Source organism: Chelonia mydas, chromosome 25, assembly GCF_015237465.2.
Source record: "Chelonia mydas isolate rCheMyd1 chromosome 25, rCheMyd1.pri.v2, whole genome shotgun sequence".
NCBI classification, from domain to species: Eukaryota; Metazoa; Chordata; order Testudines; family Cheloniidae; genus Chelonia; species Chelonia mydas.
Genome location: NC_057858.1, coordinates 13,673,219 through 13,790,733, shown reverse-complemented (window position 1 = coordinate 13,790,733; position 117,515 = coordinate 13,673,219). Strand labels below are relative to the sequence as shown.

General features: G+C 57.7%; 1 protein-coding gene across 6 annotated transcripts; it reads left to right on the top strand.

The window, feature by feature from the left end:
• Positions 1 to 34,709: 34,709 nt before the first annotated feature.
• On the top strand, positions 34,710 to 116,003 carry NCAN (neurocan). Of its 6 annotated transcripts, none has more exons than XM_043535903.1 (16): positions 35,968 to 35,999; positions 57,930 to 58,009; positions 77,865 to 78,266; positions 79,804 to 79,978; positions 81,238 to 81,365; positions 82,931 to 83,224; positions 85,332 to 86,453; positions 87,732 to 89,630; positions 96,229 to 96,345; positions 102,972 to 103,085; positions 104,785 to 104,943; positions 108,403 to 108,485; positions 109,516 to 109,660; positions 112,113 to 112,295; positions 113,052 to 113,196; positions 115,860 to 116,003. In XM_043535903.1, coding segments are annotated over exons 1-16 (5,064 nt in total). In that variant the 5' UTR covers positions 35,968 to 35,982; the 3' UTR covers positions 115,861 to 116,003. The 6 variants fall into 6 exon arrangements, with proteins under 6 accessions (XP_043391841.1, XP_037741835.1, XP_043391839.1 ...); XM_043535905.1 differs by having other exon boundaries at positions 113,048 to 113,196; positions 115,860 to 116,002; XM_043535906.1 differs by lacking the exons at positions 35,968 to 35,999; positions 115,860 to 116,003 and adding an exon at positions 34,710 to 35,141 and having other exon boundaries at positions 113,052 to 115,790.
• The last annotated feature ends 1,512 nt before the right edge of the window (positions 116,004 to 117,515 follow it).

The following is a 117,515-nucleotide window of genomic DNA, read 5'->3' as shown; positions in this document are numbered from 1 at the left end:
GGCTGGTGCATCGGCCCTGTGCTTTGGACCACGCCCCCGTGGTGTTTGGAAAGCTGGCCTGTGCCCTCTCCAGCCAGCGCTGGGGCACTGCAGGGAGATGGCTCTAGCTCGCTGAGCCAGGGAGCACAGACACTAGGCAGCGCCCTGCACGGGGGGGAAGAGGTGGGGACGACGACAACACAGCACAGGGCACTAAATGGACATCATCTGGTGGCCAATGTGCCATGCACCTAGTCACTGGCAGTGAGCAAATTAACAAAGCAAGAAAGCCGCACAGTTAATGAGCGGTGGAATAATTAACCAGACTGCAGGAGCAGCACCAGTCCATGAGGATCGCTGACCGTCGGCCACAGACTTGCTGCTAATTGGAGAGGATGACCACCCCCCCAGCAACTTCACAGCCGTAAGGTAGGGAGGGGATCTCTTACAGGCCTAGCTGGGATTCTCAGCTCTGCTCAGCATTGACCATGACCTGGTAACAGCTGGGGCAATGGAATCTCCTGTCCCAAGGAGCCAGCCAGGCCCAAGACATCACAGCTGCCCTGGTACTTCCCGCTGAGCTTTGCTCCTGGGGTGCTGCCTGCCCACAGCCACTGAGAACTGCTGGCACATGTATTACAGTAGCACCCAGAGGCCCTGCTGTGCCCGGTGCTGCTCAGACCCAGAACGGACAATTTAAATAGACAGAGGCTGGGAGGGGGCGACAGACTTGCCCAAGGTCCTCCTGCAGCAGAGAGGGGATTAGACTTCAGTCCTCCGGAGCCTCCAGCCCACACCCTGCCCATTGGGCTATGCTGCCTCTCAGTTGGAGCCAGGGGAATGCAGCCGTGGAGACATCATTCCCCAGAGCGTAGCACTGACAGACACACAGACCGACAGTCTTATGCTTCCACAGCACCTCTCAGGAGGCCAAACCCACAGCAATGCTGAGCCTTCGGTGTTAGTGGCGGATACAGGTGCCCAGCTCAAGAGACACACAGGGCACGTCTGTGTCCGGGAGCCCCCTGTTTGCCCCCGGCACTTAGCGCTCACTCCGCCCCCCCTTCCCCGGCAGCCCTGTCCTGCCTGCTCCTTTCTTCCAGGTCGCTGACGTGTGGAATGAGCTAAATCAGACCCAAGCCCAACCCCTGTGGAGCTGCCCACTGCCTGCCATGGCTGGGCCAGGCACACCCTTGCCAGAGCCGCTCACCCATGACTGGCCTCCCGGGTGAGCCTCTTGTGTAGCACTGCGTCGAATGCAGCAGTGACCGATACCCCAGATCCCGTCAGCCCCTGGTGCTGGGTCCATGCTTGGTTTGTTAGGCATCATCTTCCCCCTGCTTACAGGAGCCAGATGAGCCACCCAGGGGACCATCAGACAGCGCAGCAGGGCGTGGGTGGTGCAGGCTTGTACACACGCACATGCATGCACGCACAGACCCACATACAAACGTACACAGGTGCACACATACATATACACAGAGCCTCACGTGCACACTCCCAATGGCGTGCACACACACACACACACAGAGGCACCCATTCACACCACTGCTCAACCAACGGGCTTCAAGCTCGAAGCACGGCGAGCCGGCCTCTGGTCCATGGACTGAGGCTGCTAATGAGGAAGGTGGTCACAGCCAATTTGTCAGGGGAGTTGTGAACTGAAGTGGGCCCAGCCCCCCCATTTCACGAAGGCCACCCAACAGCAGCAGCTGATAATGGAGCCAGTCCCCAGCCACCTGGGCTGGAGTTGGGGGGAACAGTTTCACATCCCCCCAAATCCAGTGATGAATACTGCTGCCCACTCAGGGTGCTCTGATGGCCCCTCCCCGGCGGGAGCAGACAGCTGGTCTGGAGCCCTGAGGCCACAAATGCTGGACTGGGGGTGTCTTCTGGGGGAAGCAGAGTTCACAGTGCAGGGTGATGGCAAAATGCATCGATCAAGCCGGGCCTGTGGCATCGATTCAAGCAGCTGTGGGAGTGCTGCGGCCTAGGGGAGCTGCATGATGCTAGCTGGGATGCCCAGGGGAGGCCGATGTGCCCCTGCCCATGAGGAGAGAGGCAATGTTGGCTTACAGGGTTATAATGTCTTTCATCCCCAAAGATCCCAAAGTGTTTATCGATTGCATATACCTGCATGCAAGGTACCCATAGCCACCTCGGGGTGCGGCCTGCCTGGGCTTAACAAAACAGCCGCTTAGGGCTGAAAAAGAGAATTGTATCCGCTTGACACTGCAGCAGGGAGCTGGAGTGGGGGTGGGGGTGGGGAAGGACACCAAGGTTAACATCCCCGAGATCATTAAAGACTCTGAGTCCTTGGGCATCAGTTCCTTTCCCCTCCCTGAGCCAGGCTGCGGAGGAGTGGACGGCAGTGGAGAATGGACAGAGCATCCGGAGGAATTTTGAAGGTGGCCCCAGCAGGGGAGAGCTGAGGGCTGAGAATGAGGTTCATGTCAGATCAAGGAGAAAAAAGAAAAAACCATGCTTGATGAGAGGGAAGCAGCAATCAAGTTTATTCAGCTTAACGATCTCTGAGCTAGCAAAGTTCGGCAGCCAGGCCAAGAGCTTGTCAAGCAATGTGCAGCACCGCCGACATCTGAGACAAGCAAGGATGGGCGCTCTGCACCGGCCTGCTAGGGGTCTTATTGGGATGGACAGGAGCATGTCCCAAGGGGTTAACCCAGCTGGTTTTTCCGGAGCGGGGGAGGGGGTTGGATTTCTGTGCTAGGTGAATTATTAACCCTGGAATGTGCCACTTTGTTCCAATCTGCGAAGCAAAATTTTAAATTCAGATGAATTTAATGAACGAACAGCAATACCGAGCACGGGCTCCCGAGCCCCTGACTCGGCCCCGGCTTTGCCGAGCAGGAGGAAAGCTGCGCCCTGTTTCGCAGATGGGGATCTGACACCCTACGCACCGTGTTCTCCCATGGGCCACTGCTTTACCGCCGCTCTGTTGCTGTGCCAGCCAGCTCCAAGCTTGCAAATAGCAGAAGTCCCCCCAAAATCGAATCATGAGATTTTAACCATACTAAACACTGGGTCTTTTTCGTTTGCCTTTGGGGTGTAGAGTCTTTAGGGGATCCATTTTCAAGCTTTTCTCCACGATTACGAGAACTTGAACCCACTGGGGCTCTGGCTCTCTGGCGCGTGCGGGAGGCAAAAGTGCCTGGGGTAGTGTCCAGGCCAAGAGAAAGGGATCTTCCCGGGGAGGCCTGGCCGAGCAAGAAGGGGGCCCGGGCACGTTCTGAGCCACAGGGGGAGTCGGTGGCAGAGCCAGGCTTCGGGCTCAGGAGCGCCCAGTCCTTCGGTCGGACCCCCAGCTCAGGCATCACCCCTCTGCCAGAGCACACGTGCCTCCCAGACACTCTGCTGCCAGAGTGGGGATCGGCCCTTCCAGCCCAGCTCTTCCCATGCCCACCTAGGGCGGAGTTTACTTCCCCTGAACCTGGAGTGACCCCCCACTCACACACACACACATACACACAGCAGAACCAGGGCCCCTTCCCGGCCGCTTAAGGGAAACCGCCACAGTGTGCCGCTCCCGAGCCCCTGCCCATGTCCCTCAGCAGAGGCTAATGGGGAGAGACGGTTGCTCGGGGCAGCGTCTGTCGGCTCAGATTAGAGGGCGCTCGCTGGCTGTGGGATTCCTGCCCCCTGAGCCAGGACGGGGAAGGTGAGAAACCTGCTGCCTGAGCCGTCGGCAGCCAGTCCCTGGCGCGGCCAATCCCAGCTCCCACGGGGCCTCGCTGGGCAGACGCGCATGCAGTGGCAGGAGAGGAAGCTTCATGGGGCTACGGACCAGATTCCAGCTGGGGTGGGGTGGGGGGCCTGATTCTCTGTTCCCTTGTCCCTGGGCTTGGAGTGTGGCTTTGTGCTGCCCACGTTCTGGGGCACTGCAGGGCCCTGCCTGGCTTCCGGTATCAGTTAGAGCCACCTCAGGGCTACTCTGCCTTACACTCCGCTCCCCATGGCTGCTGAGATGCAGAGAATAGCCAGAGTGCAGTGCCCTCTGGCCATGCCCCGGGGCCATGCTTGGCCAGGGACTGGGAGCAGAGCACTGCGCAGGGGGGAATCTCCCCTTTATGCTGCCAGAGTGTAGTAAAGGGGCTTTAGCCAGGTGCTGGAGCAATTTCCTTAAATTTCCCAGGATCTGTTATAAACCTTCCCCCTAATTTTACTACCTCCTTTCCTTCTTCCCTGCTGCCCATCCCCCACTGAGAGACATTGTCCCTTCTCCCTGGTGATTCACACCCCCCCCCCCCCCGCCCAATCCCCAGCGCCAAAGCGAGCGGAATTTGCATAGTAATGAAGGCCTGGGAGTTGCAAAATATCTGGCAATCATGTTTGAAATCTGTTCAATTAGCAACTTTTCAGGACTATTTATCCATCATGTCAGCAGCTTGGAGTGCAGCGGGGGAAAAAAACCCCACCCAGCTCCTAGAGATTGCTAATTGAGCCACTTCTGATGTGTGTTTTGTCCTCGTTTTTTCTATGACAACTGTGCAGAATGGAAGGTTGCCTTTTTATTCTCTTCCTCCTTTAGGAGGCAGCTCTTAATATGCTGGTAATTAAGGGCTCATTTGGCTCAGGTTCCATTTAAAAGAAAACATTTTTGCAGAAGCAAAAAGAAGTCATTAACAATAACAGCGCCTTTCTGGCAAACGTATTGGCACCGAGCAGTGGTCAGGTCTTCTGACAGGCAAGCTCAATTGCTGTGAGCCAGCCCCAGGACCCCTCTTATCACTGTGGCATGGTAGCACCTCCAGACCCTGACCGAGATCAGAGCCTCATTGTGCTGCGTTCTGCACAGACACACGGCGAGAGACAGTCCCTACCCTGACCGAGATCAGAGCCCCACTGTGCTGGGCACTGCAGATACACATCAAGGGACAGGCCTGCCCTCCAAAAGCTCACAAACAAAACAGACAAAAAGCATTATTGAGGCTCAGAGAAATTAACGAACAGTGAGTCTGTGCAGCACCAGGAATCCAGCCCAGGGCTCCGAAGCCCCAGACCATCTTTCCTGCCTGTCAAGTGGTGGGTGAACAGCTCCAGATTCCTGGGTTTAAGTTTAGACCCGAGACTCTGTTCCAATTCAGCTAGGGTCAGTAATGGCTGGAAATCGCTCACTGCCATTTCATGGCCAACTTGAACTGGGTTTGGTGGCTCTCAGCCCAGCTCCTGGTGTTCTGGGGTTCACGTGGCAGACCCACCGAGGTCTGAATGGACCATCCAGGGGGTGCGCCCTTGTGGCCCATGGAGGCTGAGGCACCTAAGGGAGGATGCTTGCGGGACGCTTGCCCTGGCTCTGCCCAGACTGTACTCATCCTGTGCATAGAGCACAGCTCCCACTTAGAGCTCAGGAGTGGGTGCATCCCTACAGCCCCTTCGACACTCTGCTCTGGTGTATTTGCCCATTCTGGCCCTGACCCTGCTGTGGGGCTCAGTCCATTAGCACAGCCCCTAGTCTGCATCCAGGACTTGCTGCTTACATAGCTAGCCCGTTGCTTTCACCAGAAAGCTGAATGGGACGGCCATGGGCCGTAGGCTCCGGCTGCCCAGCACAGCCTGCCTGGGGGTGAACTGGAAGCAGCAGCAATGGGCTGGGCTGGGCGTCATCTCCCGCAGGGCTGAGCTGGTCGTTACCTACCCTGGGCCAAGCCACTCTGGGCAGCGTCGCTCCCCCAGGGTAAGCTGGTCTCAGCGGCAGACGATGCTCCTTGTAACTCTTCATCCACCCTCCCCCTTATTTTGCTTTGGAAGCTGGGTCAAAGGGAAAGCGTCTTAACTGTAGCTCGGCTAATCACACACTGGGGCTGGGGCTGCTACCTCTGGAGCCCCATCCTTGGCCCTATCTGAGTGGCAGCCCGCGGTTCCTCCCACCGATATCTCTGCTGGGAAAGGCAGGTGAAAATAACTTTTTAAATAGCCAGCAGCCCCTTCACAGACAGTCCGTCTAATCTATTGTGTCTTTGCTGCAGCCCTGGCATTTTAACTTCTGCTCTGGGTTTTCTGGGGGCTCCCTGTCATTTTTCTGATCCAGCGTGAGCTTCACTTAAACACTGAGGCAAAAGGGGAAGGAAAAAAAGAACCAAGGTCTTCCTTCGCCCTGGTGCCTCCCACCCGCCAGTAATTTCCTCTCCAAAGCCTTCTCAGCAAATTATCTGTTATTCTGACCAGTTTAGAGAGCGCTCACGATAAATAGACATCTCCCAACCTGGCATCTGGAAACTGGGGATGGCCAGTGCCTGCGATGGCAAATTCAAAGCTGTGCACAAAAAATATCACATTCAATGCTTATTATCTGGAGCTGCCAAGCTAGAGACAAACAATCCAGTGATGTGTGGCTGCCGCATTGCTCCAGACACCCACCGTTTACGTTATTTTTTGACAATGCTTTGCTGGCACAAAAAGCAAAGACATCAAGGAAAACCCGAAACCAGGGTCTGGATCCTAGAGCCTTCCTCAAAGCCCCTTGAAAATGACACAGGACTTTTCCTTGCCTTCAGTGGGCAGTGGGTTGGGCCCTTAATAAAAGGAGGGCAAAGTTCCTAGTCAATTTCACGCCTACATCCCATATTACTGTTTCCCCTGCTATAAAGTCAAAAGGATAACGGAACCCAACACCCTGCGCCCAATAAAAGCCGGAGAGAGCAGCCAGAAAGCAGCTCTGCTTCCCAGGGACTATTTTTTATGGACAACACAGCATTTTATGATGGACATTTACAGGCAGATGGCTATTCCCCCAGTGTTTTACGGGCTGTCTGTATGCAGACACAGAGCTGTCAGCCCCAGGATTGCCATGCAAATCAAACCCTTCTTGCTATTTTTTGCCTGCAGGAGAAAATTACCCCTCTGATGCTGATTGCAGGGAAAGCAACGTCCCATCATGACTGCTGCAAGGCCCCGTGGGTGGGGGTGGGGTGCATCTCCTTTTGCAGGGAGAAAACTCCCCCCACGTGAGGAGCGGTGGATCATCTGGATGAAAGTTGTTACTGTCACAGAGTCTGAGTTTAAGGGCAGAAGGGACCAGCAAATCATCTCACCTGTGTATCACCAGCCACCTCCACACCCAGCATCCCTGCCCCAAGCCAACAACCAGAATCAGGCCAAAGAATTACAGCCCTCAGGAGACCCACACCACAGGCAAAGAACTAGCCCCTGAGCGAGCAAGCAGCAGCCAGCCAAGCAGCTGAGAGAGAGAATTCTCAGTCCTGCCAGTGGCTGTATCAGTGGCCTGGGTGAGATGAGTTTGCTAGGTCTCTGTTCTGCCACTATTGAAGCTGGCACTGATTGACAGAAGGGATGTCTACACTGCACACTAAGTGCAGGCTCTGACTCTGGTTTGAGTCCGCACCCCCATTCCATGCACATACCAATCAGTCTGACTCGAGTCACTAAGCGGTCAGTACTCAGGTCCTAGACCCCTGCTAGAGGGGTGGGTCAGAGTCCAAGTCCTGCCGTGACTCGGGTCCAAGCCCTGTCATCCTGTAGTGTGGATGCAGGTCTAGCCGCAGGCCCAAGCCAGAAGGTCTGCCTAATGCAGTGCAGACGTGTTAGCGCAGTTCTGAGACCCGGGTCCAGCATTGTAAACCCAGGACACCCAAGCATGGGCTTGGAAACACCAAGCCCACAAGCCCGGGTCCCACAGGCCCAGGCTTACTGAGCAGTGTAGACATACCCAGAGAGACCAAGGATTGAATGGGCCCCAAACACTGAATTCCAAGTAGCCAATTCCCTGTCACCAGAGAACCCAGGGCACCATCACCCTGTGCCAGATCAGAATGGCGACAACTGGCACCCACCTTACCATGGGCTGCATCGTTTTACGTGGTGCGGGGCACCCGTGAATTAGATCTTTGCTCTCTTTGTGCTCCTGGCAGGCGTGGAGCTAAGAACTCTGCAGCTCTTGTCCCAGTTCCACCCCTGAGTCCCTTTGTGACTTTGGCCAAGCCACTTCTCCACTCCAGGCCTCCCTGTCCCCACCTGTAAAACCAGGAAGACAATAGGGTTGCCAACCCTCCAGGTTTGGGCTGGAGTCTCCCGGAATCGGCATCCATCTCCCAGCGACTATTGAAAGCAACCCGGGAGATTTTAATAGGATATTTTAAGAAAACAGCTTTACGTCAGTTTTCTGGGGGGGGGAAATCTCCTGGAATAGCTTCAGGCAGAGTTGGCAACCCCAGAAGACGATACTGAGCCCCCCCTCCCCTCCCCCGCCTCGTTCAGAGTGGCTGGGGAGGGCTAAGTCATGTTTGCAAACAGCTATTCTTTCTTTGTGCTAATCATCCCCATTTCCAGGAAGTCTCGCTCCAGCTCGGTGCTCTCTAGGAACAATGCGGACAGTAAATGCAGCTGCTTAGTTTTCTCCTCCAGCGAGAGCCGCTCAAAAGGCGGTTGAAAGTGAACAGAGAGGCTCCTGTGGCAGGGATTCCAGGCTGCGTTCCAGCCCGGCACTTCGCAGCCCGTCGGGGGGTAGTTTTCATTTTATAAAACAGCTAATAGAAAAGCTGGTGTTTAACAAGGAGCTGGCTGGGGTTCTGTTGCTAGGTCCGTGGGGCCCGGGTGCACCTGCAAGGTCGGGGCTTAGCATCTCCATCCTGGTAAGGACACCGAAACCATTCTGGAAGGACCTAATCCTTCAAGGCCGCAAGAGCTCTCAGCTCTCATTGAAGTCAGTGGGAGGGTGCCCAGCACCTGGCAGGATCCAGTCCCTATGTGAGGAACAATAGTGCCGATAACACAAAAAGCCCCCCCCAGCCCCAGGAATCCGCGTTGCTTAGGGGCGACTGTGCCAGCAGCTCAAGAGGCTTTTCTTCGCTGGAAGGGAGCTGATGGGGGCTAGCTATTGACCGGGAAGCCGAGTGCACAGGAAGCCAGCACCGGTGTCTTCTGCGTGCCAGGGTCTCAGTGCCTGAGCTTTGCTGGGCAACCCCCGGCTGGCGCAGCGAGCGGTTTCCGAACCAGACGTGGGTGTTGTGCCCTTTTCGATTAATTAGCTGTAAACACTGGAGGGGAGAGCTGAACGCAGCACAGGGGCTGTTCAGAACCTCCTCCCGCAAAGGGACAGGGCCTCTGCAAACTGGCCCTTCGCCTTGATTTTCTGGGCCGCACTGGCAGACTGAGGAAGCAGCTGACCTGTCGCGGGGGCTGCAGTGCATTGTGGGGGACATGGTCAAACCATGCCCAGGGATGTGATTCATGACGGAAGAGACAGCGCATGCCCTGGGGGCGGAGGGCAGGGCGTGGGCAGGGCGTGGGCAGGGGGGAGGTGATGCTGTGTCAGGGGAGAGGTGGCCAGATGCTGCACTGGACTCGCTCAGTTAACCCAGTCGCCAGCCACAAGAAAATGAGCCTTCAGCCTCACAGCCGGGATTTCAGGGAGGGTTAAACTGGAGTCTCCTCACCCCAGTAAACTCAGATCTGGGCCAGAGCTTCCTCTCCCTGTGTCCTGCACCTGCTCCCTTCAGCTCTATTCCACAGTGTCACTGTCAGCGTCATGGAGCGGATGGGACTGCAGGGGAGGCCGCATGCCCGGTGCTGCCCTGGGCCAGTGACAGCAACTGGTGGCTGCACGGTCAGAGAACCCCCCACAATTTCTGGTGTTCAAGCCCCCTGACACAAGGGGGCTCCTGGCTCCCACCAAAGCAGACATGGCTCAGCCACCCCGAGGGGATCAGGGGAATCCTGGAGCCCATTCTAATGGCCAGAGCACAGGGCTGGGAGCCGGGAGCCCCTGTGTTCTAATCCCGTTCCCACCACTGCCTCCCCAGGAGACCCTGGGCAAGGCACTTAACAATTGCCAGGAGCTGGGACTGGACACCAGAGGATGGGTCACTCAATAATTGCCCTGTTCTCTTCATTCCCTCCAAAGCACCTGGCACCAGCCATTGTCAGCAGATAGGACACTGGGTCAGATGGACCATTGGTCTGACCCAGTGTGGCCGTTCTTATGGCCCTACGTGCCTCAGTTTCCCCATCTGTAGCAATACTTAGAGGACGATCGGTAATGTGCTTTCTGGGGCAGGCGCTGTCTCTCATCCTGTCGGTGCAGCCCCCAGAGCAGCCAGGCCCCGATCTCAGTCAGGGCCTTGAGGCAGCCCTGTGATAGAGAGATCGATGACAGCAAGACCCCCACACCCAGGGAAACGGGGAGAATTATTCAGCTTCTGTTTGCAAAGCGCTGTGCAGACAAGTGCTGCCCAACGGGGGCAGACTGGCACTGCCAGAGCAGTGGCATCACAGCAGTGCTGGCATCCTCCGACCCCATGCCCTGCTCCGACCCCCTTGCTCCTTTCTCCCCCCAATTATCCCAGCAGGACTGTCCCTCTGCCATTGCCACACTTGGGGCATCGATCTTGGGGGGCGCAGACCGGGCAGGAGTCACTGACTTCCGTGCCCGCTGACCAGTCATCATGGAGCCGCTAGGGAACGCAGCTCCGTAATTAATGCTCTTTGCTAAATAGGATGATCATAGTAATAATGCGGCGGCATTTCACAAGCAGCTCTCTGTGCTGGGAAGGAGCTCTCTAGAGCAGAGACTAATATCTCCCCCTGGAAAGAGACAGATTAGGGGATATCATTATAATTATCTTATTAATTTGAGGAGGTTCAACAAGGCCAAGTGCAGAGTCCTGCACTTAGGACGGAAGAATCCCATGCACCGCTACAGACTAGGGACCGAACGGCTCGGCAGCAGTTCTGCAGAAAAGGATCTGGGGGTTACAATGGACGAGAAGCTGGATATGAGTCAACAGTGTGCCCTTGTTGCCAAGAAGGCCAATATCATTTTGGGATGTATAAGTAGGGGCATTGCCAGCAGATCAAGGGACGTGATCGTTCCCCTCTAGTCGACATTGGTGAGGCCTCATCTGGAGTACTGTGTCCAGTTTTGGGCCCCACACTACAAGAAGGATGTGGAAAAATTGGAGAGTCCAGCGGAGGGCAACAAAAATGGTTAGAGGACTGGAACACATTACTTATGAGGAGAGGCTGAGGGAACTGGGATTGTTTAGTCTGCAGAAGAGAAGAATGAGGGGGGATTTGATAGCTGCTTTCAACTATCTGAAAGGGGGTTCCAAAGAGGATGGATCTAGACTGTTCTCAGTGGTAGCAGATGACAGAACGAGGAGTAATGGTCTCAAGTTGCAGTGGGGAGGTTTGGGTTGGATATTAGGAAAAACTTTTTCACTAGGAGGGTGGTGAAGCACTGGAATGCGTTACCTAGGGAGTTGATGGAATCCCCTTCCTTAGAAGTTTTTAAGGTCAGGCTTGACAAAGCCCTGGCTGGGATGATTTAGTTGGGGATTGGTCCTGCTTTGAGCAGGGGGTTGGACTAGATGACCTCCTGAGGTCCCTTCCAACCCTGATATTCTATGATTCTATGATTAGAACCGTGCAACTAAGGCCACAAACCAGTCTCTTCTAGTGGGGTGAGGCAGAGAATGGGCTCACTCTTGCCAGTCGGATTGCTCCATCCCAGACACAGCTGAGCTGGGAAGGATGTTCCCTTCAGCCCGTGATGGCTGGATCTCACCACAGGGCACAAAATGGGGAGTGTAATAAGACGGACAGGTGGCTAATTTCAAACCGATGTAGGGATGTTCTTTTTCAGCACAGCGCACAGTTTGCCTGTGGAACTCACTGTCACAAGGTAGCGCTGAGGCCAAGGGGATTCGCTCAGCAGGATTCGCCAAAGAGTTCCGACATTTACATAGCGTGACCATGCAGAGTCAGAACTCAGTGTAACACCCCCCAGGGTGAAATCCTGGCCCCAGCGAAATTAAGGGCAAGAATCCCATGGGCTTCCTGGGGCCAGGAGTTTCCCCCCACAAGGGGTATGAAGCCTCCTACTTCAGTCTCTGATTGATGGGCTCAGGAGAGGTCTTCCCCCAGGGGCAGGTTGTCCCGTCACCGCAGGGCCCCTTGCACCATCCCCTGGAACAGCTGGTGCCAGCCACTGTTAGAGACAGGATACTGGGCTGGCCTGGGTTGGACCCTGGTGCTGATCCCACCTGGCAAGTCCCATGTTCCTATTTAATGTGCAGGAGAAGGGAGCCTGGGAAAGCTGAGACCTGGCTGTAGATCCAGACTGTGCAGCACAGGCCCATGTCTCTATCACGCAGCGGGCCCCATGGGCAGCAAATGGCTAGTTCCCCTAGCAGGCCCGTGTCTCTATCACGCAGCGGGCCCCATGGGCAGCGAATGGCTAGTTCCCCTAGCAGGCCCGTGTCTCTATCACGCAGCGGGCCCCATGGGCAGCGAATGGCTAGTTCCCCTAGCAGGCCCGTGTCTCTGTCATGCAGCGGGCCCCATGGGCAGTGAATGGCTAGTTCCCCTAGCAGGCCCGTGTCTCTGTCACGCAGCGGGCCCTATGGGCAGCGGGTGACTGGTTCCCCTAGCAGGCCCGTGTGTCTATCACGCAGCGGGCCCCATGGCAGCGAATGGCTAGTTCCCCTAGCAGGCCCGTGTCTCTATCACGCAGCGGGCCCCATGGGCAGTGAATGGCTAGTTCCCCTAGAAGACCCATGTCTCTGTCACGCAGCGGGCCCCATGGGCAGCGAATGGCTAGTTCCCTTAGCAGACCCATGTCTCCATCACGCAGCGGGCCCCATTGGCAGTGAATGGCTAGTTCCCCTAGCAGACCCATGTCTCTGTCACGCAGCGGGCCCCATGGGCAGCGAATGGCTAGTTCCCCTAGCAGGCCCGTGTCTCTATCACGCAGCGGGCCCCATGGGCAGCGAATGGCTAGTTCCCCTAGCAGGCCCGTGTCTCTGTCACGCAGCGGGCCCCATGGGCAGGGAATGGCTAGTTCCCCTAGCAGACCCATGTCTCTGTCACGCAGCGGGCCCCATGGGCAGCGAATGGCTAGTTCCCCTAGCAGGCCCGTGTCTCTATCACGCAGCGGGCCCCATGGGCAGCGAATGGCTAGTTCCCCTAGCAGGCCCGTGTCTCTATCACGCAGCGGGCCCCATGGGCAGCGAATGGCTAGTTCCCCTAGCAGGCCCGTGTCTCTGTCACGCAGCGGGCCCCATGGGCAGTGAATGGCTAGTTCCCCTAGCAGGCCCGTGTCTCTGTCACGCAGCGGGCCCCATGGGCAGCGGGTGACTGGTTCCCCTAGCAGGCCCGTGTGTCTATCACGCAGCGGGCCCCATGGGCAGCGAATGGCTAGTTCCCCTAGCAGGCCCATGTCTCTATCACGCAGCGGGCCCCATGGGCAGTGAATGGCTAGTTCCCCTAGCAGACCCATGTCTCTGTCACGCAGCGGGCCCCATGGGCAGCGAATGGCTAGTTCCCTTAGCAGACCCATGTCTCTGTCACGCAGCGGACCCCATGGGCAGCGAATGGCTAGTTCCCCTAGCAGGCCTGTGTCTCCATCACGCAGCGGGCCCCATTGGCAGTGAATGGCTAGTTCCCCTAGCAGACCCATGTCTCTGTCACGCAGCGGGCCCCATGGGCAGCGAATGGCTAGTTCCCCTAGCAGGCCCGTGTCTCTATCACGCAGCGGGCCCCATGGGCAGTGAATGGCTAGTTCCCTTAGCAGGCCCGTGTCTCTGTCACGCAGCGGGCCCCATGGGCAGCGAATGGCTAGTTCCCTTAGCAGACCCATGTCTCTGTCACGCAGCGGACCCCATGGGCAGCGAATGGCTAGTTCCCCTAGCAGGCCCGTGTCTCTATCACGCAGCGGGCCCCATGGGCAGTGAATGGCTAGTTCCCTTAGCAGACCCATGTCTCTGTCACGCACCGGACCCCATGGGCAGCGAATGGCTAGTTCCCCTAGCAGGCCCGTGTCTCTATCACGCAGCGGGCCCCATTGGCAGTGAATGGCTAGTTCCCTTAGCAGACCCATGTCTCTGTCACGCAGCGGGCCCCATGGGCAGCGAATGGCTAGTTCCCCTAGCAGGCCCGTGTCTCTATCACGCAGCGGGCCCCATGGGCAGTGAATGGCTAGTTCCCTTAGCAGACCCATGTCTCTGTCACGCAGCGGGCCCCATGGGCAGCGAATGGCTAGTTCCCCTAGCAGGCCCGTGTCTCTATCACGCAGCGGGCCCCATGGGCAGTGAATGGCTAGTTCCCTTAGCAGACCCGTGTCTCTGTCACGCAGCGGACCCCATGGGCAGCGAATGGCTAGTTCCCCTAGCAGGCCCGTGTCTCTATCACGCAGCGGGCCCCATGGGCAGCGGGTGACTGGTTCCCCTAGCAGGCCCGTGTCTCTATCACTCAGCGGGCCCCATGGGCAGCGGGTGACTGGTTCCCCTAGCAGGCCCGTGTCTCTATCACGCAGCGGGCCCCATGGGCAGTGAATGGCTAGTTCCCTTAGCAGACCCATGTCTCTGTCACGCAGTGGGCCCCATGGGCAGCGAATGGCTAGTTCCCCTAGCAGGCCCGTGTCTCTGTCACGCAGCGGGCCCCATGGGCAGCGAATGGCTAGTTCCCTTAGCAGACCCATGTCTCTGTCACGCAGCGGACCCCATGGGCAGCGAATGGCTAGTTCCCCTAGCAGGCCCGTGTCTCTATCACGCAGCGGGCCCCATGGGCAGTGAATGGCTAGTTCCCTTAGCAGACCCATGTCTCTGTCACGCAGCGGGCCCCATGGGCAGCGAATGGCTAGTTCCCCTAGCAGGCCCGTGTCTCTATCACGCAGCGGGCCCCATGGGCAGTGAATGGCTAGTTCCCTTAGCAGACCCATGTCTCTGTCACGCAGCGGACCCCATGGGCAGCGAATGGCTAGTTCCCCTAGCAGGCCCGTGTCTCTATCACGCAGCGGGCCCCATGGGCAGTGGGTGACTGGTTCCCCTAGCAGGCCCGTGTCTCTATCACTCAGCGGGCCCCATGGGCAGCGGGTGACTGGTTCCCCTAGCAGGCCCGTGTGTCTATCACGCAGCGGGCCCCATTGGCAGTGAATGGCTAGTTCCCTTAGCAGACCCATGTCTCTGTCACGCAGCGGGCCCCATGGGCAGCGAATGGCTAGTTCCCCTAGCAGGCCCGTGTCTCTATCACGCAGCGGGCCCCATGGGCAGCGGGTGACTGGTTCCCCTAGCAGGCCCGTGTCTCTATCACTCAGCAGGCCCCATGGGCAGCGGGTGACTGGTTCCCCTAGCAGGCCCGTGTCTCTATCACGCAGCGGGCCCCATTGGCAGTGAATGGCTAGTTCCCTTAGCAGACCCATGTCTCTGTCACGCAGCGGGCCCCATGGGCAGCGAATGGCTAGTTCCCCTAGCAGACCCATGTCTCTGTCACGCAGCGGGCCCCATGGGCAGCGGGTGACTGGTTCCCCTAGCAGGCCCGTGTCTCTATCACGCAGCGGGCCCCATGGGCAGCGAATGGCTAGTTCCCCTAGCAGGCCCGTGTCTCTATCACTCAGCGGGCCCCATGGGCAGCGGGTGACTGGTTCCCCGAGCAGGATGGTGTTCCTTGGCACTAGCCTAAGTTGCCGGCAGTCTGGGGATACTTGGAGCACGGCACGGCAATGAAGGACAAAAGCTCCAATTCTGAGCAGATGTCAGTGTATCCTTGACCACTAATGACCGCTTGCTTTGCTAACTGGAGACGCTATTCTGCCTATGCCCACCGGCAGAGCCAACAGCGCAATTAACGAGCCTGGGATGGATAATGGGATCTCGGTGGGTGTGCATTTCTCCAGCACCGCTGCCCCATCCCTGGGCTGATCATCCCCACTTCTTGGCAGGGCTCTCTCCTACTGGGACCACAAGTTACAATCTGGACTAGCACATCCACACAGGGCAGATGCTCCTGGGATCCTAGAGGCTGGGGGAGAACTGTCCTGATCATGTGTCTCTGGGTCCCCTGGGGTCAGTCCCATCACCTCTCTGTGCCTCAGTTTCCCCATCTGTGAGGTGGGGAAATTCACTCTGAGCTTCTAGTAGCCTCATGCGGTATCCAGTCTGCTGATGGAGGGCACCCGAGGTGCACAAAGGTGGGCTCTGCACCAGGCAGCGGAGCAGGAGGGGGATCCCAGCGACCGGGCACAGCAGCAGCAGATAGTCATGCAGAGACGGCCCCAGGTTATTCCCACGCCTTTCGTGTCCTCTGCACCATGTAAAAGAGACCGAGAGACTGAGGGCGCGATCCCCTCCGAGGACCCCTGCTGTTAGAACCCCTCCCGCCATGCGCTCTCTGGAGCCTGGGGAATTGGAGCCAAGAAAAACATTGGGCCAGTCCTGCTCCCCTAGCAAACCTGCTCAGAGACGTCAGTCCAGGGGGACCCAGCCTGGAGCAGCTCTGGATCAGCTGCAGCATGTGTGTGTGTTATCCTGGGGTCCAGGCCCCCTGCCCCATACCACGCGGCTGCACTGCTCGTGTCCCTGCCTGCGAGCCCCAGCGTGCTGGCAACTGCCCACTCGGCTCCTTTCCAGGGCGCATTTTGCCTCTGCTGCAGATTTCCCGACGCCATGAAAAATCCCCATTCCAGCTCGGCGAGGAGCTGCTCCCCCTTTAAATCCCTGCCCTGCTTCCTTGCTTTGCAGCCGCAGTGAACGGCTGCTGCAGCGGGAGTGGGGCCTTCCCCGGTGTCCTCATGGAAATGGAGGAGAGGCTGAGGGAACTGGGGTTATTTAGTCTGCAGAAGAGAAGAGTGAGGGGGGATTTGACAGCTGCCTGAAAGGGGGTTCCAAAGAGGATGGATCTAGACTGTTCACCGGCCAGGGGCTTGTCCTTGTCCGTTACTTCAGCTGGCTCCTTGGTAGCACCAAGGAATGGAGCCAGGCGGGGAGGCTCAGCCCCAACGCACCAGAGAAGGGCTTGGACAGGGCCCCTGAGGAGCAGGACCAAAGAGAGGGGCCCTCATCCAGGGTCGGTTCTAGGGTCCCATTACTGGGGGGCAAGGGGTTATTTGGGGGCCCCTGGGTGTTGCTATTTAAACACAACCAACCTGCCAGGAGGCCGGGCTGCAGCATGGCCAGGCCAGAGCAAGGGGTTGGGGGGCCAAGGTGAGGAAAGGGAGCCAGGGCAGAGTGAGATGAGGGGGCTAGTGGCCACTGGGGCAGAGCAGGATGATGACTAGGTGGTGGTGGGGGGCACAGCTGAGGATCCTGGCAGCTGGGCCCTCCAGCAGAGGGAGAATCCCTGACTAGCCATTCTAAGGCCTGTCCCTCTCCAACTCTCCCAGCCTCGCCAAGGATCTTTGCCCCCCCAGGGCCTGGCTCTGACCCCGAGGCAGCCCCATGCTCTTCCATCTCCTTTATGAAGAGACACCGCCGCCCTCTGTGGGCTGGAGCCCCCCACTTCACCAGCGTCCTCCCCCTGGGAATGTAATTCTGATTGCAAATTAAACAAGGGGCCGGGCACTTCATTTTTCATGTGCGATCTCACTGCCAGGAGCATAATGAGACTCAGGGACGTAGCAAAGCAAAACAAATAGACGGCTAATGGCATTTCAGCTGGCAGCGGGGAACGGATTGCAGCGGCACAGCGGGATCCCCCCCACCCCACTCTCAGTGGGGAGAACTTTGACAGATGTTGGCCCGGCTTATTTCCTCAGTCGGGCAGAAGGGGGTTCCTAAGGAGGGGGACGGGTTGGTTTTCTCTTCCGGTCCCTGTTAATAACAGCAGGGACCGACATGCAACCAGTCCTGCAGGGAACAGCGCAGGGTCTGGATCTACTCCTGCTCCCGTGTGGCCGGCCCCTCAGGGTGCTCGGATCAATTGCCCTTCGCAGTTTCATTACCAGCACCGTGTGGATGGGAACCTGGGTCCAATGGATCCTCCGTCACGAGGCTTAGACCAGGAGGAGCTGCACTGAGGATTCGTCTCCCGGCAGCTGAGCTGGTGGCAGCTGCCGGGAGCTGGGTATTGCCCCCTAGTGCAGATCCTGGGGGAGTCATGCTGGGCCAGTCTCCATGCTGCCACGCCCTGGGCTGAGCCGCAGGATTGCCAGCCCCCAGTGATCAAAATTCGGGAGTCAGGCTCCCCAGAAATCAGGAGATTATCCGACCGCCGGATCAGGGGCTGCTCTGCACACACCAGCGCCTCCGTGCTGAGGCGGGGTTGGGGGATGATGGAGTATTTGAAAGGCAGGGGTCAGGCCAGGGGTCAGGCTGCTCTGTCACCCGGGGTAAGCGTCACCTTGGGGGGAATTTATGGGCCACTGGGGCTGCATTTATGCAGCAGTCGCGAGGCATCGCCAGCTCCGTGATTAGCTCTGGCAGATACGCGGGAGCAGGAGGGGAGAGAATCAGATGCAATTAATCTGAAGTCGCCCAGCGTCCGCTGAAAGGGGAGCTGGACCTGGGCTGGGTCGGGTTAAATTATTGCTCTTATTATCGCATAATGGAGCATGAGATGCACTAGGCTGCTCTCTCATCCGGTACCCCGACATCAAAGCGTTTTGCAAGGAAGGGGAGGGGAAGGACATGCATCGGCCTCCCTTTTTACCAGGTGGGGAAGCAGAGGCGGCCAGAGCGGTGGGGGGGACGGGACTGCAAAGGCAGCTTCGGCCACCTCAGAAATTTGCCACTGAAGGACATGGGGAGACAGATGTCCTGTCCCGTTCGAGTCACGAGTGATCATGCTAAGCTGGGACCCAGACAAACTCTGCACTGGATAAACCCAGTTTGCCTCCCTGATTCCTAGCTGCATCCAACTGGCTGGGACATTCCTCTTCACTGCTGTGCACTGTCAGCTCCACCCCAGAGGCAGCTGCACTTCAGGGCTGTAGGAAGCGATTCCTCGTGGTGTTTGTCGGTCTTGGATGTAAGGCAAGGCTCTTGCAGACTGAGTGCCTGGATCAGGGTCGAAGGGGAAGAGGGAAACGAGGGGATGTGGCGTCCCCAAGACTAATTCGGGCCCTGATCCTGCAATATGTGGATGGGCCACAGGCCGCAACCACAGCCGGATGGGGGGAAAGGAGTGCCGCCTGGGAGTCTCCACCAGCTGGAGCGACGACCGGCGCAGCACACGGATTATCACCTCGCCAGGCTGGCTCAGCGCGTGATTAGCATCTTCCAGCCTCTTGGGTGAGGGATGCTGCTGAGCAGGATTCAGCCAGCAGAGGCTTGGAGTGATGACAGCCCCTTGGCCCTTCTCCAGCACCTTCCAGGGGGGATCTCAACCCTGTCACCTGCCTCAACGCACCAATCACGCTTCAGATCCCATTACGGACTTATTGCCCTATTGCTGCAACTGTGGAAACTGAGGCACCGGGAGGGGAAGCATCAGATCACACAAATGAGTCCGTGGTAGAATCAGGAATAGAACTCAGGAGTCCTGGCTCCCATCCCCTGCCTTCACCACTAGCCAAAGCTCCAGTACACAGGGCGAATGGTCCTGGCTGAGTCTGATGGACGGCATGATGCCCCCACTTGCCATATAGGTGGGGACTGGGAGGAAAGTGAGGGTCAGTTTTGCACAAGGAAATAGTTATCCAGAGGAGGAAGCCTTTGAAGGGATGGGAGTGGGCCCTAGGCGGGTGAGCGGAGTCCGGGGTTCTAGCCCCAGCTCTGGGAGAAGACGGTGGCCCTGGTTTCAGGGTGTCATTGATGTGTCCAGGTACCAGCGCTGCAGCTGGCACAGTTACCGCAAGCCGGGGGTGTTGCCGCATCCATTCAGAGCAGAGGGAACCCCCCCCCGCTTCCCTCCGAGAAGAACCCTCCCATTCCGGAGCAGGTAGCTCCTGAATCACTGCATGAACTACATTCAGTGCAAGGGGCTGTGCGCATGCGCGTCTGCACATGGGGGAGGGCGCGCCTATGCTCGCTGGGTGACGTCGGCAAAGTCCCCCCCCACCTGTGCCTCAGTTTCCCCATCTGTCCAACAGGGGCTCTACGTGCCTTTGCAAAAAGCTTGGCGCTCCCAAGCAGGAGGATTGCCGGCCGGCCGGACGAAGGGGTGCAAGGTCGGGGCATCCACCCCATTTCTCAATAGCTGGATAAAAATCTGACACACAAGGTGGGGGAGGGAATCTCTTTTATTGAACAGTGTGTGTTGGTAAGAGACAAGCTGTCGAGCCACCGAGCTCTTCTCCTGGCATCCTGTCTGGGCGGGACCGCCCCGGGGGTTCTCAGTTGCCAGCCCTGCTATCTGGGGGGGAAGCTGGGAGGTGAGCAGCTCCTCCTGTGCTGGGGCCATCTCAGGGGGAGAGCCTGGGGGCTTCGGGGCTGGGCCACGGCTTCTGTAAACCCCCGTCTGCCCCTCCCTGTGCGCCAGCCAGACGGAAGTTCCCCACCACGGGCAGGACCCGGCCAAAACAGCACTCTGTCCTCCCCCACCTCTGGGGCCGGTGGGGGCCTCTTGCCCCCTTCCTGGTGCAGCGAGATATCAGGGGGGAGGTGTCCGTCCGTCTGTCCATCCTGGAGGCGCCTCTCTTCCGTTTCGCTCGCACCCCGGGCACTGGCCCCAGCTGCAGTGGCCTCATTAATAAGCCAGTCTCCGAATGAATGTGGCCGTTCTCCTGGAACAGGCTTCATTAGCAGCCGGGGAACACGAGCAGAATAACAAGCGTCTCCACAGGATGGCGGGGGGGAGGGCCGGGAAGCCCCGTGCTCAGCCCTCCAGGGGGCTCAGCACCACTGTGCGAGCGCGGGCACCCTGGGCTGGCGAGCGTGGCCCAAGCACCACCTGGGACACTACTCATGGACTTTCTGTGCAGATGTTCTGTGTCCATTCCACCCCTTCCCATCCCTGCCCCCCACCAGGACTCCCCCATGTCTCAGACAACAGGGCGACTTTTAAGGATATAGTGGCACAAGGGCCCCTGCCAATCGCCCCCACCCTGTTCCCACACGCCAATCCCCCCCCCCCCCCCAGCCCCAAACTCTCATCATCTTCATCGTACGGGGGTGGGGACGGAGGCAGAGAGGGGGCAGGGCCTTCCCATGGCCACAGAGGGGGCTGGGAATAGGCCCGGGAGTCCTGACTCTTTGGCCTTGTCTAGGCAGGTCTCTGTTTTGGCATGAGTGTAGCCACTTCAGTGCAAACTCCTAGCACAGATCCCCGTCCTCCGCGCCCTGTTCTCCTCACCGGGCCCGCTCCCTCCCAGATGCAAGCCCAGCTGGGGCTGGCGGCTTTCCAGGGAAGGGGGTTGCACTCCAGGCAACGCTGAATTAAACATTAAAGCCTGGCGCTGGCTCAGTCTGTAACAGGGTCTACTTGCGGCTGGTGCTGAGATCCGCCCAGCCGCAGAGTTCCTCCCGCTGGACCCCGGGACGGTCACTGAGCACAACTGCACCCAGAGGCTGGGCTGCTGGGACAGGTCATCCTGCGGGAAATCCCCCGTCTGTCTGGTTTTCCCCTCTTCCCCTGTACCCTGGGCCGCGCCTCACACCGCTGGGTCTCCTGCAGAGGACGGTGCTTTCACCTGCTGCCCTTTGTTTGCCAAATCAGTCTCCTGGCTTATCTACAGCGTGTCAGAGAGTCCAGCCGCAGCAGCCCCTGGGGTAGGACAGGCCGATTCCTGCCAGGGCAGCCTCTTACCCCGCGTGCTCCCCGCTCTGGGCACTTCCGAGCCAGCGGGGCTGCTGAGGAGTCCGTTCACGGAGCGCAGACCGGAGCCAGCGGGGGTGCCGGACCAGGCCTTTGCAGGCCAAAGCGGCTCTCTGGCCAGGGAATGGGACACAGACCCTGCCAGGCTGCCAGCACATGGCCGTGCCCCGGGGGAGATGAGTTGGGTGGGTCACAGCGGTTCCGAGGGGGCAGGTATCCATGGCACCAAACTCCACCAGAGCTGAGGGCACTAACCAGCCTCTGTGCTGGCCAAGGACTGAATGGGCCACGGAGACCGAACTCCCCTCCTGGAGTCTCCCCAGGGTGGGACAGCGGGGGGGGGCTGGAAGATGAGAGGGAAGCTGCCTGGCTGCTGGGCTGGGACTAGTAGTCTCGGGTCTCACCAGCAGGAGTCAGTCTTGCCTCCCTCGAGCATTGCCAGGACACTTCCTTCTCTTCCCTGTTGCTGACCCTAATGCACAAAGCACACTCTCCGGCAACCTCGGTGAGGCCATCCTGAGTCACAGTGGGTGACATCATCTCCATTGCCATGACAATAGTCCGAGGATGTCACACGGCCTCCCTGTGGGGATCCAGCAATCAGGGACGAGACCGCTCCGGGAGGGGGACACGTGTCCGCACACAAACATCATCCATGCAAACAAGGGCACACGGGGAACTGCTGTGGGGGTAAAGGGATCAGTTACCGACCTCTTCCCGTAGGAGCCTGGCTGCCTCCACCCTTCCACAGAGCAAGAGCACGTGTGAGTTGGCAGACACCGGCCATGCAAACTGCATTATCTGTCTAGATCCTAGTGTGCCCATCTATCAAACCCCACCCCAAATCCCAGTGAGCCTGCCCATCCAACCATCCCCACACAGCCCCCTCCGTCCATCTATGTCCCACACTTCCAGTGTCTGTCCACTCCTCCCTCCATCCCTGTACACACCCCCTCTAGCTAGCTAGAACTCCAGGGTCCTGCAGCCTTGCTCCTGGGGGCAATTTGCCCCAGGTCACAAACTACTCTACTCCCTGCTCCATTCAAAGGCCAGCCCCAGGGACACTGATGTGGCCAGACCAAGATGTTCCCTTTCACTCCCTAGTGGCAGCTGGGCGGGAGGCGCAGACTCTGACAGCTGGGCTTGGGTGCTCGAACTGCGCCATGGGGGGGAGAGGCCCACTGATCCTGGGCAGTCAGTTCCCCAGTACCTCTCCAGACCCAGCTCCCTGCCTGCCATTCACAAAGGTGTCTGCCTTGCCAGGGCGCGGGGACCAGGGTTTCCATGGGAGATGTCAGCAGCATCCCTGATTCGCTTCTCTAGAAATCTAGAAAGATTGGAACCGGTTCTCTTGGTATTTGTTGTCTAACGTGAATTGATGGCTGGTGGACGGGGCCGGATGCACACAGCCCCAGCCGACAGGCCTAGCTAGAGAGCAGCCACGGCTGTAGCACACAAAAGCTTATGCTTAAATAAATGTGTTAGTCTCTAAGGTGCCACAAGTCCTCCTGTTCTTTTTGTCCGGACAACGGCTGCCTGGGCCCCTCCACCTTTGCCCCCAAACCCACTGGCTCATCTACCTAACCAGTCCTGATTTCCATAGAGTGCTTCACACACTCGAACCTATTTATCCTCACCGCTCCCCGCAGTGCTATTACCCCCACTTTACGGATGGGGAACTGAGGCACTGAGTGGCTAAGTGATGAGCCCAAGGCCATACAGGGAATCTGCGGCACAGTCAGGACGCGGACCCAGCTCTCCAAGTCCTAGATTAGCATCCTGTCCACTGGACCATCCTTCCTTCTCTCAGCAGTGAGGACGGGAGGTGAATTCCAGCTCCAGGATCCATTCAGCCCTTAAGCGTCCGGGCTGAGTCAGCTACCAGGGGCGGCGGTGGTGTTTAGGAACCAGGCTGAGACCCACCAAACTCATTGCACACCTGGCTGCGAGATGGCTCTGACTCCTGGCAACTCTGCATTTCTCTAGCCCCTTTTGTCTGAGGATCCCTGTCGTGGATTCAACCTGGGAACACGCTCAGGGTCCTCTGACCTGCCTCTGAGCTGTCACATTACGGCCGACATAGGATGGCTGGGCCCTGATGGTTCAAAGCTCTTGTGTGAGCAGGGAGGGCGCTGGCCCCAGGGCGAGGAATCTCCTGTTAAAGGGCCCAACTTTGAGGGGCTAATTGTCTTCCCCTAAATGCCCAGCCCTCTTCTCTCTCTGTCACAACAAAGGGAAATCATCTGTACCGGGAGCTGCAGGAGGGTCACCAAGGCAACGCCGCGGCTGGTTTCCAGAGCGAGATGGGTTGTCTCCAGCTTTCAGATACTCTCCAATGCCCATTTTCCTCTCCCGCAAACCGGTGCAACACCAGCCGCTGCTCCACGGGAGTTCCCCTTGATTCACACCATGGAAGCGGGATATGAATGCGGCTTCTCCTGCTCAAGGATTGCTGGTTCCTGGTGCTCCTGGCTGGGCCGGCAGCACCAGGCCCTCTGGCTGCCTAGCAGAATGGCTGTAGCTGGGCCCTGCTGGAAGTGCACAGATGGTGAAAAGCCAGGGGCCAAGTTACCTAAACTTGTCAGCCCCTCAAGGGAATAGGAGGCGGAGGCTGGGTTTGTGGTTTGGGGAGAGGTGAGCGCCGGTTCCAGTGGCTGGAGCATTTCATCCCTCGATCCCACCAGGCAGGGGTCTGGTAACGGGCACGTGGGGATGAGTCTTCTTTCAATGACAGGTGTCAGTTACTAGGAACTCCCCAGGGCGGAGCCAGATCGGCAGCATCACTTGGGCCTCACTGATTTCAAATGGGGAGGCTGAAGCTTAATGAGCCATGCCCCAGAGAAGCAGGGCTGCCCTAGAGTAGCCTTGGCTGGGAGTTTCTGCCCAGTGGGGTGAATGGTTTCAGGGATCTGCCCGGCCACGTCGCAGCCTCCCATGTAGGGCTTTGCGAGCAGTGACAGGTGTAGCAGCTCTCATGAACGGTGCAGAGCTCACAGCCAGGAAGCCACGGTCTGGCTGCCAGGGGACGAGAGTCTGGGGCACAGAGAAGGGTAAATTTCTACCTGGTGGTGAGTTTGCAGGTGCTCCTGGTTTGACCCAGGGGAGCGGGAGGGATGTCTCCTGAGACGCCCCTGGCCTTATTCCGAAAAGGCAGGATTCCCCGTGGGACGGAATTTCCCCGGCACCAGTAGAAACGTTCTGAGCTGGGTCGTGTTGGGGCTGAAAGTCACTCGACGCCCTGTGCCAGCTGCAAAGGGAAGCATGAATCTCAGGCTCCAGGGCTGGATCCCAGCAGGGTCCAGGATCATGCCCCTCCCCAGGCACGGCTCACAGCATTGCTAGGGGTGACACGCTGGCTGGGGTGGCCCAGTGCCCTGAGAACCTGTCACGGGAAGGAGGGGGCCACACACTGAAGTTTTGCCTCTGGCAGGGGCTGGGCGGAGCGAGAGCTCGGAGTGGGGCGGGAGCAGGGGACTCCTGCGCCCGTTGCGGTAGTTTTGGGTTGGTTAATAACAGGGGCTTGTCTTCCCAGAACTCTGGGGAGCACCCGGGTTCGCGTTGCCAGCCCCTCACCTGCTGCAGAAGCTCAGCCCCAGCTCAGGGCTTTGCCCCCTGTGGGAGAGGCACCTGCTAACCGGCTGTGAGGAGCTGGGGTGAGGAGCCAGCCCGGAGAACGCGTGGAAGGAACCGAGCAGTGTGAGGGGCTGGCAATGTCCTCCCTGCCTCCATGGCCTGCCCTCATTCGGAGCCAGCTCCCATCCACTGGCCATTTCCCTTAGCGTGGGGGAGCCTGGCACGGTGCAGCCCCTTCCCCATAGCGCAGTCCCCCTGCGGAACTCCATGCTGCAGGAGACAAACACCCTGGCTGGATGTAATAGCAAACCGGATCATTTGCAGCTACACCGGCTAATCCACCAGCAATCAGCATTCACACTTCAGGGCTACGGCTGGTGGCCCAGGTGGGGCAGGGTTGGAAAAGGAGCTGAACCCCCATTCCCATGTGTTGCAATTGCTGGTTACTGAGGTATGAGTGCAGAGCCTGGCCAGTGATTTGCACCTCGAGTTCATTAGAGGCTGCTGGTTTCCCCTTCCCTCCCGGGAGCCTGTTAGCTGCAGCTGCTGCCGTGGGGAAGAGCTGTGAGCAAGGGGGCAGGGTGTCTATTATATCCCCATCTATAAGCCATGATGGCTGGTATCTGTTATAACATTTATCATCACTCGAGAGAACAGCACAGATAACTCACTGCCGGCGCCCTCACTCATGAAGACAAATGGCCACGGGCAGATGAGCCATCGAGGGTTTGCTGCTCGTACAGCAGGGGCTGGCGGGGGGCCGGCGGGGGCGCTGGATCAACAGGCAAGAGGAGAGCGCAGCAGTGGGGTCGGGGGATGGGGAAAGGACAGGCTGGAAGAGAGCATGCGAGCCAGGCCCAGGGAGCAGAGGGCGTAGAGACAGGGCTCCGTTTGTGCAGCGATCGCCCACGTCACTGGGGTTTGCCAGGGGGATCGCTGGGAGCAGGCCGAGGCCTGCAGTGCAGATGCCGAGCTGGATGCCTGGTTGCTGCGATCCCAGCCAAGGGAGCCGCTCCAGGCTGACGTCTGGCTCCCGGCTAATGCTTTGCACCGAACCAGCTACCAGCTGATTTAATTGGGGATCGGTCCTGCTTTGAGCAGGGGGTTGGACTAGATGACCTCCTGAGGTCCCTTCCAACCCTGACATTCTATGCTTCTATGATACGGCCGCAGCCCCTGGGTCTCAGCCTCAGTGGAGAAGGGCTCAAATGCCACCTAGCTGCTTCCTACTCAGTCTAGTGGGGAGCAGAACGGGATCCCCGTGGGAGATTGAGGCATCCCCCGCCTCGGTCACCGGCCCCTGTCATCCGTCTGCTTATGGGGGTCGGGGCACCCGTTCAGATATTCTCATCCCCATGCATCTCCCCCCTCCTCCCACAGGGAGCCCAGGTCTCCCTGGGCCGGGGAGTCCCCCGCCCCATTCACACAGCGCAGGAGCCGGTGTCCCCAGGAGCCGACCCCCCACCCCGCACTCCACTGATCAGGAACAGACTCCCCAGGCGCCGGGCAGCAGCACCGCTGGCCTGGCCGCCCCTCTGTCTGGAGGGCACCGAGACCCCGCTCGCCAGCTCACAGCACCGCTCACTGAGGTGTGGCTTGGCTGCCCCTCTGCCTGGACAGCAGCAGCCGGGTCACATGTCAGTGGCGTTGGGACCATGCAGCCAGAGCGATCTCCGGACGCTGGCAGTGGCCGTACAAGGACCACTGCTTAGAAGTGGCCGGACCATGGCCCCCAGCTCTGCGGCCTATGGAACTTTGAGCAAGTACAAAACCGGGGCCGGGGCATTTGCTTCCCCCAGACGCCCCTCATTGCCGCCTGCTGCTGACCAGAAACGCTGCAAAGGGCTCTGGGCCAGCTGGGGGTGGCAGGGGATCCCGACCGTCGCACCCGGCTTAGCTGGCACCGGCCCTGAGGACAGCCTGGTGCCTGCCACACACGAGTGACCCAGCCCTGCAGCGGCTTGGAAGGGAGGGAACGTCACACCCTGTACAGGGCGAAATGCTGGAGTCTTACCTCGCTCTCCTCTTCCGAGTCCCTTCTCCGAGGGGTGCCCCGGGGCTTCCCCCGCCCACATGTTCCTTCAAAGGTCTGGGCTGCTCTAACCATCGGCCCCAAGCTCCCAAACAGAAACACTGGCCAGATGAGAGCTAACTGGAGCAAAGTAGGGTCCCCAGCTCCAGCCCTGGGACTCAGCAGGCTGCCTGCCCTGGGCCCCTGGAGGGAGCAGCCCGCAAGCAGCCACCACAGAGGATCCAGGGCAGTCCCCCGCGTGGGCCTGGGTCCTTCTGCTGCACTCCAGTCACTCCTGGCTTTGAAGTGGAGATGGTCCCCCCGGCTGCTGAGTCTCCCTGCGCCTTCACTTGTGCAGCCCTGGGTTCGAATAAACAAATCCAGGGCGGTGGAGGAGAGGCAACAGACGGGGTGAGGTCGGAGGGGGCAGGCCTGGTTCTCCAGAGCCCCTTGTCCAATCAGTTACACCCGGGCAAAGTGGGAGTTCAATGGTACCCAACCATAGAGCCATCGGTTGCATGGCTAGACGGGACCACGGCCATCATCTCGTTTAACCTCCGGCAGGAGCAGCTCCCCTCGCGTTTCCAGCCTGCAGCCCAGAATTTGCAGCTATCTTTTAGAACGGCATCCAGTCTGGGTGTAAAGACCCCGAGCGCTGGAGAACCCGCCACATCCCTGCGCGAGCTGTTCCAGTTCCTCTCCTTGTTCTAAAACACTGTGCCCTAGTTCTGGTCTGAATGCACCCATCTTCAGCACCGAGCCCTTGGATCCCGCTCTGCCTTTGCCTGCCGGATGAAAGAGCCCGCTGCTCTCAGAAGCCGTTCTTCCCTGTAGGTACCTCTCGCCTCTGATCAAGTCACCTCTTAACCTCCTCTTTGATAAGCGAAATAGATTGAGCTTCCCGAGCCTCTCTCTGTGCCAGGCCTCCTGGGAGCTCTGTTCTGAACTCTTTCCAGGTCATCCACATCCTTTCTGAAGTGCGGACCCTGAACTGGGCACTGCCTCCAGGACCGGTCGCACCAATGCCGTACGCAGAACTCACGTTCCGCTGATTATCCTCCGTGACCCCCACAGTCCTTTGCAGGGCGATTGCTTTTCAGGATGCCGTCCCTCATCCTGTGTGACCTCCACGCTGGGGTCGGAGCAGTCTGACCTTGCCTTTGGCTGCGTTAAAACACATTGATCAAGTGAGCCCAGCTCCCCAAGCGATCCACTTCGCCCTGCATAACTGGCACTTATAACTGGTCTCTATCATTATTAAACACACACACACCCACCTTTCTCAGTGTCCCCTGCAAACCCTACCAGCAAGAATTTAATATTTTCTTCCAGCTCACTGGACTCGGGACCGGGACCGATGGGCACTCTGCGGCAGCGTGACCGGCCACAGAAAGCGCACGGCGACGGAGAATTGGGCCCAGAGCATTTGGGCATGACAGCCACAGGGTCTGATCCTGCTCCCACTTACATTGGTGCAACCTTGCTGATCTTGACAGCGTTACTCCAACAAGTTTCAGGACTCCTGGGTCCTATTTCCTGCTCTACCAGGGTGACCTTGGGAGACCCCTTGACCTCTTTGTGTCGCACTGATGGGCGCAATTCGCCCCAGAGCTGAGGGATTAAGGGGGCCCAGGGCTTGGTGCTGTCCATCGATGATGTTCACCCTGAGAGCCGCGGGGCTGGGAGACCAAGAGTCAGCGCTAGTGCCTCCAACAGCCAAACCAATATGGACACTGTTACGAGCGGGGTGAAACCTGGCTCCGGGCCGCCTTGACACCCCATGGGAACGGGTGTGTGAACGCGCCCGTCGCTTCTGAGAGCTGCACGACACCAAAGCCGCCCAGGAGTTCCGGTTCTGTGGGTGGAGGGTTTTCTGAGGAGTATTGTTTTATTGGGGGGGAGAGGGGGCAATGAGGGAAGGCAGGAGACAGAAAATGGGGAAAGACTCGGAGCCCCAGCCAGCCGGAAGGAGCAGCTCGAAGCCCGATGGCTGACCCCAGAAGAGACCCGGGCAGAGGGGTTTGGGTCCGGCTTGGTGCTGGGAGGACAAGAGGCTGTTTCCCGCCGGTTGATTCCACAGACCCAGGACTTTGTCCATCCTCTGAAACGAAACGAAACCGGCTCCGAGAGACACCCGGCTGCCCCCACTTTCCATCCCGCCTGGAACACCCGCAGGGCCGCTCCGGTCGAAAAGGGGCAACATAAATACATGCCCAGAGCCCCTTGGAGACCCCCGGGAGCCTGTCATGTGCCAGCGGCTCCCTAGTCTCCTTGCTCCAGCCCCGCAGGAATCCCAGCTTGCTGACAAGTTGTGACAAAGGAAGTTTCTGCTTGGCACACGGACGCGCCGGCAAGGCAGGAGACGGCGGCAGCTGCTCAAGGTGCTGTCTGCGGGGGAAGAACGCCTGCCGAAAGTCTGTTTATTCCTCTGATGGAGTTTAAAACGCCCCCTTCCCCCCCCCACCCCCACACGTCCCATCCCCCTTAGCTCTGGAGGCAGATTCAGCAGATAAAATATTGATCGTTATTTGTCTGACAGTAGCACCGAGAGAGATCAGGGCCCGGCTGTGCGGGGAGCTGCACAGACCCAGCCCCCGCCCCACGGAGCTCTGGGTCTAGGCAGACAGGGGAAAGGGGGCGGGGCCTCGGCGCAAGAAGGGGCGGGGCCTGGCTGTGATGCGGTGTCGCCGCAATCGCTGCAAGCAGGAGTTTGTGACACGCTTTTAGACGAAACCACGTGTTCTGACTCCAGCTCCGGGGGCTCCGTAGCTCCGGCTCCCTCTCGCTACCTGCCCAGACCTGTGCCTGCCGCCCCTCACGGCTCCCTCGGGCCGCAGGGGGCATTTAAACAAGGCCCCCGCTGCAAACCTCAGCCATGCCGCTCTCTTTTCCCCGGTGGGACCCAGGGCTGTGCCCCCTGCCCAGGATGGCCCGGGGGGGAAGAGTTTGGGTGTTGCCCCTGAATTCTACCTGCTCCTTGACAGAGCCGCTCCGGGCTCACCTGCCCCAGGCTCCAGATTGCTACAAAAATCCATCAGCGGGCCGCTGGCTTCCCCCAGAGCCCTAGGGCTTTCCGCCCGGGCCGCTGCAGGCCCCCCGGCTGACCCCCAGCAGCCTCCCGGAGCCCGGGCTCTGTGTTCCAGTTGCAGCGTGGTGGGCCGGGGGGGTAGGCAGCCCTGGGCGGAAGAAGCAGAAATAAACCCATCTCCATTCTCCCCTCATGCGGCCTGCTCCCCTCCGGCCCCGCGGATCCTCGGCCCGGCAACTCTCCACTCTTAGCAGCTTTCCGCCTTTATTAATCACCCGCTTGTTGATTGCTTCCGATCAGCTCCGTGACGGCGACTCTGTTTGGCCCGGCAATCTCCCCGCTTCTCTTTCCAGGCGGCGCATAATCACTTTTCTACCGTGCCCTCTCATTAAAGCCCTTCAGACGCGCTCGCTCGCTCCCTGCGGCTGCTGACAGCGATATGGATGGAGCAGGGAAGCGAGAGACACGGGCGGGGGGAGGCAATTAGGAAGTCGGGCAGACGGAGAAGGTTGGGCTGGGGAAGGAGGGTTGTTGGTGAGGGCAGGAGGGATGCTGGAGAGGCAGTTTTGTTAAGGCATGGAGGAGGGGGCTTGCGGGCGGGAGGGGGCAGCCAGAGGGGAGGGGTGGGCAAAGCGGGCCGAAGAATCCAGCCATCCCTCACCCCGCAACCAGAATCGCGTCTGGACTGGGCAGGAGTCTGGCGATGCTCTGGGTGTGACCCCGGCGCTGGGGAAAGGGGCGCCTGACGGTCCATGCCTGGGCAGAACACAGGCAAGGGCAGCCCCCCACCCCCAGCACACCTACCACCCACCCACTCCCACCGCGTCTCAGCCCTGAGTTGGGCGAGCCTTGGCCTCCGCATTGCTCCTTGGCCTTGCTGCGGACCGCGGGGTCGGCGCTAAGACGCTTGTCCTGCTGGAAGATGGAGTGAGGTCAGCCAGGCCTTCAGCGCACGGGCTCCGGCCACCAAGGGGCCCACGTCTCCCGCCAGCCATGATGGCCTCGACCTCTTTCTTTGTGTCTCCCCCAGCTCTGGTCTGTCCCCACCCCGCATTGCAGCCCTGTGGAATCCAGCCCTGACCTTGCGAGCCCGGCCACTTGCACTCCCATGCTGAGGGCTAAACAAGTGCTTGGTTGCCGCCTCAGGTCCCTGGACGTGTCAGCTCTTCATGGCTGGAGCCAGAGCCCTGGGCTGCGCTGCGAAGCAGAGTCTGCGAGCGGCAAACACGGGGGGCCCGATCCTCCGGCCGTGTAAATCAGCAGCGCTCCGCTGGCGTCACGGGAGCACGCCCGCTGAGGAGCCGGCGCAACAACAATTAACCAGACGTCTGCTAATAAAGCTAACCAGCAATAAATCCCCCTCCTGACCGAGGATTATTGGAAACCTCCAACCTGGTGAGATTTCACCTGCTTTTCTGACGGGTTTATGGACAAAGGTTCAGCTGAGCGGAGTGGAGCTTGGAGCGACAAACCAAACACCCTCCCCAGGGCTTTGAAGGGGCGGCGCCTGTGGAGACGCGGGGACCTCCACGCAGCTATTCACACCAGGGCAACGTCCCTTCTGGCTTGGGAGCGGCTCGCCCTCGCTCGGCTCCGGGTACGGGGCTGGGCGAAGTGCAGGGCGACGGAGAATCAAGCGCAGGGGTGTGTAAATCTGCACCTCCGTCAGCCCACGCGCCTGGATTGTTCAGATCCGGGCGGCTGGATTCGTACGAGCAGAGCAATGGGAAACCAGGCCCATGGTTCAGAATTGCCCAGTGGGCCCCCCAGGTCCCTCCAGCTGCGCTCCCAGGCGTAACGAAACAGGAACACGGCTTGATATTTCTCAGGTCTTAGAGCAGCAGGGGCTGCCTCCACCCGTATGGAACTCCCCTGCGCCCCGCCCGCTCCCCTGGGAGCCCCAGCTGGGCGAGGGTTTGCCATTTCCGAAAGCCATGTCTGCATTGGGGGGGGGGACAGTGGAGACAGGAGAACGCACGCCTAGAGCCATGCACCTCACCGAGACAAGGGGAAGAAGCACGGCTTAATAAATTAACTAATACAACCCCCCACTTCCTCCCACACACGCTCATGTCTGATCCATTGTGCAGATCAGAGGCTATGTCGTAGCCTCTGGCTTTTCATCTGCAGCTTAGAAAAATAAAGACAAGGGAAGGGAAAGGGTTTGAACAGAGAGCGCCAAGAACAAAGGGGAAAGCAATAGCACGGGCAGCGAGGAGGCAGATGTCTGGGAGCTAGCTGATTTCTGAGCTCTGTGTATGCGTCTCTCCTTCCGTGTGTCTGTCTGTCTGTCTGTGTACCAGGGATTTATCTGGCAAGGCAGAAGCTACTTTGGCTCGAACACTATTTCCCTGTTGGAGCAAAGACAGAGCGCGGCTGTCACAGGCCAGATGATTTCTGTTCCCCCAAAGTCCTTCACATGTTGGAAAACGCTAGACACAGGTCGAGAAGCCGGGGGCTGGTTGGGGCAGGGCTCAGCTCAGTGGTTTGGACCAGGCCAGGGTAAATCTCAGGCTTGGAGTGGATGGTGCTGAAATCGCACTGGCTGTTCCCGGCCACACCGGGAGGCAGGACTCCTGATTTTGGCTCTCAGCTCTGGGAGGGACCTGGGTCTAGTAGGGAGAGCAAAGGACTCGGTGGGCATCAAAGCTCCAGGCCTCTACCCTTGGTTCCAGGCGATAGTGGGGTGTAGGGGTTAGTGCCGGGGACTGGGACTCCGGACTCCTGGGTTCTATGGCTGCCTCTAGGTGTGAGTGTGATCTAATGGCCAGAGCAGGAAACTGCTTGGGGGCTGGAGGTGCCCGGCTCTTTGTAGCCCAGAGAGTTGGGTCGAGTGGGTTAGAGCAGGGCGAGTCAGGGCTGTGAGGGTAAGTGGTTAGAGACTCTGGAATAAGGGTCAGGACTCCTGGGTTCTCTTTTCAGTTCTCACTCAGTGTGCGATTTTGAGCAAGCCAGTTAACCTCTCTGCCCCTTTTCCCGCTGCCTGGGGACCTCGGGAGGAGAGCAGCCCCCTGCAGCTGCGCTCAGGCAGCGGAGGGGGGAACAGAAGGGCTCTGTGCTTAAATAATATTAGGCCTGTGACAGTGACTCACAAAAGCAGGAAGTGGCGCCTGGCTCTTATGGGCAAGTCCTATGCGTGGGAAGAGGAAAGGAGAAAGTTTCGGTCGGGTTTCCTCGGCCTGGCCCTCAGAGGTGAAGAGACAATTCTGCCGGGCTATAGAATTCCGTAGGCTGGTGCCAAAGAACGGCAGAAAAGCCCCATTCTCCATTCACATCTAGAGGGTGGATAGGCCACAACTGGTTTAATCGTCTCCGCTGAATGCCAGGGCTCTTCCCATGGGGAGATGTAACTTTCACCCCAAAGCCGCACTCACTCACTGGTTCCTGCTACCGGCTGGGTCCCCGCTCTGGTGTTTCAGGGGCGGCGGCCGAGTGACCGCCGGCTGAGCTTAAGACCCATTTTCCAGATTGGCAAACAGGATGTGACTGGCCCGGCCTCGCACAGGGAGGCAGCGGCAGAGCCAGGACTAGACCTCAGGAGTCCGGGCTGCCGCGCTGAATACCGGAGACCCGGGTCTCCATTGCCCTGTGCAGTCATTTACCCTGGGGCAAATCAGCAGGGGAGGGTTCTCCCTTCCCTTGCACTGGAGTGAGGTCTGGGCCGGGGCAGGCGGATACCCAAAGGGGTTGGCGGTGGATCCCTGCTCCCTACTGCTGTCAATTTGTATTAGTTTAACGCCAGCTCTTCACCTTCATTTCTTGACCTTTACCCATTCTTGTCACCTTCCTGGATTTTTTTTTCATTATTATTTCTACATTTAAACACTAGCTGCTTTCCTACGCTTCACTATGGCCAAGCTGGACTCTTGGGCAAGTCACATGATCTGTCCGGGCCTCAGTTTCCCCATCCGTAAAATGGGAATCATGATCCTTCCTGTGGCTCTCTGGGGCAGGGCCTGTCTCTCAGTGTGTCCCGGCACCGCTGGCTTAGTTGCCCCTGATCCTGGCCGGGGGAGGGGGAGTCTCTGTATGCTACTGGAATACAAATAATGAACAGCAGCGATGCCCCAAGTGGGTGGTATTAAAAACCAAAGAAACCCAGCGCAAACCCAGGACTTTGTCCTTCCACCCGCTCTGCCAATGACTGTCCTGCCATCGGGTCTCAGATCTCTGCCTCCCAGTTGCCCCCTAAATTCAAAGCACTAGAAATTGCCACTCTATTGATTTATCAGCACCACCTTCTGACCCCTGCTCGGCGGCCCAGCGGGCACCCCATGGGGAGCACTGCTGGGCACCCACACCAGAGCTGGCTGAACCTGCAGGATTTCAGTCTATTTTGTTTTCTTGCTGGTCAGGTTGTTTGCAAACTTTAAAGCTGGCTAAGGCAGCTGAGCAGCGGTGGGGGGGGGGGTCTCTTCCTAGGTTTTGCGTCCCTCAAAGAGCAAAGCAAAACAGAATCCAAATAAACATGCAGCTCCCAACACCCCCCGGATCGAACGAGCCCCCGCTCCAGCCCCCCAATAATCTGGGAAAGCTTTACAAAAGTTCGGGGGGGGGACTGCGCCCCTCTTCCGCGTGGGTGATTTGGGGGGCGGGGTGCTGGCGCGGCCAGGAGTTTGAGGGGGGATGGAGGTGTGGTGAGGAAGGGAGAACCAGAGACGCATGCGCAGCACGGACACACGCCCTCCCCTGGAAAGAGCCATTGAGCATCTTTGCCTCCCGGCTCCGGGCAGGTGACGGGGACCGGGCAGCCGGGCAGGGGGCTCGCGGCCCATGGCTGCGGGCGGGGACGCGAGCAGCCCCGGGGCCCAGCATCAGCAGGCGGCGCGCTGGGCTTGGTGCCCCCTTTGTTCCCACCCTGCTGCCTAGGATGAGCCGGGATTGGCTCTGCCCCCCAGCCCGCTGCAGGAGCCACTGACGGGGCTGGGCATGGAGCTCTGCCCCCGCCTGGGGTAGCCCCCCCCCCAGTTCTTCCCGAACCCTCCCGCCTGCGCTCCGAGATGCGATCGCTCCCCAGCCGGCGCTGACCGCGGCCCCCCTCTCCGGGCGGCACGGGGGTGCATTCCTGCAGACCCTGGAGCGCGCGGCGGGGCTCCCCCTCTGCAGCAGGTACGTGGCTCTCTGCCTCCCTCTCCCCCCGCTCGCCTTTACAGCCCAAATTTCTCCCCTCGCCCCCTCTCGGGGCTCTCCGCGGGTGGCTTCGCTTAGCCCTGGCCCCGCCGCTGCCTCTCCCAGCCGAGCCACCAAAAGTCCCAGCACTTGCCAGGCACCTTTCGCAAGCTGCTTCAAATGACCCCCCACCCTCACCCCTTTGCATGGACTTCTAGGCATCTCCGGAGGAGCATTGTCTGGCGCGTGCATGGCTGACTTTTCTTTGCAGAACAACTGGCTCGCGGCACAGATTTTTAAGAAGGGGGAAATCTCCCCTTACCTCCCCTTTGCTGCCCCCCCTTTTTTTTAAAAAAGAGTTGGTACCGGGGATGTTTGCATGATACATTATGGCTATTGCTCATTGCCTTGTAACTGAGCATCTCATCCGAACAAAGCCGGGTTGTCTCTGGTTGCAATGGATTTAGGGGCTTGCTTTCTTTTTAATGAATGTATTGTGGCGACTGGAGGCGTTGGGTATATTGGTTTGCAGCCTAGCGGCGTGTTAAGAGGCGGTAAGTGAGGTTGACTTGGTGGGAGATCCAGCAATCCCGGTGGGACAGAGATGGCAGGGAGTTCAAGAGAGGTTGGCAAAACGTTAGCTCTGGTGAATGGAGAGCGGACTGGAGCCCCATGGATTGGTTCCAAATGAGCCGGTTTTCTGGGAGTGTGAAACACACACACACGGGGAGAGAGAAAGGGGAAGAAAAATAGAAGGAAAGGCGGTGGATGAGCCCCCCTTCCTCCCGACACAACCCCGGGGCACTGAAATTATTGGTGAGAGACAAGAGTCTCCAACTGAATGAAAATAAGCCTCAAGTAACTCGGTTCAGAGCGGGGAGGCTCGAGCCAAGCCAAGATAAGACACGGTGGTAGAAGGAGGAGAGAGATGGGCGCTAATGAGACAGGTGGAGAGATGCTGAATAATTTATTCTTGTTAGTAGGAAAATGCTGAAACTAAAATTTCAGCTAAGGGGGAGTGTATGTGTGTGTGTGTGGGGGGGGGGGGGCTGGTGAGGCAGGAGCAGGAATTGATACCAGGCTGGCAGGATGGGAGAAATATCATTAGAGAGGATTATACCCTGTTAAATCACTCTGCAGCCTTGCAAGCCAGGGGGGTGGGCCGGGCAATAATGCAACACCAACGCAATCCAGAGAGGAGAGAATGTCAAATAACGTTGTGAAGATCTATGGCTCTGCCTCCGAGTCCTTTCCCCCTCCTTCCCAGTCCTGTGGAACTCGCTTGGAGGTAGCTAATCTGACACAGAGACAGCATCAGCTTACAAAGGAGCTAGCTGTATCTGTAGCCTCATCTCCACGGCCTTTGTTACCAGATTCAAGGAGGGGGGATGGATCACCCCCTAGCTGCCCTGTTCCGTGCATTCCCGCTGGAGCACTTGGCAGTGGCCACGGTCAGAGACAGAAACACGGGGCTAGATGGACTGTTGGTCTGGCCCAGCCTGGCCGTTCTCGTGTTCCTGTTCTCCAGACGGTGGAAGCGGGGGTTTGTGACAGTGGAGCTGTTTATTTCAAAGAAAGAAAGAAATCAAAACTTTCCGAGCCAAGAGCATTGCAACTCGCCCCCCACGTAGTCTGATGGGCAGAGAGCAAAGCTGAAGCCCCTTCACGTTTCCTGCTTTGAGATTATTCAAGGGTGGGTGTGATGAGGTCGGTTGTGATGTCGTGCATTGCTGGAGCAGATTGCCTAGAAGGTACCAGGACACATCCTGGAATTTCAATCGGCAGGGCAGGAGATCAGGGTTGCGTATATCAAAGTGCCAAGAGCCAAGGCTGGTTTTCCATTGCAGAATACCTAAACAGAGACAGCAGTGGCAGGCCAGGCCGGAAACTCCAAGACTTTTGGCTATGCCTTCCCAGAAGACACAAAGAAGGGGGGTAGCCAGCTCTCTAGAGGATTAATTGGGCTGGATTTAATTGCAGCGCTTTCAAAGAAAGAAAAGAAACCATACAAATGACTGAACCTTTGCTAACTTCGCTAAGAGGCTTGGTTCATTTGCTAACACATTTTCCCAGTGCAAAATATTTGCAGTCTAGCAATAGGGATCTGTGTCTTTTTGAAAGCTACTCTTTGCACCTGCCATCGTGCATGCCAGCTTGAAGGCATTCCTACCTGCATGGGTTCAGCAGCAGTTCAAGGGGAGATGCTTGTTTTGCTGTTTGGATGAGCTTGTGTTTAGTGTGTGTGTGTTGGGGGATCAGATGCATGTTTGTTTAACAGGAGGAAAATAACTCAGGCTGAAGGTGGGGTCTGAACATTATCATTCCTTTAATGTATTTTGTTCCTGGGTAGCTCCTACCATGTGATAGAAAAAGCAAAATAAAATAAAGATAAATACTCTTCTGAAATAAAGGATGCAGACTGCACGCCCAATACAAATCACACCTATTAAAGAGCCCATATTGGACAAGATCGCAGCTTTCCAAGGTGCTAATTTACTCTAGCAGAGTGGAGGGGAAAATCTCTCATTGCTTGAACGATACGGGGACAGCGAGTTTTGCAAAATCCTTTTGTTGTGGATGGTGGGCAGCGGAGGGGTAGAAAAGGAAGCGCTGGGATTTGCGTGTGGATTTCTGTCTTTCTGATTCTTGTCCTTTGCCGGTTGATATCGACATATGGATGGAAGCAAAACCCCACCCCCTCCCTGGAAGGCAGAAGCAAGTTTGTTACTGGAGGTGGGTGCTGGGAGATGCATCTTCTCAAGGGCTCGTATCCTGTCAGTGAGCTAAGAGGTCTCTTCGGTCTCTAACTGCCACCCTCCTCTTGTGCAAGGCAGCAGCTGGGCAGGGTCTTTTTGGGGAGAGATCTGCACAACTTGGCTCACCCTCTCCTCTGTAAAATTGGTTGAAGCCTCAGATTGCAGGGCACATCCAATCGGGGCGGTTCAGCATGAATGACACCCCCTCCAACAGCTCCCCCAGCTGGCCAGTCCGCGGAGTAGCCCCCCTCCCAATCATTGACTGGCCCAGCTGAGGAAGGAGGCGGCCCCCCACCCTGTCACCTCCTGGGAACAAGCTGAGCAGGTTTGCGAGCAATGGGGGGTGGGGCTCTCTGGCTGCTTGAGGAGCTGTGCCGGAGCCCTGCAGCCCAGGTGACAGAGATGCACAAGCGGCAGGCAGGGCTGGTCAGTCCCAGAGGTCCTTGGCAGGGTGAATGGACCTCGCTGATTCTTGGCTTCTGCTGCCCCATCCCAGGGCCACAGCAACCACATGGTGCATCCAGCTGCCCCCAAGATTCCATCGTCTTAGGTGGCCACATGGCGTGGCGCCAGAGAGGTGGAAGTGACCTGCCAGGCCCATTCCCCAGGCAGTGCAGGATTGCTCCCTACAAACGTGCCAAGCGCCGCTGCTCCCCTCCCTTCCCTTGGGGCACAATTCCCAGCCAGCTCCATCGCCTACTCTACAATCCCTCTTGTGCGCCAGTAGCTCTCCAGAGCCAAGGTACCTGGCTGGAGTGAGGAAGGAGTCAGGGCCCCCTTGGTCGGGGGAGGGCTATTCCTGATACAGAATAATCTCCGGTCCCACTTTAAGGTCCTCTGGGGCAGATGCATCCCTGTTACCCCAACCTCAGCCACTGGTTGTGGGGCTCAGGCGCAATGGGCCGGTTGCTCGGTCTAAAGTGGGGCAGCTCCATCGAAGGCTGATTTACACCATTAATTATGTAGGTTCCAGGAGCACCTGGAGGCTGAGATGAGACCAGGGTCCCATTGTGCTGGACACCGTGTGATCAGACAGTGCCGACCCCAGCGATCTTACATCTAAATAGACGAGACAGACACGGGGCGGGAGGAGAAACAGAGGCATGTGGATGGGGGGGGGGGGGTTAACCAAGGTCACACAGGGGGGTCAGTGGCAGAGCTGTTCTCCTACCGCCCAGTCCAGTGACCGGCCAAAGGGAAGCGCGTAGACCCCAAGGCCGGAAGGGGGCACTGTGATCATGGGCTCCCCAGCTGCACAGCACAGGTTGTAGGACTGCCCCGCAGTGGTTCCCGTTTGGACCGGAGCATGCCCGGTACCATTCCTGTCTGAAACGCAGCGGGTCGTTCCCCGCACCCCCGCAGTATGGATGAGCAAATGTGGGTGGTGAGATTTACCCCGGACAGGCAGTTTGGCTGGGAAAAGGCAGCTGGTGCCCTCCCTCCCCAGCTCCAAGTCAGAGCGCAGGGCCAGGAGCAAATAAAGGGAGTCTGGTATGGGGCTCCTGGGAGTGTCCTGCCAAGGGTGATCCCTACACCAGCTGCACAGCGCCTCAGCCTGGATTCTGGGCTCCAGGGATTTCCTCCCCTTCGATTCAGGCCCAGAATGTTTAATTCCAGCCGCCGCCGGGCTCTGCGTTACAGCCTGCCCCAGCCCCTAAACGGGAGCCCGAGACTCCCCCTGGAGCAGCTGGGAGGCGCTGGCCTCCCCCAGAGATCGGATGGGCTGGTTGGAGGGCGGTCCCCACAGAGAGCCGAGAAACGTTTCATGTCGGTTGAACTGAGTTGGTCAGGTCTCATCCCAGCCCCTGGGACAGGCTCTGCGCTGGAGCGGCCGTGGGGCCGAGGGCAGTTGTAGAGATCCAGGAAGAGGAGTGGATTCTGGCCTGAAGGTCAGTCTGAAGGGCACTGGCCGAGCCCGGTGGGTGGGTGGCGTGGCAGGGTCCAGCACTGGTCTCGCTGCTGATCCGGGCTGAGGTGCATGTGTGTGTACGGGGCAGGACTGGTGCTGGGATGAAACCAGCCTACATAGAAGCCGTCAGCTCCAGCCGGTGCCGTCCCCCGCCTTTCCACTCAGGCCAGAGTCACCCAGGGGCTTTCTGGACGAAAGGGAAAGGGGTTCATTCCCCAGGCATGGCAAAGGGACCTGCCAGAGTCCCCCCTCCCCGCGATGGCCTCATGACTGAGGCATCAGCACGGGGAGAGCTACCCAAGCTCACTAGGGCGATGAATCCCTTCTGCCCGCACCCATGTGGCTCCGGGGTTTGGAACTGGGCGGTGAAAACTAGCAGGGATGCCCAGGCCCCAAGCTTTGCATATTCATGAGATGGATGAATTATTCATGAGGCGACAGCCCTTGACGGATGTGAAAATGCTCACCGCTGCTCAGGGGGCTTTGTGGGTGTTTTTTAAAATCAGTAGAATCCGGGGTTTCTCCCGGGTTTAAAAGGCAGACGGTGGCCCGAGGGCTGGTCCCGCGTGAGGCAGGGATGAGATTCCCAGGCGTCCAAGAGGCGTGTTTAGCAGCCGAGCCCCGTCTTCTCCGGCTAGTGGAAATAATGGCATGTATTTATGCGTCGTGTGCCAAACAACTGCCTACAAATGTCTCCCTAATTGCAAAAAGCTGCCGGATGAGTGAATTATTGTCTATCACACAAGGGCCCAGACAGCAGGCGTTTCAGGGATTTGGGGTTTATTTATTTATTTTTTTTTGCTAACACTGTTATGCCATGACAAGCCACCTTGGAATTTCATTTCTTTGCTTAGAGGAGGGGGAAATAATCTGCTTTGTTCTGTTTGGAACCACTCCTTTCTTGTTTGGTTTGGTTTGGTTTAATAACCTTAACATTAGCTCTGAGGGCGATCCCAGCTAGTATTAATTAATTAAACTGCTCTTCTTAATTATCTGCTCGCACATGGGTCGCTGTGGCAAAGGGAGAGGACCCTAATGACCAGGAGTGGCTTCTGTTGTGGCTAATTGACACCCCAGCCCATCCCGCACTGACCCCATGCATGGCAGATGTGCTTGAATCTGAAACACAATCCAATCTGTGACTGCAGAAATGGACTTTACACTATGGAACATCTCCTCCACCCCTGTCCCAGGCCAGCCGATCCCGCTGGTATCTCTGCCGTTCACACCAATAAGCAACAGAATCATAGGCCTGGAAGGGACCTGGAGAGGTCACCTGGTCCAGACCCCTGCATTCAACACAGGGCTAAGTATTCTCTAGGACACCCTGACAGGTGTTTGTCTAACCTGCTCTTAAAAACCTCACTCAGATCGCCAGCCGAGTCTTGGCTATCTAACATTGCTGGGTTTAAGCCATGCACAGGGAGAGGAGTACTCTGGGGAACTGGTTCACGAGTGAGTCACAGAGACATGTGCTCCCACAGCAAGACGCTCCTGCCGCACAGCGCCTCCTAGCGTCGAGCGGGGGTGGGGGGTTGTTTCAGGGCTGACTCGACAGGTAGTTTGCCCCCTGCTGAGTCACGTGGCTTAAACTAAAGCTCTAAATGGTGGCAAATAAGATGGTGAGGTTGTTCCCACCTCCAGCAGCATCCTCCTGCCCTGCAAAGGGCGGCCCAAATGACCTTTCTTCCTCACCCAGAAAAATCTCCCCAGGAACGGCCACAGCAGCCAGCATAAGAGTGTGGAGGGGTTCAACCCCCCGGCCTTTGTGCCTCAAGAACCAGCCGCTCCACCACCCTGCGGAGGGACACGTAGAAGTACTTACATTGCATTAGAGGCCTCTAACCACTAGAGGGAGAGACGAGTCCATAAGCAAAGGGGACGTTTCATCAGAGGCATCATGTAAAGTTCAGGCCGAGATGGTGAGCATGAGTTTGTGCACACGTGAGATGGGCACAGTGATCCTTCTTGTGAGACACAGAGGCATGGGGTGGAGGGTGGGGTGGGCAATGAAGCGGGAGAGGCAGCGTCTCCTGGCCTCCTCAGTGCTTCATCCAGGAATGTCTTTCCCCCTAGAATTTCAGGTCAGGGTGAAGTGAAATTAGCCAGCATCCAAGTCAAACAATCCAGGCCACCCTTTGCTCATTCTTCTCTCTGCGGTGAGGTGCTTTCCGGGAGCCCTTTGAGGTGCAAAGTGCAGTACCAAAAAAATTAGAAAGAAACAACAATGAAAAGGCATGAAAGGGAAGCGTGTCTCTTTCATGTCTGCCCTGTGTAAGCTCTGCCTTGGTGGGGACAATGGCATTCTATTCAGAGAGATCCAGGTCCTTTTGTAAAGAGAAGCCAACTCCTGGTGGAAGCAAAATTCTGTATGCCTCAGTCGGACACCTGGATAAATGATCTGGGGGGAAAGGGTAACAGGGTGGTGGCAAAATTTGCAGACAATACAAAATTATTCAACATAATTAAGTCCAAAGCTGGCTGTGAAGAGTTACAAAGGGATCTCATAAAACTGGGTGACTGGGCAAGAAAATGGCAGATGAAATTCCATGTTGATAAATGCAAAGTAATGCACATTGGAAAACAGAATCCCAACTGTACATACAAGTGATGGGGTCTAAATTAGCTGTTACCATTCAAGAAAGAGATCTGGGAGTCACTGTGGATAATTCTCTGAAAACATCTGCTCAGTGTGAAGTGGCAAACAAATAATCTAACAGAATGTTAGCAACCATTAGGAAAGGGATAGCTAGTAAGACAGAAGATAGCATAATGCCACTATATAAATCCATGATACAGCCACGCCTTTAATAGTGCACGCAGTTCTGGTTCCCCCATCTCAAAAAAGATGTATTAGAATCGGAAAGAGTACAGACAAGGGCAACACAATGATGACGGGTACGGAACAGCTTCCACATAAAGAGATTAAAAAGACTGGCAATGTTCAGCTTGGAAAAGAGACGACTAAGAGGGGATATGACAGAGGTCGATAAAATCATGGCTGGTGTGGAGAAAGTGAATAAGGACGTGTTATTTACCTCGTCCCATAACACAAGAACCAGGGGTCACCTGATGAAATGACCAGGCAGCAGGTTTTAAACAAATGAAAGGAAGTATTTCTTCACACAGCTCACAGTCAGCCTGTGGAACTCGTTGCCAGGGGATGTTGTGAAGGCCAAAAGCATAACTGGGTTCAAAAAATAATTAGCCGAGTTCCTGGAGGACAGGTCCAGCAATGGCTATTAGCCAAGATGGTCAGGGATGTAACTCTGTGCTCCAGGTATCCTTAAACTTGTGACAGCCAGAAGCTGGGACTGGATGGCAGGGGATGATGGATCACTTGATAAATTGCCCTGTTCTGTTCATTCCTTCTGAAGCATCTGGCAGTGGCCAGTGCTGGAAGTCAGGATACTGACCTACTATGGCCATTCTTATGTTCTTATGGATTCTAAGTAGCCCTGTCACGTGCCAGAGGAAGATCTAGAAGCCTTTCTCTACCTATCATCTGTGTTCTATGTTTTATGACCCCTGCTGTTACCTAACCTAGAACCCCTTTTCCAGACATCCAGGTTCTAGGTTTCCCTATCCCACATCTCATAGCCAAATCTAGAACCCTTTCTCTTCTAGCTGTCCAGATTCTAGGTTGCCCCACCACTTGCTGTAGCTCAGCCTAGCCCATTACTTTCCCCAGACATCTGGGTTCTAGGTCACCTTACTCCAACCTGCTATAGCCAAACCTAGAACCCTTTATCTCTCAGGCTAAAACCTTGCAATACCCACCCTTTTGCACATCTCCTTCACCCTTTTCAGCCTTGGTGTTGGCTTCTCAGAGTGTCTTTCTTTGCTCCACAGAGGTCAGATGGGTTGGGATCAGTCCTTAGCAGCATTTCTGTGTTGGGCAAGGGCTAGTCCACTACACAGGAGGCTGGTTGGGGTTTTGATTGCAGGTTAGTGGATCAACGAGGGATGGGGAGGGAGAGAGCAAGAGAGATCTCAATAATTAATGAGCTGTCAGCACTCGGCGGAAATATGAAGCCGGCTCGTTGGCTGGAGGGTCGATAGGGATCTATCGATATTCTCGCTGTTGCTCAGAGTTAAGTACATTGGTGCGGGGGGGGGGCAAAGCTGGTCCACATGCTCTCCCAATTAAAGGCATGTTAAAAAAAAAAAGACCTAAGTGAATCTATTGCTGGTGAACAGTGCCAGGTTTACACTCTTGAAATGCTCCGTTCATCCACCGGGCAGGGCCAGCTGCTCCCACCTCTGGGCCTCAGCCCTGCCCTGGAGGGACCCCCTCTGGTGTGGGGATGGGGGGTAAGTCCCTTGTGATATGCTCAGTGCTTGGTCCCTCTGACCCTGCCGGGTTGCAGGGCGGGGGAGGAAGACAGTCCATGAATGGATGCCTGGGGGCTGGACTGACATCCACTGACTCATTCCACACAATGGCTAGGAGGTAGGGATGAGCTCTCATTCACTTGGGGGGGGGGGCTGCTCCCCAGGCCAGAGAGAGGAGGGGAAGCTCCCCCTGCTCCCTCCACTCTGATTCCCAGGAATGACTCTGAGCTGCCTCCCAGCCAGTGACCTGGGGCACCATATCTCATCCCCAGCACCCTGAGCCACCTACACCGCAAGAATGGACAGCCACCCCCCGTGCTCTCCCCTGGGACCGCTTTACCTTCATCAGTTTCCCCAAAGGAATCGGAGCAGGCAGCTGCTTGGCGAAGGAACCAACCTTCCAGGGGCAGGGGAGCTGGGAAGGACAGTAGCTGCGGTGACCTTTTCCTCTGACCAAACTTGTATTTTGCAAAGGCAGCTGTTTTTAGTACCAAGCCTGGCTGCAGCCGCTTTAGCACGTTCTGGGCTCCCCTAGCAGGTCACAGCCAAGCTGGGCCGGGCCCTGTGGGCTGCGTTTAGTTAGAAGCCAGTGAAAACAGGGCGTCCCTCCTTAGGTTTGGTCTTTGCCGTCCTTGGCTGTGAATTGAAGCCTGCTCTGGGGAGGAGAGTGGGACTGTGTCTGCACAGCCCTGTGGCTGGGGAACACCTGGACAGATGGGATCAGGGCTGTGGCTTGGGACCCTCACTGAACTCAAGCGGGGGGAGCCCGGCGCCATTTCAGCTCCCTGCTGAGCTGCGCCTCTGGCTCTGAATTAATTTCACGAAATCCCTGTCTCAGGCGTATCCATTGCTGAGGCCCCCCCCCAGCCCCAAAGGCAGTTAGCAGGGATGTTCCTGGGGGCAGAGGGGAGGGAGAAGCTGCATCATTTAGCAAAACTGTAATGCAAACCCCTGGGGACAAGGATGTGTCCTGGCTGGGGCAGTGGCTTCAGTCGGGCAGAGCCCATTTACACTGAGCATTTGGCCCTAAGTAGGCAGATCCAGGAACATATTGGCTGGGGGGGGGGAGACAGAGTCTTCCCCATCCCCAAAAAATAACACCCCCCCCCCCGCAACTCCTGACTCCAGTTCAGAGCCTGATCAGATCTTGGAGGCAGTTTCTTCACCCCACTCCCCTGGGGCTGCTTGATCTTCCCTGCTGCTTGAGTGAAACCTGCAGGAATGCTGATGTCAGGGGGATGGTGCCACAGCTGAGCGGGCACATTAGTTAACATTGAACAGCGAAGCATTTTACTGCGGCCCCCTGGCCTCAACCACTGCCAGGCTCCAGCCCCGGCCTCCCCCTCTGGGCGGAGGGAGCATCTGCCTTACATCCGGCTTTGCCCGTGAAACCGGACAGACTGGGGGTGGCTGCTGCGTCTCCAAGCACAGGGGGGCCAGTCCTCCCCACAGCCCGGGGTGGGGGTGGAGCCCCGTGATCCCAGCGAGTGGGGGGCTCCCTGTCCAGCCGTACCGAGCAGCAGCAAGGGGGTTGACATGCCCTGGCCATGTTTGTGCTGGGTGTTGTGTGTGCAGGTGGCACTGGAACTCAGAACCGAAAGCACAGGCCCCCACTGCTTGAGCTATAAGGAGACTCCTCCCCGATGGACAGTATAGGGCCTATGATTCACAGCTCAGCAGTTCTGGTTGCATCTAGAAGAGGACAGAAGACTGTGCGTGAGCATCCATCCACCCACCCAAAGACCATCACACTGTATCGGAGAAGGACCCACACTAGGCAACCCAGAATTTAGGACAGGAGCTGGGGGAATGGGATTTCAACCTCAGGTGCAAGAGGAAAACCAGACCATGCCCGGGGGCAGCCGGCTGCTGTTCCTGACCAGGGTGTGTGATCAGAGCGGGGAATCGGGGCGCGGAGGAGGGGAGCTGAAATAGGATCCCACTGTAAAATGTCAGCTCAGCTGTGAAGGAAGCAGATTTGTGCATGTGGATGTATTCATCCCCCATTGTCCGCGTGTCCTTGCGTGTGGGTGACACCCCTGAGGACTGGCTTCCCTCCCCAGCAGGAGGATGTGGGAACTGGCTGAACCCTTTGCCCATGTCACCGGCAAGAAGCCTGAAGCCACCATCTCCAGTGGAGGCCAATGGCCGTTAGCGTTTCTCCTGCCCTGGCCACACCGGGGCTGCACCCTGTTTAGTGCCACGTCTCTCCGGGAGGGTCTTGCCACTGAACGAGCCCCCTCCCCGCCAGCTGTGGGGCAGACAGGAAGCCTGGCCTGGTTCCCTGCCTACCTATCCAGCCAACCCCTGTGTCCATCCATCCAACCACCTCCAACCCCATTCCTCCATCCTGCCATGTCTGTCTGTCCACCTGTCTCCCAGGCCCGTGTATCCCCCTCTATCTGGGCCCATTACCACAGGGTCTAAGTTCCTAGGGAAACTTTCTGAGACGTAGGCCCCAGCCACTTCCCGCAGGTGGGCTAGTCTGTGGGTGGTGGGATGGAGCCTGGACTCTAGAAGGGCCCAAGATGGGGTGCATCCCCCTCTGGGACTGGGGGAACTAAAATGCCCCTTTGCTTAGGGTCTGAACTCTAAACCCATCTCTGAGCCCAGAGCCATGCAGGCCCCATCTCCTTGCCCTCAGAGGCTGACAGCTGCATTTTATGATTCACATGCCATGGCTGGTGAAAAAGGCCCCCAGCAGCAATACGGGAGATGGGGGAGGGGACTGACAGGCCTTTAATCCTCCCCATTCCCGGTGTCCCCAGTGGAACAGCCTTGTGGGCCGGGCCCTTTCCCCCAAAGTTTAATGCTAAGGTTTTAACCAAATCCAGGCCGGTGAAAGGCTGGAGTCGGGGGACCCAGGCAGGACACTCTCAGCATGGGCTCGTTAAGGGAGATTATTGATAGTCCAAGTAGCACCCAAAGGCTCCCGGGCAGGATTGTGGCCCTACTGTGCTTGGCGCTGTACATACACACGCAGACATGGTCCCTGCTGCAGGGAGTTTGCAATCTGAGAGGGGAGGGTGAAATGGGGCCCGGAGGGAACGGGCCAGGCAGCGGTTACACGTACTGTTGCCAGAGGAGGAGGCCTGGCAGGGTGCTAACGAAGGGCCCAACGAGGAGCAGAACAACCAGCCCATCACCACAAGGCACACGGCCGCCCTGCTGCTCCACCGGCCAAGAGATAAAGGCCAGAGACAGCCTGAGCAGAACAAACCCCAGCCCTGGATGGCTCACGTTCCGCCCACACCCCGGTAAGCCCCTGGCCCTTTGTCTCCTGGGCTGTCAGCCTGCAGGTTGTCTCCAGCCACCGAGGGTTGGGGGGCAGCCCTGAAACTCACACTGGCCTCCCTTGAGCAGCATCTGGCCTCCTTCCCTGCAGCCCCCAGGCTCTGGGGAGGGACAGCCCCGTGCCAGGCTTTGCAGCCTTTCTCCACACCGCAGCCACCAGAGCCGGCTCTGGCTCCCAGGTGAGTCTCGGTGACTTATTAGCAGTTTATTTCCCATCTTCTCCTTTTCATTACTTCAGAACGTGTCAGAACTGAAGCAATTTTCCCCCTGTCAGGGCTGTGTCGGCTTTGTGTCTGCGGCTACCTTTAGCCGACAAGCCAGCGCCGGGCAGTGTAGGACTCTGGCTCGTTGGTAATGATGCTGAGCACCTGAGCTGCCTGAAGGGAACTCAGCCCATGTGTGGATGGCTGGGAGGGTGTGAAACTGTCACAGTCCAGCCCCCCCTCCCACTCGAGCCCTTGGTAGTTGTAGCTGGCTGGGGGCCCGCACTGCCTGCTGGGGATGGTTGTCTGGCCGTGTTGTGTCAGCGCAATGAGGTGCTGTGTGTGGGTGTGTGGAGGGAGCTGGCTGGGATGTGTTTGGCTGTGCATTGTGTGTGCATTATACACAAATGGAGGGTGCTGTGGGGGCAGGGTTGTGATAGGTGTTTGCTGGGCTGTGGGTGAGCAGCGTTGTGGGAGTTTGTACACAATTGTGGGGGCAGGGCTGTGACATGTTTGCTGGGCCTGTGGGTGTACGGGGGTGTACACAAATGGGGATGCTCTGGGGGGGCAGGGCTGTGAATGTGTTTGCTGGGCCATGGGTGTGCAGGGTTGTGGGGCGTTGTACACAAATGGGGGTGTGCTGGGGGGCAGGGCTGTGACAGGTGTTTGCTGGGCCGTGGGGGGGTTGTACGCAATTGGGGGTGCACTGGGGGAGGGGCAGGCTCACAGTGTTCTCTGGGTCTGATTCTCCGCACACGTGCGCTGGCTTGACACCAGTGTGGTGAGCGGCGGCAGGGGCTCACTCCGTATTTACACCAGGTCAGGGAGCTGAGAGCCAGGCCCCCTGTGAGAGGGTCGAGGGGGTGTGGGCTGCACGGTCTGTGTGTGGGCAGGGGATCAGACCCACCCCCCACTAGGTGTCTGCTTGCCCCGGGAAGCGCCCCACGGCAAGCTCTGCATCCTCAATGGTGTCAGCACCACGGACAAGGGTGCAGCCCCTCTGCCATGGCCAGGCTCCCGGCTCTAACCACTGGGTGCAGGATCCCTGCAGGAAACATAACCAATCCCTGAAAGCCCCTGTCCCTGCCCCACCTGCCAAGTCACAGGGCCTGGAAAACTCCCCACTGCCCCCGATGGCTCTGCTCCGGGCCTCACACACTCGGGCACCTGTGGCCTTGCTAGCGCCCTGCCTCCCAGTGCCACGGGGAACACCCAGGGGTGGCCCTGGTGTGCACATCTCCTCCAGCCCCCCAGCAGGGGGGTCTGCGCAGTGCAGATCGCCCCCAGGGATCCCTTGGCCCCACATCCCCACCCAGCTGATCAGAGGCTGACACAGCATCACAATGTGCCACGCCACGGAGTCTGCTGGGGACTTGGCTGTTTCTACCAGTTTGACATGGGACATGCCCAGACGCCACAGGGATGGGCAGCAGCATGCAACCTATGTTTGGGCCGGACAATGAAACTCCATTGGTGTCACCCTTCCCCAGGCCCTATAGACGCAGGACCTTGCCACTGAGCTGGGAGAGGGAGCTGGTGCCGGAGCTGGGAGCCAGGCAACAAGATTTAGTGTGTGGGGATAAACTGGCATTTTAAAGCTGTCCGTCCCCACCCCCCACCAGCCTCTCGGGAGCCAAAGGCCTTGGGCCTGACGTCCCTGGGAAGAACCTTGCTGATGTCAATGGGAGTCAGTGCCAAGCACATGGATGTGGCTTCCAGGGGCGGTGGGGGGAGAAGCCTCCCCTCTCTGGTGCCTTGAGTTTGAACAACTCCCCCCCGCCCCCCCGACCCCCATGACTCCTCTGAGCTTCAGTGAAGACTCTGGCCTGAAGCACTAACTTGAATCTGCTCCCAGCCACATGCTAGGTAGGTGATTCCTGCGGAGTCCCTCCTGGGCGCCCCAAGCTGGGCCCAGGTTCATCTGAAATTTGGCCCCAACCCTGGACCTTTGGCTCGGAAGGCAGCTGCCCCACTGTTTGTGTGGAAACACAAAAGCTACCTCCTGGCACCGGGAGCAGCTGCCTTTTTGCCCCATCTCAGCACAAGAAGGTGGGCGTCTCCACCTGGCAGGTAACACAGGTGGCAAACCATCCCCTGTCCCGAGCCGGGGTTCGCAGTGAACCTAGGATACAGGCTGCGTTAATCTGACCTGGGGCTCAGCCCGGCTCCCCTTCAATCCACCTCCCAGCCCTCTTGGATGCCGGGTTCACAATCCAAAGAGCAACTTTCATGTTTAACATTTAAATAAAATACTAAATGTTTCCCCAGCCATGCTGGCCTGGCGTTTGCTCAGCCGGGAGCCACTATCCAAAACAACTTGCTGGGTACACAGGGAAGGACTTACTGGAGTATTTACACATTTGCACATTAAAGCTGCTCTTCAGATTCTTAAACCAGGGCTCCTGTCCGCTGGGAGGTTCCTACAGCCCTGCTCAGCCTGGTTCCCAGACAATCCTTCTGGTCGGGAGAATTAGGCCTTAGCTAGATCTTGGTCTGCAATATACTATTGATGCCTTCCTTTCTAAGCGAGGGGGAGGATGGTCTTGTGACGGAGGCTCAAAATCTGCAGCCAGAGTGGATGACTTTAGGGAAGTCCTTTCCCGGCTCCATGCCTCAGTTTCCCCATCTTTAAATGGGGGGTGATAGCAGTGATCTGTCTCAGTGAAGCGTTGGGAGGGCACATTCACTGATGTGTGTGATTGAGGCTGAATAGCTACATCCAAAAACCACTGACCTTTGGCCTGCTGGAAATCTGGACCCAAATTTAGCAGATGTATCGAGATGTGGGTGGGAAATGGTTTTCCTGTTCCATGAGAATTTCACAGATTTGAAAAAAAAAATCCCCTCCTGAAATGAGACAAAAATTCGAAATCTCAAAAACATTTATAAGTTGAAAATCTGAACATTTCAGGTGGGGTCAATTGAGACGTTTTGGTTCAGTTTTGACCTAACTATAAATTAACTTAAAGTTTAGAAAATATCGAAACGTGACCCGGATGATTTTGAAATGGGAAAATCATCAAAACCGGCCCTTTTCCCAGGAACCATTTGGTTTCAACCAGTTGGGATTGTTCACCCTAAAAAAGGCTTTTCAAAAACTCCCGCTGGTTGTAGACGTGACCGACAAGAGACTGCTCAGAAACACGGGCGTTCAGGGGCCAGGGTACTGTCCTGTGCATTTCACAGCTCAATGTTCAGGGCCAGGGCCAGCCATTGTTACAGACAAGGATCCTGCTGCGGTCAGCTACCTCTGTGGCTGTGCCACCGCCTGCTGCTGGATGGAATCGGAATTGCTTAGCTGTGTTTCATAGGCCCTGTACCGCTAACGAGGTTCTCCTTTAGTTCAAGGGGGAGGGAGCTGTGAGGTCAATCCCTGCTTATCACTGAATTCGGAGCAGCCCCTGGGAGCCAGCACCATGAAGGGGTGGGTAGTGCTAGCTCTGTGCATACAGATTTGGAGGCAGACAAGAAAAAACAAAACCAGTGCTCTTGTATTAAGAGCGAAAATCAACCAAGCTGAGTTGTAACCAAAGGATCCAGGGGAGGCAGGAGAATCCCAGCTCCGATTGGGCCCAAGGAAATTCCATCCACGAGGTTTCCCCCTCTCCCCACTGCAAGATTTGGAGGTACACACATTACATCATCCGAGCAAGCTCTCCAGGGCTTTGTCACCTGGCCTCTACTGACAGGTGCTGGCTTTTCACCTGTGCCACTTTCACCACCATGGGTCAGAACATCAGCTGATGCAAATGGGCTCTGCTCCCTCGACTCCCTGAGTGAGTCCCACCAGCTGGGGGGCTCTGGCCTCAAGGACTTTCATTTCCTCCTGCTGTGGCTTCTCCGGACAGGTTTGCGGCTGCATTCCAACAGCCTAAACCCTAACCGTTATTGTAAAGCCTTCAGACTGAGCGAGGAGTTTCAAACCCATGGGGGGAAGGGCGGGGAATGGGTGGGAGCCCTGGGGTGCCCCAGGAGATGCCTCATTCCCCAGAGCAGGCTGCCCGTCAGACATTAATTGTTTGGGATGGAAAAGCTTTTTCTCTCCTGAGGCCTCAGAGAAAGTCAAAATTAGCACTTCAATGGGGAGGATTTAGAAATGTGCAACATTCAGAGCTTGATAATGTCAAGTTATTTTTTCTTTAAACGGGAAGGAAAGGGAAAGTTTAGAGCCGCTTTTTGTCTCGACTGGGAAGCTGAATTCCAGCCTAGGGGACTTTGCTTCTTGCTAATGATCCGGGCCTGGGCCGAAGCTTGGGGCAGTCCGGCCTGGTGCATGGAATCAGGGTTTGGCGCATGCCCCTTTAAGAGCCCCCTTTGCAGAACTGAAGTGCTGGGTAAAGTCTGGGTTTGCGCTGATCTGAAAGGGGTGAGCTGCCAAAGTGCTGTCTGCCCCTGGAGAATGCCAGCAGCCAATCTCGCGTCAACCCCAGCCCATCCGTGACTGAGTCTCTGCTTAGATTGCTGTCAAGGGAGCCAATTAGTGCCAGGAGATGGATCGAGACCCGCCAGCTTCATGACCACCAGACTAATGGCACATGGACACTTTTGTCACTGCAGCCTGGGACTGGATTCCAGCTCAGGCTAGAGGCTCTGTATATGCCATTCCCTAAGCCAGCCAGTCCACCCCAAACTGGCCCATATTCCTTTCCCCCTTCCCCCGAGCCAGCCAGTTCCCCACCCTGGGGGCCAGATCGGAGCCAGCACCCCCATAGAGGGGAAAGCCCTGTGTCCCAGTCCCTCCTACTGGCTCAGAGCCAGTGCCCACTAGAGGGGAAAGACCCATATCCAATCCCTGAGGATATCCAACCTTCTCATCAGAGAGGTGCAGCATCCCAGCAGCTGCTCTCTGGGCTTGTCTGTTTCGGACCTCCCGCAGGCCCAGAGCCCAGCTGTTGTCTGGCCAGTCCGAGGGACATTTGGAGGGAAGCGGCTGCTGAGTGGACTATGGCACCGTTGCTCTCTGAGAGCAGGCGTGAACGGCAACTCCTGACTTGGGAGGGGTATGGCCCCTTTGCTAGGAACCCACTGGCTGCCCATTGACTGAGCCCAGCCGTGCCTCATGATTGAGGGCTGGGCTCAAGCTCTAAGCTCCGCAGGATGCAGGATCATTCCTTCCACAGCCCTGGTACTTTCACCTCTGGGCCGGCTGTTTTGTGGGGAACAAGTGTTGCTGCTGAGCCAGTGAGGGGATCTTGGGCCGAGTTCTCAGCTGTGCCCAGTATCCGTAGCTCGGGGGGCCTGCAACTCCCCAGTTCTGCCAGCCCAGTCCTCACCTTAGCACAGAGCAGCCTCAGGGCTGCTCTAAATGGCCCTGGCAGCCACATTCGGGACAACTCCCCACACACGCTGTGCAGGTGGACGGCAGAGAAGGGGACTACACTGGCCTTACCTCATCTTGGGGACTCCCCCATGTCAAAGGGGACCCTCTGCTCGGCCACTCCCCAGCTTCACCAGCCCTTTGCACAAGTCCGAAAGCCTGAGGGAGGCTCCAGGTCTGGGAGGAATCTGCAGGAGGAAAGACCCCGTTACCCTGCAGAGATGAAGGCTGAGGGCTGAGCAGGGGGTGCGTGAACAGGTTCTGCATCAAAGCGAGAGAGGCAAGGGGCACCGGCAGCAATCAGCCCGGTCACAGACGGCTCCCTCCACCAGCTGGGAATGTCCCAGCACAGCACAGCCTTTCCAAACAATACAATGATTCACAGATACAAAGAGTTTAAGGCCAGACGGGACCATCTGATCATCTGATCTGTGCTCCTGGATAACACAGGCCAGTCAGTCCTGCTGTGTTCAGTCCAATAACTTGGGTTTGACTAATACATCTCCAGGAAGGCATTCGGTCTGGAGCTGACTATATCAAGAGATGGAGAATGAACCACTGCCCTTGGGAGTTTGGTCCAGGGTTAATCACCGTCATTGGTAAACATCAGGGCCTTATTTCTCCTTGGAATTTGGCTGGCTTCTGCTTCCAGCCACTGGATTTTGTTTGGCCTCTCTCTGCTAGATTAAAGAGCCCTTTGGCAACCAGTATTTCCTCCCATGAAAACCCTTATACACCATGATCAAGGCACCTCTTGATCTCCTATATTTACTTGTAAAGATTCCTGGAGGTGAGAGACACTGCCCCGTGGAGCTGGAAAAGCAGGGCCAGGTGGGGAGAGGAAAATATTTGTTGAAATGTCAAAAACATTTTTATTTACAAGCTGTGAAAAGAAATTTGTTGGGGGGGAGGGAGGGTTATTTTTTGCAAAACATTTGACCAAAATTTTCCAGTGTTGCCTATTCAGTCTTTGCATCTCCCCTCTGCCTCTTTTTCCTTTTTGCCACAGAAAAAGGAGGAGGGAAAAGGAAAAAAATAAATCTGAAAATTTAACATTAACGTTTATGTCAAAAAAAACCCCCCAGAATGTGCCAAGCCCCAGCCTCCTCACACACATTTGTCCTGACTTTTGCCCCACCAATGGCCACTTCTTTTTCATGGAAAAAATATGCCATTTGAGACATTTTGCCCGTTCTCTGCCATGCGCACCTTATAGCGCGGGGGGCAGATGGATGGTTGGACAGACAGACACACAGACGGGCTTCTGCTCTCTGAATCTCTCCATCTTATCTGCGGTCCTGTGACTCGGAGGAGCGCTGTCACGTGCTGTGTTTGCAGCCAGATTTCCCCCCCCAGTTAAGATGACGCGCCCTTGATGAGCGCTGGACATGCGACCACAACGATGGTTTTGTGAGGAATAAACTCTCTGTCTGTGAGCTCCCATGCTCCTCCCTGCTCCCACTGGCTTCCCTCAGACAGTGTGCCAGGGCTGAGCGGTTTACAAACTGGACAGAGACCGCAGAAGGGATCTGGGTATGGCTAGTGGGGAAATGCTATAATCCATCTGCTTTGACAGCCGCTTATAGGGAGGCTGCATGGATGAGGAGCCAGGAGACTTAGGAGCTGTTCCTGTCTTTGCCACAGACCTGCAGGGTGGCCTTGGGAAAGTCACTTTCCCTCTAGGTGCCTCAGTTTCCTCTCCCACCCTCTATCTATCGCGACTGAGCTCTCTGGGGCATGGGGCTCCCGCTCCATGTCTGTGCAGCGTGCGGGGCGATGGGGCCCTGATCTCAGTTACGTCCTCTGGATGGTACCGTAAGTGACAGAGTGCGGGGACCAGACGAACATAAGGTATGCGCCTTGTCCCAAGGCAATGGAGAGATGCCAGGCGAGCTTTGGATGGGCTGTATGTCAGCAGAACGTGGCACTAACTGGAGCCTCCTTTCCCATCTGTCGGGAGCCATCACCAGCTCAAGTGCACAGCCCATGTGCCAGAGCAATAAGTGTCAGGGCTGGGTGCCCGGGTAGTGCCGTGAGACGCCAGCAGCCTGGTGCCAGCAGCGGGGGGCTGAGTGGACGCCTCCCAGACACAACGCTGCCACTGGGCTAATTACATCTCCTCCCAATAACATCCCTGCCCCTGCCACCACCAGGGGCCCCGGCGCCATCACCTGGCACCTCCTGCCTATGGAGACATTATTAGATCTGATCAGGCACCAGGATATCCCAGCAGGGTGGCAGCTAGCGACCCTGCACTGCCAGCAGCAGCTGCCACGTGGCGTTCATTGGAGAGCGGCGTGGCCTGGTGGGAATCCACCCACCACCGGGAATCCTGAGGTCTCAGGGCTCTGCAGAGCCCAGCCTCATGGCCTCCCTTGGGCAATGCACCTGGGACAGTAGCCCTGGCCTGCCTTCCACGGCCACAGAGGGTGCCAGATAGGACGGGACCAACAAGGTTCTACCACCCGGGGGAATCTGAGCCCTGTGGAGCCTCCTGCCCAGCCCAGTGGGGAGGGAGCATTGGTCACTATGTGCCGGCTCCAGCCTTACTCCAGGGAGAGTGGGGCACAGGAGCAGCCGGGGCTGCGATTGTGCCAAAGGGCTGAGGCCTGGGGACAAGGAATGCCCCCACTTCGGAGGGGCAGGGGGGCCTCTAGGATGGGGAGGGGATGTTGCCGTGAATCCTGGGGCAGCGCCTGGCTGGATTCTCCAGCTGCACAGGTCACAGAGTGCTCACGTGGTGGGGGGTTCTTCTCCAGCAGAGCCGACCCCTGGGCTGGAAGGCCCCCCAGTAACTAATGCCAATGGCTAGAGCCATCCGGATGGAGGATCTCCATCCTTCTGGGGGAAGGAGAAGCCCCAACACGGGGCGGGGGGGGGGAATCGCAGCTGGGGTCTGATCTTGGTGACCCTGGTGTAAATTCAGAGTCAGGGCCACATCCTGCTCTTGGTGACACTGGCGTAAATCCAGAGTGACTGTTGATTTCAGTGGATTTACACAAGTATCCAACTGCAGCCCTAGACGCACTCAAAGCCAGCGTCCTATCTCCGACAGCACCAGCTGCTGCATAGCCGGGGCAAGAATCCCCGAAAGGGGCAGTTACAAGCCCAGGTCCTAGTCTCTCTCTGCCCAGACAGCTGGCTTCTGGAATGGCCTGGCCTCCTTGCTGGCCATTGTGTGTGGGAGCCGGGGGCGCGGGGGGCAGGAGGAGGACTGCGGGCTGGTTAAAATTGCTGCATTCTGTATCCTGAACAAAGAGCAGCAAGGTGCATTGAGGCCAACCGGGGCTGTAAAAGCAGCCGGCAGTGGCATCGCCGCGTGCTGGGATGGGAGAATGATTTGTCTGAACTTCCTCTCCTAGATTGGAGAGCAAATGATTTAGAAAATCGTAATTGGCGCTGCAGTAAAACAGATTAATGGGAGATTTTAAGCAAGTAGTGTTGCCGTCTTTGTGCGGCACGCGCAGCCCCAGCAGGAGGCCGCTGCTGAATGGTAACGCTCGGGAACAGGAGATCTGGAGCACGCCGGCTGGAGGCCGGGCATAGCTCTGCTGATCCCCTCAGTCCTGACCTACAGGCCCCCTGCTGTCCCGCAAACAAGCCATGGGACTGTGTGTGTGTAGGGGGCAGGTCCTCTGCTGCAACAATCCATGCTCACTCCAGCAAGCAGCTCAGTGAGCGAGCCTGTCGGGGTCCCTGCAGGGCGGGACACCAAGATCTGGCTCTGCAGCCCTGGCGGGTCCGTAATGCAGAAGATCAGGCTTCACAAAGCCCCAGTGACATGGAGAAAAGAGGGGGCCCATCCTCTTTGTGGGGAGCTCTCGCCCCCCTCAGCACATCACCCGTTAGCCACTCCAGGGAACCCACAGGGAGAGGGAGAGTCCATCGCTGTGCTGGGCGCAGCACAGAGTGAAACAGTTCTGCCCAGAGCGGTGCAGGCCCATTATCCCCTGTTTACAGCTGAGGCCCTTGAGAGATGCAGGGACTGGCCCAAGGTCATAGAATAGCAGGGTTGGAAGGGACCTCAAGAGGTCATCTAGTCCAACCCCCTGCTCAAAGCAGGACCAATCCCCAATTTTTGCCCCAGATCCCTAAATTACCCCCTCAAGGATTGAGCTCAGAAGCCTGGGTTTAGCAGGCCAATGCTCAAACCACTGAGCTATCCCATAGGGAGGCTATGGCTGAGCTGGGACTTGAACCCAGATCTCCTGAGCCTGCCCCCTACATGTAGGGCTCTCCCTCGGGCCAGCAGGGAGAACAAGAAATGTCCAAAACACCTTGAGTTTTAACCCTTTTGCATTTCTAGAGTGGCACCAATGGGCGAGGGTGAGGAGGTAGCTTTGGGGCCCTGAAATCGATCCAAGCAGCAGGAAGAGACAGGGGCAAATGTTGGGCCAGGGGCTGGCTGGGCTATCGCAGCCCTGGGCGCCCCACGCACAGCTCTGCCAATGCCCCTCAATCCAGCCTGCAGTCCTCTGCTCTCCCAGCCCCAGCCCTTACTGAGCAGAGACAGACAGCAGTGGTATGCTGGGGACAAACCTCCCTTGGGAGCACGACCTAGCTCCTCCGTCTCCTTTGGTGGGTGGCCTCAGCCTGGGTTCGAAGGCGGGTCGGGTGGCCTGTTCCCGTGTCACTGCACGGGGCGCTGTTCGCCCCTGGCTTTCGATCCCTCCTCCTTCCTGACCTCACCCGCCGGCTGCTCTCACGGCCCCATCCAGCCGCCTCTCCAAGCACCCAGTTCCGGAGGCATCTTCTCACCGAGAATGGGATTAAATCCTCTCCGTTTAAAGCCGTCTCCCTAAGTGGAGATGATATTGCACTGCAGGCCATTTCTTCTCCATTACTCACCGGGGAGGTTGGGTGTCAGGGGGGCCTCAGTGCCCGCTGGTGATTTACGAGCTGGTGCAGGCACTAAACAAACAGGGAGCGGGGTACGGGGAGAATTTGTCTTCAAAAATCTCTCTCTCCTTGCAGGTTAAGGATGGTAAATGTGATGGGTGATGCCGGCTGCTGGCTCCTGCTCGGGTTGTCCCTCCTCCCTGTCTTCGGGCTGGGTAAGTGACGCCAGGCCGGGCGAGCGCATGCCAAGGGGATTGCCACAGCTCCTGCTACACGCCAGATGGGGAAGGGGGGTTCCTTCCCCAAAGGGGGCGGGGTGGGCTGGGGAAGCCAGTGAGGCCTCAGGGGAAGTGGGGGAAGCTTTGCTGGGATGTCTGGCTTCATGAAGGCCCCCCCAGCCCAGTGCAATGCAGCCCCCTGGCAGGAGCAGCAGTGCAGGAGGATGGGGAGAGGGTTATTGTCCAGCTGCAATGAGTGCTGTGGAGTGGGGCCCCCTACTGACCCCTCCAAATAGGGAGAGCTGCCCCCCATGCATTGCCAAGGAGCCTCCCCTACACCCCACTGCCCACACACATGGCCCCGGCCCTGCTCTGGCAGGGTGTGTATGTGGGATGGGGGAGGGGACAGGGGCTTGGTCTCTCTGGCAGTTACTGCTAATTGTGTGTGTTTGGGGTCAGGGGGAACTGAGACCCCTGACAGCTGGGACCCCGCTACTATGTGCAAGCTGGCACCAAAGAGGCCAACGCACCTGACCCCAGGTAGCTATTTCCTGGCTGCAGAAGAGCTGGTGGCCTGGGGTGAATGACTTCGTGTTGTACCCACCACCTCCTGAGCCCCCACAGGTTCACTCCACGGTCACAGATCTAGTCCCTGGGAGAGGAAGGCAGCATGGTCTGGGAGTCAGGACTCCCAGTTCTATTCCCAGTCCTGCCACCGACTTCCTGTGTGACCTTGGGCTAGTCACTACCCCCCTCCATGCCTCAGTTTCCCCATCTGTAAAACAAGGACAATGACACTGACCCTGATTTGTAAAACTCTTTGGCCTCACTGCAGATGGCATGTGCCTGACAGAGAGCGCACGACTGTCCTGGCAGCACGTGGAGCAGACCCAGCCGGGCGCTAATGCTCACCACCAGTGCCCTATGTAGACCCCCGCCCCCTGTAATGTGTGACTCATGACCCACCACAACACTCAGCCCATTGCTGGGCCCTTATCCCTGCAGCCATTCTGGGGGCTCATCTCCCTCTGTCCATTGTAGAGTCCCGTATCCCTCCACCCGTCATGGGATGGGGGCCTGTTTCCCTTTCCCCACCGAGGAGCCCAGTATCCCTCCGCCTGTTGGAATGTGGGCAGGACCTGTATCCCTCCGCCTGTTTCCGTTTGCCCACCGAGGAGCCCAGTATCCCTCCGCCTGTTGGAGCGTGGGCAGGACCTGTATCCCTCCGCCTGTTTCCGTTTGCCCACCGAGGAGCCCAGTATCCCTCCGCCTGTTGGAGTGTGGGCAGGACCTGTATCCCTCCGCCTGTTTCCGTTTGCCCACCGAGGAGCCCAGTATCCCTCCGCCTGTTGGAGCGTGGGCAGGACCTGTATCCCTCCGCCTGTTGGAGTGTGGCCAGAGCCTGTATCCCTCCGCCTGTTCGAGGCGTCCCCCAGTGGTGTTCAGGCAGGTTCTAGCTGCAGGTGCAGCACAAGCGAAAGTGTCACAGCGCCCTGCCTAGAGTCTCTCTCCGGGAAGCTCAGTCCTTAGTGGCACAGTCCCCAGTACCGCGCCTTCCCTCCCCAGCCAAAACGTAGACCAACATGGCCATAACACACGTGTGCAAATGCTTACAGCCAACCCAACAGCGAACCCCACGAACAATCTTCAAGGAAGAAAAGGAGGACTCGTGGCACCTTAGAGACTAACCAATTTATCTGAGCATAAGCTTTCGCGAGCTACAGCTCACTTCATCGGATGCAGCTCACGAAAGCTTATGCTCAAATAAATTGGTTAGTCTCTAAGGTGCCACTAGTCCTCCTTTTCTTTTTGCGGATACAGACTAACACGGCTGCTACTCTGAAACCAATCTTCAGGGAGTGTCTGGAGCACCCAGGGCGGTTGTCTCGGCCTGTGGGCTGCCCTGGAACACCATCATCGCCGCTGGCAGGAGGTGGCTGGTCCCACTTCTCCTGGGACTGCCATGGCCTGGGGCTCCGTTGTCCCACCCTGCCATGGTTATTGCGTGTCTGAGATGCTCTAGGACACAGGGACCGACTCCGTGCTCCTCATCTCCCTCCCTTCTGGGATTTGGAGAAGGTGCCGCCCATTCCCCCGGAGAATGTCTCTGGCCAGGGGGACAACCCCATCTGACCCCAGCGCCACCTGTTTGTGACACTCCTGCTGCTTAGCACCATTGTTTCCCATCACAGAGACACCCAGCGACCCCAGATTTTTTGTTTGCCTTGTCTGTCTCTGTAGACGTCTGCAAGTCCCCTGTGACTCTTGACCATGCCGGCACTCCAGGTGTCAGTTTCCTGTTGAACAAAACGTCAGCAAGTGACACCCCAGCTTCGCTGGCGGGATGCTGCAGTGCTAAGTAGGGATCAGCCTGGCACTGCAGCCTCTTTCAGTCGATGCTTTATGATGCTGACACAATTTTTAACCAGCCCAGTGGATTGAAGATAACAGGGACTGGGGGTCACCTGTCTAAACCCAGACACCACTGCAAACTGCTTAAACTCACACCCACTGCGCTGCAGCCCACCGTCAGCCATCACAATGTGATACACGCTGCGTCTAGCAAAAATAGGTTTGATACGCTCAATCCCATGGTCAGCGGGAGTATCTGCCAGTAAGGCTCTCTCAGGGAAGTGAGAATAATTGCCTGGGATTAGTGCAGGCTTTTTTTCCCCCAGCCAGCATAAATAAATCTGTACCTATTTTGCTTCAGGGGGGCAGTTTGTCCTGTGCCACCAGCATGGGCTCTTTTTCTTGACTTTTCCTGTATTTTTTAGCTAGGCAATAAGGTCTAACAGCTTCCTGAATGTCGCTGTTCATTTGGGGCCAGTATAAAAAACACTTCTGGCCCTTCGCTTAGATTTTTCTATGTCTAAATGACCTTCATGTGTCCTTTAACATCTTCTTTTGCAACAATTCAGGAATCCCCACCCTGCTGCTTTGAAAAAAAATTCCCATCTCCTACAGAGAGTTCCTCCCTGGGTTGGTGCGAGCATAATCGGCCTGATGGAGGGCTGTTCTGAATCAGAGCACTGAGGGGAGGCAGCGTGAATCTAAGAGTCCAAATTATGTTCTGTCAACCAGTTGGGGTACAGTATAAATCAGTGACATGGGGAATAATCCCAACTAAATCAAAAGTAGTGTTTTAGCAGGAACTATTTAGGTTTACACCATAAATTACTGTAAACTCTTCCTCTGCTCTATTATCTGCTAGTATCTTAATTAAATTCACTTTATAGGTAACAATGAACATTTATGGAATGACAGAATTTGGAATTAGAAGATACCATGCACTAGAACATTAACCCCACCGGTGTTCGCTCCCTTTTCAGTTCCTCAGCGTTCAGCCTCTGCAAGCCCGGAGTTCGGAGGAAGAGTTTTGGGGCTGGTTAGTTCTCTCTTGTGCAATCTTTGGTTGCTGTTTGGAGTTCCAGCTGCAAGAAAGACAGCTGTTCCTCGATGCCATGTGTTGGCTTCTTGACTGATCAGTCCCTCGGCTCCTTTCTGGCTTACAGTCCCTTTGCTCTCTGAGAATTTCTCTGTTCCTGTCACTGCCCTTTGGATACCTTCGGACGCTCACCAGAAGTTGTGACGCAGTCCTTCCTGTTTTCTTATCTTCACTCCAGCTCACTTCCTCCTTATGTCCTAAGTCTATTCCCCTTTAATTACAGTTTATCTTTTATTACATCTTATTTCCCTCCCATTTCATTCTTGCTTGACTTTTCTCACCATTTGCTAACAATGTTTGTCTGATGATTTCTTAAAGACTCTTCTGTAAGTTTGGCCCTTGTTTATCTGCAGTCTTCTTCCTTTAACTTTCCTTTTTTTCCTGTTCTACCTCTGCCTTGTCTCTTACTGTCCCTTTTGTGGCTAGCCCTGCTATTCCCCAGGCTCGGTCTTTCCTCTCCCTCCTGAACAGGACTTTCTCCCTCTCAGCTCTGTTCCTGGCGCCCCTCTGACGACACGACTGGGCCCTAGCCACTTGTTGCATCCCTTCTTTTCTGGTGCCGGCTGCTGCCCCACTGGCCTCTCTGCCCCCCAGCACTGGGCAGCCTCCCTCTCACTCCCCCAGCCGTTTCTGCCACTGCCTGTTTCACCTGCTTGCAGCAGGGCTTCAGGAGGAGGGCAGGAGCCACCGTCTGCTCTCACTCGCTGTTTTTTCCCCTTTTCCTCTCCCGGGCTGGAGCTCACCCTGCTTCAACTGTCCTGAGACCCCCTCTGGAGTTCCTGGGACTCCCCACGAGCAGCTGTCCCGGGCTTCCCTCTTGAACAAAAACATTCTGAGCCCCACGAGGCTGCCTCCTCGCCACCAGCCTGCGCTGCTCCCTTTGGTGTTTGGGCCCAGCAGCCTCCAGTCCAGGTGGGGCGTTACGCTAGGGGGTGGGAATATGCTGGCCCAGCCACCCAGTGCAAATACTAGCCATCACTCCCAGGCAGGAGCCTGGCAGTCCCAGCTCACCGTTTGTGGGAGGCTGGAGGGGTGTTTTTTAATCAGATCGACGTGTACACTGTCGAGCTCTGGACTCAGCTGCAGCGCCCTTTTGACAAAAGCCTCCGTGATCAGCAGCTCTCTCCCCGGTTTGTATTCAACATGCAAAGCCTGCCACTGGAGCTGAACAACTGATCTCCGTATGCTCAGGGGAGCCCGGGGGTGTTTGCCGGTCCACCTTGGCCATCGCTGTAAGCGGTTTACGGTCAGTTTCAGCTGGCGCTGGCCTCCCATCAATAGAGTCATGAAACTTTTTATGCCCAGGGACTCAGGCCAAAGCCGCCTTCTCTATCTGAGCACATTGATACTCAGGTTTTGTTAGCGACTTTGTCAGGGTTCCTTCCCCACTCTGAACTCTGGGGTACAGCTGTGGGGACCGACATGAAAGACCCCCTAAGCTTATTCTTACCAGCTTAGGTTAAAACTTCCCCAAGGCACAGATTTCTTTCTTGCCTTGGGATCACTGCCACCACCAAGTGATTTAACAAACAATCAGGGAAAGGACCACCTGGAGTCCTATTCCCCCCAGAATATTTCCCCAAGCCTACACCCCCTTTCCTGGGGAAGGCTTGAGCCTATATCCTCACCAATCGGTTACAAATGGACGACAGACCCAAATCCCTGGGTCTTAGAACAATGGAAAAATCAGTCAGGTTCTTAAAAAAAAAGGATTTTATTTAAAGAGAAAAAGGTAAAAGAATCACCTCTGTAAACTTAGGCTGGTAGTTAGCCTTACAGAGTATCAGAAAATTCAAAGAGCACAGAGGAACCCCCCTCTAGCCTTAGTTTCAAAGTTACAACAAAACAGGGATAAACTTCCCTCTAGCAAAGGGAAAATTCACAAGTTGAGAAAACAAAGATAAACTCAAATGCCTTGCCTGGCTGTTACTTACAAGTCTGAAAGAGGAGAGACTTGTTCAGGAAGATTTGGAGAACATGGATTGATGTCCAGTCCAGTCCCTTTTAGTCCCAAGAGCCAACGGCCACAGAAACAAAGAACCCAAAACAAAATCTCTGCCCCCCACCAGATTTGAAAGTATCTTTTGTCCCCATTGGTTCCTTTGGTCAGGTGCCAACCAGGTTACTTGAGCTTCTTAACCCCTTACAGGTAAGGAGGAATTTAGGCTACCCCTATGGTTATGACACGATGTGACGCAGAAGCCGATTGTCTCCTGTTGGGACCGTGCTGCTGTAAGAGGGATGTGCCAGGCCCCCCGTTGGTGCTTATTGTCCGTCATCGAACCTCAGAACTGGGGCCTCCGTCAGTTTCTCGGACTCCAAGATTTGCATCCCTTGTCCTTTGGACACGCTCACAGATTGCTGGTTCGGGCAGCTAGGTGGGGCACATTTTCTCTCCACAGTTCCCCTGCCTTGTCGTTTGGGGCAAGCATGCTGGGGATGGCCTTGGCCTTCCTGTGACCTGCCCGTCCCCTCTGCTGGGCTAAGGTCTCTACACGGACTTTACATTTTCATTTATTCAGCTTTAGCCCAGCAGCTCTGGCTCTTCCTAGAGCTGCCTGCAGCCTCTGGTCACTCTGCTGTTCCCCCCAGGATGTGCTTTTATATTTACAGCTCCCCCTGGAAGCAGGAGTTTGCCGAGCAAGCCACAGAACATGAGGCCGGGGGCGCTGGGAACCACACCCTGCCCTTCCTCCCTTTCCTGGGGGTGAGACCCTCTCTGCTCCCGACAGCCTCAGCCACCATCCTCTTTCACTCCGTAACTTCTCAAACAACCGATGTGTGCGTGGCTGCTCTGGAAAGACATTCCCAAGGTTCACGCCTGTGGATGGCCCCGCACGCAGAGGACTTCGGGAGAGAATCAGTATTAACGATCCCTCATAAAAAATAGCAAAGAATAAACTGCTAATGATCAGTAACAAATCGCCCACAATAATTAGCCAATAACAACGCATTAACAGGCAGCAATGGTTCCTAATGAACAATCAGAACAATCGCTGGCTTCTGTCGGGGCTCGTGCTGGGGACAGTAAAACCAGACTCAGCTTTAGTATCCAAGTTGCAGAATTAGACACTAAATAACTGGTAACAGCTGCAGGCCTGGAGTGGAGAGGCTGGCTCTGCTCCTTGCTGACTAGCGGGGGAGGATGCAGTGGCTGAAATGCAGGCATTGCAAGGGGTACTTCCCCGCCCCCCAGGTCATTAGCACCACTCCAGGCCCAGGCGCCCATATGCTCCTCTTCCTTCCAGGATCTCCTTTCCCAGGAGTCCACAGAGGGGCGCTACTGTTCCCTAAGATCAGTCTCATTGCCCAGCCATGTGGGGCCTTGCTTGATGGCTACCATTTGCTCTGAAGGCTCTGCCAGGCTGGGGGGCTCCACCTGCCCTGACACAGGGAGATCTTTGCCTGCTGACAAGAGCCGGCTCAGAGCCGCCTGCCGCCGAGCTGCACCGGAATTAATTTGTCCCCGGCGGTCTGGCGTCTGCAGTGTCCAAGAGCAGAGGGGTTTGGCACAGCTGACTGGACGCAGCCGTGACTTAGACTCACAGAAGATCAGGGTTGGAAGGGACCTCAGGAGGTCATCTAGTCCAACCCCCTGCTCAAAGCAGGACCAATCCCCAACAATCCCCAACTTCGCCTGAGGCAGCGGAGATGCGGGGTCCACATGCACCATTGTGCACCCTCGTGTGCCTAGTGCAAGGACCCCGGGAGCTCCTGGTACACACAATCGCTCCCCTTGCCCTTCTGACTGGAGTCAGCTGGAAAGCCCCCAGCCAGCAGAGTGCACCGAGCATCCTAACGAGGGTGCCCCCAGCACCCTATCAGCCCCTGTGGCAGGTTACATGTTTACACCATTCTGACTCCCTCAATGCAGGGAAATAATGCAGCTGGCAAAGTAGGTTTGAGTCTGAACGCTTCAGAGTGATTGTAGGCCTCATGGGGCAGAGACTGTGGGGCAGAAGGGGCTGTGCACCAAGTGTGGGCACAGGGCAAGGAGCGGGACAAGGAGGCAAGAGGAAAAGTAGCAAAAGAAAAGCCATCCCCAGTTCGCGTTTTCCCTGGCGGCCCCAGAATCCTCCCCGGGCGAATCTTTAAACCCTTAATCCCGTTCTCTCCCTGTCGCCGAGCCCGTCAGCCGGGATCGGGTCGGCGAATGCCCCGCGCTAGCAGCCCCTCACAGCTTGAGCCCTCACTCGGCCAGGATTAGCCGCCCGCTCGGCATGTGTCAGGGGCTCCCCCTCGGGCATTATTTGTGGCTCTGCTGCGGCTGCTGCTGAATGGGCATTTACCCAGAGGCCAAGGACAGTGCAGGGAGCCGTAAAGTGCAGGCTTCAGCCCTGCCCATCCCTCCCCTCGCCTGGGTGCCTGCCCGGCGTAGGGTGGGTTCCTTCGGGTCCAGTGCTGCCCCTGGCCAGTGCTGGAGATAACACCCCTGCACTGCCCCAACTAGGGCCAGCCATGGTGCGGGAGGCGAAAGCTTCTCGAAGGGCGGGGATCTCTCTGGGGGTGGGGTTCCAGGCCCTGCCCTGGACCTGCCCAGGTTTAAAGCCAGCGCCCCCCGTCACCTGAACACCTCGCGCCATGCTGCAGCCAGGACTCTGCTCTCGGGACGTGACTCAGGAGCCTCCGGCTGCCCCGGGACGTGCTCGGGGCACACACGGTGCCATCAGCACCGTCGGCACAGCCCTGGGGAGACACGGTTCCTGCCCTGCCCAGCTCACCGCCTCGGACAACGAGACACTTCATCCCAGGGCAGGGGCCGCCGAGTCAAACCCGGCCGGGACTGGTTTTATACGCACTTGCTGCCGGCAGCTCTCCACCACCTGCCCCTCTGCCCGGCCACAGTTCCTTGCAGGGGTGAGGGGAGCAGCGGGCCCTATGAAGAGCTGTGAAGGAGAGGTGGGCAGTGGCACCGGGGTCGGGGCACGTGGAGGTGGTGGTGGAAGAAGTTGGTCGACACCTTGAGGCAGCAATGAGGGTGGGTTGGCAGCGCAGGGCTGTCAAGGGGAGGTTGAGATGCTTGACCGGGCTGCTGTAGGGGAAGCGATGCTGAGCGGAGGTGACGCAGGGGTCGGGGAAGCCAGCGAGGAGGGGGCGGTGACCGAGGCCAGAGGAGATGGTGAGGGGCCTGTGGGGAGTTCTAACCGGGTGCATAGAAAGATAAAGTCTGAGCTTCGAAACATGCTGGGGGCAGCAGCAGTGAGGGTGGGGACTGTGGGGTGAGTCTAAGCATGGTCCTTGCTGTGGGGCTCTGCTCATCATGCAAATTGCCCACACGCTGCGGCCGGCTGTGCATTCACTGGCATCGGGGCTTTTAACCTAGTCACCTGGGGCATCTTCCCAGCTCCTTGCTACCAAAACCAGATCCTCTGGCTCCTCAGTCTGCTTTGTAATCATAGGGTTGCTCAGGATCGTGGGGCTGAGACCCATCAAACTCATTCCACCCTCCAGGCCAGGAGTGAGCCCTTAGCATGTAACACCTGACCTGGGGCTGGATTCGAACCTGTGACCCAAAGGTGAAAGGCTCTGTGTTCCATCCTCTAGGTTCCCAGAGCAACTCTCAGGTGGCGGAACAGGAGCATAGGAAGAGACTGAAATGGAATATGAATAAAACATCCTCCTGTGTGGCCTGCGCTGTGAAAACCCATCCGCACACTCCCTGGTGCAGGGAGCAGAGCGATGTAATGAGGGGGGCAGCGCATTAATAGGATTGCAAAGCAGGGTCACTGGGTATTAAGCTAACTAGAGAGCGGCCGTAATGAGGAGCATTAATTATTACCGTACGTCTCCTGCGTCAGAGTTGTCAGGAGAGCAGAGCATGTTAGCCTGTGCATTCGCAAGAGCCATTTCACCCGGAGGAGAACTAGAGATTTACAGCCCCGGAGCCCCATGCTTGTGCTGCCTGGTGGTGGATTAGCTGGGTGAGAAGGACTTTATCACTGTGAGGGCTGGAGGTGGTCTGGGAATGACTTTCCTGCCTGGCACTCTGTATGTAGGCAGGAGCAGACTTCTGGCTGGCAGAAGGGGGTACAATTCTAGCCCAGGCAATGGCATGGTACTGCTTATGCTGGCAGGAATTGGGCACCTCCTCATGTGGTGGCCCGGTGACTTTGTGGGGCTGGCTGTTATTCCATGGCCCATAGAGTACAGCACAGAAATTAATTATCTCATGCCCGGTTTACAGAGTCACACGTGCCTTGCCCAAGGTTGAAGCTGGTGTCAGCAGTGGGATTAGAACGCAGGAGTTCCCGGCACCCAGGCCTGTGCTCAGGTGACTCGCTCACCCTTCTCCTATGCATGCATCTGTCCTGAGCGGGAGCACTCAGGAGCATGGGACTCTGAGGAGATGCTGTCAGATCCACCTCCTTTGGAAGGCGGGAGCAAACATCGCAGTGCTCAGCCCCGGGAGCTGTGGATCAGAGGGGATCCCCAGGAAAGTGTCCTGAGCAAAATAGGACACGCTGGAGTCATGTGGGCGTCAGAGATTCCCAAGATGAACCCAGCTGCTCTCAGCATGTCAGATCCTGTCAGCAGTGAGCCCTTGTGGCCAAGAAGGCCGACGGCATATTGGGCTGCATTAGTAGGAGCGTTGCCAGCAGATCGAGGGAAGTGATTATTTCCCTCTATTCAGCACTGGTGAGGCCACGCTTGGAGTACTGTGTCTAGTTTTGGGCCCCCCCACTACAGAAGGGATGTGGACAAATTGGAGAGAGTCCAGCGGAGGGCAACAAAAATGATTAGGGGGCTGGAACACATGATTTATGAGGAGAGGCTGAGGGAACTGGGGTTATTTAGTCTGCAGAAGAGAAGAGTGAGGGGGGATTTGATAGCAGCCTTCAACTACCTGAAGGGGGGTTCCAAAGAGGATGGAGCTCGGCTGTTCTCAGTGGTGGCAGATGACAGAACAAGGAGTAATGGTCTCAAGGTGCAGTGGGGGAGGTATAGATTGGATATTAGGAAACACTATTTCACTAGGAGGGTGGTGAAACATTGGAATGCGTTACCTAGGGAGGTGGTGGAATCTCCATCCTTAGAGGTTTTTAAGGCTCAGCTTGACAAAGCCCTGGCTGGGATGATTTAGTTGGGGATTGGTCCTGCTTTGAGCAGGGGGTTGGACTAGACGACCTCCTGAGCTCTCTTCCAACCCTAATCTTCTATGATTCTGTGATTCTATCCCAACAATAAAAGCATAATAATAAAGTACAGCACCTAGCACAGTGGGCTCCTGGTGCATGACTGAGGCTCCCAGGTGCTGCCACCATAGAAATAAAACACTAGTAAGATTTTAATAACGATGGTTGTCTGGGAGTATCTGCTTCGCACACGCTCCCCGAGATCCCTTTAGTCCTCCCATTCAGTCTATAAATGAGCCCCTCTCCAGAGGGATAAACTATTTCAGCAAATGCCCTCAACAAGTGATTCAACTCACTACCCGGTCATTTCTGAAGGGCATAAAAACAGTTTATGGCTTTACATAATTAGATGCATTGATGCCAGGTTTTTATCCCTGAAGGGGAGTGCAGCCTTGCTTGCTTATTTCTTCTCCCTTCTATTTTAAAGCAATTTATGCAGCCAGTCAAAGTCCCTCCTCCCCAGTTGCAGAGCTCAGATTGCTCCTCATGGATATCCTTTCCTAGATGAATGACTGCTTCAAACACAAGCATAACAGAAAGAGAGGCCAGTGAGCAGGAAGGCTGGGAGGGGGGCACACAGAGGGTGGTAAAACAGGTGTGCCAGGAGGAAGGGTGGGGCAGTGTATATCTCACTGCACAGCCATGCATGGGAAGAGGAACCAAGATGTGTAGGGCAGGGTTATTCTACAGGGGAAAGGAACACAGCTTTCAAAGTAGCTGGGGAAAATGCGGGATCTGAAAATGCCAAGGCTGTGCAGGGCTGGTGGAAAAACGTGAACCGCAGGGTATTCATGTTATGGTGGGCAGTCATCACGTGGCACCGTTCCACGTCGCCTCACAAGTTCTTTGTCTCAGTGTACCGTCCATGAGGAAACACAGCATTGTTGTTTTGTTATGTTAAAGCTTTGGGGGAAGCGGTCGCAAACAGCAGGAGTTTGTTGCCTGCTGTAACCTTCGTAACTAGAGTAATTTCTCAGGGTGGAGTTGCTCCCAAGCAGCCAGGCATTGATGTTTGGGCTGAGAGTCCTGACAAAGGGGATTTGCTGCATGCTGTCTGTGGCCACCTCTGTTCCAGGACTGGTATGTATAGGGTAAATAAACCAGTTACTCTCGGAAAATACCCAGATTCCGTATCACTGATTTCTCCTCAACAGGAACTGATCTGCAGCCTCCCGCACCTCCCCATGCCTGCTACCACTCCATAGAGTGGGAAACTGATGCACAGGAATGGGGAAGTGCCCTGCTTAAGGCTACTGAGAGGGTCAGCAACAGAGCTTGGAATAGAACCCAGGAGTCCTGATTCTTGTGTTCACCATTAAATCATGCTGCTTCCCTCTACAGCCAGGCCATGGTCAAAATGGAGATGGGGCAAAAATAAAAGCCCCAAACCTTGTGGCTTCAGCTGAGGGAAAAATCTTTCTCCAAGTGTGGAAGGGATGGAACAAGTCTTCCTGGCTCCGGGGCATCAGCTGATCCCAAATTAATGGGGGTCAGGAGGGAACCTCCCTGGGGGAATTTTATCCCAGTGCTGCCCAGTGCAGACCATCTGCAGCATGTGGCACTGCCCTCTGTCAGAAAGCGGGTCCTGGGTTGGACGTCTCAATGGTCTGATCCAGGCTGGCAGTTCCTGGGCGCTAGCCTAAGAATCCCCACTTCACAACTCCAGTGTTTTCAAGTGCCCCTACAGTAGCTAAGCTACTGGACTGTGCGACAGAGTGGGGCAGACAGAGAGAGAACGGTACAGAGAGAAACCCAAAGCTGCGGGGGAGGGGCATTATGAAGCGAGAGAGGATGTTACAGATCCCCAAAAGCCCCCAGAGATCAGGGCCCCTTCTAAACATTGTTTAACTAAATGAGGTGGGTCTTTTTGGAGCTGCTGACTCTAGAATTCAGCTGGGACAGCAGGTTGTCCTAGAGAGATTACAGCCCGGTAATTATGACCTGGGGCACTTGGGTATGCCCTAAGGCATCTTGATTGAAATCTAGCCACATGTAGCCCATTCCCCCCGTGGGGGGTGTGTGTGCAGGGAGCAGGGCCGTCCATGGAGTCTCTGAGCTTGCTGATTTCTCGCCTCTGTATTTCTCGTGCTCTCCCCATTGGGCTCGCTCTGCCCAGTGATACCTTCGGGCCATGGGTAGCTCCATCAGCCCGCAGCCCGTGGAGGGGGCTCTGACTGGGAAGTTCTCTACCATGGCTTAGTGGCAGAGGGTGTGAACCCTGGAGATTCAGCCTTGGAGGGATGGGTTTAAATAGCAAAGTCCGCCTCCAAGTGCCGGATGGGGAGTGGCACGGGGGTCCATGGGGGGGGATTAGCCAGGCCTTTTTATGCTCTTCCCCTGGGGGCCTTGCTGATATCTCAGACAGCACAGCCCACCTCACCCCTTAGAATGGGACTCCGGTGCTGGGGTGTTTGTCACAGCTGGCTGAGAAATGCCATCCATGCATCTGCCACGGGGCTCGCAGCTCCTCCCTGTCCCTCCCAGGATCCAGTAGTTAATTTGTTGCTGGGTCTGGGCGCCTGAGTCCCCTGGAAGCCATTTGCATTCAGGGCGGCCTGTTCTGCCGAGATAAAGAATCCAAGACCCTAGCGGGGAGTTAGCACCTTGGCCGTGTCAACGAAGAGCCCAACACACCCAGAAGTGCATGTGAAGGGGGCAGAGATAATCACAGACTCGGAGCCTCAGGGGGAGCTTAGTCCCGCCCTGTTTGAGGTGCGTAGGCTGGCTGGAGAGCCATGTGTCGTCCCCGCCACGCTGTGTCTGTTCTTACGAGCGACACAGGGTTGGGCTGGGGGATCAGGAGGGGTTCTCCAAAGAACCAGGGCAATAGACGATGTTGGGGATTCAGAACATGGAGCTCCTCCCACTGGGTTTGTATCTGGCTGCCAGAGACTGGGACCGAATGACAGGGGATGGGTCACTCGATAAATTGCCCTGTTCTGTCCATTCCCCCTGGCACCGGCCACTGTAGGAAGACAGGATACGGGGCTAGATGGACCATTGGTCTGATGCTGTATGGCCATTCTTATGTATTGGCGGGGGGGAGGGGGGTGGCAGTGGGTCCGCTCTGCCCTCTGGAGGCGAAGTCAAACCAATCTCCAGGCTGCGTGTGGTTACTAAAGATCCCATGTGGTGTTTGCCATAAGGGGCAGGGCATTAACTTTGGTGTCCTGGTTCCATTCCAGCTCCATTCTGCCTCCTCGTGGTGTTAGCCACGTCCCACATCGCTCATCACTTCCCATCCTGCCCTGCAGAACTGGCGCCAGGTCAGCCATCATGCGGCAGGAGAGGCGCTGTCTAAAGGGGAGATCTCGCTAGTTACCCAAGCTAGTTCCCCGGGCTCACCGGGCAGGGCCGGTGGTGGTGGCAGCTGGCTGCCTGCCTGCCGCTGGAGGTTAGGGAGTTACCCACAGGGATGCGCTGGGATGTGCCTCAGCGGATCATTTTGCTGTGGCTCTTGCGCTGTAATTGGGGGAAAAATCAATCACAGCACAGGCTGGGGAGCGCCATTGTGTGCGTCGTTAATTCTGACGAGGCTGAGTCCTGGTGCCCTAATTGCCATCCGCAGCCAGCCAGGCAGAGTCTCTGCTAACAGCCTGGTCAGCAGCAAGACCCTTGGCTCTTTCCCGGTGGTTTCTGGAATTGCTGCAGGTACGGACGGACGGGTGAGCCATGGGCAGCAGTGAAGATGTGGAGTCAACACCAAGCCAGGCCCTCTCCCTCCGAGATGGGCTTAGCTGATGCCGGACGATCGAAGCCCATGCTGCAGGGTCTCTGGGGAAGGGAATGGGGATCAAGCCCACCTGCCGGGTTATGGGGTCCGCTTAACAAGGGTGTGGGAAAGTCTGCAAAGGCTTTGACTCAGGTGAGGCTGCGCCTGGAGACAGATTGGAGCTGAGCATTACGGATAGATCCAGCCACGCGGAGAAAGCCTCAGCATGAAGCCTGGTGCCAGCTACCAAGTTCCATGCACCGCGGGATCTCATGCCAATGTGGGGGTATCTCCTCCAGGCTGCCAGCAGCCTGGCATGAATTGGCTAACATTCAGTGGTGAAGCAGTGACGGGGTATGCGGCAGACCCAGGATTAACTGGAATCTACCTGAAACAGTTCCAGGCCATCCTGATGTGGACTGTGCTGTGCTGTACAAGCTGGGAGGGAAATTTCTAACCCAGTTTTTCCCAAGTCCCTTAATCTGGAATGCGGCCCTGGTGTTTGGGCTGAGAGGCACCAGGTCAATACCATCATACTGGGGGTCATCGGGTGGTGCCGTTACCGTCTCCAGATATTTTGCTTCGTGAGTGAGCAGTGTCCTTGAAGCCACGCTGTGTTGTTGTTAGTCTGGTACTGTAGCAAGCAGCAGGGGAGTGGAGCTCTCACTGGAGTCAGTCAGGTCCTAGGGCAGAGTGGCTCCCCGGGAACTAGTCCCCTGGCGTTTGGGCTGAGAGTTCACAGATTCTATGGCCGCATCGACCCCTGTGATCATCTTGTCTGACCTCCTGCGTAGCACAAGCCAGAGACTGCCCTGAATTAACTCCTGTTTGAACTCAGAGTGCGTCTTTGAGAAAAATAGCCAGTCTTGATTTTCAAATGTCCAGTGCTGGAGAATCCACCACGACCCTTGGTAAATTGTTCTGTCAGTGTTTAAAAACAATCGTGCCTCGTTTCTAGTCTGAATTTCTCTAGGTTCAATTTCCAGCCATTGGAGCTGGTTAGACCTCTGTCTGCTAGACTGAAGAGCCCTGTGTTATCGAATTTGGGCTCCCCATGGAGGTACTTGTAGACTGATAAGTTGCTTCTTTGCCTTCTCTCTGTTAAACTAAATAGATTGAGCTCCTTGAGTTTTATCACTACAAGGCAAATTTTCTAATTATTCTCGTGGCTCATCTCTGAACCCTCTTCAATTTATCAACATCCTTCTTGAACTGTGGGCACCAGAACTTCACAAAGTATTCCAGTAGTGGTCGCATCAGTGCCAAATCCAGAAGCAAACTAACCTCTCTACTCCTACTTGAGATTCTTCTCTTTATGCATCCCAGGATTGTACTGGGAGCTCATGCTCAGAGGATTATCCACCGTGACTCACAAATCCTTTTCAGAGAGTCACGGCTTCCCAGGATAGTCCCCTGTGCTCTGGGTATGGCCTGCATTCTTTGCTCCTAGATGTTGGACTTTACATTTGAACAAAAGTTCGGACAGAGGGGAGTGGCTGTGTACCATTTGTGGCCACCTCTGTTCCAGGACAGGTATATATGACATAAATAGTTACACTAGGAAAATACAGCGACTCCACTTCACTTATTCCTCCTCCAGTGGAAACTGACCTGCAAGAATATGGCTCAGCAGAGGGGTGACAACAGCATTTATTGCAAGCTCTAAGATCCAGCTTAGAGCACACAAAGGTGCTAATGGCATCAAGCATGGCGCCAGGGGATACCACCATGGGGGTTTCCATTTGCACGTGGTTTCTATTTTCATACATGCTGGCGCCACATAGAAATTGATGGCACCAAATGGAAGGGTCCCCACCTAGACTCTACAGCATTTGATAAATGCCTTGAGGTAGATTAATCCTAGCAGTGTAGTTCTTCAATGCCCCCCTAGGGAACGCCATCCCAGCCAGAGAGCCTGGCGGGTTCTGGGTTACTCCTGTGGAGCGGGACACGGCTTTCTCTGGGGCGCTGCTCTGCATACAGCTCAATTCCTGGTGGGGCTGGAGGGCCAAGTGCAGGGAGCTATAGTGGGGATGGCAGGCAGGGAGCGTGCAAACACAAACCTCACAGTTACAGCTGGTACTCGGGCCTCAGAGAGACCAGGTGAATTTGCAGCTCAAAGATTTCCCAGCATGGCTTCCCCCCTGCCACACTGCGTGCTGGCCTGTGCACCAACGAGCCTCGGTTTCTGGTCTTGGCACTTCTATAGACCAGCCCGCTGCACCCATGGGACCTTTGTTATTCACCCCAGGACCCAGACCTCTCGCTGTCCCCATTCCACACCCTGGGGCAGGGGTGGACAGTGTTGCTTTAAATAGTGTGGGTGCCATGGCAACCAATAGGCCTGGGGATGGGCCTTTAGCCCCTTTCCACTGTCAACTCAATAGTCTGGCCACCACAGGAGGCTCTCTTAGCAGTGGGGCCCAGGCTGGAGGGACATGGGGAGGAACAGAGCCTCTGGCCTGGGCCCATCACATTTGGCAAGGACAGACTGGTAACGTGTGTGACGAAGCGGGACTGTTCTTAATGTTTCCTCTGAATAGTGTGGGGGTGCCTCAGTTTCCCCTATGCAGTTCTTAAGTATCTAGGGGGTGGGATAAGGGTGTATGATCATTGCAGAGCCCTAGAGGGCAGGTGTGTGCAGGGGTCTGGACACAGAGAATGGCCGACACCCTGTTTCCTGGCAACTGATGGCCTGGCCCTTCCCCCCTGCAAGATGAGAGCTAAAGGGTTGGAGAACAAAGGAATCAGGTGACCTCCTGGCCCGGAAAGGGACAAAGCCCAGAGGAAGGGGGGCTGGAGAGAGTTTCAGTTTGGGGCTGGTTGGGGACATGGAGTGAAGTGCAGACGGGGTTGTCTGGCTGACTGCCCCCCAAAATGGACCCGGCTGAGGAGTCCTGTTTTCTGCACCTACAAACTCTGTTTTAGGCCATGTTCCTGTCGTCTAATAAACCTTCTGTTTTACTGGCTGGCTGAGAGTCCCGTCTGACTGCGGAGTTGGGGGGCAGGACCCTCTGGCTTCCCCAGGACCCCGCCTGGGCAGACTCGCTGGGGGAAGCGCACGGAGGGGCAGAGGATGCTGAATGCTCCGAGGTCAGACCCAGGAAGGTGGAAGCTGTGTGAGCTGTGTGTCCTGAAGACAGGCTGCTCACAGGAAGGAGACTTCCCCAGAGACCTGACTGGCTTCGTAGGGAGTAGCTCCAGAGCCTTGCCCGGGGACTCCGGGACACCAATATTTGGCTAGAACAAGCTCAGGGAGATAGGGTTGCATTACTAGTTAGGTAGTTCCACATCAGATAGTTGGGGGCGAGGGGGGTGGGAAGAGGGTACAGTCTCTGGCCTGTATCTCAAAAAGCCCCCCTCCCTCCTTACTATGTGAATTGGGGTAGCTCCTAGAAGCCCCAACCTAGGGCAGGCCCCCACTGCGCCAGGCAGCTCTTCAGGGCAGCGCTCCCAGTTATATCTCCAGCCTCACAACATTTTCTTTAAGCCTCAACTTCTGGATTCATTTGATTAAGTGCAAGTCTCTGTTTTCATTTTATTAAAAAAGGGTAAGTTTCTGACTCTGCTGGTTGTAGAAAAGAGATGGAAAATGGCTCCAGGACCAGAAAGCAAAGGGAAAGAACCCACTAGTTATCATCCCGTTTAAATCTCTTCACTTGGAAGCCAAACTCATAATCTTTGGTGCCTGGCTTATGGGCTCTGATCATTTGAGGTTCACAATACTGGCCAGGGAAAAGGAAGTGTCATTCACCCCATCTTCCAGAGAAGGAGATGCAGGGACTTGCCCAGAGTCATACCCTGCCAGGACTGGAGCCCAGATCCCTCAGGCCTGTGCCTCCTTCCTTCAGAGGCACCTGCTATTTCGCATTCAGACAACCCTCTCCGGAGGAGGCATATGCTGCGTTCCCTCACCAGAGATTTAGCTTTTATTCTTGGCTACAGCAAAGCAGAGCCCTGGAGGTTTTCGGAGTATGTTTGAGAGGAGAGAAGAGGGTTGCAAACATGCAATTAAGAAGGAGAATTGTTAATTGCAGCTTAGAAAGGACTCCTGATCTAAGCTGATATTTAGCTACTTTATCTTCCACTCTCTAAAGAGCCCTGCCCAGAGCAGAGCACCCCCTCATTGCACCTGCATCCCAGCCCCCAGTGACACAATAGCCTGAGTTTGCTAGGGCTGCTTTTATACCTGGCTCCCTGCTGCCGGTGTCAGCACTCATGCAATTAAGCACAGCTTGGGCCAATCAACCTAGCTGCCTGCCCGGACCAGATTGCCTGACACCCTTTCATGCCCAGACAGCCCTGCTGCTAAATCCATACCAGCATCTCCAGCACTGCGCATGCTATGCGAGAGCACAGAAAAGGGCCCTAGCAGAAGAAAGTCATGGGCCGTCCGGCCTAGCCCAGAGGCCTGTTTCCAGCCTGCTCTGTGCCCCCTGCTGCAGAGGTAGCCGATAGCTCTGCAGTGCTAGAGAACCTGGGGGCTGGCTGGAGGTGCAGCAGCGGGTGCTGTTTCGAGTGAGCAAAGCACATCCCTGATTTCCAGTGTATGCTGACTATGGGCTCACTCTGCTGATCCTGCTCTCACCTGCCCCCAGTAGCTGGTACCCTCCCCCGGAGTGACTGCTGGCAGTGAGGTCATGCTGGGGCCCATTGACTTCTACAGGGCTCTTCTTGGGAGCAAAGGCTGCAGGGTCCAGGCCTTGCTCTGCACTCCCAGCCTGGCTTGGTGGGAGCCTGCCGCGCTGTTCTGCAGAGTGCGTTTCCAGCTCAGCGCTGCAGATCACCTTAAACCCGGACTTGGGCTTCGACTGGGGACACCGCCGCAGCCAGGGGCCTTCCGACCTGGCGGGTCTGGTTCAGGCTGTCCCGGCACCTGCCGCAGCCCCAGGGCCAAGGAGGGTGAAAGCTAGAAACCAGAGCTGAAACCAGGATCCTGCTCCCCGCCGCAGCTCACTTGATTTATGCCAGTCATCCAGAAAGCCCCCAGGTATCTGCAGTGCCAGACAAACCCACTGTGGGAGTGACCCTGGGCCCGCAGGGGGAAGGATACCAGTGAGGAGGGGTGCAGCCACCGGCGCTGGTACAAGCTGCCCCTGGCCTGCGGGTGAGTCTGCAGGGGTCAGCGAGGGATTGACAGGGCTGCTTGATCTTGCCCTGTCCTCGCCATGTGATGCTTCCAGGGAACGGCCTCTCTGAGAGTCGCCCAGTGGGAACGGATCGCAGGAGCGTGGGGCTCATGTGGGAGACCTGGGCAGAATGCTCATCATCATGGGGCTGGGGGCTGGAAATGGACGCCAGGTAGCTTCCCGGTGGCAGCCTGGCACTGCCAGATCCCAGCTGGACGAAGCGAGAATGAAACTATTGGGGGGAAATGCAAGGGACTTTTCTGCATCGTGGAGTCAGTTCTGATTTGAGCTGCAGGTTGGTTCTGAGTCTGAAATGGTTTGGCCAGAACATGTGTCTCTCTGCTGTGCCCATCCCTGTGGTATCATGCTCCCTCTCCCCCCAGACTTACACCTCCCTCTGATCCCCCCCGCCTTTGTCTCTCTCCTGCAGGCTCCCAGGACAATGGGCCGGTGATTCGCATCAACAAGGTCCAGCACCAGCCGCTGCGCGTGGGGCTGGCTGAGCCAGTGGCCCTCCCCTGCCTCTTCTTGCTCCAGCCTTCGGCCTCACTGGGGCCCAACGAGCCGCCGGACCCGCCTCGCATCAAATGGAGCAAGGTGCAGTCGGCATCCGGCCAGAAGGAGGACGTGCCCGTCCTGGTGGCCAAGGAGAACGTGGTGAAGGTGGTGAAAGCCTACGAGGGGAGGGTGTCCCTGCCTGGCTACCCCAGCAACCGCTACAACGCCACCCTGGTGATCGGTGCAGCGCGGGCCAGCGACGCCGGGCTGTACCGCTGCGAGGTGGTGGCTGGCATCGACGATGAGCAGGACCTGCTGCCCCTGGAGGTCACCGGTGAGTTGGGTGCTGGCAGCGGGGACGCCGGCAGGATTGGAGGTCGTGATTAGGGACCTAGTCAGCGGGTGATTAGTTTCCCATTGGATGCCTATGGGAGAGCCGCTGCGGGAGTGTTGGCTACTCCAGGCTGGCCAGAGCCCAGCCCCCGCTGCGTGCTGCCAGTCCCAGGAGCTGGAGGTGAACTCAGGCCTGGGGGCAGGAGGGATCGCTGCAGCTGCTGCTGCACGGTATAATAGCAGGGTAGGCAGTGGCACTGGCATCTCCCAGGGCAGCCCTGGCTCTGGGGCCGCTATCTCTGGGTCTCTCTCCTTTGTCTGCAGGACTGTCTGGCCGTGTGTATACGTGTGTGTGTGCGTGTGCGTGTGTACTGAGCAGGGGTGTACCGTCTCGTCTCCCCAGTACGCTGGAGTCTCAACAGCACGTAGTGTAGTCGCTTGGGCGCCCGCAGTAGCAGCTTTCCGCGGATGCTGAGGGCTCGTGCTCAGGCTGCACGTCCAGCTGGTGTCCGAAGGGGAGCTGATGGAATCTCTCCACCCGGAGAGCACACGGCCAGCGACTCCTGCTCTATATACGCACAGCCCCGCTCTGGGCCTGAGCAAACGCTGCTGGCTTTGCGTCCCTGCTGCTTCTCAGCCTCCTCCTGGGGCTTCCCCCTGGAGATCTAGTGGCTCCGCAGGGCTGTAGTACTTACAGACTGGGGCCTTGCTCGTGATTTGCTTTGCTCTTTCAGAAGGGTCTGCTACTGGCTCCGGGAGGGGAGTGAGGTCTAGTGGGTTAGAGCAGGGGGGGCTGGGAGCCAGATCTCCTGGGATCTGTCTCTGGCTGGGGGAGGGGAGTGGGGTCTAGTGGGTTACAGCAAAGGGAGGACTGGGAATCAGAAACCCTGGGTTCTATTCCCAGTGCTGGGAGGGAAGTGTGACTGGGGGGGCTGGGAATCCAGACAGCTGCCTCATGTCCCCAGCTCTGTCACTGTGTCACTTTGGGCAAACACCTTCTCCGTGGATAAACAGAAAACGGCAGGCTCCAGAGCTATCAATCCAGCCCCTTTCACCAGCATGGAATTTACTTTGTCCCTAAGACAAACTGACTCTGGGCAGAAGAGAAGAGTGAGTGGGGAGTTGAGAGCAGCCTTCAGCTACCTGAAGGGGGGTTCCAAAGAGGATGGAGCTCGGCTGTTCTCAGTGGCGGCAGATGACAGAACAAGGAGTAATGGTCTGAAGTTGCAGTGGGGGAGGTCTAGGTTGGATATTAGGAAACACAATTTCACTAGGAGGGTGGTGAAGCACTGGAATGGGTTACCTAGGGAGGTGGTGGAAGCTCTATCCTTAGAGGTTTTTAAGGCCTGGCTTGACAAAGCCCTGGCTGGGATGATTTAGTTGGGGATTGGCCCTGCTTTGAGCAGGGGGTTGGACTAAATGATCTCCTGAGGTCTCTTCCAACCCTGATATTCTATGATGGGGGGCTCCTTCCTCCCTGCGCAGCCCCCGTCGGCATTGTCTCCCTGCTCATGCCCTGCGTGTCCCCTTCTCCCCAGGTGTGGTGTTCCACTACCGAGCAGCCAGCAACCGCTACGCGCTGACTTTCCCTGAGGCCCAGCGCACCTGCCGGGAGAACTCCGCCGTCATCGCCTCCCCACGTCACCTGCAGGCTGCCTTTGAAGATGGCTACGACAACTGCGATGCTGGTTGGCTGGCCGACCAGACTGTCCGGTAAACGGGGGAGCCCCCGGATCCTGGGCGCTGTCAGGATGCGGCTTGGGGAGTAGCCCTATTGGAGAGTGGTGGGACTTGCTTGGTGATGGGGGTGGGACTATGGGACAGCTTCTCAGTGCAACGTGGCTGCTTTGTTTCTGCATCTTGCACCACACCTGGCAGCACCGGAGCCCTGGGAATCCATGGGATGTCGTATCCCTCCTTTGGAGACCCTAGATCCCTGTTTCCCTGTGGGCCCAGGCTCCCGTAACACAGCCCTGACCCAGCAAAGCAGCCATGCCAGTGGCCCAGAGGCACCCAGCTAAGCAGCAGCCACTGAGCCATATATTCAGATAGCAGCAGCCTGCAAAATCTGCCCAAAGCAGGTTCCTGTGCAGGGGCTTGCACATGCAAAATGAGTGTGCAAAACACCATTGTGTCTGCAGATCAGGCAAGGGGTTTGATTACTTGTGCACTGTGGTGCCTTTCCACACGCAGGCCTGTTCCATGCACACAGATCTGCTCCCAGCTCTGCCACTGATTCGCCGTGTGACCTTGAGTGAGTCATGTCCCTGCACTGTGCCTCCCTTTCCCCATCTGAAAACTGGGGAGAATAACCCTGGCAAGCCTGAGAGTGGGGGGTGGAAGGTGGTTAATCCCTGCCAAGCACTTTGAGGCTGCACTTCTGCTGTTAGCAAACAGCTAACCACAGAGGATTGCTCTCCTTTGGGTTCAGGACACAGATCTGCACTTACATCTCCCATCTATACATCTCCAGCTCCCCCTGCCCCACTCCATCTCTCCCTCAGCCTGTCTCCATCCCCTTGGATATATAAAGAGATTTTTTCCCCCTCCACCTCTTCTCCGTTATAGCTGAAATTGCCATCAGACACCCTCAGCTTCTGACCTGAATCAAAGTGACGGCTGCTTGATTCCAGCGCGGTTCCCCGTGGCGAGTGATTCTCTGCTAGATCTGAGTGTCATGCAGCCAGATCCGTCACAAATCCTGAGAGCCGGGGCTCGGCATCTCTGCTGTCAAAGGGCCCCCTGCAGAGACACCAGGTCCCTACCGCCACCCCAGCTCCCTGCAGAAACCGGTGGGGATGCTGTGAAGCCGTGACCCCCCCCCATCTCCCGCTTTGTACGCTAGGTTTCCTGCTTTAAAGCATAGCGGCACGGAGGGAGCGTCTGTTCTGTGGCTGTCCGAGGCTTGTGGGACGGGCAGGACAAGGGCTGATCCAGGCCTGTGACTGCTGCTCTGCACCTTCTCCCCGCAGGTACCCCATCACGCTCTCCAGACCTGGCTGCTACGGAGACCGCAGCAGCCTGCCAGGCATCCGCAGCTATGGGGAGCGGGAAGCCAGTGAAGCCTATGATGTCTACTGCTACGCCAGGGAGCTCCAAGGCAAGCCCGGGGCACGGGCCCCTTCCCGACGACGCTTTCCTAGGCAGCCCCAAAGGGCCCCTCCTGCCACCTGCTTTCGGGGTCTGGGAAGCGGGTCTGGGACCTGGCTGGAGGTGGGCAGATTATTGCCCCCAGCACCTCTGGGCTGGAAGCGTCTCTCCGGCAGGGTTCCCAGTCCCTGCTGGGTGCAGAGAAGCCAGGAGGATTTCTACCCCAAGAGGTTCAGGGCAGGGAGCGGGCTCTTTGGTGCCAAGCCCTGGCCATCTCCCTCCACCCGCAGCCTCCCCTGCTGCTCTTTGAGAGTCAATAAAAGGCTCTGTGAGGGCCGTTCCGCAGCCAGCGCCGGGCAGCTCCTGGATTGGCGACGCACCGCCGGCTGCATGCCGCCCCCAGGGGACAGTGATAAACCAAGGAGCACCGTGCACCTGGCTGTGCCTTATTGCTTAAGCAATGAAGACTTTAAAAATGCATTCCTCCTCTCCGAGCTCCCCAGGCTGACGGATGCTGATTTCACGGCCGTGTCAGCAAACGGAGCAAAGAAGAATTTATTGCCTCTTTGCACCTGAAGCCCTTCTGGTGACCTTGAGCGGTGGGGTGGCTCAGGGATGCGATAGCTGCACCCCCTGGGATTTGTGCTTTGGCAGGCCTTGCAAGCTAAGCAGGAGTAGACTTGGTCAGTGCTTGGAGGGGAGACCCTAGGGCCTCTCAGCAAGTGTAGGTGATGTTTGTCCTTCGGAGCCAGTTCTGCACCAGTTTCCTGGTAGGATGACAGCAGGCGCTGTGCTGCTGGAGGGGCTTTTCTTCAGATGAGAGGGGGAGGTGGGGCCCTGAGTGCTGATCGGTAGCAAAGGTTCCCAGGCCTGTTGTCACGGAGTGTGGGGGAGTCAAGGCCCTGCACCCCTCTTCCTGGGATTCACCATGACTCTCAGCCAGCCAGTAAAATGGAAGGTTTATTGGACAACAGGAACACAGTCTAAAACAGAGCTTGTGGGTACACCCAGGACCCCGCAGTCAAGTCCTTCTTGGGGGACAGGGAGCTTAGACCCCAGCCCTGGGGTTCCCTGCGTTCCTCCACCCAGCCCCAAACTGCAACCAAAACCCCCCCAGCAGGCTCCCTCCTGCAGCCTTTGTCCAGTTTCCTGGGCAGAGGTGTTACCTCCCCCTCCCCCTCCTGGCTCAGGTGACAGGCTCTCAGGTCTCCCATCCCCAGTGAAACCCCCCTGCCACATCCCCAGGTCAGCACTCCCCCCACCCTGCGGCGTCACACCTAGGCAACGCGAGCCCCCGTGTCTTGGCTGGATGCCAGCATGAACCTGACATCCCTCATGTGGGTTTTATTGGATGCAAGAGGCCCAGATCCTCAACTGGCGTAAGTCAGCATCACTCTAGTAAAGTCAATGACTCTGTTGCTCCACTCGGCTTCAGTTCACATCCCAGCTGTTGTACAGCGCTGTTAAGCTGCGGGTGCATTCTACCCCAGAGGCAGCTGCACTGCAGCCATGAGCTGCGTGACCCTGGGTGAATGGGGAGCTGTATGCATCAATGGGCTTTTCTTCCCCTTGCAGGGAAAGTGTTCTACGTCTCCACGGCCGGACGGCTGACGTCCCAAGGAGCCAGGAAGCACTGCCAGAACCAGGGGGCCTCGCTAGCCACCACAGGCCAGCTGTATTTAGCTTGGAGGGATGGCTTGGACCAGTGCGACCCAGGCTGGCTGGCAGACGGAAGCGTCCGATATCCAATCAGGACCCCACGTAAAAAATGTGGAGGGGACGAGCCAGGCGTGAGGACCGTGTACCAGTTCCCCAACCGGACTGGCTTCCCGGGCCCGGCCATGAAGTTTGACGCCTACTGCTACAAAGGTAGGTGGGAAGGAGGGCGCCCCTTCTGGGGACAGATCGGACCAGGGATGATGGGCTAGTCCAGTTCCTGATCCAGAATCACCCTACGTGTCGTTAAAAGCTCCCGCCCGCCCCACAACCCTGGTGCCCACCTGTCCCCATGCTGCCCGCCTGCCCACAACCCTGGTGCCCACCCGTCCCCGTGCCACCCGCCCGCCCCACGACCCTGGTGCCCACCTGTCCCCATGCCGCCTGCCCGCCCACGACCCTGGTGCCCACCTGTCCCCATGCCGCCTGCCCGCCCGCGACCCTGGTGCCCACCTGTCCCCATGCCACCCGCCCGCCCCACGACCCTGGTGCCCACCTGTCCCCATGCTGCCCGCCCGCCTGCCCACGACCCTGGTGCCCACCTGTCCCCGTGCCGCCGGCCCGCCCCACGACCCTCGTGCCCACCTGTCCCCATGCTGCCCTGCCCACGACCCTGGTGCCGCCTAAACCTGTCTGTCTCATAGACACAAGGGCCATGGGGCCGGGTGGATAGATGTTGGAGGTGAAGCTCAGACCTACCCTGGGAACAAGCAGGGCCTCCAGCCCTTTGGGTGCTGGTTTCTGCTCCCCTGTTAATTCCCACCACGTGCACAGAGCTCCCCCTCCTCTGGGGGGGCAGCGAGACACGACGGAGCAGCACCGGCGCCCTGGGCTGCCTGGGAATTGATGGGCATGGCCAGCAGAATTGCCTTGGATGAATGTTTGGTTGGGGAATTAATCAGAGAAATGCGGGGAACTCCAGTCAGGGCAGCCTGGCCCAGTCACTGTGCGAATAAACCTGTCCCGGTGCGAAGGCAGGAGCTGAGAGCCTGGAGCAGGGGAGGGGATCTCAGGGGGGCAGGGAGAGGATGTGGGGGGAGGAAGGGAGAGCAATTCCGCTCTTCAGAGGTGCCCCCCATGTTCCACCCAAGCCCTCTGACTGCCTCCTGGGGGTTATGCTGAGAAAATCAGCCCTTTCGACGCTCTGGTCCCCTCCCCTCTGTCTCTGGCCGAGTGATAGTCGCAGGCTCTGTCCGAACCCCACATTCCCTGTGTCCCGTGCTGCCGCTGGCCTGGCTGGGGCGCTGAGGGCTCCTTCTGTTGCCCGGCAGCCCCACACTGGGCAGGAGTGGCAGGGATTGGCTCCCAGACAGAGGCACAAACCCCCCAGCTGGGAGAAGGGCACCCGTGGGCTAGCTCCTTGTGGGTGGAGTTGAAGGGGGTGAGGGTTAGGGAACAGAAGGAACCAGCCCCTGCCCCCATGGGGAAATACACAAGCCCTGCTGGGCTATGGGCTGCTGAGGGAGCCTGCCGGCCAGAGCCCCCCAACACCAGTGTGGAAATACAGCCGACCTATTTCATGTCACAGCAGCGAACTGGAGACAGCTCCCTTCTGCAGCCCCCGTAAATCACCCGGCCAGCGCCTTCATCCGAATCCCCCTGGCACTGAGCAGCCTCAAGTGTCTGGACTAGTGCTCCTAGCACCCAGCAGAGCCAGGCCAGGAGTGTTAAAGGGGTTTAGGTACCTGAGATGCGGAGGGGTTGTGTCTCGGGCACCTGGAGAAGTCCCACAAGGTGCCTACCTGCATCGTCAGACCCCTGAATCCCTTTACACACCTCCCATGGCTCGGTTCCCCGCCTGTGCCATGGCTTTGCTCTGCGTGCGGTCACCCCTCCGTTAACGACCCCGGTGTGGGGCTCGGAAATCCCTCCATTACTCCCTGGGGATGGTGCAAGTCGCTGGGCCCAGCACCTCTCCCAGTGTCAGCTGCCTCTCACACTGTCCATTAGAGACTCAAACAGGAAACGGGCTTGTTCTGGCATTCCTGTCCCCCCCGCCTCCCCCCGCAACCCTGCGTTCACTCACAAGGCTTCGGCTCCCCCACGCTCCTGCAACCCCATAAGGGGCCAGAGCCAAACGAGACCTCCAGGCCCCCGGGTTTCACCTGGCTCTGGGTCCAGGCCTGGTTCGCAGGGCGGCTTCCCGCCCTCGCTGGGTGAATCCCACTGAGTCCCTGTTAGCACACGCCCAGTTCTCGTCTCTGTGTCCGTTCGGGTCAGAGCAGCCCATGTCAGCTCCTGCTCGTTCATCTCTTTGCAGCGGGTCAGCAGCCATCCCCGTCACAGAAGAAACCAGACGAGTTGAGTCCTGAAAAAACAGAGAGCAGCCTGGATCGTGGGCAGCCGGAGCCGGATCTGGATGGGTTGGAGCCGGCGGGGCCTGACCCTCTGGGCATTGACAACGTCTTGGTGGAGCATGCCGAGGAGCAGCTGCCTCTGGCGCGAAACGAGCTGATCCCCAAAGAGCGCAAGGACCCCAGCGTGTCCGGGGACTCCAGGGAGATCACCCGCGGTCACTACAGCCTGAAGCACAAGCTGCTGGGGCCAGTCCTGTCGGAGGACGAGCAGCTGCAGCTGGTGACGGCTGGCCCAGCTGGGAAAGACCCAGAGCCTCCCCAGGTGGGATCCCAGAGGGCAGCAGCCACGGTAGCTCCCGTTCTGGAAGGGGCCGAGGTTCTGGCTGAGAATGTGTCTCCGAAACCCTCTTCAGTCTCCTTTCTGGCTGGGCCGGGGGAAGATCAGTCTCTGAATATGGTCAACCAGGCACCAGTGCAAGGGGTGAGCAGTGACCAGGGAGCCCACGAGCCGCTGCGCTTCACCACAGGTCGCTGGGAGGAGACACCTGGCCCCAGCCAGGTGACCTCTGTGGAAAGAGATGCCCTAGCCCTGGGGGAACGCACCGATGCCTTCCAGCCAACCTGGCGTGGTGGCATCACACAGGGGCCCCTGTCAGCTGATCTGCAGCCGCCTTCCCAAAGACCTGCCCCAGAGCTCCCCCAGGAACATGTCGCTAGCACCGTGGCCCAGGATGGCCTGGGGCTCTCATCTGCTGCCAAGGAGCCCGAGCAGCTGAGCCCTGCCACTCTGGATGAACCCAGCCATCTGCCCCACGGCCCTGAATCCACCAAGAAGAGTGTCTCCTCGGGGCTGAACGGCCGGTACTTCCAGCTGCAGCGTGAGGGACAAGCCCAGGGCGTGGACGGGAACGCTTTGGGGGGCGTCACGCCCACCCCTGGCCTGGCGTGGGAGATGACAGGCCCGGCGGACAATGCTGTCGAGATCCTCCCCGCATCCAAGCCCACCGCCAAGGCCCACGCAAGGGACCGCGCCTACCCCCTCTCCAACGAAGTAGATGAGCAGGCCGAGGGGCAGGCCGGCCACAGTGAGTATCTCTGATTAACCTCTTTCTGAGGGGGGCGTGAAGTGGAATTCTTTGCGGCCGCTGCAGCTTTATAATGCAGGACTGGCCATTTGCCCATGCGTTGGCCGGGGCAGCCCCCTGATCTGAGCGATTTGTATCTAGACAGAGAGAAGCGTTTCCCTCCCAGTTGTGCCAGTTTCACCCCATTCTGAGGACAGTCTCTTCCGCTCGTTACACCTGCAGCTCCACTGATGTCTGCAGGGTCATGCCTGATCTGCCGTGGTCTGATTTCCTGTTCGCTCTGTCATGGGAGCAGCTACCTCCCAAGGATCGGGATCCCATCATGCTGGGAGACTCACAGACCCCAGGCGAGATCTGGCGCCCATCGGGCCCGGCGCGGCGCAGACAGGACCAGGTCCCTGTGAGGAGCTCAGGGAGATGGGGGGCAGTGAGCCAGAGAGCCTCAACAATACAACACCAGCCCCCCGCCTCACTCTGCCCCCTTCCCTCCTTATCCACAGACTCCGTCTCCCCATGCAAGGGCAACCCTCCCTTCACCCCCACCACCTCCAGGGTGCTGCCCATCCCCTCCCATCTGCACTGAATTCATCATCTGTATGGAAACAACTCTCTTGTTCTCACTTCCCCCACTCCCCGTCCCCTGCTCCCAGGGTGACCTGAGCCCTTTCTGCCCCCTTACCCACCCCATTTCCCACAATTCCCCCTCCCTCACACATCTGAGGAAGGCTCCCCTGGACAAAGGGCCGTCTTTCCCCCCTGCCCCGCCAGGAGAGAGAGCATCATGTGCAGCCCCCCATCACCTGGCAATTAACCAGGCCTTCAGAGTGGGGGAGCCTCCTCCCCAGATGCTGCCTGAGTCATGAGGAGCCAGTAGCCATGGCAACCTTGCCTAGCTGGGATCTGCGGCTGCTCATCACGAGAGGCCATTGTCAAGTCCTTATGATGATATAGCAGCGCAAAGCGCTCGTCAGGGACCGGGGTGCTGGGCGTCATCCACTCAATAGCACCTCTCCTCAGACCCTTGTGCACAGACGGTGCTTTCCGTCCCAGGATCCCCCCGCGCTGTATACCCACACCCTGCCCCTGAGAGCTCCTGGCCCGCGGCTGAGGAGCCGGGCAGAGCCTGGGCACGTGGCCTGCGTGGGTCCTGCTGTTGTCTCATTATTGTATTTAGAGGGGGGCTCCCGGTGTAGCTGGTTGTGTGATCCACGCCCCCTCACTGTTCCTTTGCCCATGCACCAGGGCCTTCTGCTAACCAACATCTCTGGCTTTTTGCAGAGCGAAGGGGATCAACCCACCAAGGGCACCCACAGACGGGGACAGCCCCAGCACCCCCCTCACCATCTGCTCCCGACCAGGAAAAAAAGCCACAATGGACCCTCCGCCTGACACCACCGCTCCCCCAGCACAGCCGCTGGGCTCCCACTGACCAGCCCCCAGCCAGCGACAGTCCTTGGGCGGCGCGTGCGGCCAACACCATCCGGATGGGAGAGTCACTGATGGGTACTCGGGGGGTGGCAGAGACAGCAGCCAGCGCGGAGGAGGGAAGACGGGACCGGAGCTCTGAGAGCATCCCGATGCTGGCTGACCCGACGCCGGCAGCCAGTGGGCTGTCTCTGCGCCCGGCTGGCACCCTGACCGCAGGAGACGCTCTCAGTCCACTGGAGGAGGCCGCTCTCAACCCGCTGCTCCCCAGCTCCAGCGTCCGAGGCGATTACCCCCAGGCGGGAGGCCTAGGGCTGCCGCCCCCTGGGGAGGATGTGGAGGATTCCTCTGGGGAGGTCACCTCCAGTGAGGAGGGTGCCACCCCCATCCCGCCGCTATCTGCCCTCCCCAGGGCCCACCTGCATGCACTACTCCCCCCCCACGCTGAGGATCTGGGGGCGCCCCCCTCCACCCATCCCCACCCCGGGGGCAGCGAAGGCAGCGGCGCTGCGGAGTTCAGCTTCCCGGAGAGGAAGGGCAAAGACGTGACCTTTACCGAGAGGTTCATTTCCTTGCCTGGCCGCGCTGGCAGTCCACCAGCCAGTGCTGAGAGCTCCGGCTCCAAGGAGCCCAGGGAGAGAGCTGGCACGGACGCCCACAGGGCTCTGGGCTTGGAGTCTCTGGATGAACCCCCGGGCCTGGAGGAAACGTTGCCTGGCCCAGCCTGGGAGCTGAGAGACGAGCGTGCAGAGGATGGGCAGGCTGAGCTGCAAGGCGAAGGCGCGGTCACTCATCCCGCTGAGGAGATTCCAGCCCCAGCACCTGCCCGCTCTGACCCTTGGGTGGCACCAGCCGAGTTTCCAGCCAGCAACAGCGAGCCAGCCAGCCGCGAACCTGCCACGCAGCCCAGCCCAGCTTGGGCAATGTCGGCCGGCCAGCTACAGCCACGGGAGCTGGAGGGGGAAGGCGAGGACATGAACTTGGCTGCAGCACTGTCCGGGGATGGGTCAGCGGAGCAGACTGTGGGTCCCCCGACGCTCCCTTTTGGCACCACCCAGACCACGGCTCTGGACCCCTACAAGCCTGCAGGGACCAACTGGCCGGTGATCAGGAGGGGGCAGATGGCAGCAGGAGCCATCAGCCTCCTACAGCCATCGCTGACAATCACGGAGCCTGCCCACTCCCCTGTACCGGGTCCCACACTCCCTGGCACAGTTGCTAACCGAGCCCCTGTAGCAGGACCAGCCCAGGCTGCTGTCACAATGACCAGGCTGCCAGGAGTCACGGGGCTCGAGAGCTCGCCCTCCGCACCGGCTGCTGCAAGCCACACAGAGCCCAACGCAGAGGATGTCTTGGGGGAAGCCAAGAGGGATGAGCCACCAACGCCGTGGGGCTCTGCAGCTGGGCCGCCCCAGCTGGAACAAAGGATGAGGGTGAGCACCAGCCCTCAGGACCCCCTGCCCAGCTTGCCCACTGATTTATCTCCGCTGGTTCCTGGGTCCCGGGAGGAAGGCGTCCTGGAGCCCCTGGTGCACGCCAGCCAGGCCTTCAAGGCACCCAAGGCGGAGCTGGACAGATTCATTCTCCAGCCCGTGATTGACACGGCCCAAGAGGGCATCCTGGCCGAGGTCCCAGGGCTTTCACTGGCGGACAGGGAGGCTGACAGCGGGAGCGGAGAGGAGCAAGTGCTGCCCTTTGCGGGGGAGAAGGAGAGCCTGACCTGGACTGGGGAGAGCAAGGCCAGCACACTGGGTAAGTGACAGCCCGTAGAGCCGGGAATGGGGTCAAGGCTGTGAGCAGAGGGGGGGTGGCACCTGCTGGAGCCAGGCAGAGCATGCGCAGGAACTGAGCAAGTTCTGCCCATGCTCCCCACTCCCGACCTGTAGCCCCCTCCTCCTATCCCAGTCCTGGGCTCCCCCTCCAGCTCTGCCGATGCCCCGAGTCATGCTGAATTGTGCTACGCAATGCGGTGGCTGTGTTGCTTGCCTGCCACTCCTGAAACCCTAGGACCTTCCCCAGGATTTGAACCCAGGTCTTCACAGCCAGGCTGGCAAAGCCAGTCCCCCCGAAGCCACTCAGTTCTGAGATAGGAAGCAGTCTGCACATTGCAAGATGCCATTCTGTGTCCCCCCACTTCTCTTCCCCTGCCTGCTGCTGCTCCTGATCCCAGGTTTCTGGGTAGCTGCATCCCACCCCTGCACTTCTCCTCCCTCCATCCCAGGGCCTGACCAAAAGCCTGATGAAGTCATGGGGGACGTCTGGGGATGCAGGACCCTGCCCTGGCAGAGGGCGAGGTCCCCCATCTCGATTCACATGGAACAAGGAGCGAAATTATCCGTCTTAGTTTCCTGGCTCTGCTGCCCGGGCAGCCACCCCAGTGCCCTGCGCAGAGGTTCTCCAAATGGGTCGGAACGCACTGCGCGGCCCCGCTGATGAAATGCAACTCAGATACAGTCAACTTGGCAAAACATAGCCTCAGCTTCTCCTCCGCGCTGGCAGGCTCCTGGCACGCTGGCTCCTCTGAGGGGGAAACACAGCCGAGAGTAGCCCAGCGAGCAAGTCTGCTCAGCTGCTAAAAACCAGGGTGCATTCAGAGAACAAACAGTCGATAGGCCCTCTAGGCTCTAGGAATGGATAGATAGTTACTAGGATTTAAGGCGGTAGATAGCAGGGTGGGTATGGGAATGGATAGATAGATAGATGACAGATAAAGGGGGTGTATTGGGATAGATAGATAGATTAGATTAGGATTTTGGGAGAGAGAGACTAGACTCTAGGAATGGCGACAGATAGACACATAGGGATATAGACAGATTGATTCAATGCTAAGGCCAGGGTTCAGGGGTCCTTATTTTATTAGCACCCATTTCCTCAGTGCTGAGTTTTATACAGAGCTCTCCTTCCAACTGTGACGGGGCTGCAGGCATAGCCTGGATTTCTCGACGTGCTCTGTGCTGTTAGAGCGAGCCGGGAACCCATGGTTTTAAATATTTAATATTTGCAGTTGCTAATAATAATAGCTAGAGAGGCAGCTCCTGGCAGGGAATATTTAAGCATCCAAAGGCTTTTAGTATCTGGGAAAAAGACAACAAATATTTTTGAAGTTTGGAGCCACTGAGAGGCGGGAAAGTCAACACGGTTAATATTCAGCAGTCTGAGGTCCCTGCGCTGCTGGTGAAATATGCGTCAGCGCTGGGAGCTGGAGCTGCTGCTGTGCTGAGCCCCTGCAAACAGCTCCCTGATGGCCAAATGCGCTGTGGCACCTCGGCAGGAACCTGACACGACCGTATTGTTTCTGGGACAATACAGACTCTGTCCTGTGGCTGTGCTAATGCTGGGGGTGGGGCAGAGAAGCAGTCAGAGCTTCCCCCAGCGGGGCGGTAGGTCAGGTTGGGACTCATACCTGGAGCGATTCCCCAGCCCTCCCCACTGCCCCGGCTCTTGACCTGACCCAGGTGGGTTCCTTTCCCCCGCGCTGAGTGTGGGGGGGTGGCTGGGTGGGGGCTGCAGCTTGGTTCTCGCTAGGCCTGAATGAACTGGCCTCTTAGTTACAAGAGCCAGCCAGAAATTTTCCATTGGAAAATGCTGATTCCATGAAATCAAAATGTTTTGCGGGAACATAACAATTTCATCTAAATTTTCACCAGAAATTGTTTGTTTCCATTTGATCCTTCAGACTTTGATGTCAATATGCTACACCGTGCTAGCCTATAATGTCATCAGTGAATAGTCCCAACAATACATTCAAACTATTTTTGGAATGTTTCATTTCATGAAAAATTCCCAGATTTTGACTTTTTTGTCAGATTTTGGGGCAAAACCAGATTATGAACTGGTAGAATTTCCCGCGGGCCAGGAGTTCCCCATGTTACAGCTCTGGGTATAACACTCAGTGTCCCTCCTTGCCGGCCTGTGGAGTGAGCCAGGCAGGTCCCATCTCCAAACTGCCCTCCTCTCCCCCCCCCCCCGCCACCACACACAAACCCAGTGTAGACCCACCCTCCTGGCCCCTATCCCTTGCTCCCCCATCCTGGCGGCAGTTCCATGGCCACGCCGTCCCAGATTGCAGAGACATCCCTGTGTGGAAGCTGGCCATGCTGTGGGATTGCTGGGTGGCTTTTCAGCCAGGGGACAGGTAGCCCTGGCTACGGTCCAGTCCCAGAGTAACCTCTTCACCTTATCCGGGCTGGGTCTCCGGCAGCAGTGCAAGCAGCAGTGAGCGCCACACCCTGGGTGGAGCCACCTGGTGCATGTGTATAAACCGCGATAGAGAAGCCCCAGGCATGTCCCCTCCCTCTGCAGGGGTTGCTCTGATCAGCCCCGCAGAGTGTTTTTGGTGGATCCCGGTGAGTGGTGCCTGGAGCCCGGCCCCAGAATGCTGCCTTTCATAGGTCTGGAATTTACCCGCCCATCCAAGGGCTTTGTTACAGCCTTTTGCTGCAGCCTCAGCATTCTCCGCACTGGCCTTACTGGTGTCAAGATCCAGGGGACCGCCCACTACCCACAAATCCAAGCTGGCCACAGAACGGCACCTGGGAAAGGGGGGCTGTGCTCTCCTGCATACTGATGGGCAGGCCCGGGCCCCCCTGTATTCCTGCTAATAGATCCCAGCGAGCCCAGGGCAAGATGTGAGATGGTTTTAATAAGGTGCACTTGGGGCTTTGCTGTTGAACACATCTTCCTAATAAAGCACTTACAGCTCCGAGGGGAAGCAGCTTGGACAGGACGGGGTTTCACGGGGCCAAGACACTGCTCAGCCTGGAAGGGGACGTTGAGTCTTTCTTTCTTTCTCTCCTATGGTTAGCCTCCTATCACTGGGTCTTGGTGGATTTATAACGAGAGACACAAACACTCAAAGCGGAGCTGTTCTTCCTGCTCCCGGCTCCAGCATGCCCACTCACCCTCCGTCACCACCCGGGGTGCAGCACGCCTTCACCCACGCGCTCAGTGCCCACTTCACGCACATGCTTTCCTGGCCGCTCTCCAGCAGCGTCTCTGCTCCATTCCCATAGCCGGCGCGGATGGCGCATCCCCCGCCGTGCTGTGGGATCTGGCGGCACTGATGCCTGCCGAGCAAACAAACCTCCGCAGGGCTCCTGGATTCTTTTTCCTGTCTCCAGCGCATCTGCCTGCCCTGGCTGGCTAGGGCTGCTGCGACTGCCTGTTGCTGGGGTTTGCTCCATCTGCACTGGCCCCAGCTCTCCCCCGTCCCAGCTACCACCAGGCACTGCTCTCCTCTGTTTCCCCTTCTGCTTTCTGACTGGGGTGGGGAGGAGGAGAAGGGGGAAGCCCAGCACTCATGGGCATCCCTACAATAACAAACCAGGGTACACAGCAGAGCACCCCTAGGCAGCCCTGCACTTACAGACTCAGGTGTGCAGTCTGGCAGCCATGCAGAGCCCCGGCAGCTGCAAGCCAGGTATGCTGGGCAGCAGAAGGGTAGGAAACGAGGCTGCTCTACCATTAACCTGGAGGTTCACGAGCACCTGGTGACACTTGCTGTTGGGTCCCCAGGTCCTAATTAAGCCCTTCTTGGGGCGGTGGGGCAGCGCTGGAGCACAGCAATCAGCACTGGAGAGCTGGCTGAGCCCAGCCACAGCCGGGCAGGCATCACACACTGGATGCAAATGACCCCAACGGCTGGAAATGGGACCGAAGGGCCTCGCTTCCGTACGTGGCTCCCTGAGCTCAGATGGAGAAGCAGGCTGCGGGAGGGCGACGGCTCCGGCGGAAAAGGCCTGGGGGAATTTGGCGGCATGCCAGTTGAGGCCTCTTTGCCCCTGCTCATTGCACCGCCCCATGCTGGCACCAAGCCCTCCACACGATCCTGTCAGTCCCCCACTAACCACCAAGCCTTCCCTGCGGCTCCCCTGCAGGGAAGATCCCGCCTCTGCCAGCTCTCGGCTGTGATAGAAATAGAGCCTGCTGGGCCCTGCACAATCAGCTGGGGCCTCAAGGGCTGAGAGTGGCTTGCCCTGGCCCAGCCTGTGCAGCTTCAGCTGTTCCCAGGATTGGCTGTGAACTCATTCCGCCCCTGGTCAGGCCCAGCTCCTGCGCTGGACACAGCGCCCCACGCAGCCACTGTTAATCAGCTTGAAAAATAAGATGGCTGCAGACGTAGCTCCCGGGAGACACAATCAAAGGTTAGGGGGCATCATTAGTGTCTGCATTATATCCCTTCGGGGTCACCTGCTGGCATCTAAATCAAAGGGAGCCACTTTCTTCCATCTTGGGGAGAGACAGAAAGATGAGAATCTAACAAAGAGATGAGATAGATTGATTAGATTAGATAGAGGGGGTGGATAGGGATAGATAGATAGAAGGGGTGGATGGGGATAGATAGATAGATTAGATAGAGGGGGTGGATAGGGATAGATAGATAGAAGGGGGTGGCTGGGGACAGATAGAGGGGGTGTACGAGGATAGATAGATTAGATAGATGTGTATTGGGACAGATAGATAGATGGGTGTGTTATATTGTGGCAAGGAGTTTCACAGGTTAATGGTGAATGTGTAACGGAGTATTTCCTCATTGGTTTTAAATGTGCCACCTCTCGTTTGAATTGATACAGAACTAGGTACCATGGACGGAAGGAAGTAGGGGGAAAGAGAGAGTCTGGTCTTGCAGTGCTGCGCCTTTAATATTCCTGTAGGAAGAATGTGCCTGTTTTAGAGGAACTCGTGATTACCCATGCTGAGCTCTTGCAAAAATCTGGCCCCAATTCTAGGCGTTGTGTTCTTGAAAACTTAGCCTTTAGCAGGGGGCTCTGGAGGCAGCCGTGGGAAGCAGGGGACAGGGATGGACTCCAAGATACAACCCCACTCTGGGGACCCTGAGCACAGGCTTGGGTTGCGAGCCTCTGTGGCAGCGTCTTCCCTGCTGTTGTCACCTGTGCTGGTGGATTAAAGCTAGTGGGGGGATTCCTACCCATGCTACCAACACACTGTCATTTGCAGTGTAGATGCACCCGACAGGGAGTGGAGCCTCAGCTGGCGAAGCTGATGGCCCAAGCAATAGCGCACAGCACGGCAAAGCTGCCTGGAGGAGCCATCTTCCGCCGTTCAGCTCATCCAGTCGCTCTCCCGCTGCCGGGGGCTCTCAGAGTGCGCATTGCAAAGCTCCTGACGGAGGGCTCAGCTGCTGTTTTGCCTGCTGTGTCCTCTCTGCTCACTAAGTGCTGCTGTGTAGATAAATGGAGCGAGATTCCTCCACTTCAGCCAGCAGAAGAGTCTGCTCGCCTATCTCGGACTTTGCAGGGCTGCTGGCGTTCGGGTGCGCGCCTCATTGCCATGCGAGGGCTGCCTGCTGTTTCCCCCGGAGACTGTTTGAAGTCAGTCAGAACTAATTATAAAAAGAAAGAATTAGATTCCGACTCGAGCCAGCTGGCAGGTGCCTGAGCTGCAAGTCTTTTGCATATTTTAACGCTGCGTTTGGGTGCCGGGCGTGCACGGCGGGTCCCGCACGCCGGCCCAAAATAAAACCGGGAGAAAAATCTCAGTGTGCAGAGATCAAGAGCACAGAACCTGTCTCGGCTTAACAGCGAGACGCGTACCAGGACCAGAAGGAGAGAGACGGCCGCGGAGCTGTGCTTTCATTTGGGGAGCGGAGTGGGTGGGCCTGGGTGTGAGCAGATGGCCATGTGCAAGCACATTACCACAGTGTGCAAATGTGGCTCTCTCCTGGAGTTCGCTCAGGGCCCCGTTCCCACGGAAGCCCTGCTGCAGGGGCAGAGCTGCGTGGGGTTCAGACGCTGAACCAGGCTGGAAGCAGGGAGGAGGGAGGTGGCAAGGAATTGTGGGACGGCACTGGAGGACTACCAGCACTGAGTTGGCTCAGGCCTGTATCCACGCTGCAGAGCAGTGACGACAGCCGCTGCAGTGTGGGTTTAGACTGTGCCCCGTCGGCCGGCAGCTTTGTGCAAAGCACCCCCGTGCTTGAGCCAGGGGCCTTTGGGTGTGGCTGGGACTTGGGTTAGGGGCAGCGCTGGCAGGAGAACCAGAGATAACTGAAGTGCAGACAAGCCCTGGGTCTCTCGCTCTGAAGGGGGGTGCCACAGAGCAACCCCCTGGTTGGTACCAGGTGGGTGGGGGAAGGAACCGCTAGTGCTCATGGCTGCAGTAGAGATGCAGGGAGGCTGCCCAGTGGAGCTGGAGAGCAAACCCTGCTCGTGAGGAGCCCACACAGAATACTGATGGCCCATGTGTGGCATGATCTCCATGGGTCCTGGGGGCCTGAGGGAGGCTGGAGAAGGGGGGGAGCCTGAGCAGTGGGTCTTGGGTCTCTGCCTCAGCGCCCGTCTCCAAAGGGCCCCGTGCCCATGCGCCCGTGCCTTATGCTCGTGTCTTGCAGCTCAGGCCGACGCCTGCGAGACTAACCCCTGCCTGCACGGCGGGACCTGCCAGGCCAACGGAACCGTCTACAGCTGCAGCTGCGACCAGGGCTTCACCGGGGAGAACTGCGAAATAGGTGAGTGGCCTCTGCCCCACAACCACGGCCCTGCCCTGCAGAGTCAGGAGGGGCTAAGAACAGCTGCCCGGCCAATCACAAGTGGGGCAGGGGTCTGGGCACTGAGTCGCCAGTTCAAATCCAGCCAAGGGCAGGCGTGGCACTTGATGGCTTTTGCCTGGTCTCTGCAAAGGTGCCATGCTGGGGACGGGAGTGCAGTGCCCATGGGCATTGATTGACTGCTGGGTGGCAGATGCAGCGAGGATGGAGTGAGCCACAGAGGCTGAGCCCTCCTCTGGGAAAAGGTGGGTGCAGAGCTCAGTCTGCTGCTCCCCCTGCCCGGGCGGGGATCTCAATCTCCAGCCAGGTTGCGGACACCTGCTAATCCCTTCATCGGTGAGAGGGAGCCCCGGGCTCTGTCCTTTAAAGCACCTTTTATTTCACCTCCTCGTTTTCACAATGTCATGTCCCACCCACACCCCCCAGTTCCCGGCATACACCCGCCTGGCCTGGCCCCTCAGTGCCTCTCTGCCGGGCATTGGTGGCGGCTGCACTGCTCAGGCTGCCGGCGCCTGCGGGCAGAGGCTGGTAAATGTCATGTTACAGGTGGCACTGGTTGGCAGCCGGCCCTTCGTTCACGGCCAGTCCAGTTCCCAAGGTGAGACTGCAGCACGGCTCTGCCAGCTGGCTGCAGGGCCTCCCTCCCGCCCATACCTCCAACCCACCCAGCTTCTCCCCGGCCATGCTGCTCAAAAGAGACCCCGGGATGCCAGCTCCCCACCCGCGGCCAGAGGCCAGGGGAGCTGTAGGGAGCAGATCATCTCAGCCTGTGTTACCATCCCGGTTACACGAAGGGTCTGTCTGCACCGCAGTCACCGGGGGTGATCGCAGCTTGTGTAGACATCCCTGAGCTGGCTTTAATCGAACAGGCTCAGGTGCTGGAGCAGTGAAGCACGGGCTGCGGCACGAACGAGCCACCCGCATCATAACCCCATGTTCCCGGCAAGCTTGTACGGCCTGTGCTGTGCCGGGACCCAAGGTATCTAGATTAAAGCTAGCGTGGGTCCATTTACGCCAGCCGCAGTCACACCCCGTGACTGGAGTGCAGACATACCCTCTGGCAGCATGAACGGGTTCTCTGAGCATCCCCCCTAGCACAGGGGGCCTCTCCAGCTGATGTGGAGCTGGCTTAGGGTCCCTGCACCCACCCCGCTCCTAGTCCCAGTCCCAAATGGGGAGATGGGGGTTGTGACTGGAGCTCACTGTGCTATGTCTGTTCTTTACTTTCCAGCACCCGTAGGGGGCAGTAGGGAGAGGAGCATAATTTCCAGACACCCTGAAGTGGCTCTAATTTACACTGGGACCTGGCCAAGGCCATGCATGGACCTAAATTACAGGGAGCACACTGGTTGCGTGAGGCTCCTATCCCATCTCCACGTGCAGGGACAGGGGATCTGAGAGCGGAGCCCAGCAAAACCAGCCGGGAGCATTTCACTCCCTGGTTTGCCCCCCGTAACGGGAGGTGGCTGTGGTTGGGTTTCACTGTCCCAGAGGGACGTTAGCGTCCGTTTTTTTATAAAATCGTTCTGGCGGTTCTGGGGGCTGGAGGAAGCCATCCTAGGAATGTTTCTGCCCCAGGAGAAAAGGAAAACCCCTGGCTAAAAACGAAGGCTAATCCAGGGCTGGGAGTCTCTGGAAAGGCCATTCCACCCTAGATTTGTTACTGTCATCAGTGTTCCTTTCCGGGTGGTGCGAGGAGCCCCGGGCCCGTAGAGCTGGGGGACGCATGGACAGGGAACGAAGCAGGCAGTCCCTGCCCCGGACAGCTGGGCCTCAGGCAGGATGGAAGCAGCTTGAAGGCATTTCATGCTCCCTGCCCTGCTGTTTTGAGTCCGTCCCTTGTATCAGGGCTCGGCACACCAGGATGTAGGGGCTGCAGGCTGCTCGTTAGAAACCTCTCTGATCCAGTGGACCCCCCACCTTGGCTGTGTTGGATAATGACCCTTGGGTGTGTTGCTGGCAATCCAGCTGCGAGCTGACTCCCGCTGCCTCGGTGGCGCGAAGAGCTGGCACCGTTCCCCAGCGAGGGGGCGGGGAGTGTTAATGGTTGGCTGGGATGATCTCGCCCCCCTAAATCACGCCGCGTCTGTGCCGTGATGAAGCACCGCAGGCTCCAGGCTATTATTGCAGCCCTGGGGCCGCCACACTCGCTGATTTCAAATTGGCTCGGAAGCTGGCAAGGGAACAGCACCTCGCTGATTCCTCTTTAATCCTCTCTTCTAATAATCTCCTCCCCACCTGCCCCCAATCTCCTTGTGCTTCCCCCTGGGCAGCACTCCCAGGGCGTACAGTGGGATATGGGGGAGCCCCAAACTCCACCCAGGGGGGACCCTAGGGAGGGGAAGATCTTGCTTTCCAAGCGGATTCATTTCCCTGCAGGGACCTGCCTGCTGCAGCTGTTTCTCTCACAGTACAAGCTAGCGGCCCTGTTGTGCAGGGTGCTGCACGAACCCAACATGAGAGACGGCCCCGGACAGACAGAGGGAGGATCCTTATTGCCCAGCAAGGGAACTGAGGCTCTGAGAGACAGAGTGATGTGGCCCAACGGAGTCTGTGGCAGAGGCAGCTCTCCGGGTTCCCCTTGCGGTGCCTTTCCCCAAGGTCAGGGGCTGCTGGAGGAGACACTGGCCCCTGACTATGCGCAAGGGCTGCCATGGGAGCCCATTGCGTCTCCCACAAAGGACTGGGCCCTGCCCGTCTGCCGTGCTTTGCAGGCCAGCCCAGGGCCTGGGGCAGCCGGCACTGGAATATCAGGCTTAAAACCAGAGAGGCTAAGATACACGTGGGGAGAAAAAACCTTTCCAGAGCCAGGTAATAACGTTTAAGCAGCATCGATTTCCCTGTTACAGCTCAGTAAACAGTAACGAACTGCTCAGCGCCTTCCCAGGTGGGATCGGTGCCTCCTGTGGGGGGGGGCAGGCTCTGGCCTGACTGCGCACATGCCAGCTGGCTGTTGTGGGGGGCTCACCGGGCCCCCACTGCTGTGGCCGCTGAGCACTGGGCACACAGTGGTGGATTTCTCCTCACCCGCCCCAGGAGGCAAGGCAGGGAGATTAGCTCATTTACAGGTGGGGAGCTGATGTCCAGAGGGACTAAGGAACTTGCCCAAGGACATATGGTGAGTTCGTAGCAGAGCGCAGCACTGACCCCAGGTCTCCTGAGATAAAGCCCTAACCTCTGGACCATCCTTCCACTGAGCTCCCACTGGGGTAGAGGGTCATGGCATCCACCTTATGCCCCAGCTCCAGCTCCAGCAGTGACCAGCCTCTGATCCAAAGCCCACTGAAGCCAATGGGAGCCTTTCCATGAGCTCCAGTGGGTTAGGATCAGGCCTCAGGAGTCTGTGTGATGGCAGGGGGTTTGGAGCAGACAGGTATCTGCGTCCCGCCGGAGAATTGCCCCAGAATGGCTGGGGAGCATGTCCAGGAAGCGGGGCTGGAAATATCAACAGCATGGGCCATCTCCAACACTTCCTGCAGCACCAGCTGCCAAGAGGCCTGGCAATCCCACCAGGGAGCCTCAGCTCAGCCCTGGTCCACACAGATGTCTGCCCCTTTGGGTGCTCTCCCAGAGTCTCTCATCACTGGTCCCGCCCGGGTGCCCCCTGGCCAGCTGCCCGCACCGCCCAGCCCTCGGCACCAGCGCTGGGCCAGGTGTCAGAACTGAAAGCGTCAGCCTGATAATTCATTAGCCACAGATAAATCAGCTCCAATTAGCACTATTGAGTGGGGCAGCCGCGGCTGAGCGGCCTCAGCTGCGATGGCAGGTGCACTCCGTCCTTGTCCAGGAGAATCCGATACCCCATTAGTGAAGTCATCAGCCTGGTGGCACGTGGCACACTCAGCCCCGGGCCTCTTGGGGCTAAGCAGCCACCTCACCCCACTTCTGGGACCTTGGCACATGGACGGAGCAGGGAGGGCAGGCCTGGAAGGCAGGGGCGTTGTAGGTCTGGATTGAGGGCCATCAGCAGCAAGGCGTGCACTGTTGGCTGCCTGTCTTTCACTTCCATCTGCACTGAACCCCCCGCCCAGAACCACCAGTTGCTCAGGAGCTGGTGCCCTGTGTGTCCCGTCCTGGTGGTCTTTGCTCTCGCCAAGAGGGGATTGTGGAGTGCTGTGTGTGTGTGCTGGGGGTCACCCACGGATCCTGCTTCTTCCTGGGCTGCGTGGGTGATGGCTGCTGCTGCCCTTTGCCTTCTCTGGTGCTTGCTCTCGATCCCAAACCGTCTCCCCACCCCCCCATTGCCCAAGCGACCAGCTGCAAAAATACAGCCGTGGGGAGGGACAGGACCAGCGGTAACAACAGCCCGGGGCCCGCCCAAAAGTCCCGCTCTTGTGTCTGTGACTCGGCCGTGTTAGTCTCCCAGCCGGGATGGAGCTGCTGAGCCAGCACCCGGCGATATTAAGGTGGGGTAGCAGTGGGGCGTGTGTCCCAGCTGCCGAGCTGCTCCACAGAGACCCAGCCACTCTTGCCCATCAGCCCGATCGATTTCCTCTGGGTTTAATCTCTTACTTAGGATGCAGACAGCTGTGCCCTTTCCCTGCCTGAAAGAGACAGCGTCAGCTCAATCCCCTCCGATCAATCATTTCGCTAGCCCCGGCCCTGGCTCCTGGTTGTCTGTTTATCTCCATCCCTAGATCATAGTGTGTTTATCTATCCATCCAGCCATCTCCAGCCCTCGATCCTGGTCTCTCTCTCTCGCCATGGTTTCTCTAAGGTGCCCATCACCATGGCGTCAAACCACCACTGACAGCACTAGCTCCTCAGCGCCATCAGGAGATGGCTGCCCTCGTTTGTTGGAAAGGCATTGTGACGCCCGAAATCGCTAAACTGTGGCCCTGGCGTATCCCGTCTGTGGGCAGCTGGAGGCTGCGACGGACTGAGAACCGAGCTCCCCAACCCCACGCCTCATAGCCTGGCAGCACGTACGACCCATGAGCTGCCTCAGCTGGCATCCAACTGGGCGCCTTGGCGTTCCTTGCCCAGCTGCAGAGGAGGGATCTGCTGGTCCCTGGCTCAGAGGGATTCCCTCGCCCGGGCGCGTGGCTGGCTGGGTCTTGCCCACATGCTCAGGGTCTACCTGGTCACTAGGTGTGGAGTCAGGCTGGACTATTCCCCAGGTCAGACAGGCAGGGAGATGGGCGGGGAGGTTCTGCCTTCCTCTGCAACATGGGCTCCAGTCTGGGTGTGTCTCACTTAACCATTTCCCTGCCATTGTGGGGAACTTGGGTGCTGGTGCACCTGGGTCCCTCCTGTTCTCTGCCTTGGGCACTAGAGACTAGGGAGCTGTGACACTTTGGTCTCATGTCAGTTGTTGGGGTTAGTGGGGGGGGGGGCAGGCTGGGGGAGGTGGCCTGCAACGTACAGCAGGTCCCTTTAAATTCTGTGTCTATCTATGACTATGGGCCCTCCAGATCCTTGTTTAGAGCAGCTCGTTTTCCATAAAGCAAACCCAACAGGCAGCCTCCCCCGGCATAACCCTGCTCCCCGGGCAGCGAGCTAGGAACAGATCTGCAGCTGACCAGGCCCTGCTTTCTCTGGGGTGGCCAGGGTGTTGGGAGCAGGAGTCAGTGGCGGGGTGGGGGGGGTGTTGATTGGTTGGTTTGTTCCTAAAGCCCCTGATACCAATGTATCAGGAAGCGTTTCCAGCAGCAGCCCAGAGCCACATCCTCCCCAGTCCTGCTGCAGGTGACATCCAGCATCCCAGGCTTCCTTGGCAGCTGCTCTGGGGCGCCGTGGCCCTGCCTTCCATCCATCCCCCAGTCCCTCGCTCCCAGAGCAGGATGGGCTATTGCAGGGCTGGCTCAGGCCAGTGGGAGAGGGGACTGGCCGCTGGCACCTGGTCAGGGAGAGCCACGCCCAAGTGACAGGGCCCAGTGACACAGACTCAGGGGCATGGGCACCATCTGCAGGCAGCTGCCTGGGCTGCGGGCAGGGGGGAGAATTGACGGTGGCCCCAGGAGTGTGTGTGTCACTGGGGTGGAATGGGCTGGAGAGTAGGAGGTCTCTGAGCCAGAGGGGAGGCCACTGCTGGGGGGCCCCAAAGGAAGCGTGTACCCCAGGGACAGTGACTCCACCCGATGGAGCCCAACAGGTTTTCCCCAGCTCTGGTTTCCACGATGGGGGAGGGAGCTGCGGGAAACCCCACCCACATAAATAAAGGAGGGCAGGGGCCAAGCCGCAGGGGCACAGGGCCCAATCCTGGGGGCCACAGCACCACGTCCTGTCAGCAGGACAGACTGGCAGAGGCTGTGTTCCATGGGACACCCTGCCTCATTAGAGCTCGTTAAAGCCCTTTTATCTCCCCAGAGAAGCTGTGTCAAGTTGCATCCCAGCTGCCGGCACATACCCACCCCCAGAACCAGTTCCTCGCCCAGGCAGCTCCCCCAGCGAGGGCCAGGGCTTTAACGCCCATGCCGTCAGCCTCAGCGTGTCAGGCAGAGCAAGCATGTGTGTGCACACGTATGTGTGTACACGTGTGTGGAAGTGTGTGTGCAAGTGTGTGTGCGTGTGCATCCCCAACGCAGACACTGCCTGGGAGGGCCTATCACTGCCGGGCCCTGAGCCGTCGTGTGCCTCTCGTGCAGACATTGACGACTGCCTGTCCAGCCCGTGTCAGAACGGAGGCACCTGCATCGACGAGATAAACTCCTTCGTCTGCCTCTGCCTGCCCAGCTATGGGGACAGCCTGTGCGAGAAAGGTAAGAGCCGAGGCATCCCATGGCCCGGCCTGCAGGGTGATCTTGGGAACACGCTTAGCAACATGGCCCTTTAACAACCCTAGACTGGATGGAGTTAAATCAGAGACAGCCCCGGAGAGGGAATTTCCACATCAGGTCTCGATCCGGGATCAGGGGTTTTGCTTTGGGGCCAGCCTGAGTGGGACTCTCTGGGAGCTGGGAACCTGGGACGTGTTTGTAGGTTGGCCTCACAACTGCGAAGTTTGGAGATGGGAGGAGGGGACCCCGAATCTTGTCGCTCAGGTTCCATCATGATGAGTGCAGGGTAGAAAGACAGACAGACAGATGGACAGCTTGATACCCTAGCATCTAGGGAGGGAGAGCGAGCCAGAGAGTGATCAGGATATTGGGAATTGGACGGGGGCGTTGGGAATGAAGGCATGGATAGACAGACAGACCAGGATCTAGGAGGTGGATAGATAAGACTCTAGGGATGGACACAGACAGACGGAAGCACCTGATGGAGCAGCCAGGTGAAACTCACTTTCAAGTGGAGCCTTGCAGCCCAACCCAACCTCAGAAGGACCGGGTACGAGTTTTCGGTTTGGGTCGCTCAGGTCTGAGACCAGCCAGACCCCTTGAGCCAGGCCGTCTCTGATAACTCCTCCTGGCAGGGGGGGCGCAGCTCCTCCCAGGCGCTTCCCCTTCGCTGAGTGCTGGGCGTGTTGCAAAGTGAGCGAGGCCAAGCGGTTGCAGCACCCCTCGCTCCACAGCGTTCACAGCACAGCACGAGAGGGTCGGGTCTCAGACCTGCCATTCCACGGGCAGGAGACAGCCAGGGACGGATCGTGGTTGCGGAGCAGGGGGAGCAGGGAGTCCCGACGAGGCTGAGGCATCGGTGCTGACACGGGTTCAGGGGAGGTGTTGGGCCAGTTCTGAAAATGTCTCGATGCCCTGGGGTCGGGTTCCGCGCGGCTCGGGGCCAAGTTGGACTTTGAAATTAGGCCGGAGCAGACCTCTAGTTTCAAGTGAATTTCCAGGTAATTTGGGGTTCGTCCCAAACTGTTGGTCCATGTGCGATTCAGAGCTTGCGCTTCCCCAGCATCAGCCCTGCCCTGGCAGCCCCAGACCAGAACTGAGGAAAGAAACCCCCCTGCAGTGACATCCCACCTGGCACCAGCCACAAGGCCCCTGCCTCGTCTCACGTGCTGTCATCCTGGCTGCCGGAGACAAGGACTCTTTTAATAAGATCGTGTGAGCAAAGCCCCAGCTCTGAGGCCAGGGAATGAGCCGTCTGCTCCCCTCTGGGAGTGGGACTGTGTCAGGGGCACGCTCCGTACCACTGAGCAGCGGAGCGCAATGGGGAATGGGGCTTTGCCTGCCTTCCCAGCTCACTTGCTCTGCACTCTGGGGAAAATCCACCCGCCTCTGCCGGGCGTTTATCAGACCTGGGCTCTGCTGGCTGGCAACTTCCATGCCGCGAGCGTCGGTGCTGTGCAGACACTGGGGCTTCATGTCACGGCTCATTTCCCCTGAGTGAGAAATGGGGAAAGCGAGTCATAGGGCAGGCCAGGCACTGCCCCAGCACCACCCAGCCAGTCAGAGCTGGGCATAGAACCCAGGAGTCCTGCCCCCAATGCTCTGACCTGGAGACTGGCGCCAATGCTGGGGTGCTGACGGTATTTGCTAACCTATTCCATTTCTCCCCGCTTGGCGGCAGACACGGAGGGATGTGATCATGGCTGGCACAAGTTCCAGGGCCACTGCTTCCGCTACTTTGCGCACCGGCGCTCCTGGGAGGACGCGGAGCGGGACTGCCGTCAGCGCGCCGGCCACCTGGCCAGCATCCACTCACCTGAGGAGCACGGCTTCATTAACAGTAGGGCGGGTGCTTCCCTTCTCCTGTAGCTTGACTGGGCCGGGAGGGCGGCGGGGCAGAGCCCGGCTTCAGTGCTAGCAGGGGCTATTCTACACCTGTCGGTTAGAGAATGGTGTCCCAGTGTGGGTGCAGTTACACTGGTATAAAGGCGCCTTGTCCTGGTCTAGCACATTCACCTTCCCGCACAGGATTACACTGGTATAAACCCCGTCCCCCCAGTATAGCTGTGTTCGTCCTAAGGAGAGCTGCACTGCGTTCATGAGATCGCTGTAGGGAAATATACAGGATCCTCTCCCAGGCTAGTTAGAGCAGCTCAACTCTGTAGTGGGACCGTGTGCTGAGGGATGCAGGGTTAAGCATTGTAGAAAGCCTCCAAGTCCTCACCGCCTATGCGGGCACCGGGCCCTCGAATCCCAGGGATGCCCGGCGCACAAGCCTTGGGAGTGGTATTCAGAGGGCGCTGGTTCGCAGGAAATCAGAAACCACGCCCGGTGCAGTGGGGCCATTGCAATTTTGAGGAAATGGTTCTAGTCATGCTTGGAAACCTCAAACTGATTCCCAAGGCCAGGAGAGACCAGTCTGACCAGTCTAGTCTGGACTTGGACTTGGGAGACCTAGATTCACCCCCTGGCTCTGCCACTGCCCTGCTGGGTGACCTTGGGCAAATACACATGGCTGCTCCGTGCCTCGGTTTCTGTCAAATGGGGATAAGGATCCTGACCTCTTTGTAAAGCGCACTGGGGTCTGCTGCTGAAAGCCCTGCAGACGAGCGGGGTTTTGTGATGATCTAGCCCGGCCTCCTGCAAAGCACAGGCCAGAGAATCTCACTCTTGCATGAGCTGAGGGACGTGTGGCTGAGACGCCCACTCTTGATGTAAAGACTCCAAGGGATGGAGAATTTACCACCTCCCCTGCGGAGCTGTCCCCATGGTTAATTAGCCTTGCTGGTGAAATGTGCCTCTTATCTCAAGTCTGACTTCAGCTCCCAGCTCTTGCGCCATGTCCCACTTTTGTCTGTGAAATGAAAGCACTCCCTTCTCTCAAGAGCATCTCCCTTTCGAATGGGGAATACTCCGAAATGCACGTTTTCCTGCCCACCGGGGGTGGGTCACACAGCCAGATGTGGGAGGGGGCGCTGGAACTAGGGATGCTGGAACTAGGGGTGCTGGGGGCACAGCAGCACCCCCTGGCTTGAAGTGGTCTCCATCGTATACAGGCTTACAGTTTGGTTCAATGGCTCTCTCCCCTCCCGCCCACTATACACATTGTTCCAATGCCCCGGTTATATGATGTCAGAAATCGGCAGTAGCTCTGGTGCATCGCACAACGTGCTTTGATCTACGGTCACTACTGCCCTGGCGTGAAATAATGGACAGAACGAGGCGGGTGATATGAAAACGGGGAGGAAAACAAAGAAATTCTAAAGCAAAAAGTTTGTTTTGAAACAAAATTGGGGAATTTTTCAGACACAAAACCTGGCCAGCGGGCGCCTCGGGGGAGATTTCCGGCTCCCTCAGGTTTGTTCTGATTCGCCAAGTGCTGAGTCTCCCGTGCGAGAGAAGCTCCACGTTCGGACCCGCTCTGGCTGGGAGAGGCCGTTCGCTGCCGGGCGTTTATTGGGCCAAGAGCCAAAGAGGTGCTGTGGGGCCCTGGCCAGCTCGGGGGCTCGTCATGGAAACGGAGGATCCCGCCTGTTGCTGGGGCTGGAGGGAAGTGGCGTGGGGCAGCACGGCCAGGATATGTTGCTCTCTGATGGGTGGCTCAGGGATCTGTGTGGAGTGAGTTTGCTGGGCCTCAGAGCACACACACCATAAAGTCTTTGTCCCCATTGGCACCAATTGTGCCATCGCAGTGCCCTGCTCCCCCTAGAGCGGGTCCCGCTGGGTCCAGCACATTGGCACGGGGCTGCCCCATTGCCTGTGTCTGCAGCTAAACAGAGGACTTCGTTCTCCAATGGCCCCAATCCAGCCTCCTGCACAAACCCTTTTGGTTTGGCCAAGCTCCTGGTGCCTCTTCCTCCGCTCAGCCCCTCCCCTGCACACACGCCTCCCGCAGGTCTCGGCAGGCCCCAGCTCTCTTCCAGCCCTGACGCCGAGCTGGCGCCCATCCACCCTCTTCCCCCGCCCAGTGCACCTGCCAGCTGAAAGCCCAGGGTCAAGTAACCATCCGTGGAGCCATCCCTGCACCACTTTGCAGGCAGGGGCGTCTGTTCAATGCTTCTTCTTTACTTGGGCCATGACCCGGTGAGTGGAGCGGGTGCTGCAGAGGGGACCCAGCCACACTGGGAAATGAAGGCTGGCCTCTTTATTTTTTATTTTTTGCTCAGTCTCTGCTCTGCCTTTTCCATCCACCGCTGTGCAGTCGGGAAAGGCCTGCACGGGGCATGGGCTGCCCTGCCCGAGGCCCGTCCTGCCACTAGGAATTGGCCGGTCTCACATCCTGCTAGGTGCTGAGCTGAGCACTGGCGCCAATGGGAAATCAGGGCACTCAGCCCCTCCTATGAGGTGCTCAGTTTCTTGCAGGATTGGCCCCACTGTGAACAGATGACCCTGAACAACAAAACCAGTTCCAAGTCTCTCTCTCGGGTCTCTGGAGCGCTGAAGGGCTCCGTAGTAGCTGAGCACTGACAGTGCAGGTCAGTTCTCTGTCCGCTGATTCTTCCTCGACCCAACAAAACCGGCACTAGGGACCCCCCTGCCAGTGGGCAGCACCCCATCTCCAGCAGCCTCTGCAAAGGATCCAGTGGGAGGGTGGGAGTTGTTGTGGGGAGGGATGACAAAGAGGGAGCCAGGACCCCTGGGCTCTATTCCCAGCCCTAGCACTGACGTCTCAATTAGTGCCAGCAGAGCTGGTGTTTCCTGGGGCATGGGACCTTGGCTGAGCCCCACCAAAACTCAGTCCACATCAGGACTCCTGGATTTTATCCCAGGCTCTGGTGTTAGACCTGAGAGCTGGAGGTCAGGATTCCTGGGTTCTATTCCCAGCTCTCTCACTGGACTCAGTGTGTGACATTGGGCCAGGCACAGCCCTGCTATGCGCCTCAGTTTCCCCATCTGTAAAACGACATTAACACAATCTTTGAAAGTGCATTGAGGTCTATGGATGAAAACCCACAGGCCCATCCAGCAGAAGTGCCCCAGGTAGACTCTGGATGCAGTTGGTAAATCAATAGGTAAATATCACCCATCACGGAAATGCAGCCATCACTGGGGTGGAGCATGACACACTAGCTGTCTAGTATTACACAGCTTAGCACAGGAGGAGAAGCAGAGCTTGGTGCCAAGTTCTAGTGCCCTGGAACGTACCGTCCAGTAGCATTTCATGTGATCCCTGCCAAGAACAGTGATCTGCTCTAGCAAGTGCTTTCCTGGTTGTGCAGCACAGCTGCTGCCTACGCAGTGACTTGGGCGCCAGTCCCTCTGAGACAGTCACGTGTGTCTCTTGTGTGACTCTCCCCAGGCTTTGGGCACGAGAACACCTGGATCGGGCTCAATGACCGGATTGTGGAGCAGGATTTCCAGTGGACGGATAACACTGGCCTGGTGAGTTTGGAGCACTTCTGGCAGGGAGCGCCTGTGCTGCCCCGGGCCCCAGCATGGCGTTGCCCTGTTTGATCCAGCCTTGGCCCAAGGGATTGGGGTTATAAAATGCCCATTGGCCACTTGGGCCCAGCTTGGGAACATGCAAGTGCCCGATATAAAGGGGAGGGGAGAGGGGAGCCCCAGGGGAGTGGTGAGGTGGGGGGGAGAGCGTGCAAGGGAGTGCATACCTGGAGTCACAGGGGAGTGAGTGTGAATGTGTGCGTGTCTGAGGAATGTGGAAGAGAAAGAGGGAGGGGACTGGGAGGTGTGTGGAGGGGTTCAGTGTGCATGAGTGTGCACACATGCCAATGCGTGCAAGCGTGAGTGTGCACATGAATGTGTGTGTGCCACTGTGTAAGCATGGGTATGCACATGGGTGTGGGTGTGCATGAGTGTGTGATAACCTGTGATTGTGGGTGGGTGGGTGTGCAAGACAGCATGTGTGAGTGTGTGACCACAGGCCTGGCCTCCCCACTCCATGCAGTCACAGAATGCAGCGTGCCACCCCCAGGAGCTAGCAGCCTCAGAGGCCTCGCTCTGGCCCAGCCAGGTGAGCCTCTGCCTCTGGCTCACATGGGCATCACTTTGAGTTTGGGCAGGGGGATACAACCCAGCCGAACCACGGGGGGAGATGGGGGGCAAACAGCCCTGAGCAGCCCTGAGCCTAATACTCAGCTATCGGTGCAGGACACCACATGGTGAGTCTGGCCAGCAGCTGGCTCAGTCCCCCTCTAATTTCTGGGAGACCCCCTGGAATAAACAGGGGTATTATCACTAGTGTAAATGGAGGGGGCACGGCCAGGGCCTGGGGCAACCAGTGCCCTGCTCCAAGGGGCTCCCACCCTGGCTGCTGCCCCCGCTTTGCCCGGGAGAGAGTGGTGCAGAGGGTCCCTGCAGGGCTGGCTGTTCCCCTGGTGGGGCGGGGGGGGGGGGGGGGGCAGGCAGGGGCCCGCAAGCAAGGGGCTGTGATTGCCACCCTCTTTCCCACCAGCAATATGAGAACTGGAGGGAGAACCAGCCCGACAACTTCTTTGCCGGTGGCGAGGACTGCGTGGTGCTGGTGTCCCACGAGATCGGCAAGTGGAACGACGTCCCCTGCAACTACAACCTGCCGTACATCTGCAAGAAAGGCACAGGTAACCCCGCCACAGCCCCTGCCCCGCAGCCCCCTCCCCCAGACTCCCCCAGCTGCAGCTGCAGCTGGCTGGGGGCAGGAGGAGGCAGCTCCCCTTGGCAGGTGACCAGGGTCAGCCTCGGATTGGCAGAATGGGAAAGAGGGGTGGGGCCAGTGGAACTATAAATTGGCTAGTTTGCACCTGGTGAGCTGGAGGTGGCTGGGGATGGTATGTGGGTGGGGAGGGCTTTCAAGAGTCCTAGCTCCCACTGAGAACAATGAGAAGTCCCTCCTCCCCTCCCCCACTGAGAACAATGCAGAATTAAATTAACCCCTGTTGACAAGTCCGCAGCAAGTGAGTTGCTGGTTCAAGGGAGGCTCCGTCCTGCTGGCCTAGCGAGCTCCAGCAGTGGCCCTCGGCTGCGCTTGCCTCAGGGCTCAGTCCGACTCCGGGCTGAAATGGGCCTTGTTGAAACAGGGGGGTGACTTCTAGCAGGGAGCAGGGGGGTGCAGGCAGGGAGCCAGAGAGGTCAGTGCTGCAGGGTGGGGCAGCCCAGGGAGGCTAGCTGGTGAGGAGGTCAGCTTAGAAGTGGGCTGCTTTTCCAGCTCTCACTGTTCATCACAAAACTCGCGATACTTGGTGGTTTTCTTCAAATCCCAGCTCCTGGAGTCATGTGAGAATCTCAGCTTTCTTTTCTTTTCTAAAGTGACATGTTAGCCCTCTCAGCTGCAGAAAAGAGCAGGAACATAGGGCACCAAAGGTCTCAAATTTCAGGAGGCAAATGAAAAAGAACCTGATGTTTAAGCCAACCTCCTGATCTGGGGGACGGGTCATGAATTTTGAGGGCCTGTCCGTGCCAGCCCGGCTGCATTCAATCTGATCCCCCTCAGAGGAGAGTTTTGCTGGTTGCCAGCCAGACCCATTTTACGGCTGTAAATCCGGCGCTCCCCCCACACCCTGGAGAGAGATTTCTGCGTGGACTCATGCTGCCTCTCAGCGGAAGGTGGCAAATCAGATTCAGGCTAGACTGTGCAAAGAAAAAGCCCAAGTTACAAGCGGCTTTCCCCCCTTGCTTTCCCTTTTGCTACCCTTTGCACCTCTCAACAAAGAAAATCCAAATAACCTCACTTAATCTCATCTTTTTTACTGCTTAATTCTCCCCCCTCTGCTTTATATTGCTTAATAGGCCACCATTAAAACGATTAAGTTCTCATTCCTTATCTTGAAAGTTATATTAACCTCCAGCTGTTCCCGGTGAGCCGAGAAAGACGCTCCGGAATCCCAGCCACTGTATGTAATGATATATTTTGTCCCGATAAGGCCATTAATTAAATATGTAAATCCTCCGGAACACCTTGGCGCAAATCTGTCAAAGGAGCCCTCTCCGTAGACTGGATTTATGCAGCAGCCGCCAGCAGCTTCCTGACGCGTCCTGTATTCCATAAGCAGTGCAGTGGACCTGCAGGGCAGAGCGGGAGACAACGGGCGTATTTCATAGGGAGCCTGATGGAATGGAGAAAACGTGAAGGCTCTGAACAGGCGTTTAAGGACAGGATGTGGGGGCTGGGCAGACGCACCCAGCTTCTGCTCCATCTTTCTCTTTGGGCTCTGCCACAATTTCACTTTCCTCTGAAGGCATCTGGTCTCATGTACTGCAGGAGGCACGACAGTGGACCACATGGGCCCCTTGGCTGCTGTAGGGGGCAGGGCCTGGGTTATTCTGCCAGCTATTCAGGGCCCTGTGCTGGGTTCGGTTCCCTGCCCCGCCATGGACTCCATGGGTGAGTCACTTAGCATTGGATTTGTCAAGGTACTGAAACCGCTGGGAGTTAGGCACCTAGTGGGGTTTTCAGAAGAATCTATCTGCATCTTTAGGCACCTAAATACCTTGAATGGGCCAGCTCTAGGCCTCTCTGGGCCTCAGTTCCCCATCTGTACAATGGGAATAATAGCCTAGCCCTGCCCCGTAGGGTGCTGTGAGCATTGCATTGTGAGGGGCTCAGATACTGCACAGAAAATAGGGTTTGCCCCACCAGCACCACTGGGTCCCACTGACTGGCAGCTTCAGTGAAACCCCTGCGCTCCTAGGCCTGGGCTCCCCACACACAGCTCTGCTGATGCCCCGTGGTCCCAAACCCAGCCCCACGGCTTGCTAAGTCCAGCCTCCATCCATAGCCTGGAGCGATGGAGCTGAGGAACCTGCAAAGTGCAGTGAAGTGGGTCTGGCTGGCCCTCCCCAAACTCCGTGAATTCAGATGCAGGGGGTAGAGGCAGCTCTCCAGCTGAGTCCAAAAGCTGGTGGTTTGCAGACCGGTGTAGGGCCTCTGGTGCCCGTGCTTTGCCCAATCAAGGGCTGCTCTGGTATCCTGCCAGCAAGCCACAGGCCACGACCCATTTGCATCCAACGGAGGGCTCTGTCCGCAGCCCCCTCTGCCCCTGCTCTCTTGTAACTGCGGCCTTGCCCCCTGTGCAGTGCTGTGCGGGCCGCCCCCGGCCGTGGAGAACGCCTTCCCCATCGGCAAGCAGAAGGAGAAGTACAGTATCCACTCGACCGTCCGGTACCAGTGCGGGGATGGCTTCACCCAGAGGCACGTCCCCACCATCAAGTGCCACAGCAACGGGAAGTGGGACAGACCAAAAATCCTCTGCACAAAACGTTAGTGCCGGCTTCCCACCCCTTCCCAGGGGGGCTGAGGGAGGGGGCAGTTCTCAGGGCCTCTCCAGCCTCTCTATAGACAAACCCACCATTACTCACTGGGCCCTGAAGGTAGCTGTGCTGGGGGTGAAACACCGGGCTCCTTCCCCGGAGGGAGGAGGCATTTAGCCCCAATGTCCTGGCCAGATCCCAGGGGCGTCTCTCCATGCTTACGCTGCCCTGCGCTCTCACATGGAGAATGCTGAGCAGCTGCTGCCCTCCACCCCAGAAGTGGCTGCACCGGAGGTAGCCCTCAGGCCTTGTCTTCGCTGCCGATTAGCGCGCGTCCCTCCACTCAAATGGGCGTGATCTCCCTGCACACCAGCGCTGGAGCTGGGCAGAGGGGTCGGGTTAGCAGCTGCTGGGCTGCTGTAACTCGTCCCTGCGGCAGCCGCAGCGTTCAAACGTCCGCGCACACGCGCCTGGGTCAGATCACTCCAGTTTAAAGCACCACTTAACTGGGACTAAAGCTGGGGGCGTGCGTGGACGGGGGTCGAGGTGGGGCCACGCCGGAGCTATGCCTCGAGCCTTCGTCTGCTGTCCCGTCCCAAAGCTGCCCCCTGTCGCGGTGCAATGCCCCTCCGCCCCGCCCTGGAGCACCGACTCCAGCGTCCTGTCCTCTCTTCTGCGGCTTCGCCCCCCGGGGGTGGGGGGCGTTTGTGGCTTAGCCCCACGGTGACGCGCCTCCCCCTTCTCCTCTTTGCCTCTGTTAGCCAGAAGGGCCCACAGAACCCGCCGCCGCCGCCACCGCCGCCACCATAACCACCCGCGCCACCACCACGACTCCCGCAAGGAGAGGAGAAAACACAGGAAGCAGCTCCAGTTGGACTGGGTGGAGGAAGGCAACTACTTCTAGAGGCTGGTGACGGGCAAGCACAAGTCCCCCCCCCGCCGCCCCGGGATGAGCCGGGCACGTGTGTGTGATGGGAAAGGGCAACTTTTACTGACCCCCCCCAGCCCTCCTTTTCTAAACCCCTTTGTTTTAATTCCTTAGGACGCCCCCAGTCCCCATGGCCTGTGTCCCCGGGGGGGTACGTGTGTGTGCATTTGTGTCCCTCTGTGCATACACAAGGCCTTGACCCGGCTAGGTGCTCAGTCCCTCCCAGGAGCCGCTCAGCACCACGTAGGGTCAAGGTGTTGGGCCCCACCCATCCCGGCTCCCACTGAGCGCAGAGGCCAGGCCAGGCTCCCAGGACGGGTCCATACTGTCCTCGCACGTCCGTACAGGGCCTGATCCTCAGCTACTGTAACCTGAGGCCACTGTCCACTTCAGTGGCTTTACACCGATTCACACTGGTGGAGGGAGGGGAGGGCTTTGGCCCGGTTTGGTACGTCTACACAGCGAAACAACCCCGCAGCAGCGAGTCTGAGCCCAGCCTCAGAGACTGACTGCAGGGGGTTGTTTTGGGAATGTCGACGTCCCCGCTGACTCCAGTGGAGCCGGGCGGATTCACTCCAGCTGGGATCTCGGCCTTGTTCCCAGGGAGGCAGGACAGACAGTTCCCCTCCCCATCTCTGGCTCCTTTGCTTGGGCTCCTCGTCTGGGCAAAACCCCAGTGTGACTCCTCATCCCCAATCCCTCTGGCCTTCTGCAAGGGAGACTCCAGTTTTTTAATAAACAACCCCCCCCCTTCCTTTTTGCCCTCCCTTCCCTCTCTCCCCCAAGTAGCAGGTCCCTATAGTCCCCTCCTGCCAGGCCCCCTCTTCCGCTCCTCCCCACGGTGGCATCTATGTTCCGTTCTCTTCCTTTCGGACCCAGTGGTTTCCTGACTGGCTAGAAGTACAGAAGCTCAGAGCAGGACACACGCTCACACTCAAAGCACTGAAGCTTTCTCCGTATTGGGAAACAAATGTCCTTACTAAAACCAAGGGCAGGTCCCCTAGGAGCCCACACAAGAGTCCTGTCTGAATAGGTGACAATCCTTTTCCAGCTTCGGTCTCCCCGACAGACCGAGAAAGCAAAGCAAATCCCAGCCACCGACGGGTTACAACGCAGTGGTTGTCTCGGAATCCCTTCGCTTCCATCTGTCTTCATTTTATTTGCTATCTTCCTTTCCCGGGGCAAGAGGCAACGGGTAGAAAACGCACCGTGGGAAAGACAAGGGGGAGCAGGCGTCCCTTGATAGCCAGTATTGCTCTGGTGTTGGGATGCTTCTCAACCGAAAACAAATGAAAACCCTCCAGGGCGGGGTCTGGTCTCGCCTTTCCGTCCCTTCCCCCTGGGGTCTGGGAGCGTAGGCAGCAGCAGGCCGTTACACTTTATTTCTGTGCTGATGGTTCTTCCTGTCTCCAGCCCCTGCCCCAGGACAGACGTACCAAGGATCCAGGGTCTGCTTTTCATTTTCTTCGCCATTTTAAAGCACGGATCTTACAAACGTGACATGAGCAATCCCCTCGGGCCAGGCCCTCAGCGGAGGTAAATCAGCACTGGTGGAGCTTCACCACTTTATACCAGCTGCAGATCTGGCCTGTTGACGCCAGTGGAGCTGGGCTGATTTACAGCATCTGGGGCTCTGGCCCCATTGACTTCAGTGGGGCTGCTCGTGTGAGTAAAGTTACCCCGGTGCGTAAGGGCTAGATTCTGCCACCCTCACTGGAGCTGCCTGGCCGATTTCAGTGGGACTCCTCGAGCAATAGGGAACTTGCCCAAGTGAAATTCAGCTGTGGACAGAGGTCGGCACAAGGACTATGCACCAATCCAAACTGAGAGTCTCCCCTTTTGAATGGCAGCACCTGGAGCCCCCAGCTGAGATTGGGCCCCATTGTGTCAGTCGCTGCACAGCAGAGCTGGCCCAGCCCCACAGAGCTCACAGCCTGAACAGACAAAGCGCAGAAGGCGAAGCAGAGGCCCCGAGGCGGGAAGTGACTCCCCCAAGGCAGTGGCAGGACGGGAACCCCGCCCTCCCCAGTCCTGTCCACTAGCCCCGCTGCCTCTCCTTTGCATCCAAAGGAGCTGGACTGATTTACACCAAGGGAGGGTGGGTCTGTGCCGGAGCTGGAGGTGTCATATCCGACTCGTGTTACCTAGGGCCACAGACGGGCTCATCCCCGGGCCAGCTGGGCCGTCCCACTGCCCACACTGCTGCGGCTCATTGCAAATGACACCTTCAGCTCCAGAGCAGTCGTAGCCTTGCATGGCACACATGCCTTGTGCTGGGCATTTCGCACGGGGAGCGGGCTGAATTTCCCCCAAGGTTGGCAGAATCGGTCCCAATGCCTTTGCAGGATCGAGGCCCTCCCAGTTTGTTTTGTGATTGGGGTTTTTTTTCTGTTTGTCGTCATTCGGGTTGATTTGGTGTGTGCGCGTGTGTGTGACAACGCAGCCAGCCGCTTTCCCGTCTCTGCTGTTTGCGATGTGACCGCAGTGTCCTGTATCCCCAACCCCCCGTGGCATTGATGACACTCTGCGTTTCTGTATTGCTGGACATTTTAATAAATTTTTTTAACAGTTAATAAGCCCCTGCAATCTGCTTTGCCTTTTATTATTATTGTTATTATTTTTTTGCCTTCCATTTCCTTTCCCAGATGCAGTGACACAGCTGAGACTCCTGGCTCCCGCGCTCGGCTAATTTAATGCTGTGAGGGCATCTTTCTGCCGCTAATTCCAAACTTCACTGCCGCTGGATTGCTACTGCACATAATTATATTCTGTCATTCTTTTCAAAAAAAAATTCCTGTCTTCCTATTTCCATTTAAATGAGCCTTGAAAAAAATTGGATTTTTTTTTTTTTTGGCTGTTCCAGCCTAAAACTCCAAAGACTTGAAATGTCTCAAGGGGTGGGGAGAGGGCAAGATCTAGGCATGACATATTTCAAGCTAAAAACAAATTGACACCTGCAGCTGCCCTTCTTTGGTGCAAGGGAAAGGTCCCACTAGCTACAAGAGCCTTGCAGGAACTGGGAGAGAAGCCACCGCACGTCCCCAGGGCAGGTACTATGTTGGGCAGCTGGAAGCAGCCATGTGCTGTCCCCCACCCCAAGCCTCAGTGCAAGGGGCGTGTCTGGAGGTGGGAGGGGGCATGCTAGGCTAGGCTACAGCTGGTCTCTGCTGGTCAGCGCTGTGGAGCAGCTAATAGGCTGCCGTACATTAGAACAGACCCTGGCCTCTGGCAGCCCAGAAATGGGAGGGTGCTAGAGTGGCTGAAAGCCACCTTCCGCCCCCAGGCTGCTCCTTCGGCGCTCTGCCTCCAGGGGGCACAGCACAGACTCTCTCCCCACAGGTGTTGGTAGGTAGAAGCGGGTGGGTTCCGGGCTCCATGGGCAGCAGCCGGGGAGATTCCCTGCCCCGTATCCCAGCCTCACATCAGTCTGGGAGGGGCCGGAAGATGCTCCTTCAGCCATCACCTGGCTCTGGGCTAAGAATGATCCGGGTCCCAGCAGGGTCGGGAAGGGAGGCCTGAGGAAGGGGCAGGAGATCAAGCCAGGTGGCCGGTGAGGGAGCTGGAGGTTGGATTTCAACGGCACAGTTCATCCAGAGTGATCAGAAGGGTGCTGGTGATGGTCAAGTGCCGGGGCCCTTCAGCAGATCAGTCTCCGAGCGACGGGCTTGTGTGGAGCCGCGGGGAGCGTCAGGCTGCACCGGGCGCTTGGGCCGTGGGTGCTGGGCTAAGCACAGAGGGGTGCATTTCCCCTTCTTCCGTTCTGTCTCACACCGTGAGGTTTCCACACACTCACACCCAGGTGCCCTGGCCCGGCCGCCTGCCCGCACTGAGCACAAGTGGCAGGTTTTCGATTTTTAACCACCTCCTCGTTTATTTGTATCCCTTCTTTTGTTCTCCTGTTTCTCTCTGGAGCAGGGAAGGGGACCCAGGCATGACCACCCGCGAGGCCTCTTCCCATCTCTGATCCCTTCTGTAGCTGGGGCTCAGGTTCCCATCCGCCCCCTGGACAAAACAAGGTGGCTGGAGATCAGAGGAGGCCCTGGGAGTCTCCTCCTTTGATTCTGCCACCCTGCTATTCCGGGAGCTCTTCAGATCTTCCCCGCCAGGCCCTGCACATCGATTCCCTGGCTGTGCTGGCCTGTGAAGGAGGCAGGGAATCGATGTGCAGGGCCTGGCGGAGAAGAGGGGAGGGGAGCGCCGGCTGAGGACTGTTACTGACACCCCAAGCCAGTGTTCAATAATTAATCACGAATAACAGTGGGATGTCTTAGCAGGCAAAGGGACCAAGTGTCACAGACACT

What these genes read in the sequence shown, in the direction of transcription:
- NCAN (XM_043535902.1), top strand. An exon ending in GCTGCCCCTGGAGGTCACCG is followed by an intron (nt 78,267 to 79,803) that starts GTGAGTTGGGTG and finishes CCTTCTCCCCAG; the next exon opens with GTGTGGTGTTCCACTACCGA. An exon ending in TGACGCCTACTGCTACAAAG is followed by an intron (nt 83,225 to 85,331) that starts GTAGGTGGGAAG and finishes ATCTCTTTGCAG; the next exon opens with CGGGTCAGCAGCCATCCCCG.